This window comes from Vigna umbellata, chromosome 1 (genome assembly GCF_029865625.1).
Source record: "Vigna umbellata cultivar VRB3 chromosome 1, Vumbellata_1.0, whole genome shotgun sequence".
NCBI classification, from domain to species: Eukaryota; Viridiplantae; Streptophyta; class Magnoliopsida; order Fabales; family Fabaceae; genus Vigna; species Vigna umbellata.
In genome coordinates, this window is record NC_142165.1 from 105,534,098 (window position 1) to 105,647,808 (window position 113,711).

At 32.5% G+C, this 113,711-nt stretch overlaps 13 protein-coding genes across 19 annotated transcripts; 4 read left to right on the plus strand and 9 right to left on the minus strand.

Annotated features, from left to right (window-relative positions):
• The first annotated feature begins 4,927 nt into the window (after nt 1-4,927).
• On the plus strand, nt 4,928-12,378 carry TES (ATP binding microtubule motor family protein). The gene is made up of 15 exons (XM_047301871.2): nt 4,928-5,128; nt 5,631-5,885; nt 6,298-6,387; nt 6,502-6,602; nt 6,771-6,884; nt 6,985-7,066; nt 7,284-7,351; nt 7,545-7,604; nt 7,680-7,804; nt 8,345-8,540; nt 9,011-9,148; nt 9,444-9,533; nt 9,607-10,518; nt 11,575-11,882; nt 11,983-12,378. Exons 2-15 carry the CDS (start codon nt 5,648-5,650, stop codon nt 12,302-12,304), a joined length of 2,844 nt encoding a protein of 947 aa, XP_047157827.2. The 5' UTR covers nt 4,928-5,128; nt 5,631-5,647; the 3' UTR covers nt 12,305-12,378.
• Nucleotides 12,379-15,469: 3,091 nt separating this feature from the next.
• On the plus strand, nt 15,470-18,675 carry EIF3K (eukaryotic translation initiation factor 3K). Its single transcript, XM_047301872.2, has 8 exons — nt 15,470-15,657; nt 15,787-15,843; nt 15,937-15,987; nt 16,086-16,148; nt 16,786-16,836; nt 16,909-16,975; nt 17,777-17,859; nt 18,263-18,675. Exons 1-8 carry the CDS (start codon nt 15,544-15,546, stop codon nt 18,464-18,466), a joined length of 690 nt encoding a protein of 229 aa, XP_047157828.1. The 5' UTR covers nt 15,470-15,543; the 3' UTR covers nt 18,467-18,675.
• A 1,193-nt stretch (nt 18,676-19,868) lies between these two features.
• LOC124828548 (Phosphoinositide phosphatase family protein) lies at nt 19,869-30,267 on the minus strand. The gene is made up of 16 exons (XM_047301873.2): nt 29,506-30,267; nt 28,937-29,141; nt 28,692-28,854; nt 27,866-28,088; nt 27,668-27,744; nt 26,576-26,763; nt 26,359-26,456; nt 25,856-25,989; nt 25,636-25,764; nt 25,095-25,455; nt 23,705-23,826; nt 23,180-23,281; nt 21,836-22,027; nt 21,242-21,418; nt 21,019-21,133; nt 19,869-20,489 (listed from the first exon to the last, which is right to left on the minus strand). The coding sequence occupies exons 1-16, from the start codon at nt 29,614-29,616 to the stop codon at nt 20,373-20,375; spliced, it is 2,514 nt and encodes an 837-aa protein (XP_047157829.1). The 5' UTR covers nt 29,617-30,267; the 3' UTR covers nt 19,869-20,372.
• Nucleotides 30,268-36,409: 6,142 nt separating this feature from the next.
• On the plus strand, nt 36,410-40,945 carry LOC124828549 (RING/FYVE/PHD-type zinc finger family protein). Its single transcript, XM_047301874.2, has 5 exons — nt 36,410-36,566; nt 36,863-37,792; nt 37,951-38,151; nt 38,913-39,108; nt 40,463-40,945. Exons 2-5 carry the CDS (start codon nt 36,911-36,913, stop codon nt 40,645-40,647), a joined length of 1,464 nt encoding a protein of 487 aa, XP_047157830.2. The 5' UTR covers nt 36,410-36,566; nt 36,863-36,910; the 3' UTR covers nt 40,648-40,945.
• Nucleotides 40,946-43,469: 2,524 nt separating this feature from the next.
• Nucleotides 43,470-54,274, plus strand: FAB1A (1-phosphatidylinositol-3-phosphate 5-kinase FAB1A). 4 transcript variants are annotated; one of them, XM_047301881.2, is made up of 13 exons: nt 43,473-43,866; nt 44,248-44,958; nt 45,649-46,374; nt 47,368-47,521; nt 47,719-48,063; nt 48,686-49,136; nt 49,218-49,546; nt 49,644-49,975; nt 50,873-50,999; nt 51,081-51,251; nt 51,475-52,983; nt 53,105-53,371; nt 53,533-54,274. In XM_047301881.2, the coding sequence occupies exons 2-13, from the start codon at nt 44,345-44,347 to the stop codon at nt 53,836-53,838; spliced, it is 5,331 nt and encodes a 1,776-aa protein (XP_047157837.1). In that variant the 5' UTR covers nt 43,473-43,866; nt 44,248-44,344; the 3' UTR covers nt 53,839-54,274. The 4 variants fall into 4 exon arrangements, with proteins under 4 accessions (XP_047157833.1, XP_047157834.1, XP_047157832.1 ...); XM_047301877.2 differs by having other exon boundaries at nt 43,470-43,701; nt 48,686-49,546; XM_047301878.2 differs by having other exon boundaries at nt 43,470-43,671; nt 48,686-49,546.
• Nucleotides 54,275-54,774: 500 nt separating this feature from the next.
• On the minus strand, nt 54,775-65,691 carry LOC124828553 (sec34-like family protein). The gene is made up of 25 exons (XM_047301882.2): nt 65,514-65,691; nt 65,184-65,267; nt 65,006-65,113; nt 64,867-64,911; nt 64,704-64,778; nt 64,506-64,601; nt 64,057-64,134; nt 63,240-63,325; nt 63,024-63,090; nt 62,810-62,872; nt 62,590-62,691; nt 62,350-62,454; nt 62,154-62,246; nt 61,100-61,188; nt 60,351-60,570; nt 59,684-59,770; nt 59,026-59,142; nt 58,891-58,923; nt 57,852-57,938; nt 57,716-57,778; nt 56,792-56,908; nt 56,345-56,437; nt 55,959-56,084; nt 55,469-55,569; nt 54,775-55,142 (listed from the first exon to the last, which is right to left on the minus strand). The coding sequence occupies exons 1-25, from the start codon at nt 65,595-65,597 to the stop codon at nt 55,013-55,015; spliced, it is 2,349 nt and encodes a 782-aa protein (XP_047157838.1). The 5' UTR covers nt 65,598-65,691; the 3' UTR covers nt 54,775-55,012.
• A 3,569-nt stretch (nt 65,692-69,260) lies between these two features.
• RAD51 (RAS associated with diabetes protein 51) lies at nt 69,261-71,882 on the minus strand. Its single transcript, XM_088115842.1, has 9 exons — nt 71,605-71,882; nt 71,264-71,408; nt 71,063-71,173; nt 70,861-70,952; nt 70,618-70,712; nt 70,417-70,530; nt 69,994-70,123; nt 69,776-69,897; nt 69,261-69,679 (listed from the first exon to the last, which is right to left on the minus strand). The coding sequence occupies exons 1-9, from the start codon at nt 71,701-71,703 to the stop codon at nt 69,556-69,558; spliced, it is 1,032 nt and encodes a 343-aa protein (XP_087971968.1). The 5' UTR covers nt 71,704-71,882; the 3' UTR covers nt 69,261-69,555.
• A 1,874-nt stretch (nt 71,883-73,756) lies between these two features.
• Nucleotides 73,757-74,493, minus strand: LOC148207040 (putative invertase inhibitor). The gene has a single exon (XM_088115848.1). It carries the CDS (start codon nt 74,350-74,352, stop codon nt 73,771-73,773), a length of 582 nt encoding a protein of 193 aa, XP_087971974.1. The 5' UTR covers nt 74,353-74,493; the 3' UTR covers nt 73,757-73,770.
• A 2,975-nt stretch (nt 74,494-77,468) lies between these two features.
• On the minus strand, nt 77,469-81,438 carry LOC148207041 (uncharacterized). 4 transcript variants are annotated; one of them, XM_088105361.1, is made up of 8 exons: nt 80,050-81,438; nt 79,746-79,864; nt 79,236-79,596; nt 79,058-79,152; nt 78,878-78,961; nt 78,641-78,711; nt 78,448-78,520; nt 77,469-77,885 (listed from the first exon to the last, which is right to left on the minus strand). In XM_088105361.1, the coding sequence occupies exons 3-8, from the start codon at nt 79,420-79,422 to the stop codon at nt 77,772-77,774; spliced, it is 624 nt and encodes a 207-aa protein (XP_087961487.1). In that variant the 5' UTR covers nt 79,423-79,596; nt 79,746-79,864; nt 80,050-81,438; the 3' UTR covers nt 77,469-77,771. The 4 variants fall into 4 exon arrangements, with proteins under 4 accessions (XP_087961487.1, XP_087961491.1, XP_087961488.1 ...); XM_088105365.1 differs by having other exon boundaries at nt 78,878-79,004; nt 79,104-79,152; nt 80,050-81,434; XM_088105362.1 differs by having other exon boundaries at nt 79,746-81,438.
• A 6,699-nt stretch (nt 81,439-88,137) lies between these two features.
• LOC124838547 (putative 26S proteasome non-ATPase regulatory subunit 3) lies at nt 88,138-91,644 on the minus strand. The gene is made up of 8 exons (XM_047314175.2): nt 91,399-91,644; nt 91,120-91,310; nt 90,765-90,902; nt 90,552-90,688; nt 90,406-90,460; nt 89,822-89,932; nt 89,351-89,590; nt 88,138-89,019 (listed from the first exon to the last, which is right to left on the minus strand). Exons 1-8 carry the CDS (start codon nt 91,475-91,477, stop codon nt 88,507-88,509), a joined length of 1,464 nt encoding a protein of 487 aa, XP_047170131.1. The 5' UTR covers nt 91,478-91,644; the 3' UTR covers nt 88,138-88,506.
• A 3,421-nt stretch (nt 91,645-95,065) lies between these two features.
• LOC124838537 (Plant invertase/pectin methylesterase inhibitor superfamily) lies at nt 95,066-97,696 on the minus strand. Its single transcript, XM_047314165.2, has 3 exons — nt 96,390-97,696; nt 96,136-96,296; nt 95,066-96,027 (listed from the first exon to the last, which is right to left on the minus strand). Exons 1-3 carry the CDS (start codon nt 97,367-97,369, stop codon nt 95,333-95,335), a joined length of 1,836 nt encoding a protein of 611 aa, XP_047170121.1. The 5' UTR covers nt 97,370-97,696; the 3' UTR covers nt 95,066-95,332.
• A 262-nt stretch (nt 97,697-97,958) lies between these two features.
• On the minus strand, nt 97,959-100,248 carry LOC124838570 (putative pectinesterase/pectinesterase inhibitor 12). The gene is made up of 2 exons (XM_047314203.2): nt 99,264-100,248; nt 97,959-98,880 (listed from the first exon to the last, which is right to left on the minus strand). The coding sequence occupies exons 1-2, from the start codon at nt 100,150-100,152 to the stop codon at nt 98,192-98,194; spliced, it is 1,578 nt and encodes a 525-aa protein (XP_047170159.1). The 5' UTR covers nt 100,153-100,248; the 3' UTR covers nt 97,959-98,191.
• Nucleotides 100,249-101,247: 999 nt separating this feature from the next.
• LOC124838563 (Plant invertase/pectin methylesterase inhibitor superfamily) lies at nt 101,248-105,325 on the minus strand. The gene is made up of 3 exons (XM_047314190.2): nt 104,882-105,325; nt 104,262-104,786; nt 101,248-102,252 (listed from the first exon to the last, which is right to left on the minus strand). Exons 1-3 carry the CDS (start codon nt 105,198-105,200, stop codon nt 101,555-101,557), a joined length of 1,542 nt encoding a protein of 513 aa, XP_047170146.1. The 5' UTR covers nt 105,201-105,325; the 3' UTR covers nt 101,248-101,554.
• Nucleotides 105,326-113,711: the final 8,386 nt, after the last annotated feature.

Below are 113,711 nucleotides of genomic sequence, written 5' to 3' on the forward strand. Positions count from 1 at the left end.
TTTATTGATTTGTTATGCCTAACATAAATGAAATGTGCAATGCAGCAGTGATAGTTTCCAACCCAAAAGTTGCTATCTTTCATAGTCAAGTTAGCAATGAGTTTGTTCATATATAGCTCTCAACCATGTTTGCGCATATTCTCTTTCAAGATATTTGATCAGTTTAGTAATTATATATTTACTAATTTTGCACTCTAATTTAATTTTGTATAATTGTTTTTTATATTGGTATATATTTTTAAATAATTATCATACAATTAATAAATTTATTATACATCTCCATTTTTATTAGATAAAATGTGGTATAATTTTTTTTTTCATGATTTTAATCACTGTATTGCAATGATTTTTTTTAATCCTAGCTCCTTGGGATAACATGACCAAGCTACAGGAACACAAAACTAACTAATGGAAGTTTGGAATAAAATTAGACATATTTTCTCATCCATCGTCATACTCAGGTTTCAGGTTCGATTAGTGATATAGTATTTTAATACGTTGGTTGGGTCATTTTGATTTTCTTATTATTTCTTAATTTAATTTAAATTTATAATTTTTTTAAAATGTTCAATTTAATATTTTTCCTTAAATTGGTGTTATATTACATATCATATCACATGTCAATTTTTTATTTTTTATTTTTATCTATCGTTTCAAAATAAATTATTATTTTTAAATATAAACTATTATGTGTCAGGTCTTGTTATCGTGACACGTTAGTGTTACACATAATACAATTATGACTTGACGTTAAATTTATTTTACATATCATATTAGGTGTCAATTTATAAAAAAAATTATTTTCTATTTAATATTTTAAAATAATTTAAAAAAACAAACATACGGTTATGTGTTAGATCATGTGTCACGTGACACTGACAATGTCAATGTTAGATATACACAATTACGACTTGACATATATCTTTAAATTAATACTTTTTTAAATCAAATTTTATAAATTAACACATGATATATAAAGATAGTGCGGTCAAAATGTATAATCTGTCCTGACCCAACCTTGTCCACCATAGGTTGGTCACTTAGTGAGCCAATTCAACTCGACTTATTTATTACTAGAGCGGTCCACTATGAATTGGTGGGTTAAACGTGTTGGTTTATTGCCTCACTTAATTACAACTTCTTTTTCAAATCTAAAAAAGTTATTTTTTTTAATTCAAATCTAAAGAAATTTGAGAACAAATAAGTAAGTTTCTAAAATTTATCATTTTCGTGTTGCTTATCCATTTATAATATTAGAGTCTTGAATAGATAAATTTATAATATTTTCTCTCTTAGAAACATATTTTTCTTTATCTCCATCCACAACACAATAAAAAAAAGTGTTAACTAATAATATTGAAACATGAATTAATAAATAATTAAATTAAATTAGGTAGGTTAGTGAGTCAACTCGAGGAGCGGGTTAAAATTTGACCCATATAAAAAAATGACATTTTTTTGAAACTCAACTTAGTTTGAACCTTTGTAGGTCGGATTGACCCACATGTTCTAACTCATTTTGAGAGCACTAAAAACATCATGTCAACTTTATGAAAATAACTAAATTAAATATTTTTAAAAAATATTAAAAAGACTAAACTGAATCAAAAATAATAGGAAATCTAAAATGAACTAAAACCAATAAATTAAGAACTAACTTACTAACTAATAATTATGATTATAAACACCATATAATATTGTTTCCAATCATTTGTTGTCGTCATCTCCAAGAGTTTAAGACACTGTCCAGTAATGTAAGAATTATATAGTTACATGTATTTACATGTATGCGTTAATTATAAATATATAAAAATTGTAAAATGTATGAATTAACTTCAAAGTTAACATATTATTAACTTAGTCTAATATAATGAAATAAATCTAAAACATAGTAAATACTCTATACACATATTATATTTATTATTCACCCGCGTTGGTATTAGTTGAAGAAACACACGCTATACACTTAAATGGAGGTGTTTAATTGTTTGAAATAATTAATAAAAAATGAAAATAGAAACAATTTAAAACTATAGATGTAATAATTTAAATTCTACATGTCATAAAATAGAATATTTAAATTTTAAAATACAAAACAAAATCAATATATTAATCTCATAAAGGGAAGAAATGTAGTTTGATTAAAATTATTAGAATAATGAATTGAAAATGAATAGATGATAATCCATCTATCTAAATTTATTTGACATAAAAAGTAAAGTTGATACTTATTTTTTATGCGTTAAATATGTTTTTTTTTCTTTAAATTATTTTTTAAAAAAATTATATATTTATAAATTAAATTATATATCTAGAGATGTAAAAATGTATTACTCGTTTAGACATTGAGGTTGAGGTGAAAACAATTATATATATATATATATATATATATATATATATATATATATATATATATATATATATATATTTAAATGTGGAATAAATTTAATTTAATTTACTTAATCCATGGATTAAATCCAATTGAAAATGGATTGACTGGTGAATCTCTGACAAGAATCAGTTATTAGTTTTTTATTAATTTTTATAAGTTTTTTTATTAATTACTTATTATTTCTAATAATGAAGATGGACAATTTGATCATTTTAAATATTTGTCAAATTATATAGATTGTCACTTTAATGTTTAATTACTAAACTACTAGTTAATAAAATAAATGAACATTTTGATTTTAATAAAATGTTTTCTATATTGCAAAAGAAATTTTATAACATATTATAATATAATTTGGACATACCATTTATTAAAATACATAATAAAATAAATATATAATTTAAAGACTAAAAATATATTTAATTTATCCACGTACTAAAAACTATGTTTATAATCATGGGAAATTGATTCAAGGAAGAAAATATTTGTTTATATGATAATTTACAAAGGAAGTGAGAGGAGTATTTACATCAGAGTCTATTAAAGCATGGAAGCTAATACATGTCTATAAAAAATAATAATGTCTTTAAAAGAAATTGAAAGAAATAAGTTGTGATACTTATGGATATAATAGTCTATATATTTATACTGTTGTTTGGTATAAATTAATTAGGTTTAAGTATTAATATTTTATTTTACAATTTTATGCTATTTTACACCGGTCTTACTTTTTTTTTATAATTTTATGATATAATTTAATCTTTAAAATTTCATATTCTGAATGTAAGTATGTTATTTTATATAAATATTTTTCGTTCAGGATTTTGACGACTTCATCCAAATTTTGTCTTTATAAGATTTTTAGTTGACTAAAAGAAAAAAAAAGGGTATATGATGTTTTAATCACGTAAGGACATTATTATCATCAATTATTACATCTAACTTGTCTATTTTAAAGCTAGACAACTCAATCACCTAAAACATGCTAAAGATGTTTCTTTACTTGTATTTGTTCATGAAAATAAAAATAACAGATCCTTTTTTATCTTCTAAGAAAATAAAAATATATTTTTAATTTAATATTTATAAAATAAATTTTGAAGTGTGTGATTGAGAAAGAAAAAAAGAAAAAAAATGAAAGTAAAAGGGATTGAAAAAAAAATGACATTAAAAATACATAATAATGTCTAATATAAATTTATTCAGAAAAGAGTTGAAAATGAAATAAAAAGTATATAAGATAATATGAGTTAAATAATAATAATAATAAATATTTTTATGGGTTAAATATGTTTTTAGTCCCTAAACTATTGACCGTTTCTGGTTTTCGTCTCTCTTTCAAAATAAGGTACAATTTGGTCCTTATTCTTTTTAAAATTTTGGTTTTAGTCCTCGAAAACTAACACCGTTAAAAATGTGGTAATTTTCGAGGTTAGTTTTCGAAGATTAAAACCAAAGTTTCGAGGACTAAAACTAGAGTTTCGAAAAGAATGCTGACCAAATTGTACCTTATTTTGAAAGAGGGACAAAAATCAAAAACGACTAATAGTTTAGGGACTAAAAACATATTTAACCATATTTTTATTTTACAACCGTAAAAGAAATAAGTATTATAATTATGATATGTATTAAATGTCTACACTTACTCTATCTTCATTATTTTACATGTTATATTCTTTTATACAATAAAAAATTATTTATTTATGATGGGTGAAATTGTCAAAATATCATTGCATAGATATCATCGTGGAATTTTAACTACAAGCAAGTTGTTGTATGTGTTTTTTTTTTTAATTTTCATTAAAAAGTGTTGGCCCATAAGATAGGACTTCTTGCAGCCAATTGTTTCTTTATAGTTCTCCAAAGTTAACTATGAATTGGAAAGTTGAAAAAGAAAAAGTCCAATGCCACAAAAGGAATCAAATCAGAATCAGGGCAATGATGAACAGTCTGTACAATCAAGTTAATTAATATAGAATCACTTTTACTGTCAAAAAAAATAATCCTACTTCATTTGTTTAACTTAAAAGTGATATTCTCAATATTAATTAATAGATTTCAAGAATTCTTGGAACATGAGAGACAAACATCTTCATATATGGAATAGTATAAAGTTAAATTGTACAATATTGATAAAAAATGTATACAGATTCAACGAAGAAAATATATTTATTTGTTTCCACGATTATTGTAGACAAAATTCTTAAAATCATGAAAAAGACATTGCTATAAAAAATAAAAGCACTTGAATAGGCGTGACAAATGACGAGCCATGTTACGCAACACATTTTTCAACTTAGATTAAAATAATTTTGTAACCTACCTCTTAATAAGGATAGTTCTGTGTATATAATTTTAAATGAAGCATATAAAAATTAACACTGTGAGAAACAAGAAGTGAGAGAGGCCCCAGAAGCCCAACAAAACCCACGCATTGAAGCCCATGGCCAAGGCCCGTGAAAGTGGAGGATGTGGGACCAAAAATTTTAAACTTCCGTTTTTTATTGTTTCCCGTGCCGATGCGCGCTCTGAACGGAAGGGCCACCATAGAAGTAGCCGTTACTATACCTCATACTATCTCTGGAACATTGAATTTCAGAGCGTTTTTTTCTCTTTCCAAAAGTAAATCTCAAGAGATTCCGTAGTTTGATTTTGGAACTCCATACTACGTCGTTCACTATTTCCACCGCCGAGTTCATCATTTCCGGTCACCGTGCATTCTTTCTTCACTTGCAGGTTCTTCTTCTCTTTTATTTCTCAAAGAATCGTTTTCTTTTTTTAGAAGCATGCCTTGAGTGTGCGATGTAAAGATCAAGAAAAAGATTTAGTAACACATCTTATGAAGCAGTAATGTCAAATCGCCTTTGTGCAGAGATAGTAAATAAAATATTGTTTTTGTTTTTTGGATGTGTTCTCGTTACCTGATTCGGCAATATTAGTGGTTTCACAGCATAGTAGGTTTTAGCTTAGTCTTCTGTCGTTCTTTGTACAATATCCTATTTTGAAATTTGAAATCTGGTTTTTAATTTCTACTTCTACGAAGCTTAGATTTCCGATTTTCTATCTATTTCTGTTACTGTTATTATTATTCGTTCTCATCCAACACAGTAAGCTGGGCTAAACGATTTCGGAAGAATAAGGCGTAGTTATTATTTATAATGTTTTTTTTTTCTCAGCTGTTTTCTCTTAGAAATGAAGTGTTGTAAAATGCTCTTGCTGATGGATGATTGATCTGTAGAAATTAAACGGAGTACGATGACGGGAACACCGGCGGCGGTGGCAACGCCGCTGTCTAAGATGCAGAGAAATCTGTCAGGCACGCCTGGTGGGTCCAAAGTTCGGGAGGAGAAAATCCGAGTCACGGTTCGGATGAGGCCACTGAATAGAAAGGAACAAGCCATGTATGATCTTATTGCATGGGACTGTTTGGATGAGCACACTCTTGTGTTCAAGAATCCAAACCAAGAGAGGCCTGCAACACCATACACCTTCGGTACCCTTGTTGAACTTTTTTTTTCCTAGAGGAAGAGATGTATGTTTGAATTTCTTTTCATCAACAGACATCTTCCTAAATGGGAATTAATGAACTTAAATTCTATATTATTCTGGTTGACGCTAGTAAATTTAAACGATTCTCTTGCTCATTTATTGTTTTTATGTTTGGTCGATTGGATTTGTATTTGTCAAGTCTCTATTTCCTTTTATACAGCATTTTATCAAGAAATGATATTTTGACATAAATCCTTTATATTTATTTGAAACTATTCTTTCTTAATTTTTACTCTTATATTTTCCAAAAAAAAAAAATACAAAAATTTATTTTTTAAAACCATTTTCCTCTTATAATATATTTCAAATGAATACCATTACTCTATTTATCTTATTTATTATGTCTTATGTCACAGATAAAGTTTTTGCACCTGCGTGCTCAACTCAGAAAGTTTATGAAGAAGGGGCTAAAGATGTTGCTTTATCAGCACTTTCTGGAATCAATGGTAATTTATTTTAGCTAATGCTTTTGTTAGAACCTCTCTCTCTCTCTCTCTCTCTCTCTCTCTCAGATTAAGGGCTGTTTTGTATCCGTTCAGCAATTTCCTTAATTTTCGCAGCAACCATTTTTGCCTACGGCCAGACTAGCAGCGGTAAGACATTCACGATGAGAGGCGTCACTGAAAGTGCTATTAAGGACATCTACGAGTACATTAAGAATGTGAGTGACTCTGTTGATGCCTACCAAACCATGTTAATTATCTTCCACTGAGTGGGAGGTAGAAAGTAGAAAATGACCAGTCATGATTTGAATCTTATTAGTCGAATTGAGGAATTTTAAGGGTATGCTTGTAATTATGAACGTCTTTTTCCGTTTCGATTTCCGCAGACACCAGAAAGGCATTTTATCTTGAGAATCTCTGCCTTGGAAATCTATAATGAGACTGTCATAGACCTTCTAAAACGTGAATCTGGTCCTCTTCGGCTCTTGGATGATCCTGAGGTATAGTTCAGAAATAAATCTGGGATTGAAATTTGTCAACGAGTGCTTTAGCTTTTCGATTTGTAGCAAATCCTGAGGTGTATTTTTTCTTTGGATATAGAAAGGGACTATTGTGGAAAAGCTGAATGAAGAAGTAGCTAAGGATGGTCAACATCTAAGGCATTTAATTGGCATCTGTGAAGGTAATTTAGAAATCTGGCGTAATTTACATGTATAGGTTTCTCAAGAGCATACAGTATCACCATGTTATTTAGCTAATACTTTTATATCTCACTATTGCTGATGTTCTCTTTGTATAGAATCCATGTAACAGAGTTGTAGAAAATATAGAAGTTGTGAGCGTTTTACACTTAGGTTATCGGCATAGTACTATTGTTCATGTAAATGTTGTATCTACAGCGCAAAGGCAAGTTGGGGAAACTACTTTAAATGATAAAAGCTCAAGATCACATCAAATAATCAGGCTGGTAAGCTCAGTTGAGGAAATATAAGTACTCATTATCATCATCATCTTTTAAGATGATAATGCATGCTTTTTTCAGTATTTCAGCTTGGTTAACTTTTGGATTTCTTTTTTTCTGGCTACTTTATGCGGAGATTAGAGATAGGACATTATGCTTACTGCTCTTTATTCACTATTTTTATACGAATATATTTCAGACTGTAGAGAGCAGCCTTCGCGAAAGCTCAGGTCACGTAAAGTCTTACATAGCCAGTTTGGTATGTCTTCATAGTTTGACATAATACTCTTGATAACTGGCTAGTCATACTGATGAGTGATTCTTGTAACCTCAGAATTTTGTGGATCTTGCTGGAAGTGAACGCATCTCTCAAACAAATACATGTGGAGCAAGAATGAAGGAAGGGAGCCATATCAACAGAAGTTTGTTGACACTTGCATCAGTCATCAGGAAGCTCAGGTCCAGAAACCGTATATTTTTGTTAAATACCCAAATGAATGTGGCTACTTTGTCATTGTTCTTCTGCTAAAGTTTTAGTAGCCAGGATAATTAAGCAGCTGATAAAGAAATCCTAAAAGGCTTATTTGTTTGTTTTTTACCGAAAAAAACATTTTTTTTAAAATTAAGAATGTGTTTAAGAGCTCCAAAATAATTGCATAGTTTAAAAAAATACAAAACCTCAACAAGCTTTATGTTGAGTTTTTAGTTTATCCAGATGTCACCAAAAAATTGATTTCTTGTGATAAAAGAGTCGCCCTAGATATAAGGTGATTGTTTTCGTCTAGAAACTGGGTTCCGTAAGTGTATCAGTAGTCCACTTTTGGAACCCAGTTTTTCTCGTAATCGTTTTTTCATTCGATGACTACAGATTGTGGATTGTGTAAATTAGTTAATCTAAAATTGGCATCGATTACTATGATAAAAAAACTTGTATGGCACCGTAATTTGGTCAATGCACAGAAGTCTGATTTAGCTTTTGGAGTTTTCTTTACTTTGCAGTGGCGGAAAACGTGGTCACATACCGTATCGAGACTCAAAATTGACACGAATTTTGCAGTCTTCATTAGGAGGGAATGCTCGAACAGCGATTATATGTACCATAAGTCCTTCCTTAAGTCACGTGGAGCAAACAAGAAATACACTAGCATTTGCTAACAGTGCAAAGGAAGTCATTAATACTGCCCGAGTGAATATGGTACGATTAAATGTCTAAATATGAAAAAGTTTTACTCGTGTTCTTATATTATTACTATATAAAATATTTTTTTCCAAAAAATTCCTTTCTAAACTGAAGCTTGCAGATGTTTGACATCTTTCAATCTTATTGACGTGTAATTTTGGATGTTGCTCTCCTAGGCTTCTTGTAGTTAGTTCATAGAGTATCCCACCACAAATTTACTAGCAGCAAAAGGGTATTTGTTTGATAGAAGTATTTTTAATTATCGAGAGAAAGTTACGTATGCACATTTTTCTTAAAAATCAATTTGTCTTTTATTTATAGTGGCAATTCTAAAGGTCTTATTTTCCCATGTGCTTACTACGTGATATTCAATTTTCTTTTTATTTTCAAGTAGGGCAATTCTAAAGGTCTTATTACATGCATTCATTCTTTCCACGAGAAAAGAAAGGTATCATACTAAGATAGATGGTGATAATTTTAAACAGGTTGTTTCAGATAAGACACTAGTTAGACAATTGCAAAAGGAAATTGCCAGGCTTGAAGGGGAGTTACGAAGTCCTGACCTTTCTTCAAATTCATGTCTAAGGTCATTGTTAGTTGAAAAGGAATTGAAAATTCAGCAGGTACAAACTTCTTTCTTCGGTCTTAACTTTTCTTGTTAACAAAGTTGTAGTCAATAATTTCTATATACATTCCAACACTTCAAATATTCATATTCTTGATCCATTCAATGCGTTTAACTTTCCCATTCCATAACTGACCGAAATCCCGGTAACTGGCTTTCAGTTGGCTGCTTTCCTCGTCGCAGAACTTGTGAAAGACCAAGTTAATAAATAAAACTGACTTTTCTTGTGTTTTTATGTAAAAGGGAAACTCTTTTGGATGAATTGAATTGATTTGATAAATACGAGTTTGCAGATGGAGAGGGATATGGAAAACCTGAGGCGACAGAGAGACCTTGTACAATCTCAACTTGAACTGGAAAGAAGAGCGAATAAAGTTCCGAAGGTATTCTCATGGTCATATCACATTAGTGTAACCCTGATATATTTTCTGAAACAAATTATATGATTTTTCTCAGGGATCAAACGATTGTGGACCCTCTAGTCAAGTTGTCAGATGTCTTTCTTTTCCCGAAGAGAAAGATTCTGCCAATAGTAAATGTACTACAGAAAGAAGAGAGGCAGTAGGCAGGCAGGCGATGCTGAAGAGTTTATTGGCTTCTCCTGATCCATCCATACTGGTCGGTGAGATTCGAAAGCTTGAGAATCGACAGCTGCAGCTCTGTGAGGATGCAAATCGAGCCCTTGAAGTTCTGCACAAGGACTTTGCAACTCACAAACTTGGGGATAAAGAAACTGCTGAAACCATGTCGAAAGTATTATCTGAAATAAAAGACTTGGTAGCTGCCAGCTCTACTCCAGAAGAAATTGTGGCTGCAGATAAAGCCGACCTAATGGAAAAGATCACTCAGTTGAAAAATCAAGGGAACACTATTGCATCTTTGGAAAGGAAACTGGAGAATGTTCAAAAATCTATAGACAAGCTTGTTTCTGCTTTTAGTTCAGAGGAGACTCCAGAGAACAAGACCCCTCTGCGAAGGAAGAAAATTCTTCCTTTCTCCTTAAGCAACAGTCCCAACATGCAACATATAATACGTGCTCCTTGCTCGCCTCTTTCCTCTTCGCGTAAAACTATTGAACATGAAATTGAGAACAGGGCACCGGAAAGCAACATTGGCGTCACTGGCAGTGATACTTTTGCTAAGTTAAATAAAGATACTCCGCGAAAGCATGACGAAAGTTGTGATTCTATTTTATCACGGGAAGGAAGCCCAGCCTCCCGACAATCAAAATCAGTCAACGTAAAGAAGATTCAAAAAATGTTCAAGAATGCTGCGGAGGAGAACATTCGGAGCTTCCGAGTATACGTTACCGAGTTAAAAGAGCTAGTAGCAAAACTGCATTACCAGAAGCAACTTCTGGTTTGCCAGGTAAGATTAGTTTATTTCAACTACCCTACTAGAGTGCTGCATTGCTCTTTTTGTTATGTTAGTAAAACCATTTCTTGCACTGAACCATGTCAGCACTTGATAGTGACCAAGTATGCAATGGACCTTAAATTAAGAAGCATAATAAAAGTCAACTTTAAATATGAAACTCGTCACTCTCGTTATTGTGAAAGTAATGACAGAAGAAGTTCCATCATTTTATTAGCGACAACAGACAACAAAAAGATAAGAAGAATTAGGAGTGGAATTGACATATGACCAAAATTATGGTATGTAGTGGAAATTAATAAGGTCAAGATAGAACACTAACTTAGAATGTCTTCTCTTTTGAAACATGTTCATCTTCAAGGAAAAAATCCTACTCCACTCTTAGAAGTTGAAAGAGAAAGACTCCAAATAAAACAGCATTCTCATAAATGCTACCCAAATTCTCTAATTCTAATGTATTTAAAAATAAAGTATAAAGAGATGACAGCTATTTCCAGTATCGGTCATCCAAAAATACGAATCCTGATTACAAAAATGAAATTCAAATGCTAGTTCTAGAATATACTGGGTTATAGGTCGAAAGTTAAAAAAAGTAGAAAAAGGAGTTTAGTACTAGGTTCTAGAATATGAGTTTCAAAATTGAAAAAGAAGTTTAGAATGTCCCATTATTGGCCGAACCTCCATTGGTGTCTAACAGTCTTTCACGTGCTTTTCTTACCTTCACATGAACATGCTTGTCTTGGCTGAATTTGTTGCTTCTAATTGGACTTTAATTTGAGCTTAAATAATGCTATTTTCTTCCTGCAATCCCGTACTTTGTATTGAAAGCTCCATATGCTATTTGCACTTAAATCCTAAAAAACACAATTCTAAAGAATATATAAAAAAAAAACACTTTTGTTAAATAATAATATTTTGTTTTGTCAATCTTTTATTAAATTTTTTTAAGAACTGTGTTTCATTCTTTGCATTTATGGTAATTGATTAATCTTAATAGTATATAATATCCTCTTATGGTTATACTTTCATTTCATCTCATCACGGATTTAGGTTTTGGAGCTCGAAGCAAACAAATCACTGAATGAAGGATGTGGTACTCCCGATCGATCTTCTCCGTTACCATGGGATATACTGTTTGAACAGCAGAGAAAGCAAATTATCATGTTATGGCATTTATGCCACATTTCTCTAGTGCACCGGACACAGTTTTATCTTTTGTTAGGCGGGGATCCTTCTGATCAGATATATATGGAAGTTGAACTAAGAAGATTGACCTGGTTGGAACAGCATCTAGCAGAGCTTGGAAATGCTAGTCCTGCACTTCTAGGTGATGAGCCTGCAAGCTCGGTTTCTGCAAGGTAATCCCCTAAATGAAAAAGGTTTTTTTATGTTGTCTTTCAGAAGAAAAACATTAATAGTATTAATCTATTGGTATTAATTGATGGTGAAATGCTGCAGCATCAGAGCTCTGAGGCAGGAAAGGGAATATCTGGCCAAGAAGGTGAACAAACTTACAGCAGAAGAGAGAGAAGTACTTTATGCAAAATGGGAAGTTCCTCCTGTTGGAAAACAAAGGAGGCTGCAACTTGTGAATAAATTGTGGACTGACCCTTATAACATGCAACATGTTCAGGAAAGCGCTGAAATTGTAGCAAAGCTCATTGATTTCAGTGTATCTGATGAAAACAGCCGGGAGATGATTGAACTAAACTTTTCTAGCCCTTTTAATAAGAAATCATGGGCGGGCTGGAACTTTATATCAAATCTTCTAAATTTTTAAACACTAATTGTTGTAGCTGTACTTCATCTATAGTTTAACTGGAATAGAAAAATTTAATTATTACTTTTACATAATTATTACTGCAACTATGTTAGTCTGCCTTTATCCTGAATAAGAAATTTTTTTTGAGAATTAAAACATAATGATAATAGAGGTTAAAGAAAATAAACGATAAATGTTGTTTTAAAAAATAAAAGTATAAATCAAATTAAATGTTAAGGTTAAAAAGAACATCTTAAATAAATTCCGATAATTCACAACATCTATTCTAAAATTTGAATAAAAGTTCAATAAAAATAATTACAAATTCCGATAACTTCATAATAGGAAAAACAAAAGAGTTTGAAATAATAGATTTCAAATTGAGATTTCAATTGTAGAAAATGCTTATTTTACCAGTTTTTTCCATGTTTACCAAGTACCTTTATGAACCTTTAGATGAGAGCATAAAAGAAAAAACAAATATAACAGTGAAAGGAAAAAGCATGATGCATTTCGCAAGTTGCTTGAAGAACATGTTGCTACTGGATTTTCTTACTGTTAAAACTCAATGGTGAGAATTGTTACAATGAAAGATGGAATAACAGGGAAAGAAAAATAAGATATGTTTTTTCCTCATTATGTAGGACAGGGATTTACCTCAATATCAAGCTGTTGCATCAAATACACTGGGTTTCGCCCCAAAAGATTTGTCTGAGGATGCTGCAGAGGATCTTGAGAAACAGGTATCAAATTTGTTCTAGTAATTTCTTTTAAATGTTGATGATGCATTTGTTATTGATGTGTTTTACATAAAGGTTTAGGTGGTCTGGTATGGGTTGAATTTAGTCTAGTTTTTAACCCAACCTAATTAAATTTTATTGATACCAACAAAGAATGGGTAACAGCCGTCCTCTAAATCTCCCAGTAAAAATTTCGTTTCTAATTACCACCTTATGATACGTGTAATTTGTTAAATAGACTCTCGTTAGATCATACTGATACTGATGTAACCATTACATGTTATAAGTGACATATTATGAATTTACAGGTTATAAGTTACAGGTTACAAATTACGTGTTACGGATTATAGCTTACTGGTTAAAAGTTACAAATTATAACTTACAAATTACAGGTTACAAATTAAATGTTACATGTTTTAGGTAACAGGAAGTTATTGGTTTAATCTTTTATTCTTTATAAACATTTCTACGTTAAATATAACATTAACTATTATCATTTTATATTACTTTAATAATTAGAGCATTTTGTTAATCTTTAATTTTTATTAATTAAATAAAAAAATTTAACTGCACATCAATAAAATTTTAAACTAATTTTCATAAACTTTACTTCTAAATCCATTTTCTTAATTACCTCCAAATTCACTCAAACAAACAACAAAAAATTTACCTTCAAATTCATTCCATCATTGTTCTTGAAATCATGTCGTACAAATCTTCTAAGTATAAACAAAGCATTAGTCTATTATTCTTAGCGAGGATTGACGTTCTTCGGGGTTATAGCTAAGAATGGCATTTTTCATCCCACACAATTTTTGCAGGTGCAATAAATGGCTGGAAATCACTGTCTTTCAGTTCATTACTTGATTAGAACACCCAAGCTGACTACCCCTGTTTCCCGTTCTTCTTGTTTAATAAGGACTGATTTTCCTTCTTTAGGTTTACTTCCACTCTTTGAAAAACCATCAACTTCTCCGTTGGCCACTGATTTTGAAGAGGCCTTCTGATCTGTAGTTTTAGTATCTACAATTTCTTCTTCATGCTCCTCCATCTTTCCTGCATTTTCCATGAGCTTCTGGAACAGCGATCCATGGTTAGAGAGTTCCTCCCTCCTCCTTCACCATACCTTCATGGACCAAAATGATTCTATCAACATGTGAAAGGAAATGCAGCTGATTCGTAACAAGAACTTGGGTCTTCCCTCTCAATTCTCCCTTGATGCATTTATCAAAAACCTGAGATATTATAGTAGGCCAGATTAGACGGTTGTAAGATAATACTAAGATTGTAAATCAAATTTCAAGTTGACACGAAGATAAGCAACATGCGCATCCAGAGCACTTAGGGGGTCATCAAAGATGTACACTTTTCTTAAAAACATCTATAATATTAATAACTTTCTTTTTAATTTTACATATAAACTTGTTATTATTAATAAATATTAATGTATATTAATGAAATTTAAACAAGATAAATCAACTATTTTTTTTAATGTTTTACCATCGGGATAAAAAGATATTTGTATAGATTGAGTATAAAATTTTTAATTGGATATGAGAACGAATATATATAATTTTTTTTCATTCTATCTCATTATTTATCTTTATTTTGGTTTTAAATTAATAAAATAATTTAAATTTATTTAGTAATTTGAAAAATTATTGCACATAGTTAATAATATTACTTCCTTTTATAATTATTTAAATTTCATCTAATTGTTATTTGATATTCATATAACTGTGTTTTTTTTAAATAACTATAAAAATGCCTACAAACCACATAATAATAATCAAAGTAAGTTCTTAAGACCACCGATTAATAATAAACTAGAAAAAGAGAGAGAATAACACATGTAAAAGAACACTCATACATAACCTTAAACTAAAAATTAAAGAAAAATGAGTAGAAATTTACTTGTTCTATAATGAAAACTGATCCGTGAGATTAGAAAGTTCACTATTGAAAGAAGCAAAAAAGAGAAAAAAAAAGTTGTAATCTCTTTTACCATGTCAGCACAAAGTTAACGTCGCGTATTAAATGAAAGAGACTCGATTAAGACAGATTTTATGAAGTGTGGAAACAATTAAATTTTTTTAAAAAGATAGAACCATTGTAACAAACTAGGAACAAGGAAGACAATTAAACTTATTATATTTATATACATAATAGTATCACTTAAAAAATAATATATTTATATAATTATTATTTAAATTTACTTAAATATTTAACTTACTTTATTATCATTAAATTTTTTATATTTATATCATTTTAAAAATTTACTTATATTTAATAATTATTATAATATTAATAGTATATTAGATATTCTAAAATATGAATACAAATACTATCACTCAAAATATAATATAATATATTATAAATATTAAAAAAATGCGAATACAAATAATACTGTGTTTTCACTGGTTTTTACAATTAGGATTAGGATTCCTTTGTCTCTAATAAAAAGAGAAGGGTTTGGTAGAAAGAAGTAGGGTTTGAGTTGCAGAGCATAGGAGAGAGATGGGAAGAGAAAGAGAGGCAACGAAGGTAGCATACACAGTGGAGCAGCTTGTGGCCTTCAATCGATACAATCCCGATATTCTTCCAGATCTCGAAAACTATGTCAACGATCAGGTTCCTTCTCCCTCTCTTTTCTCTATATCCAATTTGCTTCCTCTTCCACTTTTTCCTAAATCAAAAACCTCGGTTTCCAACCACGCACTTCTATGTCAATGCTCAATAACAATTTCTCTCTCTTGCTAGGTTTCATCTCAAACATATAGCTTGGACGCCAATCTCTGCCTTCTTCGCCTTTACCAGGTATTTCTCTTTTTTCCATCTCAATGAAACTTGTTAATTGAGTAGTTGTGAGTTGCTAGTTGCTAGTAATAGTTTGATTATCGATTGCTGCAGTTTGAACCGGAAAAAATGAGTTCCCAGATTGTGGCCCGCATATTGGTTAAGGTGTGCTTATTTTTTTTCTGTGTTGGCTTATTGGTTGGATTGTGAATGCCATCACGTGCTTAAATTTTGTTAACGATTTTCTTTTTATCTTTGAACAGGCGCTTATGGCAATGCCGGCCCCAGATTTCAGCCTATGTCTCTTTTTAATTCCAGAACGTGTGGTATGATTCTCGCAGATGATGATTCTTTTCTTTCTTTTATTTTGTGTTGCTTTCACTCACAAATAAATAGAGGTTTGAATCAGTTAGTGACTCTAGTTAATGATCAATCTGTTGCATTTTATGAATTTTACTCGGTTGAATTTATAATGTTTTATGGGATTTGCTATGACAATAATTAAAGTACGCCAAGTTGTCCCAAGTGATGACAATACACATTTCAGGGACGAAGCATTAGAATATTGATTTTGCCAATTCCTTCCCAACCGAAATCATTCTTGAACATGTGATAGCAATTCGGCAAATTTTCCAAACACTCCTCAATTATCCTTTTTGATTAGTTTTCAAGTTGCCAATTCTTTAGTTGTATAACTTCAACCACAGAAAGGAAAAGCAGTCAAGGCAGTGTAGCTAATCCAAAAGTTATAGGATAGTTTAGTTCAAATCCATGAATGAACTGAAAGAGAAAATGAGAATGGGAGGTCCGTTGAAGTTCCAATTCAACCTTAAATTTATAAGTTTTGGTTTTATATGCCAGTTTAGCATTCAGCCTAATCATATCATTATCAATGCTTTTCCTTGTTTTTGGACCTTACTGCTGTTGATTTATTTCTTTGTGTTATTCTTTTATGAATCTTAGCAAATGGAGGAGCAGTTCAAGACTTTGATTGTTCTGTCTCATTATTTGGAGGTAAGCTTTGGCGTTATTTGTTCTAGCACTAATTAGGCATTTAAAATTAGAAATTAATACATGCCTCTTCAGACAGGAAGATTTCGTCAGTTCTGGGATGAAGCAGCTAAAAGTCGCCATATAGTTGAAGCTGTGCCAGGTTGTTATATATTTTTAATTTATGAAATGGTAATTAGATATAATGACTGATGAACTTTGAATAATTTAATCAATTGATTTCAAATCTAAAAAAAAATACGTTGCTGCTTTATTTCGTCATGCTCTATCTGGTTAATTAGACCTTGCCATTTGAAAGCTTAATTATCCCCCTTGCCATGAAATTGAGCTTATATTATAGGACTAGCCATACATATTATATAGTTGTCTTCTCTTCCCCTTTTTTGAAATAATGCACTCTTTGTAATGTTATGCTACACTGTCTTATATAGATGATAGATGATAATATAGCTTTTTCGGGAAACAACTGGGATTTTCACCTTGGGTTCATTTGATACAGGAGAAAAATTGAGTAGACGATGATAAAAAGGTGAGTGAAATTGGTCAGAAATGAAACGAAAATTAAAGGTGTTTAGTTGAATAGGAATAGTGAATAAATCAGAGATATTGAGATGAATATGTGAGAAATAGAATGGAAAGTGGTGGTGGAATCCACTAACTTTGATTTTCTCCTCGGTATCTCTATTATGCTAAGCGAACCTAATTAAGTCTGTCATCCTATTTCTAATCTAACACCCCTCCCCCCATCAAAACCTGCACACCATTAGGCTTGACGAAGGCTTCCCCTTGTTGACACTGATTAAGCTCGTAGGCTTCATTTTTTTCCTCATTCTTATTAGAGATCAGATTAATGGTGTGCCATTGACATTGACTAGGCTTAAAAGATTCGTTTTTCCCTATTAATTAATGCTTATATAGACGCTAAATTTGAATTTTATTGCAGGGTTTGAGCAGGCAATTCAAGGATATGCAGTCCATGTCCTTTCCCTGACTTACCAAAAGATTCCTAGAACTGTTCTTGCTGAGGTATGTTTGTTATTTTGTCCATTTCAAGCATTGTCTCATTGCATAGTGGAAGAGTGTTTCGTCTCTAGCTAAGCTAGAAGTCGTTAGCCCAAAATCCTTGTTTTTATTCCCTAATTGCTTGTTGAACTGGTGTTTAATGTGACTCGTACCGTAAGAATGCAACATTTCTGAAGTCCGCTATGATCCTCTATTTATTCTTTGGATGTTAAATAGTTCTTGGAAACTTTGGCAACTTGTTATTTGCATTTTTCTCACTGTTTGTCAGAAACAATTGAGTCAAACCATTGACTGGTATTGTGGATTCTTTTATTAATTCCACTTACCTGTACGAGTCAGACAGGAACCTAGTTTCTCATATTATTTTGAAATGTATGATCATTGATTCTTTGTTAAACTTTCATAGGCTATTAACATCGAAGGTTTATCCTTGGACAAATTTCTTGAGCACCAAGTAGCCAACAGTGGTTGGGTTATTGAGAAAAGCCAAGGCAGGGGTCAAGTCATTGTCCTTCCGAGAAATGAATTTAATGACCCAGCTTTGAAGAAAAATGCTGCAGACAGTGTACCATTGGAGCACATTACCCGCATCTTCCCCATTCTTAGTTGATTTCTTTTCCGGGTAGAATGCGAATTTTCTTTCTGAAGGATTTGTACGAATGAGACCAGTTGGAGCAACATCTTACAATTTTCCCCTCGATACTTAAATTACAATTAGTGGACACCTATTGTAGTTTACTCATGTTTTATCGTCCTGTCTGAAAAATTAATCTATTGTGGGTACGTTCTAAAATACGACCCTATTTATTATTCTCTTTAGTTTACAGGGTGCGAAGGGCGAGTTTTAAAGAAACTTTTATTGCGTATTGTGCTTTTCTTTAGACCGCTAAAGAGAATTAGAATTTTCTTGCACTCGAAAATTTATGTCTAATGTTAACGGATCAACCCTCTTCATAAAATCTTTATATTAAGTTATACTATTTTATCTCTAACTAAAATTGTGAAGTTTGTGGTTTATCTACTGTATCGTATCACTGTCTCTGATCAGTCATAGATTGAATCGGTCAATTGTTTGTAAGGTCAAACAAACCATTATAAAGACCATACAGTCGTGGAGTCTGATGGATTGAGTAATGATGCAATTAATTATGATGTTGAATAATTTAAGGGAAGATGTGTTTATTAACAATTATTTGGTCGGGTTGTTAACAAAAGGTCTATTTAAAAATTTATAAATATATATTTAACGTAGAAGTTAAGTGAATATATTTATTATTTATAAATATATATTTAAGGTGAAAAGTTAAGTGAATGTATTTATTATTTATTAAAGAGTTAGGTGAATAAAAGTTAAATGATAGTTCATTACTAAACTCACAATGCAGGGTCATCTGGGGAGTATATTTCATTACATTTTATCTAAATTTTATAAATCTGACTATCAAAATTGTAAAGAAAAAAAAACGAAGCCAAGCTAAGAGGAAAACAAATTAAACTTGGAAAACCGAAATTAATATTAGTCTTTAATATCTAAAATTCACTCGGCACAAATTTGAAACCTGCAGCCCCGGCTGCAGCCCCGGATGTTAGTATCGATTGTTCAAAGGGTTGAGTGGAAGTTCAATCGCAGAAAGTATAAGGTGTGAGGAATTTCGAACTGAATATGAATCTGAGAAAGTGACATTCCCTGTCGAGGGAAGCAAATGAAGTGATGGAGTTGTGAAATATTTTGGAATGGGGAAGAATAAGAATAATGATGAGCTAATCAATTCATATTGGATTAAATTGACCTAATTGTTAATCAATTTTGTTTTCAACTGAGGCAGAACCATTTACCTTGATGCGGTAATGATTTTATTGGATATCATATTTTATGATTGATTGGGCCATGCACAGAATGCAACATATTGCCGACAACTACCAACCATTGTAGTACTTATAACAACAGCTAAACAATTTATTTCCTTTTTTAACTTGATAAAAAGAACGTTTTAGAATATATCACGCTAAAATTCGTTATAAACACTTATTCCGCTTCTTCAATGTTTAATCCACCACCTTACAACAAGCAAAGTTTACTTAAAAAGAATCAATTATCTACAATTCTAAAAGTAAAACTCCCACAAGCAGGGTAATAATATTTACAGAAAAGTGCACCTACTATAACTGCTCAAAGAAAATTGAAAATATAGAACTCCAAGAAGGCAACAACTTAAAATAGAATAAAAGGAAAAGACCGAAGAATTTTACAAGCACTTGCTATGCACTATTTTTTTTTCTACTAAGCCTTGAGGGTTGGATCGAGATTTTGACAACAGAATTAATGCTGCATGTCAATGCCGAGACTGGCCTCAGGATTGTTCTTAGATTAGCACCACAAACACAGAAAAGCCTACCCAAATGCCTGGTTCTGTTCTTTATCCGGTTCCTTCTCTCTAGTCTCTTCTAATCAGCATGTTTGGACCAAGCAAAAAAAATGTCAATTATATATTAGTGCAAGATATCATGTGGAAAGTTCAATGGCAAAGTGTTTGTCCATAAGTCACCCATTGTACAAAAGTATCTGGAAATTCCTCTCCTGTGTTGGATTGTGAATTACCATACGGTAACTCAGATTCAGTTCGCCCTCTTCCCTGAAAATATTACATAGAACTTAGTGTCAGAATTCAGAAATAAAGACCAAGTAATTTAAAAAAATACACTTATTGGAAGTTTGGACTGACATAAAAACTCCTGCAGATGCTACCCTTGGTAGTCCAAGAATAGCCTAAAACACTTTTCTACCAAAAACAACGAGGTCCAAACTCATGCCAAAAAACTACATACTGCATCATGTGAATGAAAACTAGAATGTACAATTAGAGGATTCAATAAATTAATTACATCCTGTTCCCTGGTATTGAAGTACAATGAATCTTTAAGAATAAGGAAGTTGTGAATGTGATTGTTCAAAAACTGCCTCTTAATTGTTGGCACCCCTAGCTTATTTAGTTGTGACTTCTTTGGGAGCTGCCTTAATTGCACCCCTAAAGGTGATGTTTAATCTCCCATCGGCTAGAAATGACTTAAATAGAACTTATTAGGCTAAATTTTGTTGAGCTGAATGTGATCTTCAGCTGAAATTCTAAGAATGATATTATGCTGTATCAGAAAGGGAGTTACCTTTAGGCTGGAGGCCCCCCAATCACTTGTGGAGGCAGTTGCTTCTCCTACCATTATTCCATTGACAACATTTTCGGAAGAAACTCCGGCAATTGGAGAGTTAGTGATTGATGATCTGCGACCAACATCAACTTACTTTAAACTCAACAAAATCATTTTCGGGTATAACCAAGACAGTCAATTAATTGCATAGACAATACAACTCCTATATAAAAGGTGTTACCTCTCAAATGGCTCTTCTTCACATGAATTTGCTGAAGAAGACAGCCAATCCAGATCAACAAAGTTGGAGCAGCTGAAGGAATCTCCGTGGTCAGAATAGCAAATATGATCACTTTCAACGCAACGCTCTCTTTGCATGTCTCCAAAGAGATGTCTCCGAGGCATTGTGGGAGTGTACCTATACAAACAAAATGAATTGTGCATTATACACATCCAGGCTCAAATGGAGAAAATGAAGAAGCAAATTGCGGAACACACGATCATGCAAGCAGGTAACACGAGTTCCAATTTGTATCAGTACAATAAGAGCTCATTGAACATTTTAGATTACAAATGTACACACTGAAAATACAACTTAAAGAAAAAATAGGACAATCTAAAATAGAACAACATTTTCACATCTTCTAGAAAATATTTATCACATAAAATTTCTTATTCAGAAAGTCTTGCTTTGCAAAGACAAAAATTCTACAATCACGCAGATGAGAGACGGTAGAAAAGATAGACTGTATGAAATGGGATACTGGTTATCTATTTCCTATAGTATAACTTAAAACAGACTACACTTGAGTTCACGTCAATACAAGACACAAACCTTGAAAACGAGATGTCATTCTCAGCAGAAGATATTTCGGGTGATGATTCACAAAGATCCTTGCCTCCATCTTCTAATCGATCTGACAAGTATTGGCTTTGGAATTTTACGTGGCTGGCATTTGGGGCTGACATTGGTGTGGAACTTTCATTAAGAATGTTCCCATCTGAGAAGGATCTTTTAAAAAATGACCTAAAAAACCCATTTCACAGTTACCATATTAGCTACATAGACTAGCATTTTCAATGCACATGCTTCAAGTTATTATTATATTCACAGCAAACCTAAATGATCATGAAATACCAACAAATTGGTCACTAGGGCAAACCTAAAGTGCATATTAGTTGAGAGAAGCATAAAGTAAATGTAATTTCATCAATCTTCTACGTAATTGATGACTTCAGATGGAAGATCAATGATTTCGTTACTCTCAGCACTTTTCCGCAACTTGTCTTCAACCCCTGTAGTCCTCTTCCTCTCAAATTCAAAATTTAGAACCATAGCGTTTCATCATTTACTTCTAGTTCAGAGATTGTGTTGCAAGGGAATTATTCTAATAAATTTTATCTGTTTGGAGTAGCTTCCCCGGAGTTGGAGGAGTTTTCTGATGATACAGACAGTTTGTTGAAGTGTAGCTAATCATGTGCAGAATCTGTGACAAATGAATATTGTAATTTATCTATTCTGTCATTTTAGTTTATTAGGCTAATCATTTTAGTCAATTTGAATATTTTAGATCCTTGTTTTAATGATTTATATTTAAATTATGATTGTTTAGAATTTGACTGATCAACCTTCAGCAAGGCCTGCAACAATATGCATTTTTCTTCAATAGTAGAATATCAGAATCACCATATGCTATCCTATGGCCAATTTGGTAGGAGATAAACGCCTACAGACAGTTTTAAAATGTATCACCATTACATTTAGTTCAGACAATTAGGCTTAAAAGTATTCTAAGGTTTAGGATTGGTTACAACTTAGGGTTTAAAAAATGGGTACATAAGGTTGTAAAAGGTTAGGGGATAATTCAGCTTTTCTGAATAACAAATAATTATCTTTCAGATCCCCTGGCTAATTATTGCAAAGATCATCCCTCTATTAGCTATGTACCCCATCTCTTCACCTTGTTCGGTGCTTGACTCCCAATATCTCATGAATGCAACAATTTAAACCTAGTCCTTTTAATCTCTGAATCAACTTTTAATTTAGATTGTTTTATCAAAGTGTCCACAAGAGTGTGTCTGTTTCATAAAACCCTAATGCAAGATCTTCAAGCAAGGACCAATTCATACAAGTTTAGGAATCACGTGGAATTCCATGGCATAAATTGCATTTAAATACCTTGAATCATCCTCTCCAGGTCTTGCTGTATCATAGAGTTGATCTGAATCCAACTCCCATAGAGCAGGCTTACCCTGTTGTGGCTGAAAATGCCCCAGAAATCTGCGTCCAGTATATAGAATGATCAACTTATGATTAGAAGATGAGATAGAGTGAAAATTACGAAGATATCTTTACAAACGCATGATATATCACAAAAAGTGCAAGCTGCCACAGAAATCACAAAAGGTGCTACAATGCCAGAGGACAGAAAGGCATGCAGAGGGATTGGAAAAGTCTGCTGATTTTCCCTGATTTGCTTTTGCTTTTTGCAATATGTGAGGAGGATTCCTAATCTAAATATTCATTTTCTCGTTTAAAATAACTCTCTTCTTCAAAACAAAATTTCCCTATTAAATGGAGAGACAGGGACAGAACAGGAAAAACAAACAAACCAGATAGCATACATGCTATAATCCAAAACTAGAAATAATATAACTTCTAGGCATGTAAAAGAATAAGAAAATGCATGACTGTGGCACTTACACATTAATTGCATTCTGTTTCATAGCATCCATGTATGCATTGCTGTAATAGCGTTGAAGAGTCCTAAAAAACTCTTGAGACTGTGTAGCAGCTCTCCACTGACCCCTCCTCTCAGAGAAAATCTACACAGAAACATGTCAGGAAACAATGTGATACCAATGTATGGCGAAGATATAAAGGAGAGAAAACCCTCTATGACCATTGTTAATCAACCAATTTAACAGCCTAGTCAATAGAATAGCACAGGCAGGAAATGAATAATCATCTAAAGATTTACCAGTCCATCAGGGACACAATGTCAATAAAGAAATATCAACTCTAATCTTCTATATTATTTTAGATAATTTCTGATAATCATAACGCCATATTTGTCAATGTTCTCCATAAATAATGCATGGAATCAATAAAGGAAGTGTCCATTCTCACAGTACCCACAAAAAAGCTAGCAAAGCTACTTATAAAAAATAAAATTATAACAAGTAGGGATGTAAATGGGTTGAGCGAGCTCTTGAAGCTTGAACTTGACTTGTAGAAAAAAAATCAATGACTCCAGTTTGACGCATTTGATCAATCAAGTTTAATTAAAAGTTTGAGTTTGTCTTCTGAAAATTATTAAGTTTGAATTTGGCTTGTTTAGCTCATTTATAACTTAATTAATTTACAAATGTCATGAAAAATTTCCTAAATATTTTTCAACCTTATCAATAATATAGCATCTAAATTTTTTTAATACTAATCTATTATTAGAAAATCTATCAACTTTATTCTCAAAAAAATTATTCATATATTAAAAAAGAAGCTAGAGTTTTGCACAAATGTAATTCAATATTAGCTAATAGAATCTAAACTTTGAAACAAGTATACTAACAACTGAATAAAACATACAAATATCTAAACGAGCTACTCATTATCCCTTAATGTGAAGCTTTTAAAAGTTTTGGCTCAACTCAAATAATTAAGCATAATGAAAAAGTTTGAGTTTGTTTGTTTAAATCTACATACGTTCGCTACTAGTTTGAAAAATTAACTAATAAGCTGAGCGCAACCAGATCACCAATACTTTGGCTCACTTACACACCTAATAGAAAGGATGCTGTATGTCATCCCACTCAAACAACATAATTAGAAAGCCATGAACCCATAAACAATTTTGATCAGAAAATACATCGAGAGGTCTACATGTACTCACCCCACCCCGTAAAAAAAATAGAAGTTTGATGGTACCTTGGTATCACAAAATTTAAGCCCAATGATGATATTTATCAAAAAGAAATCATATTAAACCAGGTAATTAAGAAAGAAAAATGATGAGCAAATATATCTGTTCCCAAGCTACATTAGAATATGCAAACTGAAGGAATTACAACAAGCAGCAGAAGAGTGCAATCACCTTATTGTGCGCTGCTGAACCACCATACTGATGAGCAAGAGTATCACCCATCCGCTCATAAAAACCCATCAAATCATCAGCTACAGGATCATCGAGATCAATTTTTGGGTGGTCAATAACTCCCACAGCATGGAGCTGGTGTCCAAGAGCAGCCAACCCATATGCATATTGTGCAACATTTGTGCGATCCAAACAGTCAATGCAGTTGGTCCTGAGAACTCCCGTCTGCAACTTGGGAGGTTTGGTAGAATGAGTTTCAATGACATCATGGTTTCCTTCAATTGGTTTCCTTTCTAAATTGTTAGCATCCTTGTTATCATCATTGACAAGTCCAGTAGGTGAATAGGTTGCCTTAACATTGCTGCACGCAAAACTTTACATTAAGTAAACAAAAAAGACTGGAGGAACTTCAGGTATTTCCTGTCCATGCATTAACTGATCTATATGCTGGGTTTATCCTTTCCCAAAGCTTTATCATTGTTCTTACTTAAAGATATATTGAAATTGGTGAATGAAGATTTCAAACCATAGAAAAACTTACTCTGTAGTTGGCCAATTTAGAGATTCTTCTAGTCTCAATGTCGGTGTTGCTTGGCAATAGAAAAAACCTGTTAATGTCAATGCATATGCAGCCACTTTGGCCAGAAGCTGCAAGACATTTGTAGCTTTGCTGGAAGTGCAATATAAGGTAAATCAGAATAATCCCAAAAATACATAGTAATTTGCAAAAAAGGATGAAAATATATAATAAAAAAACTAACCTCTGAAAATGTTTGTGCAGATCCCAATGAAGAAACCTAAGCCTGTTCTCCTCAGATAAATCCTTATTAATAATATCTATTGCATTAGCAAACTCTGCCCGAAGTATGGACTCACGAGGCTTCTTCTCATGGGTCTGATCGTTTATAAAAAAATAACCTTGTCACTCACTACATTTCTTACAGAAACGATACATTAATTATAAGATTTAGGTAAGGAGAAGAAAAGTTGAAAATACAAACTAAAAATAATACGATATTGTTTTGCTAAGTGTTTCGTGATGCCATACTAAATACCAACAAAATAGTCCAATTTAAACTAATGCGCAACTTCTAATCCTAATTAAATAGTCAAGACATGGCTAATTACAGCATCAATCTGTGTTAACACACAACCAATATACAAGAAAATTTAATGTACGGGAGTATAGAAGTTGACATGTAATAAATGAGGTGGATGGGGAATGAATTCATTTCCCAACAAAAAATAAGAAAAACAATATTACCTTAATCAAATTCAAAATAATAATGGGATTCCCATATCTTTTGACGAGGTTTTCAAAGTGAAGTCTAGTGGCTTGATAATTCTGATCCCTCTTTGACACTGTAGAAAAATAGGTGACTTAATAAGCAAGCGTATGCAGAACTCCGCATCAAAGAGAATATAAGCGAAAGATAAGTCTGCTAGTGGCATAATATTGGTTAAATCGGAGGACAACATACATATAATATCTGGTTTAATATTTAGTTTTGAAGTTTCCTGTGACCAGAAAAGGGGGATTGAACCGCGGTTCTGGATGACAGAGCTTATTTGGATGGGAAAGCCTTCTGGAACATCCTCAAAAACCATTTGTTCTGTCTCAACATCATTTGCTACTCTGCCTTTCTCATTAACACCTCGCCTCAAATACCTAGACATAATAATCATACAAGTGAAGCCAAGAAATGAACACATGATTATTGCAAAAACATAACCATCCTAACACCTAGCATGCCATCGATTGTTCAAAGTTCAAGATTTTATTGTTTGCACTCAGCTCTTTTCTTTAATTTATATTTCCTTAAGATATTATTGTTTGCACTCTGCTCTTTTCTTTAATTTATATTTCCTTACCATCTCAGAAAATCTCACATGTCATACTTTTACTGACGATCAAATTTGTGGTGCTAGCAAAAATTTTATATGCTAAAAACATTAGTTTAGTTTGCTACCTCACTTTTCTTTTTATTGGCAAGTCACAATTGGGCTATGCCATGGACTTGAGGTGGAGTATTGGGAGAACAGGTCTTACAGTGGTGGGTAACAAAAAAAACTGTAAATATAAAGCAAGCAGTGCAAAGTTCAAATTTCCTCAGGAAACTTCCACTGTCACAATCAAGAATAATCCTACACGAAGACCAACCCACTCAGACGCTGCAATACTTGGACAGACGCACCTTAATTTTAACATCTTTTATACAAATGAAAAATTGAGACACATAACGCCATAAGAGCATGAAAGATAAATTATTCCATACAACATCATCCCCAATACTACACTGATTTATAATCCAAACTGCAAAGATAAAGTTAGAATTTAAAAAAACTTAAAACTAATGAAAAAGTAACCAAGAGTATAACTGTATACAAATGAAATCCTCAGCACAAGAATATAATTATCAGGGGAAGCACTTAATCGACTGCCAGTTAAGTTTGCACAAAGTCAAATTGTAGACCTGGATGCCCAATTGAATGCCACACAGCATATAATCACAAGGGAGAATAATTCAAAGGATTTAATGAGTCTGGAAATAAGATATGATGAATTTACAAACCTAGTGCCAGCATAATGACGTGATCGTCTTGCAATGAGTGTAAGTATAAACTCCCGTCCGGATATCATGAGTGTATCCTAATAGATGTCAGATATTAAAGATCAGGATGACAAAATAGCTTGCATTAAGCACGAACCAGGTACTTAACAAGATTAATGAATCAATGAATACAGTATCCAAATAGTAACTTATCTTTACCTGTTTAAAAAAGCCATAAACTAGTGCAACTGTCCAAATAGTATTACGGAGGTGATTTCTAATCCCCCTTGTTAAGAACTCATTCCAAACAAACATGGTCTCATAAAGAAAATGGCCTGTCTCATTATCACACATGTTCCTCTGAAGACTATGCATGATGTGATATGAGTAACTGAAAAAGAAGTCCTTTGTAAGGTCGACCATGCATAAGAGCCTCTTGTACCTAAAAAATCAATGAACGAGTATAATCAATAAAAGAACCTAACAAAGCATATTCAACAACCAAAATTTTTACATAATGTCAACAATCTGTTTTCAAATTCAAAGATGGAACGAATAATGGCAACCAAAAGCATTTCTAAATTACAATAAAAGATCACAAACAACATCTAATCAAAATTAGGTTATCCTCGAAAAGTTTCTTTAACATGCAGCGTTTATATTTGAGTCAAACAGAAGGGACCTAATCATGTAATTTAAAAAATAGATTTTCCACTAAATTTAAATCCTAATAAACAAAGAAGTGAAATAATTTAAAAATTGGATAAAGGGTATAAACTGAAAGACGATTACAAACAAAGTAATTTAAACAAAAAACAACAGAATTTTTCTTGTTTTGCATAATTAAAGGAAACAGTTGGAAAATATCAGCATTTGAAATGAAAAGAAGCAGATAAATATTCATATAAATATGTAATTTGAAAATAGATGCTTAGCATCACTTGGCTTAAACAAATCAGGTTTTCCATGATGAGCTTATTTGATAGCATATAAATGATCACGGATTGCCCCACTTGAGCTATAATATTAAATGCAAGATTGTAACCTGTTTTCATTTTTATCATTGATGTTAGACCCAACTGAAGAATATGGCAATGGAATCATCTCACTCTTAGAGACACCATACACTGTATGACCACAGATTGCACCAATTTGCCTTCTTTTTGTGATAAGCACCATGTAGTAAGGTCCCAAAAATTTTATGAACCCTAAAACCAGAATAGTATATCAAGATAATAACAAAGAATTAGTCAAAAGGCAGATAGACAAAAGACAATAGGATTTACATACCTACAATTCCATAACAAGTTGTAACAAATTTAAGTCCACCTGTTGACTTGTTACCCTCATGTATCCGTCTCAAAAGATCGGAACATTCACTTTCTGTATATGTGGTGGAATCTTCACGCAAGTTTAGTTCAGAAGGATCTAGACGGTCAATCTTTAGTACTCTCCAATATGTCCTGGTCTTGTCCCTTCCTATCATGTAAAAGTTCTGTGATACAAAAATAAATGCTGAAGTTAAATATTTAAAATATAAGAACAACACAATAGACTCTGCAACACCAGCAACTCATCCAAATAAAAGTAGCCAGCTTTGAGAAACTATCCATCAATAGGTAATAAATGCGCTAAAAAGTGTTATGTATATACATCCACACACAAAGCTACATATGAATATCAACAAGAAACTAATGCACATATTATACTTTTGACCAATAAATTATCCACAAAAGACAGAATATTTTTTATTTACCACAACACAGAACAAGCTAATGACATGACAAAATCAAAGAAATCCCAATGTAATTTACACGGCCAACTAAACAACAGTGGAAAGAGGAATAAGAGAACATTACCGATCGAGTCTCATATAGCCTAAATTTCTGTATACAGACATTGAAAGGAGGAGGAGGACGGGTTTGATTAAAGATAGGAGAGTGACAAGGTTCATTCTCTGACGATGCCATGACTTTTTCTGTAACACTCAGATCCCCCGAGCCTACGGCTCAGGGAAACCACCTAATGGCATGCAAAGAGCCACGCAAATCACCAAAATTCAGAATCAACACAATGCAAAACGCCCACAACCAAAAAATCCAAGCTGGTATCCTGAACTCTAGGCTGCTTCAAATACAGCATTATTTCTCAAAACTGATTCCAAATTATTGATCCCTCTCCATCCTTTCAGCTTCACCCACGACCACCATCACTGCCTTGACCTCTCTCCATCTCCCTCTCTGCCTTAAATCAACAACAACCCACTATTCCTCACTGCATCTTCCACACATCCAGATCCAAAAATCGCCACCCCACTAACAAAAATCAGAAACTTTTTCAAACCAATACGCGTTGATGTTGGTGCAGTCACCCAGGAGGAACAGCATATGAGTATTCTGAAAACGGAATCTTTTCAGGAACAAAAAAAATGAGAAGATCAAGCAGAGAAAAGCGGCGAAAATTGAAGAGAGGAAAGAAGATTTGGGAGGTTCGAGAAAAAAGGTTAGAACCACGGGTGCAGAAACAAGAACTGCTAATTATTGATTGAATTTAATTTTTATAAAAAAATGAATATATAGTTTTAATTTTGATTTAAAAAGTCTCATTGATTTCTTTGGCTATGAAAGGGAGAGAGTGAATATGAAGGCTGAGATCCAAAGAACAAATCAAAACCACAACGACAAATTTAAATAAATAAATCCATATTTGATGTGTGAATTCTCCGTCCACACATTAAAATTCGGAGACGCGTATATCTGGATAGGTGTGTGTGAAATTATTATTCTTCGTAATTATTCATTCACATAAGAAATGTCCAATGCAAAAGTAATTAATCACTGAAATTGAAGATTTTATATTATTATTATTGAGAAGATTTTATATTATTATTATTGAGAAGATTTTATATTATTATTATTGAGAAGATTTTATATTATTATTACTATTATTGTTATTGAAGTAGATGTGAAACGTGGCGTCTGAAATTAGTTGGTGATGGATACAGGGTTGATCGAGAAGGTGCAAGAGAAAATGAATTTACAAGTTTAATCATTCTACAGGACGGCAATACAATAATGTTCCTTTTATTATGTCTTCTCTTTTTCCCTTACCTTATCCCATCTTTATTTTTTAAATTTTCTGTAAATCTTTTTCTACCATTAAATATATTATTTTTAATAATAATTTTCATTTCAATTATTTCCTATATCCACGAATTTTTTTATCAACACTAATAATATAATTCATATCAATTTTATATAATTATTTCTTTATTTATAACTTTTACCTTCTTTATTATGATCACGTTAAGGTAATTGTTTATATATGGTCGTCATTATGTTTAGTTTGAATTTCTTGGTAAGATTTATCCAAGTAATTTCACATCAAATTTAAATCAATAAAATTAATATTCTATGAGTTAATTTACTTGTTACCATAAAATTGTTATTTACATACAGAAAAGTATTATATATTTTGCAATGAAGATTTATTTAACAAAAGAGATATATTATTGTTTTTAATGATTACTATCGTATTCATGATTTCAACTTTTTTTTTATAAATAAAAACTACGGAATCTCATAATTACAAATAATAATGATATAATTTGTTATTATATTTTGCAAATTTAAATATGCTATTACAAAACTTTCACTAACTAACTTTAAATCTATTACTGGAAACACTGTATATTTGTATCGTTTTTATTATGCTAATAAAAAATTTAATTTTTATCATAAGAATACGAATAAAATAAAATATTATAATTGTATTATAAATTTTTTTATTATAGCTAATTAACTAAGTTATAAAATTTAAAAGATAAAATAATATAATAATTTTTATCAATAAAAATTAAATTGGTAAAAATATGTACATTAAATATGGATATAAAAATAATCTATAAAGTATAAATAATAAGTAATTGATTTAGTTTAGTTATTAATTTTGAATTTAAAATTTAAATTCAATAGAAGAAGGAACAATTAAAAATATTCAGATAAACTTTGATTTTAATTGATTATATTCTTTTTATTAATTTAATTTTCAAAGGCTGTGGCTATTGTGACGCTAGCTATTTCTCATGTTTATAATAACTGTTTTCTTGGTAACAAAATACGCTTGTTTCTATTTTAATAATATTTTTGTTATTAACAAATATTTTTTCAATATTAAGATTATTTATTATATATTTGGACTGTTAAGAAGAAAAGTTTCCTTATATTTGCATTTTTAATCAAATATATTTTATGTATATCTTAAATGAATTTCTGATCAATATTCTTAGATAATCAATTTCTTTATTAGTCAAATGCATTTGAAGAAGTTTGATAGATGACTTAACTGAGAGTGGTTAGATTTTTTTTATGTTATATGTAGTACTAATGAAAGTTTTAATATTAATTTTGAATATTATATTATATTTAGTGCTGTGAAAAAAAATTTATAACTATTCGATAAAAGATAGTAAAAATATATTATTCTTTTAATCGTTAGTCAAGTTTTGGCAATATTGAATGATTAGGTTTCCTAAGAATTTAGGAATATTCTAAAAGAAGTTGTGATCACGTGAAATTAGGAAATTGCTTCTTAGAAATGTTCAAAGTTGAGTTATGAATCCACATGGGCGCACTCACCTGAATATAAAACAAAAGTGAAAAATAAAATATATAATATTCGAAAAGTAAGATAAAAATCCTAATAATATAAAATAAAAGTTAATTTGTTTGACACGTTTGAAGATTAGAAAAGTAAATGGTTGATCACATTGTAATTGTGGTGGATGAAGGGTTGAAAATAGTTTTCTATTTCAATCATTATCGTCTGTGCAACGTGGCAATGCGATTGCGTAGACCTATAATATCAAATGCAATTATTGTCAAACTTAACATACATATCATAAACACTTATATATTTTATCACGTGTTACATGAAACAAGAAAGATAAAAATAACATATTGGAAGATGTTTAAGATCATAAAAAATCACCATAATTCATATTAATAGACATTTTTGTTTCATCTTCTACTCAGTTTCTTTCTAATAGGTAATATAAAATATAAAAACAAATGGTAAAACATATTTTATGTCTGTGCAAAAAATCTCATCAAAGATATATAAGGTTTTCAAATAAAACACTTTTAAATAAATACTACGATGACATTTATAATTTTTTTTATAATAATGTGTGATAAACTTTAAAACAATTATTAAAATTAATATAAATAAATAATATATATATGTCTCATTGTCACGTAAAGTCAAAATATTTTATAAAACAAGGACAATAATAAAAACATAATTTTAAACTTTTGGTCCATGACAACTCTACTTAAAAAAAATGTTCGTTTAGTATAACATTTGACTTAAAAAAGAAAAAGAAAAGAAAAAAACAAAATAATAGAAACAAAATACCAAGTGATAAAATCGCAACTTAGTTTATTTGATATCTATTCACATAATATTATATAACTAGAGAAAAATATATGTGGGCACGTATGTTTATTTTTTTATTATAGATAATTCATTTAATTTAAGAAAATAAATTAGTTTACAAATTTTAATTTAAAAAGATAAATGATAAATAATTTTATTAATAATCTATATTTCTTTCATCTCATTTCATCTATTCTACAATCAGACTGTGTCTCTGAAATTGTGGTGTCCAGGACTTCTATTTCTACCGATCAGACTCTTGTTTAGAACTCGTAAGTTTGAATTTATGTAATTTATGCCACATGCAAGTAAACTTTGTTGTTTGCATGTGTTCATCAACCTTTTATTTCTCTTTCTAACTTCCTCTTTGGTACTTTGGTCGGTCTCTTCTCACCAATCAGTGAGTTATAGGTGTCCTTAGGATTTTTTCGAAGTGATCAAAATTCTGGAAGGATAGAAGTCTTTCGATTTGGTTAAGAGATAAGAGAAACTAGTTAATTTAATTGTTTGGTTGGTGATGTATGAAAACGTTGTTTGTTGGTTTTGCATGTGAGTGAAATTGATTGTTTGGGTGATTGACGTTGTTGTTTGACATGTTAAATGTTGTGATTGTTAAGTTGTAGATTATGCCGATCTTGGGATGAATTCTTGGTTGAGAAAAAAATATTTATTTTTAGTAAATTCTAATATGTATTTCATTCTGTAGAAGTCTGCATAATTATGCAGAAAGTTGAGCGTTCGTTGTTGAAATACTCGGTCAGGTCAGGTATTTGGTTTGGTATTCGGTTTTGTCATAACGTTCGTTTTCATACTAGTATACGGTTTATCTATCGCGTTCGTTCTCACACTAGTGTTTGGTCTTTTATTAAGCACTTGTTCTTATACTAGTGCTTGACCTTGTACTTGTATTCGGCTTAATTGCGTTCGGTCTAAGTTATAGGTGTTCAACTTCTCATGGGCTTTACATGTTCATGAATATTCGATTATGATTGGATAGTAGTTCTTGTATACAGTTTGGTCATATTGTTGTAACGCTCGGTCTCTCAGTAGTGTTAGGTTTTATGAATGGTATTCAATATCGATCTTTAGTGTTCGAACTAAGTTGTAGATGTTTGTCTTATGTCATAACGCTCGGTCTTATATTAGTATTTTGTTTAGTGCTAGCGTTCGGCCTTGTACTGATACACATTCTTGTAATGATGTTCGGTTTTGTCATAGTTGGTGAGTTTTCGTTCGGTTGTACTTCGGGGTTGTGTTGTTGTCGTTCGTTCTTCTTTTACGAAAAATTATTTAGACTTTAAATGTTGATTTCACTGTTTGGTTCTGATTGCTTGTTATAATTGCATTGATCTACTATGTATTAGAAATTATATTGATGTTCAAATAAGGTATGATGTTCCTATTGGTATGAAAGAGAATTCCAAGGAGGGATGTCATAGTGCTGGTTATCAAAGTGGTAAAGTATGAGTACGGACAGCAAAATCCACGAAGTTCATTTTGAAATTATGATGGTTACCAATTCTCAAGTAGAGATGAGTAGTGCATTGTGTGAGAATGACAGTAGGTCCTAGCCCATGGGTTATTGGGTGAGTTATAACAGACTAACCTCGGGTGGCAGTTGATGGTTTTCCAGTTACTACATCACCCGAGTGCATGAACGACCTCAAGCTACATATTCATACAATCCGGATGATCAAGTCATTTGTTCAGTCATAACATGTATTTTATGGTTATCTTGGTATGCTTGATATGCTCGTATGTTGCATGTTTGTTTATACTCATTTTAATTGAATGATTAATTAAATTACTCCAGCTTACCCTTTTTGTTTTCTTTTTATGTTTTTCGTTGGTAATTTTTCTTTGTGATGATCACCTGTTGGGTGTGAGCACATGGGGATAAGTGTTCGTTGGAGGAGGAGTTGGATGGCGAGAACCTTGCTATTTAGATTATGACCATTTAGTCATACTATTGTTTATAACTTTGTGTGAAGCGTACTGCCACAACTCTAGTTTTGTAATAATCGTACGACTGTATACATAATTTTGTAGTAATATAAGAACTTTATAAAATTTTAAATTTTATGGTTATTTTGTAAAATTTCTATTATATTATTATATGATAACTCCTTTATATAGTTTATTTCTATATTTACATTCCATGTTTTTTTTTCTTATAATGATCATGATAATATATATCGTAAATACCTATTTTTGTTTTTGTAAATATAAATACGTGAAATAATAGATGAGTGGTAATTAAATTTCAATTCTGATAAAAAATTTTAACCTAATTTATGATATATGTCACAGAGTAATATAAAAAAAGTTTGGAGTATTGTGTTGTTGGGCTTTTTAATTGTCTAGGTTAAGAGTAGGAAAAAGAAGTGAACTTAAGAATTACCTTGGATGGTTTGAAAATGACTTCCTTTTTCTTCTTTCTCTGATTATTTAAAACATGACATAAACAAAATTAATTTATTCTTGAATTATGTTTTGAATATAACAAAGAGCAATCAAACTTGTCTTTTAATGTAAAATCATGTTTGTAAATAGTCTAAGTTCATCTTTGTAACTGTTTTTAATAAGTTAAAAAATAGGTGTTACAGTAGACTTTGAAGCTTGATCTTGATCACAAGTAAACTTGATTTTGTATTCTCTTTATACAGGTTTATGGTAAACAGTAAGTATTGTTTAAATTGAAAGTTCGTTTTTTTTGCTCTAAAAAAATTCACTCATTTCATTTTATTCTATTTTTAATTTATATATACATATTCATGTTATACTCCATATTATTATAAGCTATAAATGGGTTATTCTTTGAGTACACAGTTGGTTATTCTTTTTTATAAGCTATAAATGGGTTGATAAAATTAACCAGTTCAATTGATGAAGTATAAATATTTTTTATTTTTCATGTTTCAATCGAACTCTATGATTTATTTTTTCAATTTTTTTTTATATTTGATGATAATATCAAATTATTATATTTTTTATTGAGATAAACTGATAGCACTCAAATGTATTAGGAGTAAATGTCACAGCGTATCCAACTGAACCTTATACAAGTCAATTTACTATTATATCATTATTAAATATGATTTTTTATCAAAAAAAGAATTAAAATATCTGAATACTACAATTTTATACATTAATTTAATTATGAATGAATACATAATTAATACTATTAAGATTTATATAAACCATTTCGAATCATATCTCAATATTTGTAGAAAAAAAATTACAATCTCAAAATTGATTTCAAGTGTATAAACCAAACCCAAACGAAATTAATTACATGGGTGGTTTATGCCTCACGCAAGTATACCTGTCTTTCCGTTTCAACGACGTCGTCCAATTTACAATACTAAAACAATGTGTAGCTTCCTTCCCGATTGAAGTGCCTATTCTCTTGGTTTAAACTCGGCTTTTATCCTCTTCTCTTCAGTTAGGTTTATCGGCGATTCCAAAGTTTCCAGCGAAAAAGGTTATTACTATTATTAATATTATTGTTATTTTATTATCATGTAATTTTCCTACTTCCTCCTCGATCGCTCTTGGTTATCTTTCTTATGCATCAAAACCCTAATTTCGCATCCCTCGCGCTTATTTTTATTGACGAACTTTAGTATGTTCTTTGAATTATTTGTTTTTGTGCGTGCAATACGATACTTATTTGATGTTTGTTGTCGCTGTTCAATTTCCTTGAAGTTGTTTGCCTTAACTGATTCTCTATCACTTCCTCTTCAATAAAGTGTGTTACTTTGGGACTTTCTATTGCAGTTTTGCATTGCTATATTTAAGTAGACGCAGGGTTGTTTTGTTGGGTGAATGGGAGCCTCTGATGCTAGAGTTACTTATTCTTCACTTTCTAAGCTAGATAAGGAAAACACTACCTCTCTGGGCTACGGTGCGATGAATCATCACGGCGAATCCGTATGGATTGAACCTAAGCCTGAAACCACGTGTGGCCAATTAGGCTCAACGTTCTCTGACAAAGAGGTGTTATATCAGTTCCCCTCTGAGGATGATGATCTGTTTGACGGAGGTTATGAATCAGGTGATGATGCTCGTGGTTTTGTACCCTCTAAAACGCCACCGGAGGTGAACTTAAAGAATGTGCTTTCTGGGATCTTTGCTATTTTGACTGGACGGAACAAGGGTCCAAGTCCGAGGGTCACTGCAAACCAGCAACTCCCAAGTTCAAATGTATCATTTTTCGGCTCTGGAAAGAATGGGGATGTCCTCCTTGACTCTTCGGTTTACACGCCTAGTGCACCACCGCTCTGTCTGCCCAATGGGAGTGATTATAATTCATACAAAGAGGTTTTGGAAGCTGAACCGCCGGATTGGATTCCTGATAGTTCCACTAATGTTTGTATGCAGTGTGATGCTCCATTTACTGCACTTACTCGTGGTAGACATCATTGCCGGTTTTGTGGAGGGATTTTCTGTCGAATATGTACCAAGGGGCGGTGTTTATTGCCTGTTGGGTTCAGGGAAAGGAATCCTCAAAGGGTTTGTGATGCCTGCTATGATCGGCTTGATCCTTTGCAGGGGGTTCTTATCAACACCATAAGCAATGCTGTGCAGGTAGCCAAGCATGATGTCATGGACTGGACTTGTGCTAGAGGATGGATTAATCTTCCTGTTGGTTTATCTATGGAGCATGAGATATATAAAGCATCTAATACATTAAGAAACTACTGCCAGGTTAGTTTCATTTGTTGTAATTTCACTGAAGAATTTTTCAGTGCAAAAGGGTCTGATTAGTATTGCTTTACTAATATATCCATTAAGTATCTTGTTAAGATTTTTCAGAATATGAACCTTGCTGGTTTTATCTCATGTGAAATACTTTTTGTTGGCAGGTGGCCAAATCCAATCCTGAAAAGTCGATCCCTTTAACGGTTCTTAAAAGTGCCAAAGGCTTAGCTATTTTAACAGTCGCCAAAGCTGGTGCACTCGTCTCTTACAAACTGGGTACTGGTTTGGTTGTCTCTCGAAGATCAGATGGATCTTGGTCTGCACCATCAGCTATATTCTCCCTGGGTTTGGGATGGGGTGCTCAGGTATGGAGCTTATATATGGGTTTGTTTTTTTTGTAGATTGAAACTATGGTTATGTTCTGTTAGGTTCCTGGGTTTGGAACCTAACAAGAAAACACTCAAAAGATAGAAACAAAAATGAAAGAATGAGTTTTGCCATTATTCACAGTAAACGAATCTCTTTACAAGGACTGGGTTTGGGAGCATAACCTCCTTCTAGAGAGTCTAACCTCCCTCTTCATGATGACAAAACCCTGTTAGACTACAATCAAACAATCGACCCCCCACTACAATTGATTATTTGCTATTTATACAACCAATAACCCCGCTCTTCCTAACTGCTAAGGCAGTTAAGGCAGTTGGGCATTTAATGTTTTATTCCTTCACTCCTAAACTCTCCATCCCTAACATGTTCCCTGATATGATTTGGCAGAAACAAATAATATAACAAATAGAGGGGGAGCCGTTTTGAAATTTGTTCGTGCTTAGAATTTCCTCCAAATATTGATTGACGTGATTATTCTGTCTGTGACTTATTTATATGAAATACTCTTGAGTTGCTAGTATAGCCAACTTCAAATAGTGGGATAAGGTTTTGTTGTAGTGGTACTTTTAGATCGTTAATGACCATTTCTGAGCCATCACTTCATTAAATACTATCCTTATTATAGGTATGTAATCAATAGAGAATAGAAAAATCCTCTTTGGTCATACATGACTAAGTTGACTTAGTCAGGAATTAATTTCTAACTGATGGACTATATCTGCTCATCCTATATTCTCAGATTGGTGGTGAACTTATGGATTTTATAGTTGTTCTTCGTGATATGAAAGCTGTGAAGACATTCTGCAGTCGCATGCATTTTTCTCTTGGTGCTGGTTGTAGTGCCGCAGCAGGGCCTGTTGGGAGAGTGCTTGAAGCAGATATTCGGGCTGGTGACAGAGGCACTGGCATGTGTTACACTTACAGCTGCAGTAAAGGTAATTTTGGTGTTTTTTTTTCCTTAATGTCAGTGGATCTTTGTATGTTAAATGCCAAATATTTCTTTTAATTTCTTTTTATGCTTGGGCATATATATGTGTCATTAGTGATCATGTTAGTATCCAAACTATTGCTTTCAAATTAAATTGTTTCAACATCTGGTCTAATATTTTGTCAAGGTCATGGAATAAGCAATAATCTTCATAATGTTCTTAATGCGCAAACCTAGATATCTATTTTTAAGCATGCTAAAAAATGTGTGGTAGATGACTGCATACAAGTCCCATTTTTGTTTAGTGGAAGTGTTGCTAAAGGCAAACCTTGTCGCAAGGTTGTTGCTACCTTGTGTTTTGATCCATAGTAGAGTTCCTGAGTTCAACTTTTGAAAACAGTTTTCTCCAATTGTGAGGGTAAGGCTGCATAAAAGTACCTTCCCTTGACTTTGTTTGAGCCTCATGCATTTAGTTGCCCTAAAGAATATGGCGTTGCTGTCATTTGTCACTTGGTAAAGACGTAAAGTGGATTGAAGGCACTTGTTCGGGTGTTTGTCTTTATTGCCTAACATTATAGTGTCAATAATTTGTCAATTTTATACATGCTAAATCTTTGTATTGTTTAATAAGGACTTGGGTATTATGTGGTGTCTTAATCTCACATTGAATAGTGTATGGAATGCTTGGTTGGTGCACTTTAGTGGCTTTATTTTCCCTCACTTTTAAGGGGAGGGTATCTGAAGTGCTTTGGTTGCAAAGTGACTTGGAAAGAGCTACATATGGAGGGATAACCAAAAAGACTGAGCAATGCATTAGAAAGTATAGCTGCAGGAGCATAAGGTCTTTGGGTTGGCGTTGTGTTATGATAAGAACTTGAGTACTGTGGAAAGTCTAAGTTGCAGGTCAAGTCACATAAGATGTTCCGTGGAGTATTAAGTAGCTTGGTTTCTCCCTTTGATTACTTAAGTGCTTTGGTTGCAAAGTGATTTGAAAAGAGCTACCTATGAAGGGATGACCGAAAAGCTCGAGCAAAGCATTAGAAAGTGCAGCTGCAGGAGCATAAGGTCTTTGGGACGGTGTTGTTTTATGATATGAACTTGAGTACTGTGCTGTGGAAAGTCAAAGTTGTACATCAAGTGATATAAGATGTTCAGTGGAGTGTTTGGTAGCTTGGTTTTCTTCCTTGGATGACTTAAATTCGCTGTAACGACTGCTTTGTCTGGCACATAATTTATGACTGTTTGCTTGTGCCTACTACATTGTTTTTATCTTTGTTCTTATGTTATTTTCCATTATTAATGTCCGTTTTAGATGACGTTTGAGTATAATAGCTAACCAAAAGGAATGTTTCCAAACGTAGGTGCTTTTGTGGGAGTGTCTTTGGAAGGAAATATGGTAGCAACAAGGATGGATGCCAACTTGCGCTTTTATGGTGATCCTTACCTCACCACATCTGACATTCTACTGGGAATGGTGGACAGACCAAAGGCTGCTCAACCTCTGTATGCCAGTCTTCAAGAACTGTATTCCTGTTTACGTCTCTAAGCTGGTCTCTGCTTCCAGGTCCACAGTTGCACCTTCTTTCTGTCTCTGCTGCAGGCGGTGTCTTAAATACTGCCTGTTGTATATACACTTCTAGTTCTTCCATGGATTTCTGAATTATGATTCCCATAGTTAATTCCAACTCCTCCATGTTTGGTTCATATGGGTGAGGGATCCCCTCGTAATTCGGTCATATATTACGATTGATATTGATGCTCTATACACGAATTTATGATGTGAATATTATACTAAATTGTAAATAGACAATCCCTGAAATCAGTTATTCGTTTGCTTTCTTTTATTCATGCTGATGGATTTTTCTGGAATTAGAAATATTTTAAATAGAGTAATATACTTGCCTAAAGGCAATATAATGTGTTTGGAAGCTCGAGGAGACAACCAATTTCTTTTGTTTACTGGTCGTTCAAATGTTGCCCATGAGAATTGGTTTTATATAAAATATTCTGTTTTTACTTTTCTGGTTGAGTATAGTTTTTTTTTTTGAATCAGCATATTACTACTCATCATCAAATTCTTTAGTTCGAACATGGTTGCTATGTGGTTTGCATTAATAAATCTTATACACCATGACATGGATTGTTTAAACTATATAGTAATTGAGATATTCCTTAGTACATGAACACTTTAGGATTTTACAGGAATAGATAAAAGTTTGTTTTCGTTGGATTATGTTTTAAAAAAATAATATTTATAGAAAATCGTCTTAAAATACATTTTATTTGAATGCTGGGACGCGGGGATCTTGATATATTATTTTATAATTATTGTTTGATTTTCTATTTTTGATCAGATGATTGAAGATTTTAGTCATTTATATGGTTAAATTTATTCTCATAACTTAGGCCTTTATTTAAGACTCTTCATATTACATTAGTTTAAGGGAATATTATTTTACAATGCCGAATCTTAAATTTAAAGTCCTGACAATTAACAGTGAAGATAAATTAAAAATAAAACTTATAACTTATAATAATTTACCACACTAAGATGTCAAGTCTCTCTGATCGTAAACTCTATTTGTAGTCAAATTCTTTTTCGAAAAATTTGTAGTCAAATTATTTTTTTCGAAAAATTGATCAAGGTTGCAACTTCTTCGGGCTAACAGTTTTAATTTGATAAAAGTATTCCACCATCAATATTAATTCGTTGACTGTGAGAAATACTTACAAATTTGGTAAAAATATTAAAAGTTACTCTTTAATCATTCTTAAAAATATCTTTTAGAAACTAAAATATTTTAGTAATTATAAATTATGTTTTTTGTTTTTTAGGAAACGTTTGGTAACAATTATTTTACTGTTTTTCGAGATTCGAACTTTATTTTTATCTCCTCGTAACATTAAATTAATCTCCAAGAAAGTACGTGCAAATTTCATTTATTGAAACTCTTCTACCATATTTTGGCAGGATGTTGCGGGGTTTTATTTGACTTTAATTTTAATGTATTGAAATTTAATTAAAAAATAAAAAATAATAAGTATGGTTTTTAAGTAAAATTAATTAAATTATTATGACCGAATAATAATTTATTCTTTTATCATTTTATCATGTTTATATTCATTTATTTGGACACCGAGGCAATATATTTTGGAACCAATACGTGATCAAATTTTCTTTTCCTTCTTTGTTTTAGAAAATTCCTAAATAATGCAAAAACTGCTTGAAAGCTTTCATTCTATTGATTACTCTCTTTCATGTGAATATTGAATAAAGTTCAAAATGTGGCATATATCATAAACTCAACTACCAAGTTTGTTCCTATCGTTGCCAAATCCAACTCTCCTTACACAAATCTATTAACTTTTTGAAACTCTATGATTTATCATGTGACTAAGACTTTCCCACACAAAATAAATTTGTTTTTCTGTGAAGAACGTATTTATTAAAATACAACGATTTAAAACGGATATAAGTTAATATCATTAACTTCTTTCCTCCTAAGCTATGAAAAAATTACTATATGAATTAAAAATCTATTTACTGCTTCATTTTATTTCTTCTTTCAATTTTCCAGTTTCATCTCAATTTATTATTCTCTTAAATTAAAAAAAAAAACAATAATTCATTTTAGGTACACGATTGATTGTCCATAAATTTATGTGGCTCTACTTTTGAAAACTATGGCAATCGATAGTTTTAGTAACACGTCATTTTAGCGAAAGTAGGTCAAATTTCTCGTGACTTTGAGAGGAAAAAACTCAAATAATCGTGATCAGAAGAAAAAAGAAAAGAAAAGAAAAGAAAAGAGTTTAGTTATCAGAAGAGAATAAACGTATTTTTTAGTGTAAAACATTTTATATTATTATTTGAATAATAAAATTACTCCTAGTCTAATTTTATAAGAATAATAAATTTATTATATACAATAGTTGATTGAAGTGATAGTATAAAATAATTTATATTGCTGAGTTATTGATGTTAAAAATTTAATAATATTAAAAAAAGAAAACGACAGAGCGTATAATAATTACAGAAACCACGTGTAATTATAGAAGCTCGTAGTTTTCCAGATGTACAAAGCGCGTGGCGGTTGGTTGGTACTTCTTCCAACAACTTTAAACAAAATAAGAATAAAATAATGTATGAAAAATAGGAATAATAATTAATCTGAAAAATAAACATCAGAAAATAAATGATGAAAAATAACATATGGTAGAAAGCGTCGGATACGCACGTGATAGGGTGGCGCTATGTGAATGGGATTTTTCTATGTGCTTTTGGTTTGTCATCACTTTCTTTTCCCTTCATTCAAAATACGTTTTTTTTTTTACGATAATTATAATAACAAAAACAGTTTATTACAGTATTATTTTATTTGCTCTATCACTGTTTGTAATTATTACTCTGCTGGGTGTTTCTGGAGGGCTTGTGAGATCTGATTTCGGTTGTTTGAGGTTTCAGTTTCCCGAAAAGTTACTGTCTTTACATGCATGCTCAGAGTTCAACGGCCGATTGCTTGGTGGGTCGGTGACGGAGTGGAGAAATTTTGTGAACCAGCTTAGGGTGGTACTGATTCTGCGCTTGTTTGCTTGAGTGGTTGGTGTTTTCGCATCTGGGTAGTTGTTTTGGATTGAATTTTCTTGCTGTGTATGTGCGGAAGTAAGGCATTGAGTTGAGCTGTCTAAGATCCTATGAACTGAGATGATGGGGTTTTGCTTGCCATGGCGGTGGCCAATGGTGGTCTCTGCCTTTGTTCTGGAAGTTAGTCTGAACCATTTCATTTGTTAACTATATATTATCTGTTAGCTGTTATTGGCTTTCCAATGTTTTCAGCGATTCATGTTTGAGGATAGGATTACAGTAATAGTATTACTTTGTATGTTTACTATTTCATTGTTCTTTGATCAACACTAAATTTAAACCCATTGCTAGTTTATTTTTCATTACTTATGGTTTCTGTAATTGTTGATTTTTCAGCCGTTCAGAAGCAGCGAATTTCTTTAGTATTATATAATTAATATTGTTGTATATCAACTAGTTATATTTTTAAGGGAAAAAATGGTAATTAGTAGTGCAAAGATGTGCTGTTTTTTCACTGTTCTTGGCTTTTTAATTTTTGAAGAATATTTATTTGTTTATCAGGATATGCTTCTTTCCGGCATCATAGATCAGATGGCATGTTAACAAGGCTGGTCAATGAAGGACTCATAATGAGAGGGCTTGGGTTGAATCACAGTCCATGGGCACCCCCGATAAGAAAAGATCTGATTTTGTTGATGTAGTTAGGTCTTGGATCCCTCGAAGGACTGAGCCACCAAATGTGTCGAGGGACTTCTGGATGCCCGATCAGAGTTGTAGGGTATGCTATGAGTGTGATTCTCAGTTCACGATATTCAACCGCAGGCATCACTGTCGAATCTGTGGGCGAGTTTTCTGTGCAAAATGCACTGCCAATTTTGTTCCCGTGCCTTCAGATGAGCCAAATACTGTCCGTGAAGAGTGGGAGAAGATAAGGGTCTGTAACTATTGCTTTAAACAATGGGAAGGGTTAGCAACAGTTGATAATAATGGCAGTGCAGACCCTTCGTCCACCCCTTGTCTTAGCCCTTCACCATCTACAACAAGCTTGGTCAGCACTAAATCCAGTTGCACCTGTCATAGTAGCAGCAGCACTGCTGGTTCAGTTCCTTATACAACTGGGCCTTATCAGCGTGTGCCTTATAGTCCCCGTCAATCTTCGCAAATGAATCAGATAGCCGATGAACAAGATAATTTAAATTCTAGTAGGAGCTCAAATCCCTCCGAGGCTGTAGGGAATTTGACTTCTAACCAATTTGGCTACTGCTTCAACAGGTAATCCTTCTTTTGTGGTTCGTCTTGTAGGACTGCTGAATGCAATTGTCTATCCTTGCCCCTTAAATATTAGAAGTCATTTAAGTCATCACATTTCCATGTCTACATCAAGATAAAATAAGGATGAAAAGGAGCTAGTCATTTCCATGTCTACATCATCTCATTTCACATTAGTTCTTAATGTCATTTGTTGACTCTAGAAAGACATATTTGACTAGTGCATGTGCAGCTTAGTAGACTCTGATTCATTGACTTTAGAAAGATATATTTGACTATTGCATGTACACAGATGAATGTTAGTCTTGCAAAGATGTGTTTTTGTATGGCTTTTCTAAAATTTGGATTTTGTTTGTCTGTGCGGCTAAGTTTTGATATGATCACTGATCATGTTCTGATCTAGAGATGAGCCTAATGGTGCCGTTGATATTGGCTGTGAGATTTTGGTACTGAAAAGTAGGGTGTGTATAGAAAGGATCTCATTTCACATTAGTTCTTAATGTCATTTGTAGACTCTAGTAAGACATATTTGACTAGTGCATGTGCAGCTTAGTAGACTCTGATTCATTGACTTTAGAAGATATATTTGACTATTGCACGTGCACCATCAAACCAATATGTTGAATACTGCTGTTGTCATCAGACTTTTGTTTTTCTGTTCTTACTATTAGCTTGTTAATTCTTCTGAGTCAGGAGTGATGATGAAGATGATGATTACGGTGTTTATCATTCGGATACAGAATCAAAACATTATTCTCATGCCCATGACTTTGAAGATCCAGTTAACATTAATGGAGTTGAATACGGGCCACATCAAATGCATCCTGATGAAGCTAGCATTCAGGAAAAAAACTTTAGCAGCGTAACACCACATCTTGATCTAGAAGGTATAGATGGGATTGAAGCTCCCAGTAAAGAAGATCATGAGCATGCTGATGGATGTGAACCTTCTCCTTATCATGAAGAGACCAATAATGCAGATCCTGTGGATTTTGAGAGTAATGGACAACTATGGCAACCTCCTGAGCCAGATGATGAAGAGGATGATAGGGAAGCTGTTCTTTTCGATGATGACGAGGATGAAGGTACTACTGGAGGTGGGGAATGGGGATACCTACGTTCCTCCACTAGTTTTGGATCTGGAGAATGTCGTAGCAGAGATAAAACAACTGAGGATCATAGGAAAGCCATGAAGACTGTAGTGGAAGGGCATTTTAGAGCTCTGGTCGCTCAGCTCTTACAAGTGGAAAACCTAACTACTTGTGATGAAGATGGAAAAGAGAATTGGTTGGATATAATTACTGCTTTGTCTTGGGAAGCTGCTACAATTCTGAAGCCTGATATGAGCAGAGGTGGAGGTATGGATCCTGGTGGATATGTAAAGGTTAAATGCATAGCTTGTGGACATCGAAATGAAAGGTAATTTTCATAAACCTACTATCACTAGCTTAATCTCTTAGATGAAGACACAAATGGTTATTTATGTGTGTATTATTATATTTTAACAGAAATGATTATGGAGAAAAAGATATTAGTTGTTAAATCTACTGAGCTGCATACGTGTTTTATTATTTTCTTTTCTTTCAGTATTATGGTAGATTTTATCTGATTTTAACTTAATGCTGCTGACAACTATGCTTCTAATTCGTTTCAGTATTTTTCCTGTGCCAGAAAAAAAAACAGGGAAAAATTATAATAATAGTATGTGCCCCATTGAAACAAAAAGAAGGAAAATGAGCAAACAAAATGTGCAGTCCTTGCCTTTTCTTTTCCCCTTTCCCATTATACATAGATAATTCATAGCTCAAGAAGCTATGTTCCTGAAATTTATTTTACGTAGATGGGCATTCCATTATGTTGAAGGATGGTTGATGTCTTCTCCTCACGTTAATCCTTTTCTTCCCTTAATAACCCCATTAATAAAACTGTTGGAACGTTCGTATAATTGCTAGTACTGTACAATCGTGTATATATGTCTGCTTAAGTGCGTAACTTCATTGTGCCTGTATGGGGCAACTGGAGTTGGGGCAATCATAGGATATTAGAGTGTTAAGATTTGTTATATTTCTATATGTGTCGTGATTTCCTTTTATTTCTACGTCTGGTTTTCTTGACAAATTTGTTTCCTGTAATAGGGCCTTATTCTATGCAAGCAAATCTGATACTAAGTCTATATGATGTAAATATTGCTATGGTGTAGAATTATCAATAATAATATTCATAATTTTTTTCGAGTTAGAGTATGCTAACGTGAACCTGTTCTCTTAATAATACATCAATGTTATGTGAGCAAGGTGGTGAATGGAAAATAGTGTTATTTACTGCATATGATTCATGTTTTGGGCGAAGTCTTTTCATTATTTCTTCTATTTGTCTCTGTATACTCTTGATGTTCTAGTTTTCTATTTCCAGCATGGTGGTTAAAGGAGTTGTATGTAAAAAGAATGTGGCTCATCGGAGAATGACATCAAAAATTGATAAACCTCGTTTTCTAATACTTGGAGGTGCTTTGGAGTATCAGCGTGTTTCTAACCAGTTATCAAGTGTTGATACTTTGTTACAGCAGGTTCTCTCCACCCACCCAGCTCTTAAAACTTGATAATTATATGCCAAATATGCTTGTAGTTGCTGGCCTTAAATCTGAGCAATCTTCCTTTCGATCTAATTTCTATTAACTGACAGTACCTATTAAAAGATTTGGTTGTCATTGGTTTATTTCCTATAATAATGTTGCTGAATTTCATGATTTTTACTCATTCCCAGGAGATGGACCATTTGAAGATGGCAGTTGCAAGGATTGATGCTCATCACCCTAATGTGCTTTTGGTGGAGAAATCAGTATCTCGTTATGCCCAAGAGTACCTTCTAGCTAAAGACATATCACTTGTTCTGAATATCAAAAAACCACTTTTAGAGCGCATTGGCCGTTGCACTGGTGCGCAGATTGTCCCTTCAATTGATCATCTGACCACTCAAAAGCTGGGATATTGTGAAACATTCCATGTGGACAAATTTTTTGAGGAGCATGGTAGTGCTGGGCAAGGTGGGAAAAAATCAACAAAGACTTTGATGTTCTTTGAGGGTTGCCCGAAACCTTTAGGTTGCACCGTAAGTTTCAATGACTTTGACTTTACATATTATGGGACATAAAATTCAGTGTTAGTACATACACATTTTTACTGTCTTCGGTAGATCCTTAACCGACACTTTCATTTGATCATAGGCTAAAATAAGACAGGTGACAAATACAGAGAACGGAAATTTTGTATAATTTGTGTAGAAATTTCGGTCTGCATTGTGCTTTTTCAAGTAGCTGATTAAATAGCATGTGGGATGACTGTCGGAATATTAAGCTAATGATGGCAAAGGGAACCAAAGTCATTAAATTAGCATTAAAACTAATTGCAACTTTTGAAATTGATTACGTAACATTAAGTACTGCTGAATTAAATCATGTCAATGAAAACTTCTCAAAATTTGAGTTTGTTTTAGATATTCTCGATTGGATTGTGAAAGAATTGATGGAGAAACTTGAAATAATTGATTTTGAAAGAAGATTAAAAAATTTATGTGTGTTTGGGAATGATATTTTGAAAGTGAGGTTAAATTTATCGTAGTTAGTTTGGAATAGTAAGTTGTAAAGGAAAGTTGAGTTTTTTAGTGCTTGCTGTTCTTCGCCCTCCATGTTTTTATTTATTTATTATGTGTACGTTTTTCTTTTGCTTTGAAGATCTTGCTGAAGGGTGCTAATGGGGATGAATTGAAGAAGGTGAAACATGTGATCCAATATGGAGTCTTTGCAGCTTATCACCTGGCACTAGAGACATCTTTTCTGGCTGATGAAGGTGCTTCACCACTAGAGTTTCCTTTGAAATCTCCCATAACTGTTGCATTACCAGATAAAGCATCTAGTATTGTAAGATCCATTTCTACTATCCCTGGATTTTCTGTTCTCTCTGCCAGAGAGTCTCAAGGAGCAAAGCCTTTTCAAATACCAAAATCTGATGACATGCACAAGACTGAAAGAACCCCATCTAGCTGCAGTGAGTCCACTGAAAGATCTTTGGTCGGTGACTCGATCCATATGCATGAATTCTCAGGACAGGCCATCCAATCAGCCCAGGATATGCCTCCTTCCCTCTGCGAAAGTTTCCTTTTGAACACTGCTTCTAAGGAGGATGGTAAGAAATTTTCTAAGGAATTTTTTCAATACAGACCAGATGAGAGAAGAAAAATCACGTTAAACAATGATCTTATTTCAGATTCTTTTGGAACCTTTGACTCTTCACAACAAGATGGCAATAGCTACCTCAGAGCTGCAGCATTGTACGCTAATCAAGGCCCTAGCCCTGGACCACCATATGTAAAACATGATAGTAGTAATAACAATAATGATCATGAGGACATGATACATTCAAACGAAGATTTTCCTCCCTCAACTTCTGACCATCAGAGTATTTTAGTCTTTTTATCAACACGTTGTGTGTGGAACGGAACTGTTTGTGAAAGGTCCCATCTTGTAAGAATTAAATACTATGGAAGTTCTGATAAGCCTTTGGGACGGTTCTTGAGAGATCAACTACTTGATCAGGTATTTTTTTCTTCCAAATCATTTCTTTCATTAAATAGATTTTAACAGTGGCTATGGCTACTCTGTGAACTCTAAACTGATAACATTCCCATATTAGAGTTACACCTGCTGCTCATGTGAGTTGCCGCCAGAAGCTCATGTTCATTGTTATACTCATCGGCAAGGCAGCCTGACAATTTCTGTTAAGAAATTATCAGATTTTGCTTTACCAGGAGAACGAGAGGGTAAAATTTGGATGTGGCACAGGTGCTTGAAATGTCCTCGTGTAAATGGTTTTCCTCCTGCTACACGGAGGGTAGTTATGTCTGATGCTGCTTGGGGCTTATCCTTTGGGAAATTTTTGGAGCTGAGTTTCTCAAATCATGCAGCAGCAAGCAGGGTTGCAAGTTGTGGTCATTCGCTTCACAGAGATTGTTTAAGATTCTATGGGTACATTTTCCAACTCCTAAATTGAATATATTATAAATTGGGGTGTGGTGGAATGTTTGCTTGGAAGAATATAGGGGAATCAAAGAGTGTGTTTGTTTCAAGGTTTGCATTTATTCCTTGGAATGTGAACTTGGGAATGTAATATTTCCATGTTTATTGTAATGTTTAAAAAATTATTCCCAGGTACTCTATCAGCCCTGGAAAGTAACAATACTTTATTTTACTCCATTTTTATTCCCATGATGAAGGGTGGGTATTACTATGAAAATACCGTAAGTTTTTTTCCAAATCCAATTATAAAACTTTCATTTCTACACAATTTTTTTATTCTAAGGTTTTTTAATTTTAAATAATATTTTTCTGAGATTATTTAAATTGATCCTATTACATTTTTTAATGTACTCAAGAATAGCATTCCTGGTTCTGCTATTCCTAGCAACACACTATTATACCTTGAAATAACTGCCCACAAAGAAATCAGGCAAATTTAATTAGTTAGATGGAGGGGATTACTTAAGTGATGTATAAATAAATAGGAGAGGTGACATATATCCCATATTCGCATTGTTTAAGTTGAGAAAACTGAGGCATGGCCTTGCTGCCCTAGAAAAGAAAAGATGCAAAAATAATGAAATTATAAACAGGGAAGATTGATTGTTTCGCTCCTCAATGTTTTAGGTGGGTATGTATGGAGCAAGTACTGTTGAAACATGCATAATTTTAGATTGGAAATAGAATCATCCTTTTTTCCTTTATTTTTCAAGTCTAGTATCGATAAGGCTTTAATTGTATCACTTGAGATTGTGAAGCACTTGAATTGAAATACTCACATGTCTTTCTACCAAATAAAAATAAACTTTTTTGTTGTCTTCTTGAATAGTGTTTTTCTTTGCGCAGTTTTGGGAAGATGGTTGCCTGCTTTCGTTATGCTTCAATCCACCTGCATTCTGTTTATCTTCCCCCACCTAAACTTGAATTTGTCAACTATGATAGGCAGGACTGGCTACAAAAAGAAGCTTATGAGGTTGGTAGCTAATATTAATTGAAATATAGAATTCTCTTCTGAATGTTTCTGTATTTATGAGATTGTGATCTTGTTCACCAGCTGCATGACAAGGCTGAATTACTGTTTAGTGAAGTGTATTCAGTTCTGCATCAACATTCAGAGAAGGTTTCAGGTCTCGTGTTGCAGGAGGGTGGACATAGTGTGTCAGATTTTAGGAATCTAACTGTGAAACTTAAAGAAATGCTGCAGTATGAGAAAGAAGAATTTGAGGTAAGTGGTTTGAGACTGAGATTCGTTACACCTTTTTAAACTGTTCCCCTTTCGGGCCTCCTCAAAAAAAAGTTTAGGATGGATTTTTTTTCCTGCATTTTTGTTCCTTAGATTGAATCCCTCCACTTATACTCTATATTAATTATAAATTGATAGGATTGATATAAATTTTGTTGTTTTTCCTTGGTTGAATAATTCTTGTTTATAATGTCGAATTACCCAGAACTCACTACGAAAATGGCTGCACAGAGAAAGCAAAGCTGAACAGCCTGCAATTGATATTCTAGAGCTCAATAAGTTGCGGAGGCATATCCTAATCCAGTCTTATATTTGGGACCAGCGCTTTATATATGCATCCAATTTAAGTAAAATTGCTCTTCAAGAAAATTCCAAGATTTTAAATCATAGAGAGAAGTTGCATGGTCCTAGGGAAAAACTTGTTGAAGCAGATATTGCTACTAGGCCAGCAAGAGGCCATAGCAGTTGTGATTCCTTTCTTTTGGAAACAAAACCTGATGGAAACCTAAATTTAGAAAATTCTAGCCACCTTAGTCACCCTGGTGAGGTGATTAAAAGTGAGGACAAGGTTAAAGATACAAATCATGATAAGGATGACCTTTCTCTCTCTGGTGGTGCAAATATCAATGATAGATCTGATTCTGTAGAATTCGAGATGTCTGTAAGGAGGGCTTTGTCAGAGGGAGAATCTTCTGTTGTGGCCAACTTATCTGATACCCTTGATGCAGCATGGACAGGTGAAAGTCACCCTACAATTTCATCAGTCAAAGAAAACGGTTGTCTGTCTGCTGATATGGTTGTTCATTCACCTGTTGCAAATTCAGTTACATCAAAATCAAATTCTGATAACTATAATGCTGATATAGACGGGATTGAGGCAGGATGCACTAATTACTCTAAATTACTTTCCAAAGGACTTGAGACTAAATGGAAAGCAATGCCTTTTGCAGACATCTTCGGATCATTCGACAAAACTTCTTCTTTCAATATACAGAAGCTTGTTGAGTATAACCCAGTCCATATTTTATCATTTCGAGAGGTGGAGCGCCAGACTGGTGCTAGACTGCTTCTGCCAGCCGGAACTAATGATACCATAGTGCCCGTTTATGATGATGAACCCACTAGTGTCATAGCGTATGTGCTTGTGTCAGTGGATTATCATATGCAAATGTCAGAATTTGATAGACCAAAAGACAGTGGAGATAGTTCAATTTCATTGCCACTCTTTGATTCAAGTATACTTTCTCTCAACTCTTTTGATGAGACAATTACTAATACATACAGAAGTATTGGCTCTTTTGATGAGAGCATGATATCCACTGGGTCTCGGAGTTTACCGGCTGGGGATCCACTCTCATACACAAAGGATTTTCATGCAAGGATTTCTCTTACTGATGATAGCAACCTTGGGAAAGTGAAATATACTGTAACTTGCTACTATGCTAAGAGATTTGAGGCTTTAAGAAGAACGTGTTGCCCTTCTGAGTTAGATTTTGTGAGGTCCCTTAGCCGTTGTAAGAAGTGGGGAGCTCAGGGAGGAAAGAGCAATGTTTTCTTTGCAAAAACCCTGGATGATAGGTTCATTATCAAGCAGGTTACAAAAACAGAGCTGGAGTCATTTACCAAGTTTGCACCAGCTTATTTTAAGTATTTATCTGAGTCAATCAGTACAGGAAGCCCAACTTGTCTCGCAAAGATCTTGGGAATTTATCAGGTACTTTTTGTTACACAAGGGTTGGGTTGAATCTTTCTTGTAAACAGCTATTGTTTTCCTAGTGCAACTTATTTCTTGTTTGTCTGCTCTAATTGGATTTTATTGTGTTCTTTCTGTGAAGGTAACATCTAAGCACCTCAAAGGAGGGAAGGAAACAAAAATGGATGTTTTGGTTATGGAAAATCTTCTTTACAGGAGAAACATTAGACGGCTTTATGACCTCAAAGGTTCTTCCCGATCACGGTACAATCCAGATACAAGTGGGAGCAATAAAGTGCTGCTGGATCAGAATCTCATTGAAGCTATGCCAACCTCTCCAATATTTGTTGGTAACAAGGCAAAACGGTTGCTGGAGAGGGCAGTGTGGAATGATACTGCCTTCCTTGCAGTAAGTCTGATACCCTTTGCAATTTTAATTCTTTCTGAGTAGGGTTTAGGTCTACTTTCATCGATTTTCATGCAACTTCCTTTTCCTTCTTTTTGCCTGCAATATGATGTTTGGCTGTAAGCATCATTAATAGAGTCTAAACGAGTGATTGGCATTTGCAGTCAATATATGTTATGGACTACTCATTGCTGGTTGGGGTGGATGAGGAAAAACATGAGCTGGTATTAGGTATAATTGATTTTATGAGGCAGTATACATGGGATAAGCACCTCGAAACATGGGTGAAGACCTCAGGCATCCTTGGTGGACCCAAGAATACTTCTCCAACTGTTATATCACCGCAGCAGTACAAGAAACGGTTTAGGAAAGCCATGAGTTTATATTTTCTTATGGTACCAGATCAATGGTCTCCTTCAGAGTTACACCCCAGTGGATCCCAATCTGACATTTATGACGAAAATGCTTAAGGGGGGACCCATTTCATTCACGTGTTCAATATTTTACCTTGTATAAATCTTACTATTCCAGCATCCCTTGACACGGGTTTCTCACCCATTTTCATTCTCCCTTCTTAGTGTCCGTAATATTTGCCTGCCGAATAATGCAGCTGTTGATCTGTGTTCCTTAAAGCATCGGAGGTATCCTGGACCATATCCATCAAGGGTAAGTAACTGTACAGCGATTTCCCCCCTCTTTTTAATTTTTTACATCTTGTATTTAATCTCTTGTTTTCGTTATCCGTCGTCTTCAAATTTTTATTTTTACCCTATTAAAGGGTGCTTGAATTGCACATTGCGTTAATTTTGTTCCACTGTTATATGACCCTAATTGTGTGGTGTGTATATGTACACATATACAAACACATACATATATATGTCAAAATGGTTTCTTCGTATGGCCTTACACATGTCAAGTAACAATATTATCGTAATTAGTTGAATGTTTATCACACTAACAACTCGTTTGACGGATTTTTTAATAAAATTATTATCAATGATCAAATTAGCCTTCGTGTTATAAAAAATATAATGATTAAATTCAATTATTCGTTAAAGCATATAAAAAAAATAAGTGAAAACATGCAGGCTTGATTTCTCACTATTAACTATCCACTCTAAAAACTAACATTTAAGGAAAAATTAAGAATGGAATTATGTACGATGCAATTTACTTTTACCTATTGCTAAAGTGAAATATTTTCCAAAATAATCCTGAACTAGCATTACTTTAAATACTGAGTCGGACCGTATTATAAGTTAAGACCAGAAGCGAAAACATGAAAATTGAAAAGAACATATTATAACTTTCTTTAAGGTTGTTCACAGTTCATTGCATACAAAACTAAAAGTCGGATCGTGTGGCAATATAAAGAGCTATACTATTACCATTCTATAGCCATCGCATGAAAGAACAAGGGCAAGTAATTGTCGCTCACTAGTGAAAAAATGTACATCAATAACATCCATCAGTGTTGAAAAAATGAAGATAAATTGTCCGCAGCAAAACCACAAACTCTGCCATCTCTTGCTCTAATAATTCTACAAAACTATCTAGAATGTGTATGTAACCAAGTCTTTGTTCAAGATCCTTCAGTGGGTAAAAATTGGATAAGAAATTATTGAATGGCCTTTACATGCAAAATTAGAGTAAATTATCAAGCTCGTCTTGCAGATCCTCTACGGATATCAGATTAATGATCTGGATCTCTTCACTCGAGTATTCTGCCTGTAGCAGGGATCGGACTTGGATATGGGCTTCCACGATATTTGTCCTGCATGAACACCAGGAGAAACAACATTTTTAGATCGGTACGATTCTGCATTCCCTAGTGTAACAAATTCCGACCAACATTAACCAAGTTTCTGCCCAAAAAAGCATCAATTCACAACATATCGTCTAATTAAAAGGCATTTTCTATGGAGAAAAGATCTTCAAGTGAAACTACCACGTTATACATTTTAGAAATTTGACTAACTGAAAAACGCAATTTTTTTCCCCATCAAACAATACGAAATGATAATCAAGATGCACTTGTCACAGTAAAGGTGTGCAGAAAAATGTTCATGCCGTAACTCAATATTGTACATATAAACTTACTTTATTGGTTTGAAAAGTATAGTTCTTGTTGACGAATTCTGCAGATAAAGCTTCATTTTTGCGATCACCACCGGCAGTTGCTCCTGAATAGCAGCCCTGACCTATTAGACCACAGAACATCAATTTAGCTCCATAAATGAGAAATTCCCAATCAACATAACGAGACGAATATTATTTTCTATTTTAACTTGTGTTATTTAGACATGACTTCTCTAAGACGTAGATGAGTCTCTAGCTTTCTGTCTGCATAAAAAGGACAATTTCGTTGGCTATAGTGATGATTGATGAACTATATAATACCTGGAAAAAAAATGCAGCACTTCTGCTTTATCTAAAGCTCTACTAATTTTAAACACGGGATTAGAGTCTTTAATTCTTTATTTTTTTTTATCATCGCTAAATTGTAGGAGTTCTTCGCAGAAAATACTTTCATAGTAAACTGTCTCGTAGTTCAATGAATAAATAATGTAAATAACTAGAAATGACCTACCTTCTGAACAAGTTCAACCACCTTATCTGGAGTAGCGAAGGCTTGATCCTTCAGAGGTTTGGCCATACCTGACTCTAGCTTTTGATTCTGACCACCTGAAGATAATGCAACTTTGACTGCCGTGACCTAAAAGACAAATGAAAACTTTAGTACATACATTTTCTCTTTACAAAGACAATAAAAGAAGTTAAATCTTCCAGTGAGAGTTGTAAGAAATAAAACAAAATTCAAACGTATGTTCATGACACAAGATTTGCAGCAGGCAAATAACACAATTTGTAATAAGAACCAATTATATATATTTACATGCATTCGCTTTAAAGCCACGGGTCTATTTTAGTTCACTAGCTGGCAAAACATCAAATAGTTTGGTTACAGAAACAGACCTTTGTAACGAATGAAAGCAAAGGATCCACAACAAGCTTAGTAACCGACATGATGAACTCCTCACATGTGGCTTTGAGGCTCTTTTCCAGTTCCTGAAAGAAACCAACGTCAAAGGCCTAGAAAATGGTAGGAATTTGGTTTATGCCACATACAAAATAAAATTAGTAAACAACTGCTGAACTGAAAATAAAATCCATTTTAATAATTCTCCAATCAATTAATTCTGGTGTAGAGACATGACAGTATCAAAGTATGAAGGGTTGCAATTATAACTACACATTTAGGGGCGAAATTATTTTAGTTAACTAGGAAAGAAATAAAGCAGGTAACCATTGCAGGGAAAATGGACCACATATTGGGTTTGACAATTAAACATGCATGTCGCAATCAAATTAAATTTGAATTTAAAACTCTTGAACGACCCTAAATTCCACAAAGTCACAAACCTTCTTGGTGTCAATTTGATTTTCCAAAACTCTTGGAGACAATGTCCTTGCCAATGAAGTTGATCTTGACCAGTCAAATAGTGAGGCTTGACCTCTTAGAAGTCTTCGTAGATGCTCCTGATCCATATTCAATATTCATAGAGACATAACATATTAGTGTTAGTGATATTAACGCAAAATCAGCAATATAAACAATTAAATGTTAATCATGACATGGTGACAATATCAGTAGGCAAAGTCCATGATTAAAAAAAAAAACTCTTTAGCATCCACATACTCCTTGAAACCTTTAAAATAGTAGATCAAAGGATGTTCAAATAAAATAGATTAAGAACAAGCAGTTCTTGTAGTTTATTAGATCATTGGTAATTTTACTTCCCGAATTTCCTCTTTGTTCTATGATATCTATCTATTGGGTGAGCACTGACACATTTTTCTTACAGAGAAAAAAGCATGCATTTTACTTAAATCTCTTCACTATAAACTTAGAGATAGGGTCAACCAATTTGCAAAGTAATTGGGATGCCCTACTTGTTCTTATTCTATTGTTTAATTCTTTTTTCAGCCATTTAAGATATCTTATCCTAATACCGGTATACTTTTTACCTTCTTTTTCTCTTAATATTTTTTCTACTAGAAAAATAACTTCCTCTAAATGGCACCAGACACATGTAAAATGGCAAAAGTACTCAGTCCTCTACGCGAAGTTATAGGCCTCATTTGATAAAATCGTGATCATGAATGCAGCAATATCATCTTTGACTACTAAACATAACAGTAGACAGAATTGCCACAAGTCCAGACACTTTTCAATGTAATAAAGTTGAATTATGAGAAATGTGTACAAATTTGACAAGTGTTTGAAGTCAGAATGACGGTGTCACTCAGCTAACAAAATATAGCATTGGGCTATGAAATACTAACCAGCAAATGAGAGAAATCAAGCTCCTTTTGTGTGACGGAAAATTCAATATTGAAGGGTGCAATCTGGAAGACCAAAAAAATTACTCAAAATACTAAATCTATTAAATAGTTACACAAGAAAGTCTGACAGGATTACCTGCTCCCTTAAAATTAAAAGATGCTTTATAAGGAAGAGCTGTCCATCCATTTGTGATGATCTTTTTGCAATTAATTTGCTTGCTTTCTGTGGCAGACAAGAGGAAGTAGAAACAGAAACAAGCCAGTCAAAACAAAGTATCAACCACGTTGTCAAATTTAAATAACCATGAACAGATAACGCCCCCACAAAAGTTCGGAAATCTCACTGCTTTGTCTCCTAGGGCCTATGATATGTGCAGCTATTCTTTCTAGGCTTCCACCGTTTTTGCAGTTCAGCAATTTTTCTTTAGAATTACATTTTTAGGATTTTCAACAAAAATTAGACCTGCCCTGGGGTTACATCTGTTTCTCCTTATTTAACTTAAGAGATTTTTGCTTGTCCAAAGAAGCCAAGATTATGTGGTGGTGCTGTCTTTGCAGTTCTCAGCCATGTTTGGCTGGTAATAAATGCTAGAATTTTCAAGGTAATTTCTTCTTCTACAAGGAAAATGACAATATGCCTTGATTTGGATGTTGCAGACTTGATGGCCCAAAAAAATTTATCTATCCTAATGTGTTGTGTGCAATTGAGCCAGGGATTTGCCTTGTTCCTTCCTCCATTTTTCAATAATGAGCCTTTTATTATTTCAGGTAAGAAATTGTATCCTAGTTTGTTGTACCAGTTTCCTCATGTTAACATTCAAGGGTTTGGTAATAAGAAAGAAAACAAAATCTCGTGGCAATGTGTAATTATTGGATTTTGTGGTAGTAATGGAAATGAGTGTAGCTCAAGAGTGTATTTCGACAATTGATCTGCTTTTGGAATAGGGTTGTGAATATGACACTTGCTCTTTAGTGCATGTATTTCAGCATATTATCATTTACAACATGCAAGAAGATTGGACAGCTTCTACACTAACTATAGGAACTTCTATTTCCTATCTATTGTTTTGCTTTTCTTTATCTGGTCTGAGGATTGTGTACACTTCTTCAACTGAAGGGGTGGGGGGCGAGGAAAGAATATGAACCAATACAGATAATCACTAGTTTGCCATTACCTGAATCGATGTTGAGCAAACTTCCACTGCTTCCTGATTGAAATAACAAAAGCAGATCATTAATTAATTATTCAAAGGAAGAGGAATTTGGGTCCCAGGGGAGATTAAAAGTAGTTAAAGTGAAACCTTCAATACCTGTGCTAAACCAGTAAAAACTTCAGACTCTAAACAACGATACAACTTTGAAAGACATGATAGAGTTTTCTCCAGGGGTGGATACCATGTTTTAAATACATCTGGGTTGTCATCAGCCTGCAAATTGAAAATTACAGAGGATGAAAGACAGACGATTTTAAAATTTAGACCTATTTACATAAAGCAAATATGCAGCAATAACCACAAAACGAATACAAATCTAGTTGAGGTCTCCAGCATGTGTGCAACAAGCACAAGAAATGTTCACTAATTTATCGATAAATTTGCTATCTTGGTGAAATTGAGGGCAAAATCAAGATAGGATTGGGAAAAATAATTGATTCGTCAGATGGTATCATCAATACCTCAATTATCAGATTTTCAACATCCTGTCAGCCATATCAGTTTACAGTTCAGAAAAAGGTAATGTTTTTGAAGGTGAGAATAAAGACAGAAGAATCACCTTGTCACCACAGTTACATACTCAACTGGAAACTAATGAAGCAGGCAAACAACCAGAACTCAAATTACTAAATATATCTCACAAGCATTACCATATGAAAATCAGCATATAGTGGTCATCATGCGTGAGAAACAATCATGGCTGAATATGTATATTCAAGCAAAACCCAATAAATTGCAAGGAAAGACACTTTACAGGATTGATCTCAGAAGTACTTTCCACAGATATCTTCAGCTTTTCAGGGTAGTCCAAATCTTCATTAGTTGGGATGTAATTCGCTATCTGTAAAAATACAAGAAAATAAGGTTTCCAAAAACCGAAATATTAGAAAAAAATTATAATAATCACCTCTAGGAACTAAATATGGTAAGCCAAAAAATTGTTAACCACCAATCAAATAAAAGTACATGTAACCTGACAATGTGATTCTTAAAACTGAATTATTTATTTCAATCATCTAAATACATTAAATGGAGCCAACAAGTGTGTTTGATTTACAGTAATGGACAACACAAGAAGCATCGTAGCGGTTGGTAAGTGATGTCACAAACTTTTGTTTAGCATTCTATCTATGGAAGTTGAAGCAAATCAAGACTTAAGTTATTTAAGGAAAGAGGGTTGAGATTTGAGAGGGAGAATGTGAGTCATGGGGAGGATGGTTATCAAGTAAAGGCAGAAAAATAGAGGTAAGCAGATTGAGTACATGAAAATTGACACAGTTCCACAGATTTATTCCTTTCAGTATTGATTAGAATAAACAAGAAGAGGGGCAAAACCCAACCAGGAAATATCTTCAGCATTTAAAACAAATATATGAGGATAAAACAACAAACTATAAGAAAAAAAAAGACTAGTAACCTACCTCATCTCGTATATGAGTCCGGGCACGAAATGTTAACCGCTCATGGACATCTGCCAAAATTCTCTCAAATGTAGGACGAAGACCAGCTAGTGATTCACTCCTCCTACTATGCTGTTCACCGAGGACTTCCATTTTAAGTATATCAACAAGTTCACAAAGAAAATCAATAGTTGTTTCGTGAACAAGTTTAGGACGCAGTGTATCATACAGATATGTTGAACTGCAAGCAAAATTGATAAAATCATGAGTTGCAGACTCTACAAGCATGGAAATTTTGCTTTTAAAGAATAACATTCACAACAAACATATAATGAGAAAGAGGGAGAAATAAGCTGGGAAGTATCTAAAAATGAAGGAATGTGCCACATAGCAAGTGGAGCTTCTATCACACATCAATGCTCCTTCACTTCCCTTGCCAAACACTTTGGAATCTGGATGTGCTACATTCCCAGAATCTTACCTAAGCACACTCCCAAAGATTTCTTGTACTTGGGACATATATAATGACTATTTTGGGGGCCACCTTATGTCATTGCTTATGTCTTAAAGAACACAAGAAAATAAGCTATTTGTCTTCGATGTGAAAGCTCTTATTTATTTCCACTTATCTACAAATAGACCTTGTCTATGTACTAATGTTTTGTTCTCACTCTCTCTCGCTAAGAGGATTTCTTTTCTTTCTTCTAATGAATGTTTCTTCTGTTGAAAAAATAAACCAGGTATTCTTGTTAACAGGAATACAAACTTACAGAGGATCCATTAATGGAGCTAAACTTGAAATCTCCTTTGAAGAAGCTGGAAAAAAATGATCAAAAAGTTGGTGTTCAAGTTGACAGACCTGCACAAATTATAATCAATGAGACTTCCTGCCAAAAAGATATGAAGCAACTGACACCGTTAATTGTTTACATCTAACAAACAAATAGAGTAATCACAAGAAGATTAGCATTTATTCTTCAGTTAAAAATCTGTATGCCGTGCACAATCACCTTAATTAATCTATATTATTAGCTGCACATAATGATACATAATGCCAGGTTGTTGTTATCATTGTGACATCTTTAGCAAAAACTTCCTTAAAATATGAAACATCATTGAATGTTATTGACACAAAAAACAAAAAGTCATGGAAAACTAGGTTTAGAATGAATTATAGAAACAAATAACAATATATTTAACGTGGAGGAACTACAATATACTAGAGATCAAAGACCAAATATGTAATGTTGTGTATAAAACCGGCAAGAACTTCAAATATGTACTAAAGGACAACTACGATTAAAACACAACCAAAATAAAAGCTTTGAACCAGCCTAAAATAACTCTTAGAGAATCTTACTAGTGCATGTTCACAGCACATCAGACAATTTGCAACTCAAAGCACAATGATCAATTTCTGTATTCAAATTTCATATTTATTTCCATTTTATAAAAAATAAATATTTATTGATAATAAAATGAATATTTTCATCCTTCCTTTTCCCAAAACTACCAAAAATCTCTTTGCCCAATTCAAATGTTAGTTAAGAGGCTAGGATATCAAAAGTAAATTGAAAGTTGAAGTCTTTTTTCTAAATAACCACAGCCACTATGCATCTCTCCCTTTCTTTATTTCGGTTATACCCAGTTTCTGTATTTCATTACTATTCTCTGAGTGCTGACACTTTTAGTAGTCTAAACTCTAAAGCTAATATGGGCACATAAATATCATAGTGATGCCACAGTATATTTAAAAAAGACACCAGTGACCAATATCAATAAAAGGGATCATGATATTAAATTGATAAAAAGAAATAATGGTACCTGAATGAGATAAGCACATCCTGATCTAGTCAATGATGGCAAGGACTCCTTCTTGGCAAACTCGGATATTCGCCGCTGAACTATACCTCTTATCTACATGCAATGAAATAAAGAATTTTGTAATCATTTGACTGCATAATACTGGAAAAACATATTACAGACACCATACAATTACAAAGCATGTAAATTTTCTCACCAAAGAGAGGCGTTGCTCACAGTATAGTCTGTGACATTCGGCAAGGATTTGACCATACTCTTTCCTTGAAGACCTGCTTTCAATCTCTTCAAGTAGGGGCTTAAGCTGCAAAAGTTACGATTCTTAATCAGCCGCACAAATAGGAACTATTAGATATGCTGGAGAAAGCTTATTCATTAAAGCTGACCACTTTATATAAAACTTCAAATTCAAAGATTTAAGTCAAATGAAAAAGGTCACCTCACTTGCTGCTGCCTTGAATCGAACATATATAACAGATGCCTCTACTCCCTCAGAGATAGAAGCTTTGTCACCCCCACTTCCACGGATCGCTTCCTGGACCTGATGTTCAGGTATGTGACAATATATATTATATTAACATAGGACTCTGAATGCTCTTATCCTTGTACAATACATATGCGCACATATATTATCCACTCAACCTGCAAACTAACTTCACCTGAGAAGAGGCACCTTTGAGAACCGCAAGTACATGAGAACGCATCATGCCCAATGCTCGAGACTACAAAAAAATGACAATATTTCCAAATTACTAAAGTTTAAATATCTATCAAGCATGGCTTATATAAGATAGGACAGATTTCTAGCTATAGACTGAAGATTGAACAAACAGTTTCATAAATCAACAATTCCTATCAGTAAACTTTATATACCTGGAGCTGCCGAAATTTAAGCAAGTAAACACTAGATTCTGCATACTGTGGATTGCTCTCAACATACCTTAATTAAAAAATAAAAATGTCAATGATCACATTTGTTGTTCAAATATAGAAGCAGATGAAGCTTAAGTTAAATTACTTCATGACATTCTATACACTTGAGCATGGCAAATATACAAATCAAATGAAGGAAACTGGAATTTTACTCACGAGATGCATTCATCAAGTCGTTTGAGAAGTGGGAGAAAGTTTTCATTTCCAACGTTCATGTTTGGAGAATAAAAATTGGTAGCAACCTGTACGAAAGAATTTAAGCAAACCATATAAATAATTTAAAATAATAACTACTTGTAGTTTTGCCAAACTTCAAGACTGTGTAAATAGTATATATGTATACACACACACACACACATCCATACAATTTCAATTTTAAAGTTAAAAAAAAGACTAGAATAGCAGACATATCAGCAAGCATGCTGCATAAGTACGGTGCATAGATTTTGAAAATTAAAGCAGCAGCATTAACAGATACCTTTTTACCAACACTAACCCTGAAGAAGTGATAATTATATCAATTAAGTGATTGTAGAACACAACGTCTTCACACCAAAAGAAATATTCACTGGCAACAAAATACAAATGTAAAAAGCAAAAGAGGAAAACATATTTCCAGCATAAAATCTCTCTGAAATTCACACTAAAAAGCATATCTTAAAACCTATTTTATTGTAAAAGTATTAAAAAAATCATTAATTTGATTTGATTGCACAAAAAAACATTGCTCAAAACCTAATTTATTATACAAGTTTTCAGTTTCACGTCAGAAAATATATGAAAATGCTTATTGCAACATCCTAATGCCCACCACAATAGCAGCTTTCAGTGGCAGATATATAAATGTTGTATGTACTTTTGTATGCTCAAATTCTTTAGCATTAACTTACTATCGGATACTTAAACCAAAAAAAGGCAATGATGGAAAACTAAATCAAGAAAAGAACCAGTCAAGCCAGCAGTCAAACCTTACATTCTCCAGTTCATCAAAGTAATTGAGTTTACAACGAAGTGCATCTGCAAAATCAATTAGTCTTTGCTTTTCTTGCAGCTGTAATAGGAAAATAAATGTGAGAAAATCAGTCATTTCAGTCAATGAAGAAATCTAGGGCAGCTAAGTAAAAATCAGAAAAGATCAAAGACTTCAAAAGGCCAAACAGGAAGAATAGATCCAATAAACTGTGTAGTGTGAAACTCATCTATGCATGAAGGAAAAAAAGAAGCCAAACAACCAAGAATCTCCCATTCCATTAACTAGCTTTCCTGATTTATTAGTTTAACATTTATATAAACCTATGTGGTCTATTACTATAGAAATAACAGAACAGATAGCTGGCAGCCCTGACCTACAATATGAATTGTGCAATCATTCAATTAAACACTAACGAATAAGATTTGAGGGGAAAGATAACAAAACCGTACCAGTCTATCGCATGCATCATGAAGCGTTTTAGTCTTTGTAGCTACAGCCTGATGCTGCAACTGTAGCTCGTTAAATAAGTCTAGGGTGTCGTCAACCTGCATTAGATCAAGTCATCAAACAGAAAACTGTATGAGAAAATGATAGTAACCAAATTAGATATCCATAACTAATCCACCAGAAGAAGATAAGAAAATAACCTGTTGGAGAATTTCATCACATGTCTGTATGCGGTCTGTTAGAGTGTTCACGTAATGCTGATATTTCTCTTCTGTCTAAAATTGGAAACTAAGTTAAGAGTCCGCAAACAAATTAACAGAATATGAAAAATCGGCGGCATAACAAAGTCTGGTAACTAGTAACCTCTGATTTCATTGCAGATTCAAGATCCGCAAACCATTTGTAGAACTGCGTCAAATTTAAAGACAAAAAATATCAATCGTGTCATATAAACTCATGTGGAGCATTGAAAGCCAGAAACCAGATTGCGCAGACAACTTGCCTGATTGGTATTGACCATAACAGTCTCAATAGCACCGGAGTCATCGAAGGAACTATCCTTCGTTTTAACGGAAAACGCATTGTGTTGCACCGACGCATTCTCTTGAGCCTATAAATGCCAGAATTACATTTTAATTGTTCGTGAGAATATCAATTACACGTAAATGGCAAAAGCTTACCAACTTGAGAGGCAACGGTCGCTCAGAAACCGCGTGAGAGAGAGAGACAATCGCGGTTTGCTGTTGCTCTGTCAAAGGAGCATTCTGCAAAAACACAATTCACTTCAAAAAATCAAATAACTGCAAATAAAATCACAGATCTGATCCGTGACAGAGTAATATTCGTTTATAAACAAAAAGATCAATTAGGATGATGTGATAATAATTGAACAAGAAACGCAGATGCAAAATACAAGATCTGAGAAATCGAGGTAACTAGGGGGAGGAAAGAGCGGAAACACAGAAATGGAAGCGTGATTTGGATGGGAAAGGGAAAATGTTGAAGGATACCTGTTCCCAAGTGGAAGCGAAGTTGTAACCCTTGGAAATGGCAGCGGAATTTGGAAGAGATTGAGGTGGACCTCTGCTTCCCATTTTCCTCTGTCACCGCTTGGCTCTGCTTCTCCTCCTGCTTCCTCCTTTCTTGCACTGTCCCTGCTTTCTTACATACACGTTAAAAGCTCCCAGTTTGAGTTTTCCACACCAAACGCAGCGTTTTGTTTCTCAGTATATCGTGACTTGTTTGCGTTGCTTCCTAAGCTTTGTCTTCTTATTACAATTTTAATTTAATTGGTTATGTTTGTAAGCAAACAAATACTTGGATACAATTTTTTTTTTAAAGATTGTATCATTGTTCTTCAAATTATTTAACCGAGATTTCCTAAGACAAATAAAAAGGTATTCAAGTTTAGATAAATTAAGATATTTAATATTTTTTGTATTTTAATTGAAAACGGCAGAGTTTATATATATTTATATTTATATAAGTGAAAATACATATACACGTGTATTTATTTTTTCATAATAAAAAATATAATTATAAAGTATTTTTTTACAAATTTGTTATAAATAATTATATTATTTTATAAGTAAAATTTTATTATAATTAGTTAGTTTAGTTTAAAAAAAGGTTAGATTTAAAAAACAAATAAAATTAATAAAATAAATTTTTTAATTTAAAAATGATTACTTAAAAAAAATTATGAAAAGAAAAATATATGTATCCCTTGTTTACAGATAGACATATAAATGTCGCTTTTACAATAATGATAATACAAAAAATGCACTACCTCCTAAAAGACATTAACACTCTCGTTAGATTTAAAATATACACTTTTTTTAGCATTTATGTCAATAGGAAATTTCATCAGAAAATTAAAATATAATAATTTGAATTGATTTTTTTAAATATTTTATTTTGATTAAATTAATCGAAATTTTGTATTTTAATTACTATTAAATGTGAAAATTATACCATTATCAGAAAAAATATTTAATTCATTAAAAATAATAGTGAACAGTATTTTTCAATTGTTGCTGTAAGATTATTTTTCATTAAAAACCCTATAAGACTTTTTAAATAGTAGTGAAGAAGAAATCGTTTTAGTTGATATTAATTGAATTTACTTAAAATTTATGTTTGCTGTAAGAGTTATTTTATTAAAATTGTTGGTTATAACTTTTTTAAGAATCACAACGTGGGATGATTGGTCCCGCAAAAATAATTATGGCTAGTTAATCATTTGATAATGATCAGTAAGCATAAAATAGTCTTACAAAAATTTCATTAAAATAAAAAATTTATTTAATGTAATATCATATTAAAGAGAGTATTCGAAATTGCTCATTCAGTGTATATAGTTATGATTTTTAAATTGGATAATATGAAATATTCGATACTATATTTCAGATTGGTCGATCTGAAAACCACGCGTACATATTTAGTGATCTAGAATGTAATTTTTGATTCGGTATTGTATTCTAAACTAGTCCGGCTTAAGTATTTCGGAGCATATTCTTCTTCTTCTTCATGTATAACTAATGGATTATCCTCCTTTCCCCTAAATCTTTCTCCTTCATCAACCAATAGAGACCTACATTCAATACCCTTTGTTTACACTTTCGTTCCACCTCAATTTTTTTTCTCTTCTTCAATCAAACTATAGTTTTCGGCGAACCTCCAATGCCTTTGCATACAACTCAACATATTCAAGTTCCACCACCTCCTCAACTACTTCACGTGTGGTAGAGAACATAAATGACACGAATGAAAAAATAAACATGTACGACTCTACCATCCATTGCTTTCAAAATTGGTACGAGTTTCATCAATAAACCAATGACACCTTTGTAACTCACAAACTTGAGATTAGCCACTTAAAACCATTAGAGATTGCTACAATGATAAATCATGGGTATTAATGAGGTAAATTATGATGTTTACCTAGGTGGACTTGAGCATAATGTATTATGACGTCGGGGAACAACATAAAGTTCAAATTTCCAATGGCATTCACGATGACGATGTTGTCATGGGGCGTGATTAACTTCGGTAAGAGCATAGGAGCGGAGCTAAGGAATGCCCTGAAGCCAATAGGTGGGGGACTGCTAATTTACTAAAGGCGACAGCGAGGATTGGTTCCTATGTGGTGTTTGTTTAGATTGATGACCCTTACTTAAACCATAACTGTTAAGAGTGGTCAAAAACATGGACATGCTACGTACCATTTTAAGATCGATGAGTCCCACCCATGCTTTGACATGGCAAGAGAAACTTGAAGTGAAGGAAAAAATAAGTCTAAAGCGGAGAAGGTGAGCAATACTTGCTTGCATCCTACACCATAATTACTTTGCATGCTTCATTGTCTCCAATGCAACCATTAGCCTCCAAGATCAAGATGTTTAACATTGCCAAGCATCATGTATGTCCTTTGCATTCATGCATGAACATTTGTGCATGGTTGAACCTTTTTCCCAAGCTATGATAAGAGGGAACTTGTGACCTTATTAGTGAAGGTGTTGATCTTGTTGGGGTGTTAACGCCACACATGCTCGAGAGGATGGCATGCGTTGTTACCATTGAATCCTAAGATGCCAACTGTAGCCTTCTTCAAGCAATTATCGATGTCTTAATGGTTCAGGGTGGTGTTTGTGGTAGCGTTGAGGGACCTCACACTGACACAACAAGGTGGTGGTACCGCCCCACACTTTGTCACAAAAATGATGCATGACAATAGAGAACTTGTGCTTGTCCCTACTATGTGGTAGCATGTGTCATGGGTGCCATGGGTGCCATGGAAACCACCAAGTATAACCAAGCAAGGACTCATGCACACTTGATGTTAACCATGGAAGCAACTCAAGGAATCACCAAAGTTGGAAAACTATAGGAAGATTGAAGAGCTACTCAACTTAACATTAGGTGTAAGGAGGAGTTTCTAACAACTAGTTCATGTAAAAGAAATCACTCACGTTCTTCTCGCATGTGTTACATTAACGAGGTGTGAATATCGAAATCACATATGGAGCATCATAACAACTTTGACTTTGACGCTATTATCGCCATTAACCATAGTAAAAACCCTCAAGAAGGGCGGGAATGAAAAGAAGGGTATAATTACATGCGTGGATGAAAATCCAAAATGCTAATCAAGAATGTACTACTAAATTCGAGAGTATATCTCAAATTGTCCAATCCAAAAATTATTATTGAATTTGAGATTGGACCATCCAAAATATATTCTTGGATCTAGTATTATATTTCATATTAGTTAATCCAGAGACCACGTGTAGTATAAATTGAGCCATCTGAAATGGAATTCTAAATTCATTGCTACATTCCAAATAACAATACAACATGGAGGGAGGAACACCAAATTGTAAGATAATGAGGGAAATGTGTTGTGTTGTTAGCAAGAGGAGATTTGTGGAGACGGGGTGTAATGCTGCAACAAGGAGAAGAAAGGAGAAAATGGGAGAGAAAAAGGAATTAGGAGTTTTAATGTGAATGAGGGTAAAAGAGGTATTTTAAAAGTTAGGAAGGTGCATGAAGAAGTGGCCTTGTTGATTTAGTTTGTGTTCTTTGAGTCTATTCCAGTAAAATTGTCCCAATTTGTATTCGTTGGTTTTAAATGAAAACCGAAAGAAACGCCACCCATTCACAATAATTATTTGAAAAAAAAAGTCATAATGTGCCTTCCTCCCTAGAATTTCCAACACTAAAACTCGCAAAACAACCCGTGTTTAATACCAGTGACGTATATACTGTGCTGATTATATTTTCTTTAAATATTGATATTTAATTCAAATTCAAGCACAAAACATAATACAGGTGGATCTTTAGTTGACTACAACTAAACTCTACAATACAACTTTATTAATATCGACATAAAAAACCAAACACATTACGACAGATAAAATGAAATGGAGGATCACCAAACTGTAAATTATGCAAAATTTGACACTAGATACATACAAATCAACTGTTATATACCTTAGAGAAAAAAAAGTCAAGCAAAGGGGGGAAAATAAACTTGATACATGCTCAATTTACTTAGTCTTTAACATCTGAAACTCCTTCGGCACAAATCTGAAACCTTGCTTCAGCTTCAGCCAGGCAAGGAGAGCTTATCACTTTACAGATCCGTTCTTCCCCTCTCCCTTTCCTGAGAGCTAGCCTGTCAACAATTAAATCCAATAAGAATGATTTCAGAGAAAAACTTAAGACTGCAGAACCTACTACTTGTGGAACTACTAGTATTTCAGGTTCATACCTAGTTGTTGTAGCATGAGCCATGATGTTGCCTCCAATAGGTTTGATTTGAGGTCCAGCAAAGACTGCAGAACCGTCTACTTGTGAAACTACTTGATTTGTTATAACAATAGCTACACCAAACTAAAAAGAGAATAAAAAAAAAAATTAACTCCAAACATTGCTCGATAATAACATCCTAAACCTGAATCTAAAATTAGTTAAGCCTAGAAGTTTTACCTCATCTGCCAATTTTTGAAGGCTCCTCAGGAACTTTGCTAGATGCATTTGACGGGCTGAAAGCTCCCCTCTTCCCGAGAAATCTGTCCTATAGAGGGCAGTAGCACTGTCTACTATCATGACAGCAAACCTGTGTATGTAAAAGTGTATGTAGAATAAAAAAACAAAGCCTTAACAAACTTTATTTTACTAGCTAAACCAAAAAAAAATTCCAAAATCAATATCACTAATTAAGGAAAATCTTACAGCTTTAGCATAAAAAAACAAGGCATATAACACTTTACCTGCTAAGTGATAAACAAGATGAGAAAAGAACAAATAATTATGGTATTATACCTAGTGCAACACTATACACTAAAGACACATTATATAGTCTTCGACAGATTTTAAAATTATTAAGTAGAGAACCATTGCAAAGCACACCTTGTTTCCACCATCATTGAAGCTGCTTCAAGCAGAAGCCGTGATTGATGATCTGTGTTGTATGCTCTAGCATAAGCAACATTTTCCAATACATCAGCGCCATTCAATCCAAACCTGCAACACTGGGAAACATTAATACGGAATAAAATAAACATATCATATACACACGAGCGAAGTCATATCAAGAATCATTCATTATACCTATCTGCTATCTGTAAGAGTCGCTGAGGTCTAAATGTGCCCTCAGCATCTATGTACATAGCTTTACCCTCTCCCCCTCCTTGGTCTAGTGGCAACTAGAACATCAACAAAAATAAAAATTTTGGTAAAGATGTGAGTTGCAGATAAATTTGAACCAAAAATTTCACAAACTCGATTTCTAACACCGAGTACACTAGAGCAAATATCTTGAAGCATGGACACTTAATGATCTAGACTACTAACTTGGCAAGTGACACAAAGAGTGTGACACAACTGAGTCTTCCCAGATCGAAATTCACCGTATAACTCAGTGATAGAACCGGTCTCAACTCCACCTAATAGTATCAACCATATGAAGTCAGACACTCAAACAATAAAATTCACAACGTTCCAAATCCACACGCAATAAAACACTAAAAGGTTCTTAATTGCTTCTGATTCTGACCTTCCAATATCTTGTCAAGCTCCCTCGATCCCGTTGTTATCTGAATGATTGCATCACGCTGGGCATGGAGCTCGCTAGCACTGGTAAACCCCATAGGCACCAGCTTAGAAGCTTCAAGTAAACAACAAAACTTTAAACCAATACCTTCACAGTTATAAGAATAGGGTAATAAGGAAAACAAGTGCAAAAGTGTTTATTCACCTGCTTCAATGATTTTGTCGACTTTAGCTTCACTGATACCTTTGATTTGCAAAAGGTCTTTTCTAGGAGTATAAGAAACGGATTCAACAGTGTAAATGCCCGCGTCTTTAAGCTTCTTAACGTCCGTGGCGGCTATGCCCGAAGCCTATGATGATGATTCAACATTAGGGTATCAACATAAAAAACGTAAAGAGGGGATATTGCCCTAAAATAATGAAGGATGACAATTGAAAGCCAGAAACCGAAATCGGGAAAATTAGGTTAATGGGGTTGGTGAAAAGATGAAAAAGAAAGGATTTTTGAAGAAAATAAGTGAAGGGTAAGGGTGCTGAGGATTAAACCTGAAGTTGCTCAACGGGTAGAGGGCCATGTTGTATCTCTTCGGCTTCATCTTGTTGTTGGGCTTTCTGGTGGTGTTGCTGCTCCATGGTTGCCGACATTTGATTCTGACCGTCAAGAATTCAGTGTCTGAGAACAAAGGGATCGGGGCGAAGGGAAGATAGAAAATTGGGTGAAGTGGGTCACTAAGGAGCGGATTCAAAAGAACACTGAAAGAGGCGCCAAAATAAATTTTCTCTCCATCCGAAGAAGCTTACACCACAAGCTGAACAAAAAAGGTTTAAACCAAACATTTCCTCAAAAACTAAATTTATTATTATTATTTATTAATTAAAACTTTAACAACTACACACAGGGTGGTGGCCAATTTTGTCCTGAGATGTACATTACAGAAGTGTTGAATTATTTTTTATTTATAAAAAAAATAATATAAAACTTTCTAATGTAATAGTTATTTTATTATTAATGTATTAAAATGATGTGAATTATTCTAAAGATATTAAATTTAATTTTTTCTCTTCTCATTCTGTTAAGAACCTTAGAAAGAAAATTGTTCTCCTAAAAGTTACTGGTTTATTTAAAAAATAAAGAGGGAGACTTCACAGAAGAACACATCCCACAAACATTTTTTATATTATCAAGAAAAGGAGGTAAGAAAAGAGAAATCGTAGAATTTTTGGGAAAAGAGACGAAAAAGGGAAAACCAAAGAAAATTGAGGTACATAAAGGAAAAAAGCATGTGCTGAAATTTAATGTCTTATTTATTTTTTTTCTTTACCCCTAAGCTCCATTACTATCAAACTCAATTATTGTAATAAAACTTAACAATTACTTTAATACAAAATTTATTTGTTAATATTTTCATATTATGCTGCAGGTGTTAAATCTTAATTCACGTTGTACATATTAAACAACTAACCAATTTTTTTAAGAAAATGCTTCTGTAATAATTTTATACACTTTTAAGCTATTAATCATTTTTTTAAAAAAAGTGCAGTTGACGATTCTCAAATAATTATTACAAAAGTAAAAAATTTAGTTAATTATAATTAATATTAAATATTACTATAATTGTTTTTATTAATTTAATCTAGTTATATATTAAATTTAATTTTTTAAATAAAGATCATGTAAGCTTATTACAAATTAACATTCAATGTCATTAGGTAAATAAATAATATTTTAATAATATATATTCATTATTTAGAAACTAATTTAGTGATTAATTTTTGTTCTTTATATATTTAGTCATTAGTTTTTATATAAATAATCACTGAATTACTTTATAACAGACCTGTAATTTATAATATAGATAAATTATTTGGTTTATAATTTTTTAAAATTTAACCACTCGAAAGTTCGTCGTTAAATTTAAATTTAAATAATAGTGACTAAAAATTGTGTCTCTGATAATATGGTAATTAGAAATTAAAAAAATGGTTTTTAAATGAACAAAAATTAGCTATTAGAATAAATTAATCATAACTAAAAAATAGTTTCTAATTATTTCTTAATTAAACAGTAACAAAATTATCTTTAGATAAATAAGTATTTTTATGGTCATTAATCACTAAAAATATAGTGTCTGATTATATTGTAAAATATTATTAAAAATAAATTATTTTATATATAAATCATCATAGTTCAAGCTGTGGAAATTAATATTTTATGGAAAGTCGTATTAGAGTGTTTAAACAAAGGACAACAATGTCTTAGAATTACAGGTTGAAGTGCTTAGATTTACGCACTAGAGTGTTTAGACGAAGAAAGATAGTTTAAATCAATTAATGTTAGTTTTTCATACACACGTTACACAAGTTCTTTTAAGAAAGTTAAGATTTTTTAAAAGCAGAATTATATTCAACTGTATTGGTAGAAATAAAAACACAGTTAATTATTTTTTAAATTACTTGAAGTTGCTTATATTTATTTGGACAGATCTTGAAAATTAGTCAAGGATTAATAATTTTTATTAGATTGTTATGTGAGAAAACTATACTCGTTTCATTTTCCATAGAAGAAAAGCTTATTGCGCATGATCAAGGATAACGTCTCTTAGAATGTTAGGAATGAAATCAAACAATGAAAAAAATGAAGTTGTTAACAGAACACTTAAAGAATTCAATATATATAACATCAACAGCACACATGGGATGAACAAGAATCATTCAAACTAGTAATTTTGTGATAGCAAGAGCATTACTACATAGTTCAGAGAAATGACGGTTACGTTCAGTTAGAGGAGAAGTTGAATAATAGTCCTCAATTTGCTGCAAGTCCTCGAAGCCATCCTCACATGTCTCAGCATCAGACATGGCAGCAGAAATCAATGTATCCACTTTGTCACAATCTCCATTGGCAAGTGCTTCTTTTGAGTCCTGCAAGTTCTCTATGGCTTCCGAGAATTCCTCTTCACAGTCTCTTAAGCAATGGGACACGTAAATGTTATTAGCAGCGGAAGAATTGGACTGCAGTTCATGAACACAGGTCAAAGTTTCTGCAGCATATGCTGTGCTGAGATTCAGTGCTATCTCAGCAAGCACTCTGAGATCTGATGTCTTGCTACTAATAGGGACTGATCTTAGGGAAGAATTGCATACTTGGAAATGAAGGGTGTGTTTGCAGGTTGCTGTCACCAAATCCTCTCCTTCTGTGCTATGTGACCTACCACATTGAACCAGCAAAACAGAGCAATTCATCAGCAAGATTGGCAGAACCAAGCATTGATTAAAAACTTTCCTTGATGCCATCTCTGGCTCTGATTGTTTAGGGGCAGTGTCAGCTGCTGAACCATTTAAATCAGATGCCAGACATGATTGCTGATAGAATAACACTCTTTATTGGAAGGTGAGTTTTGAATTATTTGGGTAGTTTTCTTTGAGCTTGTCAGTGGCATATTGTGTATAGATCATGACAGCTCTTTGCATTTGTTTTGTCTGTGAGAGGAATAAAATAGACCTACCCAATGGGCCAATGGTACTTGCCTTATGTTTCACAAACTAATACAATTGCCTGTCATCACAACTGTCTAAAATTTGTCTCAACATGATGTCTTATTTTATTTTTTCTTGGCATCATGTTGAGTGTTATTTTTCTTTCCTATGAGAGAGTTTTCACACTGAAAGGTATGTATATATATGACTGGTGCTTGTTAATTTGGTTATGCGTTTAACTCTTTTCATGAGGTGAAACACCCTGAATGTTGGTAGTAATGAAAATTGAATTAGGTTGTTTCCTGTATGCTTTAATTGCACATAAAAGCATTGATTTGGATTGCAAAATAAAAAATTATCCTATTACGTGATTTGAGAGATCAAGGGGTATTTAGGATAAATAAAATGGATGATAAATTATAAATAATTGATTTATAGATTAATTGAAGTTCATTACTATTATTATAAGATATTTTTTCTTAATTATTTTTATAATTAATGAGCATTAGGAATGACAATCCGACCCGACAAAAAAAATATCACCCGCTACCCGCACGGATACCCGCTTAAAAAATATCCGCGGATATTTTAAAACCCACAGATATCTGTGGATACCCACAGATATCCGTGGATACCCGCAGATATTCGTGGATACCCGCAAATATTTAAAAATATATATTTTTATAAAATATTATAATAAAACTTAAATAAAATTACAAAAAATATAATATTTATTAAATTAAATATAAATTAAAATTTAATTTTAATTATATTTAACCTTATAAAATATAAATTAATGTTAATTTTAATTAAATTTAACTTAATAAAATATAAATTAAATTTTTATTTTTATTTTTTTCGGATAGCAGATATCCACGGGTACGAATAGTATAATACCCGCACCCGACTCCTTTATAAGCGGGTATTAAAAAACCCGCTATCCGCAATCCGCAGATAGTAAATATCTGCGGGTACCAACTATCCGTCACGGATTTTATCCGCAGATATCCGCAAACGTGAATTTTTTTTGCCATCCCTAATGAGCATAATCATAAATAGTTTATTGTGTTGAAATTTATATTATATGTTAATTTATGACTCAAAACAAATAAATCAAATTTTACTTTTAGTGTGATAGATTTTGATTTAATTTTTCAAAGTTAAAAAGTATGCTACCATTACTTATGGTAGTAGTAATGAAAATAAATCTTATCATAGAACTTGTAAAAAATCAAACAGATATCCTTAACACAAAAATTATTAAAAAGAAGATGAAAGCACTTATACTCCTTTCTGTAACAAAGTATATTAAGAAAATATATTTGAGTGTCTTTGGATCAAGTTTTCTATTTTAGTGTGGCAGTGTGTCTGTGGATATGAATAAAAGAAACACAGTTAAATATTTTGAGAGGAAGATTAAAAGAATGATTTAGCCAACAATCAAGACCATTTTCAAATGTCTATACAAAGGCATCAAAACATCTCTTATGTCTATATTATTTGCTTATTTTATGCAAATTATGTCCATCATCTCTGATCTCTATACTCTTTGCTTATTTTATGCAAATTAACCTTTCAGGTTATCCAAGAAAAAGAAGACAAAATAAGGAAGACTTGAAATATGTCACATCCACCATTGATTAAATACTATTCTCTTTGCCTAGATATGACTGATTAAATACTCTTATCTTTGCTAGTACCGTAAAAATGGGTTGAAACACGTGAGTCAACCCGGCTCACCACGGGTTTGAGTCGGGTTGGGTTGGAAAAAAATGCAAATTTTTTAATACGAGCCAATTTTGACCCGGCTCACATGGTTGAACCCGTGATGGGTCGAGTTGGCTCACCAATCCACCTATTTTTTTAATTAAATTAAATTAATTAAAATAATTATTCAAATTTTATTTTTTTTATTGAAATCAAATTAATTAAATTAATTATTCAAAATACACAACATTTACTTAGTAATAGAGTTTTTCGCGCTGTTGTCTTTCTAAAAGTTCACCTCTGCAAATAAAATCCTAAGATTATAGATTGGATAATATTATAGATAGAGATAAAGAAGAAGATGCTTCAAGAGAGTATAATACTGTGGATTTATCCATTCAGGACTCCAATTTAATAGATGGATAATATTATAGATTGGATAATTCATGAATATATCATTTGTTTTATCTTGTTTTTAGACCTATCATGACAGTTTTATCTTGTGCTATATATTTTTGTTAACGGCTATATGTAGTTTCTTGGTCAAACGATTGTGTATGTCTCAGTAAATTAAATTGGCAAAATTTTATGCTTGATAGCTTAGAATATATATAACAATATATTTCTTTTGTTTCATTCTTTTATATCAATTGGTAACATGTTATAAGAACCTGAGAAGAAGAGGGTGAAAAAAAAGTTAATTAAGTGAGCCAATCGCTAATAAATGAACTGAGTTGGATTGACTCACTAAGTGGCCAACCCCGCCGGATTACCCATTTTGACAGCTCTACTCTTTGTCTATCAGGTGTCACGAATGCTCTTTGTTTCAATTTTCAATTACATTTTGTAGTTCTTATATTCTTTCAGTATAATTATTAAAATCTCACAAAAATGAAAATCAGCTTCACATCAAGGACCAAGAATTCTTATTGTTCGTTGAGTTTCTCCTATTATTTACTATTGGTATAATTATTCCAGACTTTTTTATTTCAAAATTTAGAAAAGTTCATCTCTACTCTTTTCCTTCTATGTTTTTTTGGACAAACTTACTTGAAATTTCTCAATCCTATACTTTTAACAGTAATTATCATTCAAATATGGTGACAGTAATTATCATTAAAAAATGGTGGGAAAGTGGCCATGAGTTATATAATCATCATTTTTTTATTAATTTAAATTGTTCAAAAAAAAAATTAAAAATATATAAAAAAGACAGAAAAATCTAATGAAAGGTAGTCAAGAAGTTCAGATTCTCTATTAATTTTTTTGGTGTTGATACTGTTCTCTGTTGAGTAGTAAATATACATTGATGTTGATATATTAAAATTCTTTTTAATATATTTTCAAATATCAAAATCAGTAATCATCCAGCCATTTCTGCAGGAGGTTTCTCACCGTCTTCTGCACATAAACAATGTTTCAATTTCATCCAGTTTGTCGCATTTGGAACCCCTCTAATGAAGCATCATGCAGGAAAATCATGCAAGCTCTTTCAATATGACACCGTTCTTAGTGGGTACGCTACTTATTCAACTAACTTCCTTCAATTTCTTGTACTCCTGAAGGCTAACAAGGGAAGCCTTGACCTTGAGCCAATCGGCAGGTTTTGGCATGATAATAGCAACATATCCTTCTCTATCAGCCTGATGTATTGATGAAAAGAAATTCATAAAGAGGGAAAAAGGAAGTAAAATAAAAAGGAAAAACAGATAATTGCATGCATGAAGATAACATTACCACAAAGTCGTGTACGTTCTAATGTCACAAGTATTTAGCAGTAGCAGCAATCGTTATGATAGTTATGGATAAGAATCAAGATGAAAAAAGGATGTTTTACAAACACGGTCCTAATAAGTATCAAAAGAATACTGAATCAGAGACAACAATAATACAGTAAAAGTAACCTCTTCTAGCACAAGCAGTCTAACATATTTGTTTTGGTGAATGACAAAAAAAAACCAGAGGACCAGAGGCCTCCAGGGAACCCAATATGAGCCCTATCAACTCTCGTAAACAATATAAGTACGAGGAACAATTAGAAAAGATAACAATAATAGACAGATTTGATAATGGAGAAGGTTAAGGTTAGCAAATCAAAGCACAGTTTGGCCTTCTCGGATGTAATATGGAATAATTACTCCTGTTATAAGAAAGGTTTATCTACAATGAACAGATCAGGCTGGAAAAACGCATAGTTACTCTTACCGAAACATTAAGCAGTTCTGGTTGCTTGATCAATTGTTGATTCACTTCCAAGAGGGAGCCTTTGACGCAACATCTAAAAAATCACAAGTTATGTATCAGAGAGTACAAAGGAGACCCGGAAAGACGAGGTACACAACCACAGATATACAAATAATCTTTAGATCACATACATGTGTTATAATAGAGAATTTACCTCACAATATAAGTATCATTTTTGGTAGAAATTTTACACAGAGCAGTGTTGGACTCAAAGTGTTGTGCATTCTGCACGAAAACACATCCCAATTTAATAATGGAAGGATAAGAAGCTATTTACATAAAGTACAACATTTTGAAACGCACAAAATTTCACGAAACAGTGCCATTGTTCTTCTTCTGCTTTCAAGAAACAGAGAGTAAAGTGTGAAAATTCAAAATTGGAAAGATATACCTTCTTCCGCTTTCCAGTGACTTTCATCTCACTGCGATCAGACTTCCCAACATTGAAATCAACGGCTGTGATTCCACCTTCATCCTTGAAAGCAACGTGGGAAGGAGCCAACCCAATCACACACAAGCTTTAAGGCAATAACAGCAATTACAGCAAATGAACATACTTTTAAGAAAATACCAATATAATCCAATTCGAAGCAACCTCAAAGGAATGAATAGTATACCCATTGGCGTGCCGGTAAACGTACTGATCGTGAGCTGGTTTCATAAAATCTGAAGTTCAAATTAACTAAATACTTAATTACCGAGGTTTAGGGTTTATAAAAAGAATGTAATGTGAGTGTGAATAGGATTACCTATGGCGAAGAAAGTGGCAAAGTTGGATTCAACGGCGGAAGGAGGAGTGATGGGAAGATTCTGCACGTCAGGGACTAGAAGCTTCTGTAAGTCTTCATCTTCCTCCTCTTCTTTAATCTCATCCAGTACTTTGGTTTCTGAACAGTTCGATTCATCCATGATCTGGTCCTTGTTTATGGTTGACATTTTAATTTTTGTTCAAATTTAAATGAGAAAAAGTACAGCGCAATCTCCTTGCACTTGCAGACTTAGATAGATAGGGCAACACCGGAACAAAGGTCACAGAACCACCTCGTCATATAGTACTTACAGATCGAAATTCACCGTATACCTCAGTGATAGGACCGGTCTCAACTGCACCTGATTGGATCAGCTATGAAATCAGACACTCCAACAATGAATGAAATTCACAACGTTCCAAATCCACACTATAAAACACTATAAAGGTCTTAATTGTTTCTGATTCTGACCTTGCAATGTACGTAAACAACACAAGTTTAAAACAATACCTTCACAATTATAATAAACGGGTAATAAAAAAACAAGTGTAAAGGTCTTCCTTAGGAGCATAAGCAACGGATTCAACAATGCAAATGTCAGCGCCTTTGAAGCTTCTTAATGTCCGTGTCTGGAATGATATTAAGCATTAGGATAACAACATAAAAAACTTAAAGAGGGATTTTGCCCTAAAATAATGAAGGGTGACAATTGAAAGCGGAAATCGAAATCGGGGAAATTAGGTTAATGGGGTTGGTGAAAAGATGAAAAAGGAAGGATTTTTGAAGAAAAGAAGTGAAGGGTAAAAGTACTTACTTAGAACAAAGTGACTACATAGATAGGATTCCAGATTCTGTGTGCCAAAATCTTAATGCGCCTCTTACACTTCGAATTGTTGGGAGTGCTGTTAACCCCACGAAGTTGGTTTTTTAAATCTTCCCACTTTTTATTTTATGGTTTAATTCCTATTTTGGTCCCACTTTTCGTAGGGTCTGTTCAAATTGGTCCTACTTTTTTTCAAAAGTTCACTAAGATTCTACTTTTCGCAAAAACGGTGCAAGTTAGTCCTTTTTGGTTACGGCGTTAAAAAACTAACGGCACAGCTGGCCAGCTGGAAGAAAACTGATGAGCTGTACATTTTTTTGTTAACGTGGCACTGTGAATTGGTGATTCATCCTGAGAGCAGAGGATTCATGGTTGTTTTACCCAAATTGAAAAGCAAAGTTAGGGTTTGTTGGTGATAAACTCCACCTAAAATCAGTCGTCACTCTCCATCGAGCTCTCTCCACCACCATCGCGCCACCATCACTATCTTCATCTCTACTAGAGCGTGTGGGGATTTCTCTTTCCCCAGTTTCTTTGGCGCCTTCCACCATTTTTATGTGCCAATATCACCAATTCAGCACTGTTCAAGCACCGTCAACGCCGCCGCCAGAGGTCTGTGAACACTTCCGTCGTCGTTCCTCTCGTCTCTACTCGAGTCTAATCATTTTCTATGAATGCGACACCAAACCTTTGCTTGGGTTTTTCTTTTTGCAGCGTCGCTGCCATTGGCGCACCGGGTCAGCACCGGGATTGCAACTGGAAACATCACTAGGAACCACCATTGACAAAGCCGCTGAGTCTATTGCTTCATTTCCCCTTTCAATCTTATTGACCGTACTTCACTAGTTTGAATTTGGTTTTGTATGGTATTGGTTGGTGGATCGGTGCGTGGGAGAAAAGTGGTGATGATGGAGGCAGATGTGTTCACCACTAGAAGAAGATGGGAGATGGAAGATGCAAATTATATGTTCTGGATCCAATGATTTGTGTGGGCCAAGAATTGGTGAAAAAATGAGAATAGAAGAAGAAGAAGAAGGAGTTTTCTTAAGGTGCTGGAGATGATTTCCAGTGTAGGACGAATGAGGTTGGTGAGGGTGAATACGAGTTGTGTGTGATGGAGGAAAAATAGGTTATTGGTGTTGATAGAGAATGGAGAGGGATTGGGCGGAGAAGGTTATCCAGTAAGTGAGTGGGTTCCCCCTGTGAGAGTTTGGCTTGGCGATTGGAAAATGGTAAGAATGGGCGATGAAGGTTAGGGTTCGAAGATGAATTTTTGTGTGTTGATCTGTTATAGCGTGTACGAGAGGGAGGCCGAGGATTCTTGAAGGTGAAGGTCTGATGTTGAGGATTGGAGAGAGAGAGTGATGGGAGCTGTTACAGGGATGGGTGATGAAGGTGTCCCCTATCTTTTAAATTAATTTAAATTAATTAATTTAACATATCACAGTGCCACGTCAACAAAAAATGTACACCTCATCAGTTTTCTTCCAGCTGGGCAGCTGTGCCGTTAGTTTTTTAACGCCGTAACCAAAAAGGACTAACTTGCACCGTTTTTGCGAAAAGTGGGATCTTAGTGAACTTTTGAAAAAAAGTAGGACCAATTTGAACAGACCCTACGAAAAGTGGGACCAAAATAGGAATTAAACCTTATTTTATCTACAAACACAACGTATTTTTTAAGTTTCCTTTTAACTAAATAAAATATTAATCATATAACTTATTTTTAAATCAAAATTGAATCAATTATATATAATATCAGTTTTAATTTCAACGAATCAATTATACACATACTGCTAACCTATGTAAGTTTTTCTTTATACATTTTAGTTTTTAAGTAAAGTGTACAAAGTTTCTAGACAAAAAAAATCTCAATTTATAAAAACAAGACATACTTAAAAAACATAAGTATTTTAATAATTTTTATTTTCAACTTAAAATATAAAAAAATAAGATAGAGCCATCTAACTTTAATTTATTTTCCTCACTCATAAGTTATTCTTAGCTTTATTTATTTGTCACTTTAATAATAAAATAATTGATTATGTTGATTTTTGATTGGAGGGTTGTGTTATATATTTTTCCTTCTAATTATTATTAAATTTCGCTTTTAAATTTTATAAGTAGTAATTTATCTTCAAAGAGGTTTGATACTTTGACTATTATGTGACCTGTTTGGTGGCTTCCTTGATTTGCTTTGCTTAACATTTGAATAACGAAATAATTAATATGCTTTGAGTTAAAATCATGTTGATTTGCAAAGTAAAGAATCATTACTGGTGTGAAAAATCATTACTCGTGTTTATTTTATTTTACTATATTTCTTGGTTGGATTTTTCTCTAAATTTCCAAAGCATAATGACATGCGAAAGAATTGGTAATTAGTCTGAAGTGCTTTTTAGAGATGATGATTTAACATCCAAAGATAATGAATTGAAGAGATCTTGAATGAATCTTTGCGTGAAGGCCAAAATGTCAATAACTCAACTCTTTACAAAGACAAATTGTTTAACAACGACACTTATGCTTATAATTTCTATGGTTTATTTGCAAAGACTTGTGGTTTTTCAGTTAAACGTGGTCATAGTTATAAACGAAACAAGAATAACATTGAAGATATATATAGAAAAGAGTTTACTTGTCATCAAGCTGGTGTTTCTAAAAAAAATTACTAAAGTAGAAAAACAAAGGAAATGAAAAAGTTCAAGATGTGATTGTAGTAAAAAAATTGTTGATATCTGAAAGAACATTTGGCAAAATTTTACCAAATTTTCTTTTAGATATCAACAATTTTGCACTATATAGTTAAATCTTGAACTTTTTCGTTTCCTTTGTTTTTCTATTTCAGTAATTTTTTTTATTTAAAAACACCTGCTCGATAACAAGTAAACTCCCTTCTATATATATATATATATATCTTCAAACTCTCTTTTATATATATCTTCAATGTTATTCTTGTTCTGTTTATAATTATGACCACGTCTAACTGAAAAGCCATAAATCTTTGCAAATAAACCATAGAAATTGTAAGCATAGTGTTGCTGTTAAACAATTTGTCTTTGTAAAGGGTTGAGTCATTGGCATTTTCACCTTAGGCAAAGTTTCATTAAGATTTCTTCAATTTCATCATCTTCACGCGGACCTCTCCAATTTCATCATCTTCGGATGTTGAATCATCATCTCTAAAAAATACTTCAGGCCAATTACTAATTCCTTGGCAGGTCATTATGCTTGTGAAAATTTAGAGAAAAGTCCAACCTAAAAAATGTAGTAAAATAAAATAAACATGAGTAATGATTTTTCACACCAGTAATGATTTTTTACCTTGCAAATCAACATGATTTTAACTCAAATCAATTATTTTGTTATTCAAATGTTAAGCAAAGCAAATAAAGGAAACCGCCACCAAACAAAGGCCATGTAATAGTCAAAGTATTAAACCACCTAAAGATAAATTACTGCTTTTAAAATTTAAAAAAGAAATTAATAACAATTAGAAGGGAAAATATATAACACAACCCTCCAATCAAAAATCAAAATTAACATCATCAATTATTTTGTTATTAGAGTGACAAACAAATAAAGCGCAACAAATTGTTGTGTCGCGGTTGTTATGTATGGGGTGAGAGAGAAGATATATATGAGAGAAAAACAAATTGGATGAGTAAAGAAGGTGAGTTAGGGTTAGGTGAATGTTTTTGATTTTTTTTATTTTAAGTTGAAAAAAAAAAATTATTAAAATATCATGTGTTTAAAGTACGAAAAATTTACACAAGTTAGTAAAATATTATTTTGGGTCGGGTGAGATACTCATAAAATTATAATTCATTTTCTGTATTTGACTTCTACAACTTGTTATCTAATCTAAACTATTTGTCCAATAACTTTTTGAGTGTTTCATCCTACACCTCCAACATCTCATCCTGCATCTCCAAAACTTCCATTTTTAACCTTCTGACATCTGTACCTCCAACTTTTCTAAAAATTTTATTTTTTAATAAATATATTTTATTTTATTTTCTCTCTTATTAAAGGCACTTTAATAAATACATTTTTATTTTTTTCTCTTTCTTATTAAAGTCCCTCTGCACCATCTTAATAATAATATAATTTAATTTAAAATTTAAATATTATTTAATATAATTTTATATTTTAATAATTATTAAAATATGATTTATATCATAATAATAATAATAGTTATATTAAATATATAAAAATCAAATAACTAAAATAAAAATAATAATGATAAAAATAAAAAATAAAATAATAATAACAATAATATAAAATTTGCTTTAATATATTCAAATATATTAAATTATATTAAAATTTTACAATAAATTAGATAGTTATTAAATTTTAAATAAAAACAAAATTTTTAAAAACTTATTTATTGGATACCGTAAAATATGTTAATAGTTTTTTATTTAAAATTTAATAAATATTTAATTTAATTGAAAATTATATTTATTATATTTTTATATTTTAATAATTATTAAAATATAATATATATTTTTATAATAGTTTTATTAAAATTACTAAAAATAATAATAATAAAAATAAAAATAATATTTAAAATCACATTTAATATATTTAAATATATTAAATTAAATTAAATAATTATTAAAATTAAATAAAAAACAAAATTTTAAAAAATTCTTAATCAGCATATCCGATTCATACATTATCGGATTTCTATATCCGATTAACAAATTTTAAATTTATTTTTTATTTAAATTTTAATAATTATTTAATTAAATTAATATTTTAATATAATATAATATATTTAAATATCTTTTATGTGATTTTCAATACTATTTTTATTTTCATTATTATTAATTTTATTTTAGTTATTTTATTTTACTTTTTTAATAAAATTATTATAAAATATAAATAATATTTTAATAATTATTAAACTAGAAAAATATAATAAACAATATTATTTTTTTAATTAAATTAAATATTTATTAAATTTTAAATAAAAAACTATTAACATATTTTACGGTATCCAATAAAAAAGTTTTTAAAGTTTTGTTTTTATTTAAAATTTAATAACTGTTTAATTTATTATAATATTTTAATATAATTTAATATATTTGAATATATTAAATCAAATTTATATTATTGTTATTATTATTTTATTTTTTATTTTTATTATTATTACTTTTATTTTAGTTATTTGATTTTTATATATTTAATATAACTATTATTATGATATAAATTATATTTTAATAAGTATTAAAATATAAAAATATATTAAATAATATTAAATAATATTTAAATTTTAAATTAAATTAGATTATTATTAAGATGGTACAAGAGGGACTTTAATAAAAAAAGAAAAAAAGATAAAATGATATTTATTAAAGTGCCTTTAATATGAGAAAGAAGAAAATAAAAATATATTTATTAAAAAATAAAATTTTTAGAAAAGTTGGAGGTGGAAATGTGAGAAAGTTAAAAATGAAATTTTTGGAGATGTAGGACAGGTTGGAGGTGTAGGATGAAACACTCTAACTTTTTTGGATATTACATATTCGATCGATTACTTGAAACTGCAACAAAATGTAATGACCCTAAATATTAAACTATTAATCTAATAAATAATAGCATAATAAGGAGATATAAAATTAATTTAGTGGTAAAATTAGAAGAAAGAAGTTGTTCAACTCCTTATTAATATTTAGGAGATATAAGATTATTTGAAAGATTTAAGAAGAAAAGTGAAAGATATTGTATGTTCAACTCTCCACTAACAAATATTAATAACTAGTATTACAGCTATAAGAACCATAACAAAAAATATATGGAAGTATGATTATAAATCCTCCTTAAAAGTTTAAAACTAAATAAGTATTAAAAATTTACATTTTAAAATTCATGGCATTGTAGGAAGTGATACAATACAATTTCATTATATACAACAAAGACATAAACACGACTTTCGTCTCTTTTTCTTAAAATCATCTCGTCCCACTGCAAAATTAAATTGTCACATTATCCTAATTGATGACATAGATTCAATTAAAAGATATAAAGGTTTTAAATATTTAATAGAACAAAATATTTCAAGTACTCCCATGCTTCTTCTTTTTTCTCTTTTATTTTAATAAAATGTGTGATGACAAATGAAAATGATAGATGAGTTTTGAAGTGTCAAGTGAGATGTTAAAATTTATAGTAATACCTAACATGAATTTATGTAAAAAATATTTTAAGTACTCAATTTTAGAAAAGACTTGAAATTAAATAAATCATTTTATTATTTTACATGTAGAGAGATATACAAATAAAAAATGATGATGCAAAATACATTACTCAAATTAATAACAAAATCAAATAGCAGAATCTAAGTTAAAAATTATAAAAATTTCAACTTTTACATAAAGTAAATTTTTTATAAAAATTTAATTTAAAATATCCATATTTATGAATATTTTAAAATTTGTCCGATTGGAAATTTTTAAAGGAAGTCTTCAATCTCAATGATAATGAGGTCTAATATCATCACAAATCTGAAATATTTTAATTAGTCATTGTTGGTAAATATTTTACCTGAAATGTTTTAATTAGTTTGTGTTCATATATTTTAAAAAGTTTAATAATAATTTGATTTATTACTAAAATATTACAATTAAAAGATATAAAAACAAATTATTTAAAATATATTTTAATTTAACTTTTCTTGTTTGTTTGATATAAGAAATATTGAAAAATAAAAATTAGATTAAACTTTTACAGAAAAGATAACAACTGTGTATCTTAAAAGTGGAGAAAAAAGGTATCCTTAACAGTAATTTTGAAAGAAAATTGTGTGGAAAAATTGAGAAATACCCATTGTATACTATTATACATTTTAAATTTTAAAAATATTTATTCTTTTATGTTATGTTAAATCAACTTTTTCTTCAAAACCAGTAATTTCCTTTTCTTTTATATAGGATTGATATTGATTTCTTTATTTATTTAACCTTCAAATAAAAAAAGTAGCAACATTTCACGGCTTAGTTTTATGTTTATTTACGGTCATGCGTATGTACACCGTACACTTGCTACCCATGCAAAAAAATCAAGCGATTTTAGCTTGTGAAAAAAATATGCACAAAGATACATTATAGTAAATATATAAAAAAAAAACATGTTTTCTCTGTTTTTTTAATACTCCTTCAAAATTATGATCTCTATGGTTTTTCTATGTTTTTTTATGCTCCTTCATATTGTGTAGAGATCTTTTGTACACTCGTATTGATAACAAACTAAGTGATTACCGAGAATATTTCCTCTATAAGGAGGACCCTCTGCCACAACCAGATTCTTTTTAATCTCTTCCTAAAAAAAACATCCTACTTTGTACTGAGGTTGTGTACAAAAGATTGAGAAGGAAGGGGAAAAATAGTGTTGAATAAGCAGTGAAGATTTGCATGTCTGAGAAAGGAACAGAAGGTCCTTTCCCGAATTGAAAGTGCAGAACAGGATAGAGAAGAAAATAAAATAAACTGATTTAAAGAGAGAAAAGAACCTAATACAATTGCACAGCAGGTTTCAATCACATGATCTACACGAATCACTTGATTTTGTTATGCACTGTAGCATCACATATAAACCACCATGTTAATAGAGAGAAACAAGTTGATAAGCGTATGTGGCAAAAAACATATGCCCTTGTATTTAAGGTGAAGTGACAGCCATGGATCAAATGCAGCGTTACTTGCACAATTTCATTCAATCCAATCGGGAGTGGCTAACAATTGCACATGACATGATCATAGCCGTAAACTGTTGTTTTACATATTAAATACATAATTAAGATAAAAAAAACGTGTTTTCTGAACTAAAGGAATCGATTTGATCTTCGAAGATTGGAATCTTTAGAGGATCCAGAGCCCTGTAGCTCTTTAAAGGAATGTTTTCCTAAAGCCCAACACCTTAGTCTACCCCTCGGACTCTTCCACACCAGGTTTTAGATCTCCTTTGTAACACCCAAAGGAAAAAATTATACCAAAGAGAAAAGTTATACGCCACCCCTCCTTTCCTTTCTTGCAATTCCTCATGTTTTAACAAAAAGCTCTAATGTGTTCGAGACCCTAGGAAATAAAACATTATTGATAGAAAACTAGATTGTCAAAATATAATTAATACATCCTTCAGAGCAACAGTTTCCAATCATAACTTCTTAAAGAATTGATATGATAACTAACAATTGATTTTTTCTTCAGCTCCTAAACATAATTCTCCGGATAAGAAACAAAACATAACAGTCACAATGGATGTAAATACAAATAGAACATATTTTTAATGTGTTAAACTGACTTTCAGATATCTTCCACATTGAAAATTAAAAAATTCACCTCTAGAGAAGGAAAGGATAATGGAAGTTCTTCAAAAGAAAATATCGGCAGAGGTTGGACAGGAAGGTGCCCTGGTAGCATTTGGTAGGGTGAGAAAAGTTATTTCTCAGAAATCGTCGTCATCCTCTTCTGCAATATGCTTAGCCAGCTCCTGCTCCTGTTGTTGTCTCTCTCTTCTTTTTTCAGCACTCTCCTTCTCTTTGTGCGTGTTTGGTGGAAAACGAAGTGCTCGTACTGCCTCATTGTGCATGTTAAGACAGAATGCAATTCGAGAATTAAAGGCCAACTGAGGCTCATTTGTGGAGTAAATATCTCCAGTTTCCTTGGACACCATCCACCCGTTGGCATGATCCAATGTAGCATCAATTGCACCATCACGAATAGCCTTTGCTACAATGCTCTCAGCATCAGCAACAGGATTCGGAGAGTTCAGCCTCAGCTTTTTAGCAACATCAGCTAGAGAAATGCGAGAATAGGAGATGCTGATGTTACGTAAACCAGTTCTGATAACATTATGGCGCAATCGAACAATCAAATTATGGGTTCTATCTGCAGTGAAGGTAGTGGCAAACTTGTCTGCAATATTCCTAAACAGTTCCAAGTCTCCAATCCGTACAGCCTGAAATATTTACAACATAAGCTAACAATATCACAAAAGAAAGAAAAAAAAAATATATATATATATATATATATATATATATATATATATTTATATACATATATATAAGATTATTATGGATATGAAAATAATAAAGTTTTGAGATAACAATAGAGTTCAGAATATGTAAAACTGAACAGTTCTTGTGGAGTGAATTTATAATTCAACTACAGAAAATTTACTTGTAATGATTAAAAAAGAGAGGGAAAACGAGCCAACTAATCATAATGATATCAGAACCAGCCTACAGTGTTATTATCATGATAAACATAGGATAATAATGTAGACTTACATTTGTAAGCTCAAAGTAAGGCCTTAAAGCTTTTTCCATTCCTTTCTGCATAAAGACAGTGCGCTCAGGTATTTCTCCCAACAGTAACCGAACTATCACAGCCCACTTGTTACATTGAATTCGAAAACCCCGTGCAGCAACTGGAGCTTTCCGGGCAGCCTGCAGGAGAGACTCTTTTGCATCTGTATACTCCAATTGAATTGTCCGAATTTTCCCAAGGTAGAAGAGGTAGCGACAGAACTGAAACGGTGTACCACAAATGTGGATAAGTGAAGGAAAATCTCAAAAAGGATAAGAAAAATATTTAACAATAAATTAGACTACATAAACAACAATAACACCATTATTGAGGACCTCCACAAGGTCTTTATCACAACACTGACGAGCACTGTATAATAGATAGGTTTGTCTGCCCAAATTGAAATAAAAAACATCAAAACTTAGATGGTCAGAATAACAGAACCACCGTACCTGTTGGTTTGAATGCGCTTCAAATCGAGGAGCCTTAGACCTCAATTTTTCTGCCTGATCATATAGATTGTAGTGAAGGTAGTTGCGGAGCAGCAAATTAAGAAGTGTTTCCTTCAATGAATCAACAGTTAACAGATAAGTTTAAAATAAAACACTTTGCATAAATTGTGTGACTAATCAGTTTATGCAGGGAACATTCATTGTATGTACATAATTAAATACAACAAAATTTTAAAAAGAAAAAACTAAAAAACCCTAATTACATACATATCACTGTGCAATTGAGAATCTATAATAACTATGAAACGTGCTTGGTTGAGTTTGTTGTGACAACAACTACTGAACTATATCAAGGATCATAAGCATTTGGCATAAATTGCGTGACTGATCAGTTTAAGCAGGGAACAACAGAATTAAAACAAAAAACCAACAAATCCTAATTACTGGCATATCACTGTGCATATTGATTGAGAATCTATAATAACTATCAAATTTGTTCTTGGTTGAGTTTGTTGTTACAACAACTACTGAACTTTAGTAAGGATCATAAGCCCTTACGTAAAAAACCTAAAGTGAAAACATACCTGGCCCAACTCGTCATGGCGCAGGGTGGCAATTCGGTGCAATGCAAGGAGGTTGCTGAAAACAAATTCCAAAATTAAAATTACTTAAAAATACAATTCAGTCTTCAACATCTCTCAAGTATTAGATAAATTAGCACTTAACTCACCCACGGATTTCAGCAAGATCTCCCGTAAGCTCATAACTATATGAATAGTAAAAATACAGTCTGGATGCAATAACATCAACAGTCCTCCTGTTTGTGTTCTTCAGCCAAACGATGCTAGCTGAGGAACAAGCTTTGGCCTAAAGAGGTAGTAAAAACAGCAGTATATAATCAGTTTCAGTTGTCAATTCGAAAAGTTGAAAAAGGGGGACTGACCTCATTGTATTTTTTTTTATCAATCAGAAAAAGTAGTACGAGCAGGTAACAGTAGATTTCTAGCTCGGGCAACAAGTGTTTAGCTGGGGTTTGAATTGCAGATGTTGCGGCATCCACTTCCATCTCGTGATCATCCTCCTACACATGCAGTGCGGACATTATGACTCCAAAAATAATTGAAATACACTCATCGACCCACATCCACTATACAGTTAAATCATTTGCCGGCATCATAATTTAGATTTTGAATTAAATGAACCAAAAAAGACTACTCATAATTCAAATTAGGTTAATAAGAACAAAATATGTAAGTCCTTTTCAACAGGAACAACCCTAAATCTAACTTGAAGGTCACCTTGGGAAGATGCGCAGACAATTTTGCATGAGCTTCAGAACCAGTAGTGAGGACGTGATCAAGAAAAGACGAGATAATCGACGCTGTTAATTTACGCCTCAACGCAATTGTAAGGCGAACAGCACGAGCAATTCTACGAACTTCCTTCGTGTACGAACCGGTCTCGATAAGCGACGCTATCTCCTTCAAATCTGCGAGCGAAACCAAAGCAAAAAAATGAAAAACTAAAATGGCTTTATAGAACTGCGAATCGGAACAGAGGAAGAAAAAAATACTGACGCTGCAGAGTAGACGGAGCAGGTAAAGAAACGGAGTTGGAAGGCGTTGAGCGATCCTTCATCTCGAGATCTTGAGTCATGTTGAACAAAATCTAGTGAAAGCGGCACACACAAGAAAAATTTGGGGAATCTGATAGAAAACCCCAACAGAATGAAAAGGAAGGGTGAAAGAAGAACCACGCAAGGCACGGTTGTAAGGACCTTGATGACATAAAACGGGCCTACGGTCTTCAACCCTAACATTCAAGACAATACCGTAGGTTGTTTCCCAAATACAATTATAAAACTTCCATTATTATATGATATTTTTTAATTTTAAATAATATATTTCTGGGATTATTAAAATTCATCCTATCTCAAGAAATAGCATTCCTGATTATAGTATTCCTAGCAACACACTGTTATACCTTGAAATAACTGCCCACAAAGAAATTAGGCAAATTTAATTAGTTAGATACAGGGGATTACTTAAGTGACATATATCCCATATTCGCATTGTTTAAGGTGAGAAAACTGAGAAAAAAATGCAAAAATAATGAAATTATAATTGGTTGTCTCTCTCCTCGTGCATAATTTTAGATAGGAAATAGAATCATCCTTTTTTTTTTCTTTTTTTTTTCAAATACAGTCTCGATAAGGCTTTAACTGTATCAAAATGCATCAGGGGACCCATTTGATTCACTTGTTCAAAATTTGTATCTTGTAAACGACACAGCGATTTCCCCTCTCTTTTTAATTTTTTACATAATGTGTTTAATCTCTTGTTTTTGTTTTCTGTAGTCTTCAAATTTTGATTTTCAAGTCACCATATTAAAGGGTGCTTGAATTGCACACTGCGCTAATTTTGTATCACTGTTATATGACCCGAATTGTGTGGTGTCTATGTGTACACATACAAATAATATACGTGTATATATATATATATATATATTTGAAAATGGTTTCTTCCTATGGCCTTACAAATGTCAGGTAACGACCGTAATTATTTGAATGATTATCACACTAACAACTCATCTGACGTATATTTTACTAAAATTATTATCAATGTGAAAAGATAAATTAGCCTTAATTTTATAAAAAAAATCTAATGATTAAATTAAATTATTCGTTAAAACCATTATATAAAAAAAATAAGTGAAAAAACGCAGGCTTGATTTCTCACTATTAAATATCCACTCTAAAAACTAACATTTAAGGATAAATTAAGAATGGAATATGTATGATGCAATTTACTTTTACTTAATTGCTAAATTTGTATCTAAAACCAAGTCTTTGTTCAAAATCCTCCAGCGGGTAAAAATTGGATAAGAAATTATTGAATGGCCAATACATACAAATTAGAGAAAACTATCAAGCTATACTGATTTCAGATTAATGATAGGACGTTTCATCCTACAGTATATATATTTCAAGGGTTTCACCCTGCAATCTTAATTTTCACAAATACCCTTGTCATTAATTAAGTTGGTGAGCAGTATTTTTTTCTTACCCAATTAAGTGGTTGACTGAACTTTATTTAATGAACGTGGAATTATTTATTGGATTTTCAAATCCTATAGAGAAAATTATATTTCAAGATTTGACGAGGATCATTTAAATTTCGATATTCGATATATTTTTTTTTTAATATAATTTTATAATTTTATTATAAATGTTTAATTTTTTTATTTCCTTTTTTGTGTGATGTAAAAGAATTAAAAATGCATAAGAATTTTTTTTATAAAATAAGTTGTAGGACTTTTTTTAATTTATTAAAAAACTTTGGTATTTAAAATTCATATGAAAAATTTAAATAATTTTTTAGGCAGTTTTAAGTATTGTTATTTTGATGTTTTTTTAAGTTTATTAAAAATTTGTTATATGTTTTTAGATTGTTATAAATCATATTAGATACTGAACGATGAATTTTATGTTATAAGTGATTATAATATAAATAAAAATATATTGTGTGTCTTTTACAAATGAGATTGTACAGAGATATTTGACAAATAATTTTGCAACAAATAAAATATATTTTTCTCGTAAAAACTTGACTGAATAGGTGAAAGAGATTCCATATGATCTATGATTTGTTGTGATGATTATAAAATTGAATAAAGTTATGGGTCAACTTGGAAGGAAAACATTTGTCTTGCTAGGATGTGAAAGAGGTGAAAAATATAGAAAATACAAACTCGATGTACAGCCTATTACATATAACATCCGAAAATGTGAGTGTCATTTCAAGTTAAGGGATAAACCATTTTGTATGATGATGGGTAGGTATTACAGGTGATATGTGGATACCACAACCTAAAAACTGGTAAGTTAAATATCCTCGTGAAAAAACAATATTTGTTGATATAATTAAAATCCAAGGTAATGTTACTACGATAAAACAAGTTTACACAACAAAAAAATACGTATAAAGTGAATATATATATATAATATGCATTTACTAGGCAAATATGAAAGAACAAATGGTTACGAGAAAATTACAAACATATAATGTCTATGAGATAAAACAAATAATCACAATTATAAAGTTTACAAAAACGAGAAGTGAATGAAAAAAATATATAAAAGGCTTCATGAGAGGCATCAATTGAGATGAATGGAAGTAGTTTATTAGTTTTTTTTTTTTGTTAGTTCATAAATTATAGTTGTATAAAATAAAAGAATCATTAACCTTTTATAAAAATCTCCTTTTATCAGTAACCCAAGGAACAAGGAGGGTAATTTTTTTTTCTTTAAATGAAGTTATTTTAGTAATTACTTAATAATGTGATCAGTAGAGGTAATTATAATGATTTTAATAAATGAGTTAAATATATATACATATTTAATATTTTTGTTATCTTAACTGAATCAAAGTGAGACAGTGGAGAAAATTAAAACGACCTACAAAAGACATACTTTCATAATTTTCAACACAAATATTAAAGGTTTCTTGAGCTTCAGTCTACCCATATGTTGGTTTTTTCAACAAAAACCAGGAGAACTTTACCACTTTTGCATAATTTGTTTTTTATTCCTTAGTCAGTCTTTAATAGAATGAGCTGAGATAAAAACTAAATTTAATCAATTACAAACTTATCATCTTAAAATTTGTTTCAACATCTAAAAATATTTAAATGAACTATAAATTTAAAATTTAAATGAACTATAAATTTAAAATTTGCTAACGGAATATGTAATTTTAATTTATCTCATAACTGACGGCCAGAAAGAGACTTACCACATTTTTTTAAATGATATATATTATTGGTGATTATTTTTTATATTAATATTTAAATGTATAAATATTATCATTTAATTATTTTATTTGAATCAATATTTTTCCATAGTTTTTTATTACGTAGTTAGTACTTTTAAGTAGTGAAGTATCATTGGTTTTTCTCTTTAATAATGGTATTATTATTTCGTTTTTGAAACTACCCAGACTCGGTAATAAATGATTTTATCTACTATTTCTCGTTAGATTTGAGAATTGAATATCGTTTATAATTTTTTTTCACTTAAACTTATAAATCATATATTGAAAACTTAAATTCTGAGATAATAAATATTTCCTTTTGCTATCACCATTCTTCTCATAATTTTATTTATACATTTTTTATAGTAAATTTTAATGTCCGTAAATTGTTGAATCCTAGGAGCTAAGTAGACATTGGAGAGTGGTCGAGAATGAAATTTTTTATTAACAAGAAATATAATATGGTTTCTTCTATTTTTTGGTGACAGAATTTTATGGCAAGTTGTTCCAACCGCTGTAGTTAGTGGAAGATTACAAATTAAGATTAAATAATGTTTTTAAAAATTAAGAAAGAGAAGTAAAAATAAAAGAATAAAAGAATAAAAAAAAGATTACAATTGATCAAAACGAGGAACACCATGAGGTTTATTTTCCAGTGTGCCTAAAGAACAGGAATTGGTATGAATTTGGAAGGAAAGGTTTAATTGTTGTACAAGCCTTGCGTAGATGGCACTCCCGTGCTCTGAAGCCATGTGCCTCTCAAGAAAGCGCCAGGAGTGAACTGCGTAGCTTGTTCCTTGCTGATAACTTGGTAACCGGGCCACTTCACCCTGGCGCTGGTGGAGGCACCAGCTCCTGTGTTCCCATACTCAGCATAGTACAATGTTTTCAGAGCGAAATCACCTTCCCAAGCTGTCCATCCATCTGGGTGAATCACGTCACCTATTTCTGATTCCATCACAATGGTTCTTGAGTACTGCTTCCATGGCCTTCCCAGGTAGCTTCTGATCTTGTCCTTCACTGGGATCAGTGCGTCATCGGCTTTGATTGTGCACTTCTGCAGCACAATTCCAGTCGCTTGCTGCTTGTCCTCTCTCCCTTGAGCTGTCACCATGTTCTGCTGGTTGTCGTTTGGCTTCCTAATGATCAGGATGCAGTTCTGGAGCACCACAGCCGCATCACCGAAGATGAAGTCGATTGTTCCGGTCACGATGCAACTCCTGTAGAATTGTCTGTGTGCTTGGGTGTATAGAGTGTCTTGGTACCCCTCGAAACGACAGTTCGCAAACACTGCACGATCTGCCTGCACTCTTGCCGCCACTGCTTGATGCCCATCGGGTCCTGCCGTGTTTCTGAATCCCATTGCCATGCCTATGAATCCATCTCCCTCCACCACTGCATTTGCATTTACCCAAACATGTTAAACTAACCAACATTATATGCTTCTTAATCAGTAACTACTCATCCATCTTAATATAATAACAGTGACATGCACATGCATACCAAAAGTTGCAGTGAGGAAAGTCCTGACTCCGTCCCTGAAGTTTTTGTTGCCGGTGACGATTGTCTTTTGGGATCCATCGCCGTACATGGTTATGTTTTGCATTTTCTTTGTAACCTTCACTGTCTCGTCGTATATTCCTTCTTTGACGTAAATCACATACCTGCATTTTTCACAGCAGCTTGAATTATATATACCGGGAAGCATGAAAACGTCGTACAAGTAAGGAGTTGGCGAGAGAAGGTGGTTTGTTTACCGTCCTTCAAACTTTGCAGGGACAGCATTCAAAGCTTCGGAGATGCTTTTGAAGTTTGCACTGCCGTCTTTTGCCACGGTGACATTAGGTGGAGGTTTGTTATCGACGGCCTTCAAGATCCTGCGGTCATCGTTGTGGATCCAAGAGGGAAAGCCATCGGTTTCGTCGAGAGAAGCAGCTGGGGAGTTGGAGAACTGAGACAGCAAGGATCGGCCGTGTGATGAGGCGGCAGCTGTTTCCAATGTAGAAAGAGTCGATGCGAGCTGAGAGACAATGGCAAGGGAGTTGCTGATGAATTGCTTGGAATCGTTCATGAGATTTCCAAGTTCACTCTTGATGTTTCCTTGAGGGAAGCCATCTATGCAGGTCTGTTGGAAGGAAATGACAGCACTGAGCCAGGAGTTCAGATCAGGACTCTTGTCAGTGATATTCTTGAGCTCGGTTTTGGATAGTTCAGAGATGGTGGTTGCGATGTCATCCTTGGCATCCTCAAACAGCTTCTTGCAATCCTCGAACGCTCCTTTTTCTTTTTCAGTGTCGAACTTCATCGACAGGGTCTTGTTGAAGGCCTTGGAAACCTCTTCCTCTGCAAGCTTCACGTAGGCCTTGAGAAGGTCTTTGGGTTCCGAGAGTTTGGAGTCATTCTCCATGGCCTTGCTCAGAGGTTCTTCACACTTGTCCTTGAAATCGGAGGAGCTGCACACCATTTTCACTATCTTCTCCGTGTGCGCCACCTGCTCCTTGGCCGAGCCACCTTGAGCCTGTGGTGGTGAATGGCTGGTACGTGCCTTGTTGGTGCTCTTTCCATTGGTATTGCCATGGCCAGTGTCATCATTCTTAACCACGACGAAGAGAACTGCGCCGATCATGCCAACGAGGACGATGGAAGAAACCACGCCGATCATGATCCTCTTCCTCATCTTCTGCTTTTTCTCGTTTCTCCGCCGCTCTGAGATGAGGTCAAAATCCTGAAACGCCATTGTGAGAGTTTCTCTAAGGCAGAGGATTTCAGGTCTCTGCCTTAGCTTCAAATTGAAACCACTCGCGGAGAAGAAAGGTAGAAAGATATCCAAGGGACGCTATGCCTCTGACTCCTTTTTACACCTTGTCTGTGTTTCATCGCTTCCAACTTTAATGTTTTTTCTCTGCATGCGAGAGTGGACGAGAGACGTTTCAGCTCTTTCCATTTCACTCTCAACCTTCCAATTAACGTGTGATGCTGCACTTTCTCCTCTCCTCTCCACATTTCCACCTTCTTCCCCGCCAATTTTAGATACCCTTTTCAATCCCCTTCTCTCCTTTCTTCTTTCTCCACGCCTAAAACTAGAATCTCCCCAAAACCAGTAACACAAATCCAACATCCTTTTCCAATCCTAGGATCATGTTTGCCTCCGTAACCCACCCAAAATTTCGGACAAAACATCTCACTCACAAAGGAATGGCTGTGAATTTTTACCCCCTTTTTAAAAATAAAAATAAAACATCTAATCGGGTACCACCTTCAGCAAAATTAATTAAAAACAAAACTGAAAATGCATTTTTTTTAAAAAATATTACGAGTCAATACTCTGTTAAGAATCATTCATTTTATTTGAATTTTAGCTGTTTGGCATGCATAAGGCAGAGAAACCACACGTAGCAGCCAGCTCGGTTCAAGCACCTTTTTTCATACAATATAAGACGTTTATGATAAAACATTGAACTTAGATAACACAAATACATGTCACCTTTTTCATTTTACACTTGCAAAGGCCTAAATGTTATTTAATATCTCACACACATTCTCCCTCTGTCAATAAAAATTAAATCCCATTGTCATAAGGGAATGATGTAGACCCAAGCCAAGCGTCACCAATGATAAATTCCGAAACTGAGAAATTGTAGGCACTGTCGTAATCCATTAAATGGTACCCAGCCCAATCTACTCTGTTATCTGTCCCTGAACCAGGCCCATAGTTGGCATACTCTCCATAATACAAAGTGTCCAAGCCTTCATCATTAGACCACTGGGTCCACCCCTCTGCCTCAATAAATGCATCAATGTAGGACTCAAGATACACGGTACGAGAATAAACCCTCCATGGTCTTCCTAGGTAGCTTTTCACACTACCAGAATCGGAATACAAGTCTGTGGTAGCTAGAATGGAGCAGTTTTGGATTGAAATGCCAGTGTCCTCATCAGGGGAATCTCTGGACTGTGCAGTAATGACAGTGAATTGGCCTGCCATTGGCATTCTAGACACGATGTTGCATGCTTGAAAAACCACCGCTGCATTCCCAAATATGTAATCTATGGTCCCAAAAATGTCACACTCTCTGTAGAACTGTCTAAAGGAGTGAACATAGAGAGTGTCTTGGTAACCATACATGGCACACCTGTAGAATGCAGTGAAGTCTGCATTCACTCTCAAGGCAACTGCTTGATGCTTCTCTGGCCCTGCCTTGTTCTCAAAAGCAATATCACGTGCAAGAAAACCCTCTCCAGAGACCGCTGAAAAACAAAGAGACAATGGTCATGCAACTTCCATTTTATGTTGCTAATCTATATTGATCTTTAATGTAAAGTCTTATCACAAGATTATATTAAGTAACACTAATAACACCTAAACAACTGTCTAATAGGTTTTTCTTTATTTAAAATAAAGCCATGCGCCTCAATTATTTTCGGAAGCTCCCACTTTTCTACAAGTACCTATGAACTTAACAGAGTTCGATATTCTTGTCATTGAAAAGGCTTTACAGTATAAAAGCTCTCATGGTAAAAGTGTATCTTAATTAACTGAAACTAAAACAAATTAGTCAGTGATGAATTCATAAGAGTTATAATGTACAGCATATTAGGCGTATTAATAGTTCCATCCATAAAGGGTTTACCCAGAGTTGCAGATCTGAAAGTGGTCCAGCCATCAATGACACTTCTGCTGCCAGTGATAAAAGTTACATCCTTTCCATCGCCAAGCAGAACAATATTGGTCTTATAACTTGGGATTTCAACATTTTCCTCGTAAGTCCCTTCTTTGACATAGATTACTGTCCTACCAACGCTGTTGTTTGGAGCAAAGTTGATAGCCTCGGTGATGGTGCTAAACTTCCCCGTTCCATCTGCAGCTACAACAAGCACCCCATCATTGCCTTCCAAGAGGCGATGGTTTGCCCTTGACAACCACAACAAACGCCGGTTCTTGTGTCCTTGGGAAGCCTTCTTCTCAGGCTTAGGGAGCATTGAAAGAGAGTCACTGACATGCTTGTAAGAGTTTATCACAGAATTCACCAGAACTGGCTTAAGGGTACCCGAAGCAGAATCTAAGCTCTCCAGACACGTGCCTTTGTTGGTGAGGGCTGCACTGAGGTAGGTTCTTGCATCAACTACTTTTCTGGAGTCTTGGGAACGGATTCCTGATAGCGATCGTTCTAAGGAAGCTAAGGTGGATTGTTGAAGTTCTCTACAGTCTTGGACTGCTCCTATTTTGTTCTCTATGATGCTTGAGTGTCCTGCATTGTTTAATAGATCAGATAGTTTTGTGGCATCAGATATTGCTGCTTGGAGGGACTGAAGGAGGGTGTTGATGATGTTTGGATTTATGTTTATTGAGATGGAAAGCTTAGAGGAACCGAAGCTGACTTCATGAAATAAGTTTGTTCTATTTAAGGAAGAGTGGTTTGCATGGAATGTTGGGATTGTGAAAGCATTGGAGGACTTAACAGCTATGGCATGTGAGAAGAAGTATGCCAAAAGAAGGAGGAAAAGTTTAGGAATTGCCATGAAATTACTATTACACAAACAGTGAGAAGAGAGAGGCTGATAACATTGTAATTTGGAGATGAAGAGTTTCAGTTTTTGGCTCGTGATAAATAAGGCAGTTGGTGAGCATGGAATAGAAATTAGAATTAAAAAAATAGCACGGACTTGGATTTTTTAACCTTTAACATAAAGAGGGTAGACAATTGGACTACCTTTTCAAACATGGTAACATGAAAATCGGCTGGAGGCCAAAGGGGATTCATGTGGTGCACAAAAACTAACGTCTGCCATATTAATTTTCCAATATTTCTGCTTAGGTTGGGTCATCTCTTTTGTTTTTACTCGCAGACCAACAGGGTATTATTGGCATTGGCGAGAACGATGGGAAGTAAGAATGAGAAATACCCGAAAAGGAACCGTCATTTGGTTTAGAGTGATGGTTATCTATGAAGTTGATGTAGAAACACTGAAACACGTGTCGGTGAAAGAGAATGCTCTAAGACATGAAGACATTGCCTCTATTTTGGGTCATTCTGTTTTGTTTTTTTGTGGATAGCGGTGAAAATAATGAAAGGGTTGGTGGACATTAAGTTCTAATTGAAGGGACCTTTGTACGTTGACAGTTCCACTTCGAGAATAACAGTTTCAATACTTTAATTGCAGAGTTTCCGTAACATCTTCCAACTCCCAGAGTAGTCAGAAACCAAGAGTGGGTCACTGCTATTAGTGAAGTACTATCAGACTATTTGACGGTAACTGATAAATAGAATGACAACGACAGCGAAACCTTCATGCTTTATCTCATGACTTCAACTTTCAAGAAATGGTTACCTTTATCTTGTGCAACCCCAGAGCCAAAAGTTAGTTGTATTGCTTCATTTTGTTTGTTGGAGATTAAGACGGAGCAACTACTTGTTTAAATACAGTGATGAAGTAAGTGTTTGATATTTTGGAAGCGAAAAAACTCTATTCTTAATAACTATTCACTAGTCATGACAGAATTATCTAATCACTGATAAATCTCGCATTCACAAAAGTTGATGACAGATAATTCGTGTTAATTAATAATTAAGTAAAAAGGTATTATCTTAAAGAAGTGCGTCAATACTAAAAATATTATAATAAAAATGATCGTTATCATCTATAATAAATTAATCAACATTATTACATGACACCTCCATTAAAACTTAGGTGAAGCTGCATGTGCTGCACTGTTGTGCAATTGAACACAAGACTGCCTCATACCGTTCACAAAATTCAAATCATTAACAGTAATAAAGTCCTAATTAATTGAACTGAAGACGGACCCATACCCCATTAACTTGTTTTCTTGACACCTATATATTTTTTCTCTGATATAAACCATAAAGAACCACATGAATAGATTCTAAGTACAAGAGTAAGAAAGCATGGCAGTGTTGCGTTAAGCTTTGAATGCAGCAGTGTAGGTTACTCCAGTGGAAGGCAACCAGAGATTCCCCTCAATAAACTGAGCCACCGTGAAGTTACTCACCTGGCTTGAATCATTGAATGCATGGTACCCTGTCCATTTCACACGGTTCGCCACGCCAGCACCTGCCCCAGTGTTCAGGTACTCTGCATAATACAATGTGTCCAAAGCAAAGTCTCCATTCCACTCCAACCACCCCTCTGCCCTTATCACCTCACTCATGAACGATTGCATGAAAACGGTTCGTGAGTAACTCTTCCAGGGTCTGCCCAGATACGTTTGAGTGGTGTTGACGACGGGTGCAAGGTCGGAATCTGCAGTGATGTTGCAGAACTGGAATGAGAAACCCGTTGGCTCATTTGGGTCTTTTCTACCGTGTGCTGTGATCGTGTTCTTCTGATTTGGCAAACCCTTCTTCGGTTGTATTAAGCAGTTCTGGAAGACGGCGGTGGCGTCGCCGAAGATGAAGTCCACCGTGCCTGTTATTCTGCATTCTCTGAAGAATTGGCGCATGGTGTGGGTGTATAGGCTGTCTTGGAAACCGAAAATCCCACATCGGTAGAACACAGAGAGATCCGAGTCTGATCTCAGCGCCACTGCTTGGTGCTTCTCAGGCCCTGCCGTGTTCTGAAAGGAAACGTCTCTTGCTATGAACCCTCTGCCACTCACAGCTGCACACACATTTTTAGTATCAGACTGAATTTAGTTGAACGTTTTAATCAGTTAATAAGATGGGTTTGTTGAGAATTTTAATTGTGTAAACGAGCTCATTTAATGTTAATTATGAGTTAGTTGCATACTGGATTGTTAGTAGCTGGTGTGATTAAATACTAAGGCCCTACTTACTGTTTAAGGTCGTTAAATGTCGAAATTATACTTCCAATCTTGTGTGTTTGTTGGTTCAGAAGTGACTGTTCCTAAAAACAGAACAATTGCATTCATGTCTGTGCTGATTCAGAAGGAGTTAGCTTTTTGCATTCACTTGAACACTCATAAATGTTTTGTGTAAAAAAAGTGATCAACACGTATTTAATGATTCGCATTGATCTCGTTAGTTTTTGCAAACCTTAAAAAATTAAGATATCAAAGCCAGGTATTATTAACCTAGGACCATCTTCTGTTCAAAATAACTTTATTACTATTTTTTTTGTCTCGATTCAGAATTGGAAAAACAATTTTAAAAGGTTAAGGCATTGTACAGGTCAAAAAGAAGGTGACACAGTCTATACTCTTTTCACGTATTAACGAGAACGACAATGATATTTTAATAATTTTTTTTAATAATATTTTGATAACAGATTATGTGTTTCTATTTTGTTGACGTGGACCAATCACGCTACCACATATGTTTTGTTAAAAAGTTATTAAAAATATTGTTAAAAAGACGTTTTTCTAATGAAAAATAAAGTGTATAATATAAGTGGTCCCTCGTGTGCCAATTGCTTTTCTTTTTTCTTTTTCTTTTTCTTTTTTCTTTTTCTTTTTTCTTTGTCGCATCACCTTTCAATATAAAGCTCTAAATGAATTGCCAGCTAAAATATATATAAGGAAAAAACTATTTTTACACCAGCATATTATTTCTCTTACATCTTTACACTATATATGATAATAAAATATGAAATTAAATTATTTAATTTAAATATAAATTAAATTATTGAATAAAATAGTAATAAAATGATTGTAGGATGGAAGTAGAAACTAATGGGTTTGACCTATCAACTCCCATATAAACAAACGTAAAAATTTTTGAAACGCTTCGCATTAGTGACTGACTGAGACATTTGATGCAAGCATTTAACGTTCATCTTTCACAAATTTAGAATATTCATTTTATTAGAAACGCTAAAGTTTTAGAAAGAACAACTATCAACTATGTTTGTAATTTTTAAAAGTCAATAAGAGATTTTTAAGAAGCGAGTATTTAAATCAATCCCGTGAAGTTTTAAAAATTTTAATTAAAAAAATTCTTTGTTCTATTGTTCCTTTTATTTTACATGAAAATGCACCAAACAGTAGTTTACAAAATAAAAATAACATATAAATCTTAAAACTTTATAGAATCAAATATTAAGAATGTATACATCCATTTTGTATAACAAACATATAATTTAAGAAACAATGTCAAAAAGATTAGTAATGAAATAAAAATTCTTATATATATATAAGCGCTAGCCTGTTAAACCATAATTAAATAATTATTAATTCAAATTAAAAAAAAAAAGATATTTTCTATTTTTTATTTTAAAAAAATGAGCCTGCATCCGCTAACGACAAAAACAAAAGTACCGTGAACAGTTCCCCCAATTTCCAGGCAACAAAAATGTTCAAAATGGAGATTCCACCGAAATTCAATGCAAGTATTCAAATTTTGCATCATAATCCATGGCCATTTTTTTAAAAAAAATTACCTTCTTTTACCTGTTTTCATTACTTAAAACTATTGTTCATGAAAGGGTAATGGTTCGTTGATACTACACTCTTTGTCATAATTTTTATAATAGGAAAATGATAAATAATATGTTAAATGAAGGTAAAAATTATATCAAAGTAAATTTTCTCTTGATAAAATGAACCCTGTATACTATATGAACAGTAAACATTAGTAAAAGAAAGAGAAATGTGAAAAAGAGGAAGAAAAGAGTAGAATGAGAGTGAGAGTGATGATCAATGGCAAACTTACCGAATGTAGATGAGCGGAAGGTGGTCCAACCGTCGATGAAACTCCGGTTACCGGAGATCACGGTGGCGCCCATTCCATCTCCAATCATCATGATGTTCCATTTCTTCTTCTTGATCTCCACGTTCTCAAAATAAACACCTTTCTTTATGTAAATCACAAACCGTTTCATGCTATAATCAGGTGCCGCGAGGACCGCATCCATGATCCTAGCGTAGTTCCCACTCCCATCCAAAGCTACTACAACATCAGGGGTCACTCCAATCGATTGCAGAAGCTTCCTTTCCCTGGGTTTAATCCACGAAGGAAATTGCTCCTGGCTGGCTTCAAATTCATCGTTTACTGGCACCACCTGCGCAAGAAGCTGCTCCACCAGCGATACCACTTCGCCGATGCCAGCGGATACCAAACTCTTCACAAATCCGTTCGTCCCTTCGAATCCATCCATGCAAGTTTGTGGATGCGAAAGTACCGCACTTAGCCATGTCCTCAAATCGGAGCTCAGGTTCCCCGTGCTGTTATGCTTCCCTGTAACAACCTTAAATTCTTATAATCTTCTCCAACAAGTTTTCATTGGTAGCAACCTTGGTAGTGTGATTTACAAGAGTGTTTAGATTTTATACCTTTGGGGTTCTGAGAGGCGGAGAGGGCCCAGGAGAGAACGTCGGAGGAGATGTCGAACAAGTCGAGGCAGTCGGCGACGGCAGTGGCGAGGCGGAAGTCTGCGAATGGCATAGAGAAGCGTGAGAGAATGGACGCGAGTCGTTTGATGGCGGTGATGACTTGGGTGAGTGAGCCGGCGAACTGGCTGGGGGAGACCCCGAGGCAGGCTGAACCGGCGAAGTCTGTGGCAGCGGTGAGAGGGGAGCAAAGTGCCAGAAAGAAAAGGCAGCAGAAGGAGCATGCGAGGGTGGAACGATATCTAACTGGAGAAACAGCCATCTCGAACAAGTGGCGAGTAACAACTCAGAACGGTTCGATATTTATAAGGTCGGAGAATATAGAGTTGTTATCATCCTTGTCTTCTAACAAGTAAATCGAAATGCAAAGTGTTGACTTTCATGGTTTTTACCTTGTACTAAAACATTAACAATATTTCTTAAATAATTGCATCCATATTCTTACGCAAGTTTATGATGATACAACATGAATCTCTTTATATATTATTCAGATAATTGAATAGAACTAACAGATTCAAATAACAGCTACAGAAGAAATGATGATGGAACTGCTCTAAAAATCAAAAACATAAGTTATATAGTATTTTCCCAATGTAAAAAATGTCCAATGATTTGTCATCGTGCTCTTTACCGTTGTTTCAAAATGGTTGAGTTATTATTTTGTTCCAATTTTTATTCCTTTAATTCGTTTTGAACTTCATATTCTTTTAATTAAGTTTTATTTGATGTGAAGAAAATTCAATTTAGTCTTTTTTTTTCCTATTTGTATAAACTATGTTTAATTGACATTCACACCATTTTCTTTATGTTAATTCATAATATTTTTTATTTTTATTTTTATTTTTTTTCATGTGCCATTGTCAAAGTAAAGTGTCAATATATTGTATTTCAATTTTTATATTTATTTATTTACTTTATTAAATCTCAACTAGTGCAAATAATTAGTACTCATAGATAATTTAGTATCTATTTATTAATGGGTCGGGTTCAGATATCATACTATCTATACTCATAAGTATTTTATCTATACTCGTAAGTATTCTACCTATACTCGTAAGGATTTGTTACCCCTTAATGAAATAAAATTACATTTTTATCCTTATAACTTTAAATTGTGTTTTTATCTTTTGCCTTCTGTCACGTGTTGTTTGCATTTTTCACTCTCTACAACTAGGTATTTACCAACATGGGGATATGAAAACGTCTTTAAGATGGTGCTGATTGGTGACTTTGTAGCGGGAAAGTTGTTGAGAATCCATGTATGAGTCAAAGTCTCACATCGAGTAGAAAATGTGGAGCAACATATAAAGGTGAAGACCCACTAATCCATTATCTTAAGGTTTTTGATACAGTGGTGTCAATCCCAGAATGAGTTAAGCGTGCACTCTATATAGGGTCACCTCGTGTTGAATTTCAAACTCGCACTTTGTTAGTCAAGAACGATACTCTAACTTCTCTTCCAACTACTTCTTTTCCTTTTCCCTATTTTCTTCATTTTTAAAGTGTTAGGGATTCATAGAGCTTTACAGAGCTATTGTGTTTGTGATGTATGTTTCTTCTTGTTTTTTTTATCTTTTCAAATGATGCTTGAATGGGTAGTGATTGAACCCTAGTACCAATATGCAATCTCCAAACTTCATATATCTTTTTGTTTCTACTGGACTGGGACGAGGATGATTCATGCACATCACTCCTGTTTGGACGAACGTTTACTTCCACTCTACTCTGGGTAACCGATCGGTTTGAGGGGGGTTAACCTACAGAAGACACTCTGACTCTCAAGTCATAATTTTTCTCTAGAGATCTAAAGTAATTCAATTATGGAAAAAAGTGTTTATTACCTCGAAAGCAATTACCGTATTGATTACGTTTTAACTCTGCTCAACTGTTGTCATGCTCGATCGGCTGTGAAGTTCTCTTCCATATTCCAACCGATCGGTTCATTCGACTCAAGTAGTAGTAATATCCAATCAGCCAACTTTCATCATATATTAACACTTTTTATTCAAGGTTTCTCTCAATCTCTGTATACTCAAGTCTTGATTTTAGCTTTAGTTGATGTTGGCTAGTTGGTAGAGCCAAAGACTATGTGATTGGATAATATAGTTATAACTTTTCCACTCTGTTTCCAAAGCGAGATTGTAGATCATACCTATATGGACTCTCTTTAGTGTTTTCGATCTTAACGGAGTGTTCAAGAATGATCAGTTCCATTAAATGCTTTCTAGGCAATATATAATTGAAAGCAGTTCTATGGGATGAATAACTTGATCTACGTAATTGATAGTATACAATTTTCCGCAATCTTTTCAAGTAAATGGGTCCGATGGCAACCACTGAAATGGCTAGAGCAGTATAGGGCCAAGACATATATATCTATCAATACTCCAAAACATTAGTGGATGGAATGGTGCTTAAAAGCATTCACGACACTCTTCTTTTTTATTTTTGTATGGAATTTTGAATTACCTGGTGTTCAATTGATCTCTATGATACAATGATGATAATCTGGTTCTTACGCTGACTATACTCCGTATGTTATTGTACAATTGTTTGGTATATATATATATATACTCTCCAAGCTTGTATCTGCTGTATTTTTGTGGCATTCTCTTCACCCTTGCAGATTTACAAAAATCATAACATCTTTCATTAGCAATTTTCTTTTGCAAATCTCCCAACTCTTTCGCCAAGTAGGACTTTAAATACACGGCAAGGTATTTTAAAAAAATTCAAAGTATTTTAAAATTAAAAATTAAAAAAACTACCAACTGACACAATATATTATTTATTTAAAAATATTTTCAAAAGGAATTTAATTAAAAAAACTTAATAAAAATAAAAATTTAATTAAAAAAAAACTAGAAACACATTGAAAAAATAGAATGAAAACAGGAACAAGAAAGTATTAAACAAAAAAAAAAATACTGGTAAAAAGTGTACTTGTACTAAGGCCTATATAATATGTCCAATTTTATTATACAGGTGCATGCATACTGTATATGGTTTGCAAATTTTATCACTCCATATTACTTTAGAAAAATAAAATATAAATATAAATCCAAAAATTTTAACAAAAATGTACTTTTAAAAATTAATTTATATTAATAAGTTAAATTAGAATTTTAAATATAATTATTTAATATATAAAACATATTATATTATATGTGTTGATAGATAATTTTAATTTTAATTTTTTTAAAATATAACAATTATATTTTCACAAACAATAGTCGAAAATGGTCCCCTGAATTTAAGTGTATTTATTTTACAAGTAAATTAAATTAAAAAGAATACTTTGACACACAAACTTTTTATATTTATATTTATTTTATATTATATATATATATATATATATATATATATATATATATTTAAATATAAAAATTATATTTTATAAACATTTTATTCTTATAATATATATCAAATAAATATAAATATGTCTCAATCTATCATTATTCAACTAAAATAACCTGACAGCTAATAGTTTATTCAGCACTGTATACGTTAGAGATATCTACTTCACTCATTCAATGTCTTATAAGAACTACATTCAATCAAGCCAAAAGCTTATCTTTAACCAGTGTTTTTGAGGAGTAGAATGGAAAGAAAAACTAATATTTGAGGGAATTTGTATATTTTCACCAAAAAAATACTGCACCCATCTAATTATTAAAATTAATTATAATTTAACTTTATTTTTTTCTCAAAAAATAACGATACGAAGTTATTGAGAATAATAAAAAAATATTCACAATTTGTTTAGTCAACGAAAAAATATAAATCTGTTGCCGTTGGTATTTTAATATTACGCAATTTATTTTCTATGATATAAGTTGTTATAAGAATACCTTATTCTTTCTTACTTTAAAATCATTCTTGAGCTGGCAAACTAATACGATATAATTCCTAATTCTTTCTTTTCAGTGTCTGTTTTTCCGTGCAAACTTTGTATTCCCCTCTTGTTTTCTATAAACTTTGTATTCTTAATTCCTAATTCGTTTTATAAACTCTAAATTATCACGAAGAGCTAAATCTTTTGTTAAGGTTATATATAATAAATTGATTATCATATATTATATATTATCGTTTAATTATCTATGACTTGATTTATAGTTATTGAGGTATTAAGAACTCTTTTTTAAACTTAAAAGTGAAATTGAATAGTTAATAATCTTGATACTCTTTTTTTTATCTCTTTTATTTTATCGTTTATCGGTATGCTTATATTATATGAAACTTTTATACAGTATACCATAATTATTCTCAATCATACTACGTACACCCTTGTATTTTATAAAATTATTTAAAGTGAACCCTTATTTTTAAAGAATTATATCCAAACTTTTTTCAATCCAATGATACCATACACTTGAAATAAATAACAGTTTTACAAACTAATACATGATTAGATGGTTATACCAAATATGTAAATGATTTGAATTTGAATTCTCTATATATGTTTTCATTAAACCGAATTATGTAAATATGTGTGCAGTATTCTGGGCTCTCATCCATCAACCAGCTACTCTCTCACCTAAGTAGGGTTTCTGAGTTTTACACAAAAATAGTGAGAAGATATAGTTTCCAACATGAAAAGAGAAAACCTACGCAACAAAAAAAAAGTTCTGTCGGCACAATCAACTATGCCTGTCCCTTTAGATCTGCAGAACCTCCTTCACTGTCACTACACCTTAAATTCACATCCACCGTCATCAAAATTAAGTCACTTAAATATTTGCTTTTCTAATTAAATACAATAATTGGTTACTTTAATTTTTTCGTTTTTCAGTTTTACTCATATTAATAAAGCCTTTTAGATATTATTATAAATATGCAATTTCAATTTTATATTTCAATAACAATTTATTTATCAAAAAAAAAAAGTTATCCTAATTGGACAAAGCAGTATGGGATTGGCTCGTGAGCATCAGGAATACGTTGTTTTCTTTCACCATTGGCAAGAAAAGAACTTCAACGACACGCTTTCAATAAGTCTACCAATATTAGGAGAATGTTTCAACAAATTTGTATTTGAAAATAACTTCAAAGTTAAAATTAACTAATGTATAAAATAGTTTATAGATTTATTTTCATATAACTTTTAAATTTTGTTATAACTTGGGTTAATAATATTAAAAACTTTTATTATTATTTTTTATTAGAAGTTCTACGTCTACTAAAAATAAAACTATAGTAATAATAATATCTTATGTATCCTATCAAGAGGTTTTATTATTATTACAATTATTTAAAAACAAGTTAGATATTAGACTAAATATAAATATAAATAAATTATATTTAGTTAATAACAATAAAAATACGAATAAAGAAAGAAATAAATCATAACAGTAGTTTAAATCAAATAACTCAACTTATATCACTTTCTCCCTTTCATTCTTTCAATAACAAAAAGCAGATAGTTAAATTCTAATGTATAGCCAATATTGGCATCACTACAAAAAGAAGATTAAAAGTCTAAAATTCGTCCTTTGAAATTTTAAAAATACGCACAATTTTACATTTACAGAAAAACCTATCTATCTATTTTAGAAATAGCATAATGTGACAGCCACTTTAGATTTCTTTTTTTTAATTAAAAAGCAATACCGTAAATTAAATTTCAAAAGTTAGATCCAAATAAGAGAAAAGGTTTAAATTTTGCATCAATAACAAGTATGTGTATCTTTTACTATTTATTTAAACCCCCTATGATATTTTTTTTTTAAATTGAACTAATTTATAGAATAATCGTTACGTTAGTTTAAAACTAAAATCTTATAAGTAACTTGATGTTTAATTGGTTAATCTGAAAAGGTTCACAGTGAAACATATCAAAATTAAATTCATTTATAAAAATCATAATCACAAGAAAAAATCGATTATTATCAATTACTTTTAAATTTACTTTTGGTTTCAATATTTTACAAAAAGATATGCATATATTACTTTTTCTTTTATTAAACTTTCAATTCCCCCTATGTCTTTTAAAATTAAAACTCTCATATAAGTATTTATATTCTAAAATATTCAAATACGGTCATTTCTCGTAACAATGTTCTCAAAATTTGAAATATTTTTATTGATTTTTTTTTACACAATTAAAAATAAAAATAATTTATAATATATAAATAAATGTAAATTTTATTTTATAAATAAATATTATAAAATTAAATTAAATTTAAAATTTACTTTTTAACATATTATCATAATTATTATTAAAGTTTATTCTATTTAATTTTGTAAAATTAAATTAGATTTCACGTCATAAAATTTTAAGTTTTACGGTCTCATCTAATTTTTTTTCTTAAATTATAAACATGATATCCATGATGTTTAGTGATCGTTTATTCTTCTTTTTCACGAGGTTTACGTAATTGTCATTGAAATAATGTCAACAAATTACAGTACAAAAGAGAGTCAATATCTGACTGAAAATTGATCTATTGAAAATTACTTATTATTTCGTTATCAACAACAGAAGCAATACAGTGATGGGCAACCATAAAAGTAATTAAAGCATGAGCCACACCATTCACTTCTCTTCTCACAAACTTCATACTAACAATAATCTACTATCTAACAACCCAAAACCCATCTAATCAATATTTAATTAATCAAAATTGATTTAACTATTTTTCATAATTAAATATTTTTTTTATTTATTTTTATTTAACATATTATATTTTCAAAAATTGTTTTTATCTTTTCAAATAAAAAATATAATTCAGGTTCTGTATAAAAACTCTTTTAAGTAAAATAAAGACTTAACCACTTTCAAATACATCAATGATTAATTTCTTTTTATACATTAATTTGTAGTGAAGTTTGTTAATGAACAATCATCCATTCATTTTCGCATTAAAGTTGATGCATTTATTAAACTATTAACAAAATAAGTTCTTTTCAGTTAAAAAATTATCAATTTTCACTCAAACTATTTCATTTTACAGACATAATTGGAATGAAATTTAAATTTATAATACTTTATATATATATATATATATATATATATATATATATATATATTAGTTTTCTTAATGAATTGGATATAAACCATAAGAAATAATTATTGATGAAGGGAAAATGAACTTTATGAAATAATGGATAAGGATAAAGAAGGTTTTTAAAAGTAATTAATTAATTATTTTATGAAATATAAATTAAAATTTATCCAATTAACCTATGATGTTAACCCTGGTTATATAAAGGGGATGAAAGTAATACTTGAATGGAGATTAGCCAAGTGTGCATAACTTAAGGTTGAAGGTTTTGGAAGAAAGTTTATGTTGATTGTGATGACACACAGAAAGCATAAGCTAATTAATCCGAAGAAAGAATAAAGAAGAAGGAAAGTGAAGAGATCCCAAATGTGTCATTCTCAAAAGCAAGAAAGCCAAGAGAGAAGTGCTTTTAGAGAAGAGATTGCGATGCTGCTAAAACAAAAAACGCGTTTACAGCTTGTGATTCTGCCGTTTTTGCTTTAGCATTATTCTATAAGAAACAACCCTAATAAATAATAATGTTAAAGGAAAAAGAGAACAAAATTAAAGGGAGATATAACGCGGAATTTGAGCTTTCAAGGATCTATTCGTTGATCTGGCACGTGTTGTGGTTGTAGCTAGTTCCATCATATGCACCACATAGTCAAGAATCTCACGAAAAAAGAACAAGCAATATCAAAATTAATGGGGGAATTTGACTTGCCCTTTGGATTTGGAATTTGGATTTTGATGATGCTATCTCTAATATGTGATAGCAATTTTAAACAAGAAAACTTGTGGTATAGTGGCCCTTCACACACTTTTATAGCAATAACAGGTTTTCGGATTTATTCCAATTTCAATGTCAAATCATATCAAAATTTTACCTCTCCGTAATCCAAGTTACTTGAATGTATTATCTTTCAAAAAAGAAGGATTGAATGTGTTCTAAACGTAAATATGTTTATATTATTATTTGATTATAATGTTATATATATATATATATATATATATATATATATATATATATATATATTATAGAACTGTCAAAACGGGTAACCCGACTCACTACGGGTTGATTGTTTAGTGAGTCAACCCAACCCGGTTCAATTTTTAGCGAGCTGAAAAAATTCGAACACGGTCTGATTCATCACGGGTTAGTGGATTAAATGGGTTGATTCGTTAAATCACTTAATTATAAGTTTTTTTTAAAATAAAAAAATTATAATTTTTTTAATTCAAATATAAATAAATTTAATCTTAAACTCCAAACATAATTCAAAATAAAAAAGAAATATCATACAATCCGCGTAATCCAAAAATAAACACAAAAGACCAACAAATAACTTTTTAATATTGATAATTTTTGTATCACTTAAACATCTTTTTTTTAATCCCCATATACAATATAATAAAAAAAATGCTAACTAATAATATTGAAACACAACATAATAAATAATTAAATTTCTAAGTAAGCCAGGTTGAAAAACTAACCCGCTTAAAAAAACTACATTTTTTTCAAACCCAACCCGACTCAAACCAGTGGTGTGCCGGGTTAGCTTGCAAATTATAACTCATTTTGACAACACTATATATATATTAACAACACTTGTTAGTTTTTATAATAAATATTTTCCTACTTATGTTTTGGGACGTTTTTAATTTGTTAACAATAGTGAAAGATATTTGTGAGAATAGAAAATGATACAAGAGCAGAGATAGTTCAATATATTAACAACAAAAGGTTGAAATAGATTTTCTATTAAGTTACAAAAGTCACCATTTTTTGA

What these genes read in the sequence shown, in the direction of transcription:
- LOC124828549 (XM_047301874.2), top strand. Translation starts at nt 36,911, where the DNA reads ATGGGAGCCTCTGATGCTAGAGTTACTTATTCTTCACTTTCTAAGCTA. An exon ending in CATTAAGAAACTACTGCCAG is followed by an intron (nt 37,793 to 37,950) that starts GTTAGTTTCATT and finishes TTTTGTTGGCAG; the next exon opens with GTGGCCAAATCCAATCCTGA. An exon ending in GTTTGGGATGGGGTGCTCAG is followed by an intron (nt 38,152 to 38,912) that starts GTATGGAGCTTA and finishes CTATATTCTCAG; the next exon opens with ATTGGTGGTGAACTTATGGA.
- LOC148207040 (XM_088115848.1), bottom strand. Translation starts at nt 74,352, where the DNA reads ATGGCATCAAGGAAAGTTTTTAATCAATGCTTGGTTCTGCCAATCTTG.
- LOC124828548 (XM_047301873.2), bottom strand. Translation starts at nt 29,616, where the DNA reads ATGGCATCGTCAGAGAATGAACCTTGTCACTCTCCTATCTTTAATCAA. An exon ending in AATGACATCTCGTTTTCAAG is followed by an intron (nt 21,419 to 21,835) that starts GTTTGTGTCTTG and finishes TTGTTTGTATAG; the next exon opens with GTACACTCCCACAATGCCTC. An exon ending in GAAGAAGAGCCATTTGAGAG is followed by an intron (nt 21,134 to 21,241) that starts GTAACACCTTTT and finishes TGTTGGTCGCAG; the next exon opens with ATCATCAATCACTAACTCTC.
- LOC148207041 (XM_088105361.1), bottom strand. Translation starts at nt 79,422, where the DNA reads ATGTCAACCATAAACAAGGACCAGATCATGGATGAATCGAACTGTTCA. An exon ending in AATGATACTTATATTGTGAG is followed by an intron (nt 78,521 to 78,640) that starts GTAAATTCTCTA and finishes GTGATTTTTTAG; the next exon opens with ATGTTGCGTCAAAGGCTCCC. An exon ending in CAGAACTGCTTAATGTTTCG is followed by an intron (nt 77,886 to 78,447) that starts GTAAGAGTAACT and finishes TCAATACATCAG; the next exon opens with GCTGATAGAGAAGGATATGT.
- LOC124838570 (XM_047314203.2), bottom strand. Translation starts at nt 100,152, where the DNA reads ATGGCAATTCCTAAACTTTTCCTCCTTCTTTTGGCATACTTCTTCTCA. An exon ending in TTTCAGATCTGCAACTCTGG is followed by an intron (nt 98,881 to 99,263) that starts GTAAACCCTTTA and finishes TTTGTTTTTCAG; the next exon opens with CGGTCTCTGGAGAGGGTTTT.
- FAB1A (XM_047301877.2), top strand. Translation starts at nt 44,345, where the DNA reads ATGGGCACCCCCGATAAGAAAAGATCTGATTTTGTTGATGTAGTTAGG. An exon ending in TGTGGACATCGAAATGAAAG is followed by an intron (nt 46,375 to 47,367) that starts GTAATTTTCATA and finishes TTCTATTTCCAG; the next exon opens with CATGGTGGTTAAAGGAGTTG. An exon ending in ATGAGAAAGAAGAATTTGAG is followed by an intron (nt 51,252 to 51,474) that starts GTAAGTGGTTTG and finishes CGAATTACCCAG; the next exon opens with AACTCACTACGAAAATGGCT.
- TES (XM_047301871.2), top strand. Translation starts at nt 5,648, where the DNA reads ATGACGGGAACACCGGCGGCGGTGGCAACGCCGCTGTCTAAGATGCAG. An exon ending in TGCAACACCATACACCTTCG is followed by an intron (nt 5,886 to 6,297) that starts GTACCCTTGTTG and finishes CTTATGTCACAG; the next exon opens with ATAAAGTTTTTGCACCTGCG. An exon ending in AGCAACTTCTGGTTTGCCAG is followed by an intron (nt 10,519 to 11,574) that starts GTAAGATTAGTT and finishes TCACGGATTTAG; the next exon opens with GTTTTGGAGCTCGAAGCAAA.
- LOC124828553 (XM_047301882.2), bottom strand. Translation starts at nt 65,597, where the DNA reads ATGGGAAGCAGAGGTCCACCTCAATCTCTTCCAAATTCCGCTGCCATT. An exon ending in ATGATGCATGCGATAGACTG is followed by an intron (nt 64,135 to 64,505) that starts GTACGGTTTTGT and finishes TTCCTATTACAG; the next exon opens with CTGCAAGAAAAGCAAAGACT. An exon ending in TCAAAGGTGCCTCTTCTCAG is followed by an intron (nt 62,692 to 62,809) that starts GTGAAGTTAGTT and finishes CCTGAACATCAG; the next exon opens with GTCCAGGAAGCGATCCGTGG.
- LOC124838547 (XM_047314175.2), bottom strand. Translation starts at nt 91,477, where the DNA reads ATGACTCAAGATCTCGAGATGAAGGATCGCTCAACGCCTTCCAACTCC. An exon ending in TGTCTGCGCATCTTCCCAAG is followed by an intron (nt 90,903 to 91,119) that starts GTGACCTTCAAG and finishes CTGCATGTGTAG; the next exon opens with GAGGATGATCACGAGATGGA. An exon ending in ATAAAAAAAAATACAATGAG is followed by an intron (nt 90,689 to 90,764) that starts GTCAGTCCCCCT and finishes CTACCTCTTTAG; the next exon opens with GCCAAAGCTTGTTCCTCAGC.
- LOC124838563 (XM_047314190.2), bottom strand. Translation starts at nt 105,200, where the DNA reads ATGGCTGTTTCTCCAGTTAGATATCGTTCCACCCTCGCATGCTCCTTC. An exon ending in CGCCTCTCAGAACCCCAAAG is followed by an intron (nt 104,787 to 104,881) that starts GTATAAAATCTA and finishes AGGTTGTTACAG; the next exon opens with GGAAGCATAACAGCACGGGG. An exon ending in CTTCCGCTCATCTACATTCG is followed by an intron (nt 102,253 to 104,261) that starts GTAAGTTTGCCA and finishes ATGTGTGTGCAG; the next exon opens with CTGTGAGTGGCAGAGGGTTC.
- LOC124838537 (XM_047314165.2), bottom strand. Translation starts at nt 97,369, where the DNA reads ATGGCGTTTCAGGATTTTGACCTCATCTCAGAGCGGCGGAGAAACGAG. An exon ending in CCTGCAAAGTTTGAAGGACG is followed by an intron (nt 96,297 to 96,389) that starts GTAAACAAACCA and finishes TGAAAAATGCAG; the next exon opens with GTATGTGATTTACGTCAAAG. An exon ending in TTTCCTCACTGCAACTTTTG is followed by an intron (nt 96,028 to 96,135) that starts GTATGCATGTGC and finishes ATGCAAATGCAG; the next exon opens with TGGTGGAGGGAGATGGATTC.
- RAD51 (XM_088115842.1), bottom strand. Translation starts at nt 71,703, where the DNA reads ATGTCGGCAACCATGGAGCAGCAACACCACCAGAAAGCCCAACAACAA. An exon ending in TACCCGTTGAGCAACTTCAG is followed by an intron (nt 71,409 to 71,604) that starts GTTTAATCCTCA and finishes TCATCATCATAG; the next exon opens with GCTTCGGGCATAGCCGCCAC. An exon ending in CGACAAAATCATTGAAGCAG is followed by an intron (nt 71,174 to 71,263) that starts GTGAATAAACAC and finishes GTTTACTTGAAG; the next exon opens with CTTCTAAGCTGGTGCCTATG.
- EIF3K (XM_047301872.2), top strand. Translation starts at nt 15,544, where the DNA reads ATGGGAAGAGAAAGAGAGGCAACGAAGGTAGCATACACAGTGGAGCAG. An exon ending in AAAACTATGTCAACGATCAG is followed by an intron (nt 15,658 to 15,786) that starts GTTCCTTCTCCC and finishes CTCTCTTGCTAG; the next exon opens with GTTTCATCTCAAACATATAG. An exon ending in TTTTAATTCCAGAACGTGTG is followed by an intron (nt 16,149 to 16,785) that starts GTATGATTCTCG and finishes TATGAATCTTAG; the next exon opens with CAAATGGAGGAGCAGTTCAA.